General features: G+C 36.1%; 3 protein-coding genes and 2 long non-coding RNA genes across 7 annotated transcripts; 2 read left to right on the top strand and 3 right to left on the bottom strand.

Annotated features, from left to right (window-relative positions):
• The first annotated feature begins 16,950 nt into the window (after positions 1 to 16,950).
• Positions 16,951 to 61,520, top strand: LOC129739182 (serine-rich adhesin for platelets). The gene is made up of 7 exons (XM_055730607.1): positions 16,951 to 17,480; positions 32,828 to 33,015; positions 33,214 to 33,339; positions 35,403 to 35,911; positions 35,972 to 36,172; positions 36,235 to 36,756; positions 48,751 to 61,520. Exons 1-7 carry the CDS (start codon positions 17,474 to 17,476, stop codon positions 52,097 to 52,099), a joined length of 4,902 nt encoding a protein of 1,633 aa, XP_055586582.1. The 5' UTR covers positions 16,951 to 17,473; the 3' UTR covers positions 52,100 to 61,520.
• A 268-nt stretch (positions 61,521 to 61,788) lies between these two features.
• LOC129739181 (uncharacterized) lies at positions 61,789 to 107,484 on the bottom strand. Of its 2 annotated transcripts, none has more exons than XM_055730605.1 (8): positions 107,322 to 107,484; positions 81,091 to 81,209; positions 80,786 to 81,031; positions 80,581 to 80,687; positions 80,284 to 80,472; positions 79,940 to 80,220; positions 79,683 to 79,828; positions 61,789 to 62,466 (listed from the first exon to the last, which is right to left on the bottom strand). In XM_055730605.1, exons 2-8 carry the CDS (start codon positions 81,151 to 81,153, stop codon positions 62,203 to 62,205), a joined length of 1,296 nt encoding a protein of 431 aa, XP_055586580.1. In that variant the 5' UTR covers positions 81,154 to 81,209; positions 107,322 to 107,484; the 3' UTR covers positions 61,789 to 62,202. The 2 variants fall into 2 exon arrangements, with proteins under 2 accessions (XP_055586580.1, XP_055586581.1); XM_055730606.1 differs by having other exon boundaries at positions 80,581 to 80,684.
• Positions 107,485 to 109,236: 1,752 nt separating this feature from the next.
• Positions 109,237 to 110,427, bottom strand: LOC129740128 (uncharacterized). The gene is made up of 2 exons (XM_055731744.1): positions 109,771 to 110,427; positions 109,237 to 109,694 (listed from the first exon to the last, which is right to left on the bottom strand). The coding sequence occupies exons 1-2, from the start codon at positions 109,952 to 109,954 to the stop codon at positions 109,465 to 109,467; spliced, it is 414 nt and encodes a 137-aa protein (XP_055587719.1). The 5' UTR covers positions 109,955 to 110,427; the 3' UTR covers positions 109,237 to 109,464.
• Positions 110,428 to 113,233: 2,806 nt separating this feature from the next.
• LOC129739684 (uncharacterized) lies at positions 113,234 to 114,237 on the bottom strand. 2 transcript variants are annotated; one of them, XR_008735940.1, is made up of 3 exons: positions 113,951 to 114,231; positions 113,571 to 113,839; positions 113,234 to 113,466 (listed from the first exon to the last, which is right to left on the bottom strand). It is a non-coding gene; the product is annotated as an uncharacterized LOC129739684 (long non-coding RNA). The 2 variants fall into 2 exon arrangements; XR_008735939.1 differs by having other exon boundaries at positions 113,571 to 114,237.
• A 509-nt stretch (positions 114,238 to 114,746) lies between these two features.
• LOC129740501 (uncharacterized) lies at positions 114,747 to 115,794 on the top strand. Its single transcript, XR_008736267.1, has 3 exons — positions 114,747 to 115,006; positions 115,077 to 115,266; positions 115,377 to 115,794. It is a non-coding gene; the product is annotated as an uncharacterized LOC129740501 (long non-coding RNA).
• The last annotated feature ends 6,739 nt before the right edge of the window (positions 115,795 to 122,533 follow it).

Genomic DNA, 122,533 nt, shown 5'->3' with positions numbered 1-122,533 from the left:
CTAACCAATCTAAACTTTTCTATGGAGGCATGGTGTCGCTAGTGTTTGCTTAATAACTCCCATCCCGAATTATAGCGTTATAACGAATGAACTTTGACAAGGTTCTTGTGAATGAACTGAAGCACGACACATTTACCGTAGAGTGTCCATCCCGGAAACTCCCGGAAATTAAGAAAATTCGGAATTTCCCGTATCCCGGGAAATGGTTGGAAAATCCCGGGAAATCCCGAATCCAAAAAAAAAATAAAAAATGGTAAGAACTTCGAATTTAACAAAACGTTTTGTTTGTCTGAAAACCCGATGTAAATACACTAAGAACCGCGAAGAAATTTAATCTCGAAGACACCAAAATTTGGCATTCTCTATATCAGAAACGACTGTAGGGGAGAGTAGGGTATCATGGGCCACTTTTTCCTAGTTTCATAACTTCTTTGTTATAAAAGATAAACAGAAAAAATAATGGAAAGTTTTCTACATTTTTAAGGTATCATTAGACATGTTTTATTATTTTTTAAATACATTAATTTCCCAAGTTCTGACTGTTTTTAAAAAAAGTATTTTTTTTAATTTAAACAAACTGTGAGGAAACGTGGCCACCGAATCCAAATTGACTAGATAACGTGTAAAGTTTATGAGTTGACCTGAAACTGAAATTTCATAATTCATTTAATTATTTTAAAACAGTTTCTGTTGAGGAAATAAAAAAGAGAGTTGTGTATGATCGAATAGTTCCTAAAACCTGGCTCGCGAACGTTTCGGCAAAATTCCATACATAGGGTTTATGTTCGTCTCTATCGCATTAGAAAAGATGGACAAAACATTTTTCATATCTCTTAATTTGGCATGAGAAAACTTAACACATAGTAATAACGTATTTTAAGTTCTGAATGTGTATAAAAACCCAAAATAAAGGTGGCCCAAGATACCACACAAAATATGGCCCACGATTCCCCACAAGCAATCACGGAAAATAATAAAAAAAGGTAGAATTCACCGAGATAGCAAGGTTAATGCTCGTGAACGCCAAAAAGATAACTTCTACCTCTTCGAGGTGAAACTCACCTCACAGCGAGGTAAAGGTTGGAAAAAGATAAAATTCACCGAGAAAAAAGGTGAACCCAAAAAAGGTAAATCTTACCACGTAGCGAGGTGAAGTTTACCTGAATTGAACTGAATAAAAAAAGTATAATTCACCTAGAGAAAAAGTTGAATCCAACTTAGGTAAAACTTACCTCGTAGCGAGGTGAAGTTGACCTGAATTGAGCTAAACAAAATGCCCGAAGAGTGAAGTATTGTGACAAAACGATGAATTTCATTTTCACGTTACCATGGATATTATGGTTGATACTATTAATATCAAGGTACAAGAAACCTTGAATGCACTGTCAAATTCATCGTTTTTGACAGTGAAATTTATGGTTTTGGCCAAAGTTACTTTGAAAAAAGGGGGTTGTTAAGCAACTTAACAATGAAAAAATGAACTTTTTCCCATACATTTTAAAACGCAAAACTGTGAATTTTATAGTCATTTCATCTTTCAGTTTTTTTCAACGAAACTGTCAAATTCATCGTTTTTTATTGTATTTATATTGTTTCAACGAAGAAGAACTTCAATGTTTATTCGTATATTTGAAACCCCTTGTGACCGTGAAAGTTCATGGTTGGAATTAGTTTTTAATAATATGCTTCCAGAAGGATCATAAAAAAAACCAAACTTTTTTGTCTTGCTTCCAAAATCACTCATTTATATTTGTATTTTCTAGTAAAATGAACTATGTTACAAACACTGGGAGTATTGACATTTTTTTTCTACCATCTCACTGCAAATCAGCGGCGTGGCGGGCCTCCTTCTGCGCAACCTTTCTTGAGACGGGCTCTGGCACAACTTCTAGCCTCATCCGTGGACTATGTATATTGACATTGATTGTTTTCCGGACCTCTCTCTGTCCCAGTCAGGCATTGTGGCCCACGTCCCCACGTTCAAAGCTCTAGCAGTGATAATCTGCTCTCCGTGTGCTTCTGAAATTCAAGAATTTCCTATAAGTTTATCAGTCTTATGAGAACACCGAAATTACTCACCATTGACACCCGACCCAGTGCCATCGCATTCAGAATCGATCCCGGCAATTTGAAAAATCCAACAATTAAAAAATTTGTCAAAATCAAACGAGAAAGGCTACTAAATTGTTCGACAAAATAGCGCGGGTTGGATGAAATTTTTCTCTACACGAAAAAATTTAAATGGGAAGAAGAGCAAAAAATTACCAATGTTCGTTTTCGTTTGGATTTTAATTTTACCATGGAAATCACTGTATCATTTAAATTCACAAAACAATTACCGTGATACGTTGATTTCCTTCTGTTCGGCAACTATGAAATATTATGTATCAACGATATATTTAATGGTTACTTTAAGTAATGTGGTAATATCATAATTTAAAGTGATAAATAAATAATATGATTTTATGTTGAAATTCTTTACTAAATTGAATATCAATGTACGGTTTTCGTTTAACTATGGTCTTTGCTATTCGGGCGGTACAATAATTTATCAAAAAAAGTAAATGTGGGAGATAAGGGCATAATAAGCACTCCTTTTTTCTACAAAAGTACGTATTTTCTTAAACAATTTTCATGACGATTTGTTTCTGACTACCTATAGCATTAATTTTTCACCAAAACAGAAATATCCTTTTCATCTTCACAGAAATATTAAATTATAACCAGCTAGGTTCTCAAGTGACGAAAATATTATAATTTTTGAGCACCACAAAATAAGCTTTTATGACCTTTAAATCATCTTGATCTGAAATGTACGCACTGCAACATGATTCACACATTGTTTCTCAATTTTCACCATCATAAAATTTTTGATTTTTCACATTAATCAATTTTAAAACGCGTATTTACTTAAATTTATTGACCTGCGGCGAACAGAGCACTATTAATCAGGGCAAGATGAGCGTTTTTTGCCGTATATATTCTAGCAGCGAATTCAACTCGATGAAGTCAACTAAATAAAAGACAGCTTCAGCTTGACTAAAGTGTCGGAGTGGTAAAGTGTCGGAGAGGTAATCAGTAGACTCGAGTCCGATTCCTGTTCTAGGTGATTTTTTTTCATATACCATTCATGATTGATTTTTTGATTGTTACATTATACGGCTAGTAGCATCTTCCTTCAAACAAAACACCAGAAACATAATGTATGAGCATGTGTTAATTCTTTGAATTCTACAAACAGAGCTAGATTATTTTGTTATTGCTTTGTTTGATGAATCTGTGCCTCACCGTTTAGTGCAAAATGCATCGATCATAAATGATAAATGAAAAAAAATCATCTTGACCAGGAATCTAGCTCGAGTCTACTGATTACCTCTCCGACACCTTACCAATGGGCCAAATCGTCAAATGAAACAAGTCAAGCTGTAGCTCTATTATTCAGTTGACTTCATCGAGCCGAATTCGCTGCTAGATTCCCCGGCAAAAAACGCTCATCGTGCCCTGATTAATGGTGCTTATACTGCCCCAGGGGGGTTTCCCATTACTCATTACTCATTACAGTGACTGGTTTTCAGCTTTCGGCCAAAAATTTTAAAATGCATTTTTAAACGTTTTTATCTACTTTTTCAAGTTTCGTCCAATTAGGCAATAGACTATTTGAGTGTCCGAACACGAAACAATGATGTAATTCACATATTTTAGCTCTATGGTTAAATAAGCGTTTTCCTTAAGGTGACCATTATGCCCTTATCTCCCCTATTTGCCGAAAACGTTTATTGAGGTAGAGCTGTTTTGTCGTTCAGGAAAAAAGTTTCGCTTCGTGCCCAATATGTGAAAATCGGAACAGCATGGTAAGTGTTTTTCTAGATATCATATAGAACTTGCCTCAAAGTTTTTTTTTTTATTAAACACGGTGATGCATTTCAAAAATAATTATAAAAGTCCCTATTTATTTGAAATAAATATCAATTTTTGAATGAATTTTGCTTTTATATTTATTGAAGAAACTAACTAAATCAACTAGCATTTACCTTTTTAATCAGTGAATAGGAAAACGGTATTATTTACTATTTTTCTAGGTGAATGCGAAAAAGGTAAAATTTACCTTTTTGCTAGGTGAATGAAAAAAATGTAAAATTTACCTTGAAAAAGGGGTGGAAAAAAATCACCTCGCTTCTCGGTAAGTTTTACCTTTTTTTAATTTTCCGTGATGTTTTGCAAATTGGTTGCGTTTGTGGGACTTATTGATGTTTCATCAAAAAAATTTTCCCGCGTGAAAGAACATGACAAAACTCAGATCATAAGCGTATGAACATATTTTTGTTATGCACTTTAGGTCCCCCACGGATGCTATTTTGCGGGTGCTTGTTTAATTATGTAAGTACATTTTTCCAGGCTAGTTAAATATAAGAAGCATATGATGCGTACATAAGTCAACAACATATAGAAAAACATGCTTACTCAAAGCGACGACGATAACAGTTCGATTTCGATTTTTACCACAGCTGAGCTATTTAGAGTGGCCCACGTTTCTGTCTGTCTGTCTGTCTGTCTGTCTGTCTGTCTGTCTGTCTGTCTGTCTGTCTGTCTGTCTGTCTGTCTGTCTGTTCTCTATAGACTCGGAAACTACTGAACCAATTTTCGTGAAACTCGGTAGGTGGGGGTATTGAAGGCCGGGGAAGGTTCCTATTGTGGTTTGAGACCCCTTCGACTCTCGTGAAGGAGGGGAGGGGCCTCCCAAATAAAAGACAATTTTTTGCATAACTCGAGAACCAATCAAGCAAATGGTATCAAATTCGGCATGGGGTGATATATAGGAATGAGTAATATTTCTGTGAATATTAGTTACCCCCCCTCCTCTCAGTGGGGTGATAAGATGGGGGGGGGGGGCTACCTTACAATTTTTTATATAACTCGAAAACTAATCAAGATATTGGAACCAAATTTGACATGGTAGGGTATTTGGATACGAAAAATATGTCAATGAATATTTGAGACCCCTCCCTCTTTTCAGTAGAAAGAGGGAGGGGGCCTCTTTCATATTTTTTTACATAACTCAAAAACTAATAAAGCAAATCGAACCAAATTTGGCATGGGAGGGTATTTGGATACGAAAAATATTCCTATGATTTTTTGAGACCCCTCCCTCTTTCCAGTAAGGATGCATAAAGAGGGGAGGGGGCCTCTTTTATAATTTTCTACATAGCTCAATATCTTATTAAGCAAATGGAACCAAATTTGGCAAGGGCGGATATTTGGGAACGTGACATGTTCTAATGATTGTTTGAGACTCCTTCCTTCTTCCAGCGGGGAGAAAGAAAAGAGGGAGGGGAGTTTTATACAATTTTTACTGCATAACTCGAGAACTACAACAGCAAATGGAACCTAATTTGGCATGGAACGAAATTTGAGTACGAGAAATGCTTTTATGAATATTTGGTATCGCTCACTCCTTCGAAGAGTTGGATGGAAAGGTGGAGGAGAGGTCTCCGTTACAATTTTCAGTATAACTGGAGAGTGGATCGAGCAAATGGTACCATATTTGGCATGTGTTTCTATTATAAATTTAATCCCCATCTTTTTCAGCGGAAAGATATAAAGGGAGAAAGGGGGGCTTCCATACAAATTTTTTGAGTAACTCGAGAATTAATCGAGCAAATGAAACCAAATTTTCTCATCAAAAAGTATTTGAGTACGAAAAATACTTTTATAAATATTAAGTTCTCACCCCTCCATTCAATGGGGAGAACGGAAGGGGGGATGGTATTTCTTTTCAAGTTTATGCATAACTCAAGAATTTACTATGCACACAAAACCAAATGTGGCATGGGATGGTATTTCAATGCGAGAAATTTTTGTATGGGAAACAATTATTTTTTAGCAGTAGGAGGATAGAATTGGGAATATAGGAAGGGAAGAGGAAAGTTAAATGCCACGAGCTTGGCGAAGAAAGTAAGCATGGACATGGCTCAACAATATTTTTTTATAACAACATAATTTATTAGGTAACGTCCCAATTTATCATTAAAAAATATCAATTTTTGAAAGATTTATTTTTTGTTTTATATTTATTAAAGACTAGCTGATCTCATACGAACTCTGTTTCGCTTTCAGCTTGAAATATGTCAGGAAAGATTATATGAAAGTCAATTGAAAAACATTTTTTAGATGCACTACGCAAAATTATTGAAAAGTTAATATGGACGACCCCTTTGGCTGACCCCTTACTGTAATTGGGATAAGTGAAATCAATTCTTTGTCCCAAATAACTCTTATGTGCAAATTTTCATCCCAATCCGATGTATAAAACGTCATTATCACTAAGATAATGAAAAGGTAATATGGACGACCCCTTTTGCCGACCTATTACACGAAATTTGATACCTCAAATCGATTGCTCGTCCCTCAAGACTATCGTGTACAAATTTTCATCTGAATAAGATGTATAATAACGTCAAAATTAGCGAACAGTTAATATGGACGACCCCTTTGGATGACCCTATACACAAAACTAAACACCTGAAATAAATTGCTCGTCTTTTAAAACTCTCATGTACTCAACACAATCCGACGAAAAATAACGTCAGTATCGCGAAAACATTATTTGTCTTGTATGGACGACCCCCTCCAGAAGGAGTCATCCGAAAATCTGAACACATTTTTCATCCTTCCTGGAGCATCCATGCCAAATTCCAGAGCTCTAGCTCTTAAGACGGCTGAGTCTACAGATGAGAAACAAACAAACATACCGAAATTGCTTTTTATATATATATATAGGTATCCAACCAAACCAGCTAACATACACCTTTTAAATCAGAGAATGGGAAAATGGTATTATTTACTATTTTGCTAGGTGAAAGCGGAAAAGGTAAAATTTACCATTTAGTTAGGAGAATTGAAAAAAGGTGAAATTTACCTTTTTGCTAGTAGGTGAATGAAAAAAAGGTAAAATTCACCTCGAAAGAGGGGTAGAAAAAAATCACCTCGCAAAAAGGTAAATTTTACCTTTTTTTTTATTTTCCGTGTAACTACTCTTCAGGGTTCATCCGATTTTCATGATTTTTTTTTGTTGTGTTCATTTTCGCGCTGAGCAGAACACGACGGAGAGATAAATTCGAAAATGTCTTTGTGGAATTTGATAATTGAATTTTAGTTTTTATTCGTATCAAAGTCATGGCACCCAATTTCCCATTTTTTTATTCAAATCACCCAGAGTAGAAAAGCGCCAAAAGCAATCAAGGCTTACTCTTCACGTGGCACTAGTGAAATAGATACTTGGATGCAGGACCGTGGAAGAACCGACTCATGGGGGGATTTTGGTGACTGATTTTTACCTATGATTTTTCGCCCAACAATGCATGAATACAAAAAAATATTAAAAAAAAAATGTTGTAACTTATTTGTTGATTATTCATTTTTAACTACTTTTGCATGAAAAAAATTTATTAAATCGCAACTTTGAAAATTGGTCTTAAACCTAAAAGGCCTAATAGTCTAGTAAATCAAATATAGTTGATTTGAGCATAAGAAAAGCTTTTTTTAGAAGACCCTTCCATTTCTTAAAAAAAAATTATTCTATACTCAATTCAAACAAGCCCAATCTTCCAAACTATTTTGCAAATTCAAAAATTTTAATCTTTGATGAAAATAAATCGTATTTTAAAAAAAAGGTTAGTGATACAAATTATCAAATTTTCGGGATTTGCTTGATGCAAACTTGAACCAAATTAATTATTTTTATAAATTTGGCTATAGAACTGAAATATTAACACATTGCGAACCAAATGAATTTAAAAATACGAGATATCTCGTTTTTTTTACTTGCCGGTAGTATGCTCCATTTAAAACCATAATTAAAACGTTTTTTTTTTGTATAATTAACGAAAGATGAACGATACGTTTTCACAATCCCAATTCAAATGTTATGATTCTAATAATGGAACCTCATTCTGCAAAATTTAACACAACACTTCACGTTACTCAAATATATTACATAAGCAAAATTTTGTCTATTGGTTTCAAAAACATAAAACACCAAATTTTGGTGTCTCTAATGTTAAACAAAACACCGGGAAAATATAAAATTTTATGCAGATTTTTTAGGTGAAGATGATTCTTTAATAGCAAATATTTTTCATAAAAAATTCATAATGAAAATCCTGTGGATGATTTTTCAAAATAAAATTCGGGGTTTTCGGACAAAAAACTTAAATTCTGTCTTTTATTGGTGATTTTCAGCTAAATTGGGTTTACAAATTAATTTCGATTAAAAAAATTTAAATCTGGAAATCGAATTGACAAGCAATCTTAACGCATCAAGGACCGCAAAGAAATCTATGGCTAGAAACACAGAAATTTAGCATTCTATATCGAACCCCTGAACTAAATTTTACAAATTTAGAATTTTTAAGTTACGGCAAATGTTGTGTATAATTTTGTCGAATAAAGTTTAACAATTAAATTCAGTCCATTCGAGTTATACTTCAAAGTGTAGCACACTGTTGGCAAGCGAAACAACGAGATATCTAGTATTTGGTCCGCAATGTGTTAAGTTCATGATCTCTTGAATTCCTCAACAATTATATGTTGAGGAATTCAAGACTTATTTACAATCTAAATCTTTTCCTGAATTTTAAATCTGCATTCTGAATCTGAACTCTAAACCTGAACATAAAATTGCGTTTTGAATCTTTATCCAAATTTCCATACGATTTCTGAAATGTACAAAAAATACGATTTCTGAATTTAATTCCAGATCACAATTTTATAAGCCAAGTTTTAAACCCCTCATTCATGAATCTTTTATTTAAATTCTGTGGTTCAGGTTCAATCTAAATTCAACATTTAAATTGTTTATTTTTAATCTGTATAGTGAATCAGAATTAAAATATGAAATAATCTGAATCTCAGTTTTCAATTTTGAATTGACATTTCGAAGCTTAAAATGTTTTAATTTTGTCCAAGAATCAAGTTTAAGAACTTCGAATTTGAATTTAAAACAAAATTTCTCTTTTTCATATTTGGAAAAATATTACCAAAATATTGAAAATGCATATGATCTAGTAAAACATAATTGAAATTTTATATCAAATGCAAAACCAAATTTGAACTAGGATTTTAAAGCACCCTTTCATGTCTCATTTCTTATGATTATTCGAACTGAAAATCAAGAATTCTGAATTGGATACAGAATCCAAAATTCGAAAGTAGGAATACATTTTTGGTTATGGTAGTTATGAAATCAGAACCTTCAAAATTGGTTTGATTCAATTTAAAATTTAATATTCAGCCTAAATTTCTATGAACAAATGAGAAAATTTTGAAAAAGTGTAGCAAGATTTTGGACTTGGGATAGGGTTTGGCGTTAGTTTTTAGTCTAGATTGTTCCTCTTGATTAACCTTACTCTATTATCATAATTTGGTTCTGAATTTAAAATTTTAAGTGAAGAGTAGAATACTTGGCTTAGTTTTTTGGATCGTCATGGGGGAACGTTTGGTTTCGGTATTTTGCAAATTTTCAAACATCCTACATCGTCGTGTATAGAACGAATCGAACCGCACAGGATTCTTGCAAGTTTGCAAACGTACCTACATCCAGGGTTGCCAACATTTTTTTTTCAAAATTAAGGGCACTGGTGAAATAAAAATCTGGCTAAATTAGGCTACGTTAAAGCAAACGTGTAAATGACGTGGTAGAGATGACAGAAAATGACAAAGAGAAAAAAAAAATTTCGAAGTGAAAAAGAAAAAAAATATTTACAATAATGAATCAGAACTATAATATGCAATATTTCGAAGAGCTGTCCTTTGTCTACTAGACCAGATTTATAAGCTTCAATAAGACTTTTATTGAAGTTCTCAAAACCAACCTGCAAAACTGACTTAAAGCGGAAAAAATGCTAACAGTACATTAAACAAATATAAGAATTCCTTAGAACAGCTTCAAAATGTTCATAAACAAAACAGAAACAAAACCCAATAGCCGATGCTGTTCTCATAGCAAAGCTAATGTCAGATCTGTCTATTATTGGAAATTTTCACCGTAAAAAATCATATGGCACTGGATGTTTGGTACCTAGTTTTGTTACAATTTGTTTATCGCCTCTTCTTCGCAAACAGTTCGCAACAGCCTTCAATTTTTGAGGGGCATGCGCGTTGAAGGCCTTCTTTTGAAATCACTCACTTCTCATTTCTCACCTGGATTTTTTATGTTCTCGTTATAAAGTTGAGCCTGTGGGACGCATAAGAATCACAATTTATCAATCGCTTTATCACTTATATTCTTCTAAAAAAGATATCTTTAAAAGTAGGTATACAATATGTATTTAATTTATATTTTAATTTTTCTGTATTGTTTGAGATTCATACTAGAACTAACGCACAGAAAAAATTAAGAACATCGGAACGAAATATAAATAAAATTAAAATTTAAAATAGATTTTTACTAATAAATTCAAAATTAGAATTGTTTTTTCTTGATATAAATAAAATAAAGAATAGTACAAAAAATTCAAAACAAAAATTTTAAATCCTATAAATAAAAGGAATTTAAGCAATAATTTGACTTTTGAATTAGAAGATTGATGATCTTGTTTCATTTAGGAAAAACGGAAAATGGTAAACATTGAAAAACATAGTTGATGACTTAAGTTAGGCCAACATCATACCAAAAACGAGGAAAATAATTATCTGATGTTTATATTTATCGAAGTTTAATTTGTGAAACTTAATTTTTTTTAACTACCATCATTATTTTTAACTGGTCTCTTTCTTTTGAAACTGTGAACTAGGAAGAAGGTGTGAAAACGTGAAATTAATGCAAATCAAAATTTAAAGAAATATTTGGAGATTGGGTGCCCGATAAACTCACGCATGTGCGATTTAAAAAAAAACAATATTGATTTTCAATCCATGGTTGCCATGGACCGAGTGAATTTTGGGAATTATGTTCGTCAAGTTATGTCGTGAGACGGAATACTATGTAAATAAAATAAATGATTTTCAATCAAAGCCTCTAATTTTTTTTAATTCATAAGTAAATCAAAGATTTTATTGAAATATTATAATTTATAAAAATCATCCTTTGCTCTGGAACAAGATTCGTAACTAAGCATTCCACATAGCCCAGTTTTATCCGAACTTGCTTGGAAATTTAAAATGAAATTTGAGAATTGGCTGGACGTTGTAGAAAATCGTAGAAATTCTAAGCTTCTCAACATATATTTCGGGTTATTTCGATGAAACATTGCTCGAATATTTCGATATCAGAAAGAAACATAATTATCATATATCTAACGTCATTTGAGTGTTTTATTTTATTTATAAAAAATGTGTATAAATCTGAAAAAAAATCGGACTCTTCTCTGTATCGACTGAAAATTGCCAGGATTTGAAAAACAATCGCCTGGTTTCGGAAGAATGTGTTTCATTTAAAAAATCTCATTAGCCATCCATAAATTTTGAATTCTGAATGTAAGGTAAATCTTGAAACCACTATTCAATTTATCAATGAAGAACGAAAAGCTCAGGATTATGAATATGCTATGGATGTGTTTGGAGTGATGGTAATTTAATGTTATACCAACGAACCAAAAATAGATCAAAAAAATTTTAAAATTACATCTTATTTGGATTACACAGCTGAAAAAAATAGTTCACACGTGTTTAGATGTTTTAGATTGCGTACTATGCTTATACTTTTAGAATTTTTTTGCTGTGATGATAAGTTTTCCAAGGAGCAGTACTGCCGCTCATAGCAAGTCCGTCCCATTTACGTTTTTGTTGAAGTGAGAAAAATGGCATTGAAAAATCGTAAAAAGTCCAACGCTAATTCGGCACTTGTATGCGTTTTTTATCAAAGTAATCAACAGAATCTGTCACAGCTACGGCCAATGAAAAATTTTCGCTTTATAAGGATTATTTTTTTGTTTTGATTCTGTTGAAAATCATTTGCTGGGCCCTTATGGCTGTGGGACCGACTTGCGATGATTTATGCCATATGGGACCGACTTGCGATCATTTGTTCAATGGGACAAAATTTCTTGAGGTTTTTTTCGATGTTCATCAGAACAAAGTACTAAAAAAAAAGTTTTCTCTTGAAACTACAGATGAAACCAAAGTGTTTCCAGCGATAAACTTAAAAATGATAAAAACGCAAATGGGACGGACTTGCTATGAGCGGCAGAGTAGGCGATGCATTGTTCGTATCGCACATGTTTTTTCGCAGTGAAATTCAAATTTTTGAAGTTTATGTAGTTTGTTATCGGGAAATTGTGATTTTTTCTTGGATTAGTGGATAAAACATTTTTTCTGTTGTTTCGATTATAGTCGTTTTACCATCTTTATGGCATTCGCGACTTTATCAGTTGGCAGATCGTTATTGAAAAACTATCCGGTACAACTGTCTTCGATGTTTACTCTTGGGCTCGAACTCGCGGACATCGGCTCAGGAGACAACTGACTTGTCAACTGAGCTATATCACAAGCCCGATAAAACATAGTGATGAATAATTGCATGATTAATTGTATGTACCCGACCCGATTCTCCGTTGATTTCATCCACTTCCAGCAGCTGACATCGTTGAATGATCCGATGCAAAAGGAAACACACTTCCTACTTCAACAATTGGTCCTTTCCATGATCCTTCTTATTCATTTATTCTGAACTGATGTTCCAATCTGGGAGTTTCAACCTGAGAATTCTCAAAATTGGAAAATTCTTTAATACCGTTAATTGATTTATAACGAGACGTGAAATGATCCTCCATATTTTGCGGGAATCGCAGGGAAGATTTTCTATAGCAACCTACTTTTTCATCTTAAGAAGTATAATGTCAGAAACATTATCGGGTTTATTGCATAAAGTTGTGTTGAGATTATTATTTTGTTTTTAAAACAAGTGGCTGGAAGAGAAGTGAAATACGCATAAGATAATTGTCTAAAATCGTCGAGCAAATAAGAGGATTCTTCAAATTATGTTGTACCTTGAACCCCGACAGAGTGTGTGAATTCAATCGACGTTGAGTTTTTAAATAAAATTACTTTTTTTCCTTAGTGATTCGGAATTGATTCTTTGAAATTTTCTGGCTACTGACTACTGTGATACAGTCACAAACTGTTAATTGGTTATATCGATGTTGAAAATTTTCGAATTTATTCCGCAAAATCTTAAGGAAGAGTTTATTTTAAAAGATTTTGTGGTATGTAGAACCTAGTAATTTTTTTTCTAAATATGTTGTTTCAATATTCATTTTCAAGAACGAGTATAGGCGCTGTATCCAAAGACAATGGCTAGAGATGATGGTGCACAAAAATCCTAAACATGTGTTTTGATTAGACGTTTAATACAGATAGGATACAATTACAATTTATCAATTGATCCAATTTATACCACAATGTTTTGAATTTCTGTGCAGAAAAACCTCATTTCCATCCACAGAAGAATGAACTGACAAGAGCCACTATCATGGAGCACAGTGAATTTTAGCAAATTTGCTTCCATCGTGAATATTTCAAACATTTTATTAACCGGGTACCGTGAACTGAGGGAACATTGGTCAATTTTTTAATTAATTTTCGAATATAAAGAAAGGTATTGCTTTTTTGTAACACAAAAAATACTGAGATGAGGAGTTTAAAACATAATCATTGATAGCAGAATAATCAAAAGACATTAGCGGCTTTAAATAAATGTTTGTTACAAATCCTAATTTCAAGTTTCGCGGTAATTTTGATCACTATGGTTTTTAAGTATCTCAACATCTTCAAAATTATTGTTGAGATGCCATTATCACAGAAGGCTTAAAATATCAATAACAGTAATTGTTTGTTTGGACTCAATTGAATTTTTCAGCGTTTTCTTTCAAAAACAAATATGCTCAAACAGGGCCGTAGGAAGAACCGACTCATGGGGGGGGGGTTTTGGTGACTAATGTTAACCTATGATTTTTTGGCTAACAATTACTATTTTAATAACTCTTTAATAGTCCACGTATGAAATCGTACCTTAAGAGAAGACAAGAATGCCACAAGGATGGAAAAGTGTCATTAATAAAACCTTCAAAAAAGTAACTTCAGAAAAGTGGTCCTTAGCCTAAAGGGTGAGCTATTTTTTTTTATGATGAAACCCCTAGAAACAAAAAAGGAATTTGCCTTCATCAATGGATAAATTTTTTGAATTTATTTAAAAGTCTTGTAGATCAAAGTCTTTTAATTTGAGCATAAAATAAGTTCTTTTAAGGGTAGCCTTCAATTTCTTAAAAAGAAACTTATTCAATACTCAAATCAAACAAGCCAAATCTTCTAAACTCTTTTGCAAATTCCAAGATTCTAACCTTTGATGAAAATAAATACAATTTTCCAAAAAAAAATAGTAAGAAATAAAAAAATTACGGATTAAATTTGCTTGATGCAAACTTGAACTAAATTTATGTTTTTAGTTTGGAATTTGGCTTTAAAAAAAGCTGCAATATTGATAATGTTAAACAATACACCGGGAAAATAAAGAATCTGAATTTAAACCTGAGTTCAAAAATTGAACTTTGAATCTGTTTCCGAATTTCTTTACGATTTCCGAATTTCACAAAAAAATATGATTTCCGAATCTTAATTTCAGATCAGAATTTCATGAGCCAAATCTTAGAGCCCTCATTCATGAATATATTATTGGAATTATGCTGCAATTGAAATGGTGGTGCTTTAATGTTAATTCATTTTTTCAAATCAGCTTTTCATTCCTAATTTCTTATGATTATTCGAACTGAAAATCAAGAATCCTAAACTTGATTCAAAATAAGAAAAACGAAAATATGTAGATATACAATTTTTGTTATAGGTGGAACCAGAACCTCCAAAATGGGTTTTATTTAAAATTTAATATTCAGACCCGAATTTCTATGATAAGGTTGCTAAATTGCCTGGTTTTAACCAGATTAGCCCGGATATTTAATATTAAATTTGGGAAAAGTCCGGTCCGACCCGGTTGCCCAGATTTCATTGGAAAAGCCCGGATTTTGCCCGGGTTTGTTCTCATTGCCATTTTTAAATCAAACTTAAAAAAAAAAACAAATAGAGTTGTAATTTTTTTTATGCGCCCAAAATTTTGGCGGCATGATTCAAAAAATTTTAGATTTTTGATGTGCAATTCCTAGGTTTTGACCGAAGTTGCCCGGTTTTGCCTGAATTTGGTCAACAATTTTTAAATCAAATAAACGGATTTTGCCTGGTTTTTATATAAAACATTTGTCCAGCCAGGATACGTACTGAAAAAATCTGACAACCTTATTCTAAGAACAAGTAAGAAAATTTTGAAAAACTGTAGCAGAATTTCGAACTTGAAATGGGTTTTTGAGGTTTTTGTATTAGTTTTTAGTCCAGATAGTTGAGGGCGTTATACTCTTGAATATCTTTGCCCTACTATCATAATTTGATTATGAATTTAAAATTTCAAGTGTAGAGTAGAATACCTCGCTTGCTTTTTTGGACACTCATGGGGGGGGACCCCCCCCCCCCCCCGTTCCTACGGCCATGTGCTCAAAAGATGGAGAATGTTGCTGCATACATTTGGGGCAAAAATTATAAACATTTCTCAATATTTTTTGGCCTCAAAACAAATGAAATTTCACCTTTATGCAATTTCCTAGTTCCTCCCACAGTACCTATATTCTTTTTTTATTTAAACTTAACCATTTGTCAGGGTTTTTAGCCATTTGTTCTGTACAGGCTTTCTCATAAACTATGTCCGTTTTAAGAAAATATTTAAAAATTATCATAGAATGACCATAAAAATAAATCTAAAACTATACCTATACAAAGGAAAAAAGTTAAACTTTCATATAAAACAACCCATTTGGTTCTAAATGCTATAATTTTATCAGGAAGGGTGTTTGTTTGTGAGTCTTCGAAAGAACAGATATTTTAAAACTTTAATTCTACATTTTAGGTAATATAAAAAAAATCATTAGCTATAAACCAAATTTAGCCTATTTAAAACTCAATTCATAGGCTTTCAAACGTAGAAAACAGTTTTCAGATATTCTAATTTCAGGCTTAGTTAATGATGATTATCTGCAAAAATTTCATGTTGATCAAAGTTCCCCCAGTTTACGGTACTGTTCCTCACGTTTCTCCTTCCCTTGGTTCCACTTGTATCTGCGACCAATACTTCACTGTGGGCCCGGTCAAGTTAAGATGAGTAGTAAATTTACTTTTACTACTCATCGGGATGCCGAAAGATCTGTCTGTGTATGTATCATAATCATAGGCATAAGAAACTCCATGATAATTTGTCAAAGAACATTTAGTTAAAAACGTGTTTGAACCATTTGAAACAGATTGTGTGAAATTCATTTTTTTCCTCATCAGTTTTTTCTAATCATACTTGTCATGATATAATATTCCTTTTCGTGCTACAAATGATCATTTAAAAAAAAAATCGAAGTCAGTTTTTATACCCACGTTTACTTCCAAGAAAAAAAAAGGGAAATTGGTCAAAATGAGACTTTTAGAATCGTTTTTTCGAAAAGCAGTGTAGACCATTCGATTCATTTTGTTTTTTTTTACGTAAAGAATGATTGTATTTTCAAGGGAGACATTCTTGCTTGAATTGAATACCTTTTATGGGTCAAAAATCTCCACTGTGCATTGGTCCAGATTCATCTCTACGTTCGTCCATATTCACCCCATTTTACGTTATGCATGAAAAAAATTATAATAAAACTGGATATTTCTCAAAAATTCAGTATTCAATCTTTTGAGTAGAACCGAAGTAAAAAGTAACAGTTCGCAAAATAGTGAACTATCCTAACTCGCGGCTCACGTCTCACGATTACGTTACGCGTTACTGAGATACAAAGGACACATCTACGCATGTATTTGTATGGTTCTATCACTCCAAAATATTTTTTGGAGTTCATCCTTGTATGCATTTAGTAGCTGGACTGTCAAATTAACGTAAAGTTTTAAATGTGTCTCCATCAATGAAAAAAATCTAAGTAAAATTTACAAGCTAACTTATCGTGTCTGCTAAATTGCTACAAATCTCGCGATAGGAGACAAAAGTAAAGCATGGACGAACGTGAAATCTGAATAAATCGACACTAACCTTCAATTATATCAATGCTACTGGAAGTTGGTTCTTCAAAACAAAAATAGCAAATTTATTGATCCCCTTGGTTGTATTTTGATTGATGTGATGAAAAATGTTAAGTTTTTGCCACCAACTAAGTTCAATTTGTCCCCTGACAGTTAAGTTAAATCTTAAAGGCAAACCGAGATACCTTCCGAAAGACGTAAAAATCCGTATAAACAAATCAATAGTAGGCCTAGGACTTTAAATTTCCTTCGAGTGAACAGTCACAATATCCATCTTAGGACGATTAACACTCCCCACTTTTGTGCAATATGTGAAGCCAAAATATCCGAAAGTAAGCGCTAATATCAAGTTATTGACGACGATTCGAATCTTGGAACCAAAATGAACGGTAATTTTTACGATATTTCATGTGTTCTCAATTCTATTTTTCCATGGGAAAGGTGACTTTCTATATAAAAAAAATACATTGGCCTTCAGATTTGTAACATGCAGGGAGCTGAGTGAAATCATCAGAAAATTTTCTTTCTACACAGAAACAGAAAAAAAAATCAGTGGATGTTATTTGGAATTAACTGTTTTTAAAATGATTGTTATTCAACTGAGTACAATGTAAACTTAATATACACTTTTCTCTTTATTTTAGTTGATTTGTGATTTTTTTAAAATTGTAAATTCAGATTTCAGGATTCAGATTTAGATAGAATTCAGAATTTTAATAAAGTTTTCAGTTTTAGAATGCAGTTTAGAAATTCAGATTCAGGTTTAGAATTTGGTTTCAAGATTTAGATTTTTTATTGAAATTTTAGGTTTACCATTGATATTAAAAAAAAATAGGTTCAATGTTCCGATTCAGATTTCTGATAAAGAATTCAGGTTCAGGTGCTGAATTTCGTTCAATAATGCAGTGGCGAAGTTCAAAATACAAAGTTCAGATTTAAAATTTAGAAACTAGATCAAAAGATCTAGAATTCAGTTTCAAAATGCAGATTCAGAATTCAATGTTTAATCCAGACTTAAAACTCATAACCAGAATTAATTTTCTTTTTTTTGGTAATTTTTAACGACTGATATTGTTTGGTTTTTTATTTTCAAATTGGCATTTCAGTCTTTAGGAAGGAAATTACAGAATTTTACAATTTGCCCGACGTTTCGGCCTTTGATCTTGGCCTTCTTCAAGGGATAACTAAAATATTTTATTTTTGATAATTTTTGTTTTTAAAAACTTTACAAATATTTTTCTTGTGTTGTACTTACTTTGCATTATACTGTATATGTTCCTGAGTGTATACTGTGTGAAGAGAATTTCTGTCGGGTTTTAACCTGTTATGATGATAGTTCCATGTTGTATTTTTCTGTTGGATGATTAATTTTTGTGTACTTTACCTATTTCTATGAATTTTCACAATCGTAGAGGTCGTAACTGAATAAAAACTGTTGAATATTATGTGGACACATTTCTCGTGGATTACTTGTAAGAATGATGTGGATTTGTTTATATTAAATGTTGGATTGTGATTTTGTATGTGTGAACGAATCACATTTTGATGAGAAATTACATATAAGTGTGTGGATTTTTTTTTTTTTGAAAATTTTGCTCTTTTTTTATCTAGTGTGCGTCATACTTATCATTATTATTCATTATTATCATTATTCCAATGGGGCCGTCGGTTCGGGAGCAATGAGTGTTAGATCTGTTTCTTTTGTAATTTATTTATTTGAAACGGCTCATACCAAGGCCGTGTGAACGGGGGGGGGGGGGGGGGGGCGGTTTAAGGGTTTAACAACCCAACCCCCTCCCTCCATGGAGATTTTTCCCAAGTAAAATTTTCAACGTAGTTAAGGGAAATTACTTGATCTCAGAAGGTGTGAAATAAGTGTTAACAAGAAAGTCAGAAATTTTTCTCGCCTCCGGAAATAAGTCTTGGCTCACCCTAGACTTGAGACATTTCATTTTACGACATTACATACACATATGCCGTTTACGAATTTAAACTAATTTTTTATTGTAAATTTCGATTTGCAATTTAATCAACATTTTTTACTGAAACTCTGAACTTGATATTCAAAAACACTATTTCGTCTTAAGAATGGAGTTTTTTTTTAGAAGTGTAATGAAACAAATTAAGACTTTGAAATTAAACATTTTAACATCAAAATTGATTCACCAAAAACTAATTTTATAAATTAACAGCCATGTATCATGTCTATATCATGACTCATATGATGGTCATCAGAATTAGCATCTAAAACCTACACACAAAATTTTCGAGGCCAGAAATTAGCAAAATTTTGCTCAAATTTGACCAGCTAGAAACTTAGCAATCAGTTTAGCCAATTTTTCGAACTAAAATTTCAGCAAACGACGGAAAAATTTAGCCGCCGCAATTTTTGCTCACTTTTTAGCAAAAAGCGGAGGAAAAGATCGCTCTGAACCTGAAAGTTCATTGTTTATTGTTTTTTTCGCAATTTCGGAGAGTATGTTCGATTATTGAATAGAATACAAAAAAAAAGTTCACTTTCAATTTATTTTGCTCTTCATTTCGACACTTCATTTAACACTTTTCCTAAAATGGAACTTATTTAATTCCGATCCTGGGAACGTACATTCCGGTGAGGGAAATGCCAAGCGATCTGCACCGGGGTTGTGCTGGACGCACCGCATTGAAATTCCAGTTGGGGTCCCTCTGGATTTTCGGACTGTTGCAATAAAAACCCGGAACCCCGCCGACAGCAGCAACCTAATAAAAAAAAACATAAATTAAAAATCGGAAAAATTTACACTTTTCGATCGACTCTTACTTGTACGCATCCAGTATCGATTTGACTATCATTTTGTCGTTAACTTAGCCACCAAAAGAACTGCCAACATCGAATTTCCGGAACGGCACTGAATCACGTCTGTTTGGTTTTTTGTCTCTACCGGCAGCGGCTGCTGTCTAGAAACAAGGCGGCTAGAAATCAAGCAAAATGAACTTTTTTATTGCTAAAATCAAGTAAATTTAGCCTTTTGCTAACTCAACAGTAAAAAAATATTTTTGCTAACGGAAAGTAACAGCGAAATTTTGCTAAGTGGAGCCCCGAAAGTTTTGTGTGTACCTGATTTACAAAACATCGTGCTGATATGAAATATTCTTCAAGAAATCAATTACAGTCTCAATTTTAATTTGTATTTCTTTTTCTTCTATATGCTCAACATCACATTCGAAAGCGATGAATGAAGTTTTAAATAAAATTGAGTTTTAGATATTTTCAAAGCAAAAAACTAAGTAAACAAAACAAAAATAGTGGGATTAAATCTACCAAATCAATTATTCAATCATAGGCACCTAAATGCTGTTTCTTTGAGTCAATTCAATTTTATTTATAAATTTTTAAAATGGTTAGACAAGTTGAGTTTAGTAAAGTTTATTGAGTTTTTTTTCTAAAATGTTACAAAACTTATCATTATCTTCTTCATATTTTGTTTTAATTTTCGAATACATTTGCCGAATTTTAAAGTAAAACTATTTTGTTTTTGTTTATTTTTAATTCACAATTTTTGTGTTCTGAAATCATTATTTTCTTGGAAGCCTTTGGAACTAAATTTGTAATAAGAAAAATAAAGTATCCACCATCAATCCTTTCCAGGACCCAATATTCCAATTGAAACCGACAAAATAAACAGAGAAAGAAATTTTAAACTTTAAAACCTTCGATTGGAAATTTATAAACATATAAATTTTATTTCTTTAATTTTCATTATATTAAATCATTTTTTAATCGATCATATTAATTTATATTTAGAAAGTTCGTAAATTATTTGAAGTAGCAACTTTAAAGTTAAATTTTTATGCCCAATGTTAACTAAATTTATTTAAACTCTGTGCATTCAATATTAACAAGAAAACATTCTCTTTTTATTTGATCAATTTATTGTTGATTGATCATTTTCCAATCTGTAATTTGTCAGTTTAATTGAACATTGTATTATAAATATATAAAGTTATTATTTTGAACTTCAGAAATTTTTTAATCTTTTTACTTTAATAACTGAAAGAAAAGGTGGATGTGAGTAGTCAATCAAGCTAAGCTAAGCTAAGCCAAGCTTTTTACTTTAATAACTGAAAGAGTTTTTATATAGAAAAGGGTTTTATCTTTGCCTTGTTCACTGGCAGTCTTGAAATAAAATTTAATATTTTCTTCTTTCTCCAAATAAAATTCAGTTATCAACTATTGAATAAATTCTCCTAAGTTCAAAATTGTTTTTTTTTTCTAATCGAGAATCCACATTTCAAATTGTGATTTTTTTTTTATTGAAGAAAGTACAGCAGAATTTTTTAATCATTCCTTCCACTGAAAATGAAAAAAAGAAATGTAAAATAAAATCAATGGTAAATAACAATAATTTTCATATTTATAACAATTTTTAATCATAGTTAATTATTAACCTGATCTAACATTTATTTGAGAATTCAGATTTTCTTTTTAAATCTGGTGTTATATTTTATCTACTCTATTTCTGTGCCTCTTGTGCCTGAAGCTTCAGTCAAAGTTTGTGGGTTAATCATAAGTAAGAAATTGTTTAGAAATCAATTAACTTATATATGGTATATTTTTGGTATTGTTATTATTTTTGGCTAAATTTTGAATTTAGCCCCCCCCCCCCCCCCCCATGAACGGGGCCTTCGCACGGGCCTGGCTCATACCTTCAGGTTTTAAGGAGCCAAACTCGTTTTGTATGATTACAATTGTTTCCTTAAGTTTAGATCGCACTTGTCACTTGTCTTTCACAAATTAGTTATCTAAACTACAAAAACATAGAAAGAAATGAGGATGCCCATTCCCACTCTAAGCCTAACTTAGATTGAGCTTTATTTGCTTTTTCTTCGATCGGGACCGTAGTATTTGTCTCCCCAAAATGCTTGGTGCCAATGGCACGATCATTGCTTTCTCATGCTCTGTTTCGGTTGAGGAGTTTTCAGATTCGGTTCCTTTCTTGTTGCCATTCGTTACACTCGAACTTCACCATCGCCTGCATGTGTGTCATCATTAGCAACAATACGATCGGAACGATTAGTCGACTGTTTCCGGATGCCTTCCATCGGAGCTTTTTCCATAACGTCCAACGAAGCTTTTTCACTATGGACATACTTTTGGGCACCCCTTCGTTACTGCGCAACACTTTTCCCAACAAGGTGTCTGGAAAGCTCGCTCTTACCTCACCTTCGGATGTTGAAGGAAGAGAATGCGATCCAACAACGCCACCTCTCGACAAACGTTTGTAAACCGACGATTGCTTAGTACACGATGCCTTGAGATGATTTGTCGCTCCGCAACCAAAACATTTGGCCTGCAACCCATCGCAGTTAACCCTCACTTGAACGTGATTGATGTGGAGACTCGCTGGAATTTCTCGGAGAATCTCCATATCGACGCCTCGCACACCAGACCAAATAGGAAATCCTGTTTCAACGGCGTATCTTTCACGAACTAGTTGATGTATTGTTCCGTATTTTTCAAGTTCCTTCGAAATCTCCGAGTCATCTATTTCTGGATGGAGTCCGAAAATTCTAACGTAACGGAACAAATGGCCTGCTTCCGACAGCGTGATCTGGAATCTGGTGCCATCATCGTAGTCGAAAGATGAGTTGCGGGGAAGCTTTTGGAGAACTTCTTTGGTCCTGGAACTTGACAAAAACTGAATATTCCTTGGCATCTTGATACATGCCTAGCAACATATCACTTGTGATACCATTATCACGCAAAAAATTGAAAACTTCATAATCCTTAGGCTTTTTTGCCTCTCTTCCGAAATACATTCGCATTGTATTTTCACGGCCAACCGTCGCCATTTTGATCCCCGTCTTTCTTTACTGCACTGCAATAAAACCTAGTTTTTCACTTTTTAAAGTTAAAACTTTGAAATTTTTCGCGACTTGAAGAAAACAAAACACATGCGCTCCGATTCAGCCAACGCCTACTTCCATGTTGAATCTGTTGAGTTCTTTCTTGTGTTTCTTTTCTTTCGTTCTGTACCAACCGTGTGAAGTATCTCAGCGTATACGGGAGACAGAGACATAGACATGTTAGCTACGTCTGATCGGTAGTTTACTGCGTGCTGGGAGGATTTTATGTGGAATGTCTCAAGAGTGTTTAACACGTTCGTCGCCCAAAAAAAATCTCAGAGCATGAAAGTAAAGCGAGAGAGCTTCAGATTTACAACGCGTGGCAGAACTGAACGGCAACCTTGCTTAAGAGAGCCGTCACCCATATATGGGTGACGTGGCGACGAACGTGTTAAGCGTGAGTACTTGTATGTACGATCGAGCACGCTTGCCTTTGCTATATCGAAACGATGTTGATGGGTCACGCAATGCTTGATGAGAGCTGTGGTGCTATCAGCCAATTCTTTAATCTGCTCGCTCGCTGTAAAATTCTGTAATTTGCTTCCTAAAGACTGAAATGCCAATTAGGAAATAAAGAATTTGTACTGCTCGTTGGGCGATTTTCAACATCCACATGGTGAAAAGGTACTTGAAGTTGTACAATGGTTACTGTGATTGAAATTATATGGAAAAACTTAAAAAAAAAATGCGGCCTTAATCAAGATCCAGAAAATTTAGCTAAGTATCAAATTGTTATACATTTTATTCCATTTTTTTTTTGTTTAAAATGGTTTCAAGGTAAGATGAATAAAAATGCATAATTATTTATTGATAGAATGTTCAAAGTAGCTTAACTCTATTATTGGGGATCTTTGGGGGGTTGGGCAGGGCATCAAACGATCGGAAAGCTGATATACAATGGATTGTGGGTTCAAGCCAGCCGGAGTATCTCGGCATATTTAGAATCATGAGGAGGATACTTCGGTACCTTTTCAGGATTCTTTATGTGTTTCGAACAGTTGGAAGTGAGTTCGGTGAGTCAAACCTGCCCCAAACCAGTGGTAACGGACCCCTTGGTAGTGCTGCAATTATTGTTGATGAGTTAAGCATGAACAATATTTGAATGTGCGATTGAGACTTCCCGTACCGACTCGGGTCGAAAGACCTAACAGCCACTGGTGGGTTTTCATATATACATACATACAATTCAGAATTCCGATTCAGCACTTATTACTGTTGACTAGGAAAATTGTCAATCCAAACTTTAAACTAGTCGAAATTATTTTAGCCAATTAGGCTAGAACGAATATCAATTTCTTCTTTTGTCACACTCCTCTCCCACCCCTCCAACCCCCTTCCCCCCTTTGAAATTTCAAAAAAAACCCGAAGGGTAAGAAATAAATCAAGTTTTAAGTAATTTATGTTAATTAAAAAAACAAATACCCGAAATAATACAAGACGAAAAAACTAATTTCGGAAGATGCTAGTTATTTCATCTTTTGTAATCTTGATTTTATGGAATTTTCCGATAAAAAAATTACTCGATTCCAATGTTCCGAGAATCGCTCAAAAAAGGAATCAGGATTCGTTTCAAACTAGGAAATGTCTTCTTTGATTACTGAGATATGCACGCGGTTAGGGTTAAGGTAAAGAGACTACATACAAAGAGGCGCAATCTGATCCTTTTTTGAAATAATAAGCTTGCAAACTTGAGGAGGGCTGCCTTTAAGACTGCTTTGTTTTGCTCGACTGGAATGACACTGACAGAAAATCGAAAATTCCAATCGTGACATTTCGTCTCTTTGCTTACTATAGGATCGTTAGGTTAAGGTTTCATGTTTTCCAAAAATTAACACTAACTAGATACAAAAAATCAACCGAGCGGCATCGTGTGCTCCCTTTGCTGCTCGTAACGTGGTCAATCAGAGGTGATTGACATACTTGTTAATACATTCTTAACGTCGCTCACTGACTCATTCAGAAACATTTAGCCTAGCATCATTGTCGATCGTGTTTGTTATTGATTGACAATAATGAATGTTTCAAAAGAAAAATTTGAAGAAATGCTAGGACCGCATGTTGACATAACCCGATGCACGTGCTCGCCACTTCATTGCGGTTAGCTAGTAATGATTTTTACCCCTCTACGCAAAGCAAAAAGTTAACAATCATCTGATAGCCTCCATGGATCGCTCAAAACTGATACATATCAGTTGTGATTCTAGGAGGTTGAACATCATCATCGCAGACTACAGATAGTCTGTGTCCTTCCCTGCCACAGCTTGTTTTTCAGAAATACCTACACAAATGTAGAAGCGTCCTTGTCATGCATAATTGTGTGTATCCTTTAGAGAGAGAAGAAAAAATTGACTGCTATGATTTTTTTGCCTCCAATGCAGTTAAGCATGGCTCAGTAAAAATGAATGATTTTCGGAACATTGCTTGATTCATAGCATTTTGTGCAATGATATAGTATGCTATTTTGTTGCATACAAGCTTTCGTGCAATTGATTCCAATTTATTTGTTTTGCGCATTATTGTTAATAATCCCCCCCCCCCCCTCGCGACCATGTGCTTTATCTATAGGTGGGGACAACCAAAAACTGTAGTGTTAGTTCGTTGTATCCATACAGTTGTTTATGAACGATTGTGACGTAACACGACGCCGTCGCGGTGGCGAACGTTCAACACACCAATGAAACCGTAGCAACGTCCCAGAATGTTTGTTATTGACGTTACTACGAAAGCTTGTTACTAGGTTTTCAAGATGCCGTCGTGTTGTGGAATGCGCAATTATTATCGGTGCGTTTAAAATTTTAGTTTTCAATTTCATTTATCGGGTTTTCGAAGTAGTTCGGCGGATTCCGCTGCAAAAGGATTCGATTGCTCCCAATTTTTTTTCCGGCAAAAACTCTTATGAAATCGGAACCAGCAGCAACGGCCGCTTTTTGGTGCATCAAAAGTTCCTAGAAGAAGCTGGCGGAGCAGAATATGTTGGGGGACTTAAGAGGAATCCATTCGAAATTAGTTTTAAAATATAAATCCTTAGTAAGTTTTCATGTTTTGGGAACACAAATAAAAATTATATTATAATTTTCATAAACAGCTTCTGTTTCAAAATTTCGAAAATGCCTATACAGAATGCAAAATGTAAGATCACCTTTTAAATAAAGTTTAGTGTGAGTTAGTCGAATTTATAAGAAAAAATTCATAATTGAACTTCTCAAAATGGACAAACGGTACGGGTTGTGTTAGTATTTGGAATCATTTGGAAATTATTTAATCGCTTTTACAAGGAAGGATAATAAGTTTCAATTTTGAACGTAAGTACTTGGATTATTATGACTTCACTGGATACCCAAGCTCGATGGTATTATGTACGTATGAAAACTGTCGTCGCAAGGCGACTCCAACGTCGAGACGCCCGTGAACGATTGTGACGTAACAATCAAAACATTGAAAAAACTGATTCTCACACTCGTGCAAGGGTAGTCTTGTCCCCACCTCTACATAAACCACATGGCCCTCGCGATGTTCTAACGTCACAAAAGAAGGATTCGATTTTTTTAGGCCTTAGTTCCTAGTTCTGAGTGAACCAAGTAAGAAATTATGAAACAAAATTATAACTGAGTTTATTGGGTCCAGTAATTTTGATGTTTTATTCCAAATTATTTTACGCTGGAATTTGATGAAGAATTCATTCAAAATTTTGACGAAAACAAAAACCCCAATATTTAATAGAATCCTCAAGTTAACCCTTCATTTCATGATTTTTTATTTTTACTTGAAAAAATTCTCAATAGTGCGCAATGATGAGTACATGAAGGGAAAAATAATGAAAAAATATTATTTTCACATATTTCCAGTATTTAGCCAAAATATTAATTGTTGCAAATTTGCAACAACATGAAACGGTTATACCTTTTTGTTCCTCACACAAGACAGCAAGAAATAAATGCTTATTCCTAATTTATCTTGCACTAATCGTAGTTAAAGCTCAAGAACTTCGTAAACCTAGTGTCTGGAAACAATTTAGCTGGGGTTAGTACCTAAGTATGTTGGTTATCCACCATGGGTGCACGGATTCACCTAAGTTTCTGCCTAAGTATGTGCTTACATGCATTATTTAGATTAATTAGTTCGACAAATTTCCAATGCAGCTTACACTATATCCGAACCCCATGGCTTCGTTTGATCTGTTATCGAGTAAATGTATTGCTTGTGTTGATGAAAGTATATTTTGGAAGAACAAGTCAATCAGGCGGGCTAGTTTATTATATGAACTCCGGTATCCGTGTATATTTAGCTGACCTGGAAAACTGATTGAACATTATATTATATTATATTTGTGAATTTCAAGGAAGCACATCTTACCTGTTGGCCATTTATGTGATTTGGACCTAGAAGTTTCCTGCCGATACCCGTAATCGAACCCTTTACGCCTAGCATACCAAAACCAGACTCACGCCAGCGTATTCGCTAGCGGCTAGAGCTCCCAGGCACAGAATTATTTTGAGAGGGGGGGGGGTTGGAGTGTAATTATGCAATAATATTCATTATGTTTGCTTGAAGGTGCTATATGGAAAGCTGGAACATCTTTCCAATACAACTTTTTTGAAAAAATAACCTTGTCAAAATTAATATTTACATTTAGTTTTACGGTAGTCTTCATGCGCATAGTTTTTAGCGCAATATACAGCAATCTAGAAACAAGTTCACTGACAACAATGTTTGAATTATAAAACCTTAAAAAAGCGATAAAAAAGTGATTTTTGTGCATGGTATACTTGGATTCAAAGAATCAAGTAACTTGAAAATCAGGAAATACAAATTGTTGAAGAAACAATTTGCTTTTTTTTATTCAAAGTACAATAAAAAACAAAAAAAATATTTTTATTATTCCTTAATAATAAAAAAACCGATGGATGAAATACATTAAAAATGGTTTTACCCGTATAACATTTGTTGAACATGGTACGCGTTTGGAAGAGTAAACAGAATTATAAGTAGGACTTAAATGGATCTGCCATTTTCGTTTCACCATGATGATCAAATTCGTTCTGAAAACATTAAAACTGTTATACAAACGATAAAAAGTATTTGAAGAACATTATGGGACTAATGTTTCAAACTAGGGTATAACATTATTAAGTAGTGAGCAGAAAAAAGATTTTTAAAAAATTTGAATATATTTTCTACAAACAAATACAATCTTTTCCAGGGATCATAAAATTATATTTAAAATGATCGTTGGTTGCATTTGAAAAATTGAAGATTCAAATTATTAATATAAAAACTTTAACTACACAAAAGTCACAAATTTGTACTATATGTAACGCATGGTTGTTGATCTAGCCAAAAGAATTTGTTCTTGGTTTTCCCCAATATTTTTACAGTTGTCAGCCATTTTGTTCAGTTAGAGGCTTATTCATCTGCATTATTTCAAAAATATCTCGAGAACATGATAATATAACATTAAAAATAATAAAAAAAATCATCAGGAAACATATACACTGTTTAAACGATGAAACATTAGAAAGCACACTTTGTAGCCCATAGACCTAACTAAAGGTGCTACCATTGCATGATGTTGCAAATTTGCAACAATTAATAAAAGGCCATTATATCAGACAAAAAATCAAAAAAATCATGAAATTGTGTTCAATTGTGTTAATTGCATTACTGAAAATGCGAAAATATTTTTTTCAGACAAAATTTTTTTTCGCAGTGTGAATTGGACTAGGTCAAAACTCTGAAAAATAAGCCTTTTTAAATATTTCATATTTTTCAGATTCAAGTTGGTCTAGTTTGTATATGTATACTCAGAAAGTCATTTTTTTTTAATTCAACGTTTTCTTGAAGTTAGAAATATTATTGCCATGAAAAAAAAAGTTGACTATTTGGTTTTCTGCAAAAGTTACAACAGCTTTAATTAATTGTTGCAAATATGTTACTTTATGAAACGAAGGGTTAATAGGTGTGCTATTAAATCCAGATATTTTTTTTTTAATTTCAGAAAATATATTTTTTCCTGATTTTGCAGAACACTCTAATCTGAATCTTATTGTAAACTTGTCAATTTTATCAGATCTCTTGTGTGGAGTCCCGGTAGTTAACCTTTTAGGGGTATATTCCAGGCCCCCGCACAGTTGACCTGATAGCTGCGACTCTGGGAGGGTCAGTTTTGCTAGCGATGTTTCAACATCTTTGGTTGAGTTTGGCTCTCATACATTGTCTGTATGGTGGGAGCGCAAAGACGATTAATATCAAGATACCACATCTTGATGCAATGTTAATTTGATTTCGGCATAAGATGTATTTAATACCATTTCATAATTCTAAAATTGTCTTCACTACAAACAGGAAATTTATAAATGCATTCCGAATTCGAACTTTAATTCAAATTCTTGATTTTTTTTATGGACTTTAGAAGAAAGTAGAATTTAGAATATGAGTTCACGTTCATAACAAATCTCAATTAAAATTTCCTCTCCACTCAGGATTTTCATATCTTTGTATTTAAAAGTCGGGCAACTTGCAACATCTGAAAAGTGTCAAAATCACTTAAACTGCTTTGGCTTTGAGGGACTCTTTTTTGATCGGATTTATTTTGAAATCCTTTATCTCGACCATTTCCTAAACATTGAATGCAAAGGATCTAAAGATTGTTCTAAAAAACTCTGTTTCTCAAATTTCGAGACGACAAATCTTCTTATTCTTCTTCTTCTATTCTGATTGTGGATTAAATCCACGGTTGGATCGGACGACGAATCTTAAAGAATTATATTTCATGGCCCAGGTAATCATTTCTCGAATTCTTTAGACTGTCCCGTTAGGGCAAAAATTATTGCTGCTAGGAAAAATCCCAAAGTTGTCAGAAAAGTTTCTTCTCCTCCTCCCTCGGTCAGCGCCTCGGCCTACTTGAGAATCACGTCTAGGTAATGCTCGAAGTAATTTTAATGTTACCTGTGCTGATTCAGCGCCACAGACTTTTTTTAACGTTCTCAGAGGTGGTTGAAAATGGGTTGCCCTCATCTGGTTAACTAATAAAAATGGGAAAAAACTAAGTCTCAACGTTCATGCGAAGGCTTGTGAAAGGCCCCGAAATTCAAATACATGTTCTTCTCCTTCATTTTCTGATCCTAACAATTTTATTGATTAAAGTGAGATTACTGAGGAAAAGTTAAAATTTTTGCATCAAAATTTAATGAAAATGATGCAACTTATGTTGGAAGCAAATTCAATGTTTGAAGCTTTACAAACTTCCTGGATCCAAATAGGTGTTTAAATATTATGAATTGGAACGCTAGATCTTTGCTGGCTAACAAAGATGAGTTCTTTTTATTTTTGAAAACCCAAAACATACATATTGCTGCCATCACTGAAACTTTTTTAAAGCCAGACAATAACTTGAAGGCATCGCATCGACTTGATCGACAAGGTGGGGGTGTAGCTATTGTCATCAATAGTCGTCTCAAATTAATTAAGACTTCTTCCTTCTTTCAAAACAAAAGTCTAAGAAACAATTGAAATTGAATTAAAAACGTCTATAAGGAAAATTATAGTTATTGCCGCATATTTGCCTTTTCAATGTAGCGGTGAACAGAAAAATTTTTTGATGGGAGATTTACAAAAGCTCACCAGTAATAAAACTTTTTTTTTAATTACTGGTGACTTTAACGCTAAACACTGATCTTGGAATAATATTTCATCGTATTCTAATGGGAATATTTTATTTAATGACTGCTCTGCAGGTTATTATACTGTTCAATATCCTACTTGTTTTTCTTCAATTAGAAATCCTTCCACAATTGATTTGGTTCTAACGGATTTAGGCGAGCATTGTTGTCAATTAGTTACTCATGCGGACCTCGATTCAGACCACCTTCCAGTAACTTTTTCTTTATCCCAAAGTCCCATTGAAACCCCTTTAAAATCAACTTTTAAGCGGGAGCGATATAGGAATTTTATTGAACATAATTTGGATGTAAACGTTCCACTGTATTCAATAGAAGATATTGATTTGGCTCTAGAAAATTTGACAACTTCAATAGTAAATGCTAAAACCGCTTCAATACCCAAAGTTAAACATAAATTTAATCAATCTTTAATTGATAATGATCTTCAGTTTTTGATACGACTGAAAAATATTCGTCGACGCCAATATCAACGGACAAGGGATCCTTATTTGAAATTTATTTATTATGACCTTCAAAAAGAGATCAAACGTCGTTTAAATTCTATTCGTAAACGTAATGAAAATTTTGCAAAAGCAGTAGAGGTCTTCTACGTCGCGCAGCAGCTAGACCAAATCGGAACTGCATACATTATCGCTGGCCGAAACACCTGTTTGTATATCAGCATCTTATTCCTCATAAACAGTCGGGATTTCCTTTTTTTGTTTCGATTATTATAGTCGTTTTACCATCTTTATGGCATTCGCGACTTTATCAACGTTGCAGTTGGCGGATCGTTATTGAAAAACTTATCCGATACAACTGTGTTCGATATTTACGCTTGGGCTCGAACTCGCGGACATCGGCTCAGGAGGCAACAGACTTGCCAAATGAGCTATATCACAAGCCCAGTCGGGATTTCCTGTTGATGAGAGAATGAAGAGATTTAGTGTGTTTATTACATTTAGATGTGATTTTTGAAAGTAAGATTCCGATCAAGTGTTAGTCCCAAGTACTTCACGTGATCACCATTCTAATGAAACCCCATTAAAAGTTATGGAATGATTTTCAATAGGTTTTAAACATTCAGCTCTTGGCTTATGGGGAAATAAAATAAGTTGAGTTTTGGAAGCGTTAGGAGAAATTTTCCACATTTTCAAGTAATTAAAGAAAGTAATTTAAATTTTGTTGCAATCTACTGCGTACCACCCGTAAATTCCGACATTTGGCCATGTTCATTTTATTAAAATTTTAAATACCTAAGACTAACATTTCACCTGAAGACTGCAACTCGATTGGACTTAAAACAAAAAAGTTATGGCGGTTTTAATTCTAATCGAGTTGCAGTCTTGAGGTGAAATGTTAGTCTTAGTTGAAATTTTAATAAAATCGACATAATTAAGCAATCGATTAGTAAAGAAAAAAATTTGATGAAAACCCAGTTTTTATGCTTCTTCCGAACACAATGTCTCAGAATCCCTTTCACACTTGAGATTCGGTGCAACCCTTTCCTGTTTTCCGATTCCACTCAAATTAGGCATACGGCTTTCTTATGATTTCCTTAACACATCCAAGTCTTTTTTGCAAGTATTTTGATTTTATAGTAGGTTAAGACAAATTTGATAATTTAAATAATTGAATGTCCTAAATTGTGATTTTTACTAAGGATTAAACCGTGAATAGCTCTTTACACGATGATACAAACAACATGCTGTGTTCAGCAAAGTTTAAGTGCACAAAAATTCTCATCTTTTGATGGCATTGGTATCAAAAATATTTTACGCTTGATACACATTTTTTTCAGTTGAATACCAAATTTTAGGACCAAAAAAAGCTTGCTTATTTTCCATTTTGATACAAATTTGGTTTATTTTTCATTTTTAACGTGTAGTATTTAATACATACAAAATTTAAAAAATATTAAATATATAAACTTTGTGAAAATTTTTCCACTCAGAATTTATTTAAAATCGAATCTTTTGAAAGTGGACTTTTTTCAAAGATCGCGCTTGCGAAACCTCCAAATGTGATTTTTTTTAGTCGGCCCCATACAAAAGTTTGTTCTCCACATCCTAATCTACCATTTGAGCCCCTAAATTCCCAGACATTATGCAATTTTGGGACACCCTACTGTAAATATATACAATTAAAAACGTCTCACTTGATATTTTCTATCAATTGCCGGTTCCTTTCAGAAACAGACCAATGTGTACAACGAACATCATCGCCGACCTTGCAAGTTCCACCACCTTCGACATCGTCATCTGAGGACAATTTGAATGGAATAGGTGTTCCTGACCAAGCAGATTTCAATCAATGGCTGCATGCCATGAAAATGGTCGCCCAATTACCAGGCGGTATACCATCGGAGTTCAGGCGAAAAGTAAGTTATATCAGAAAAACATCCTTTAACGCAGTTCCTCAGTGTCAGTTTTAATGAAATTCTAAATAACAATGCATTCAATTTTTCATTTAATAAATTATCTAAAATTGGTAAAAAATGCGAAAAAATGATGACGCGTATTATTCTTTGATATGATCCCAAAAATGATAACTTTTTTTTTCATAAATATTGTTACAGCTCTGGCTCACTTTATCAAAGCGTTATGTTCAAGAAAATGGAATAAACTGGGACGAAATTGCTGAAACCTATCTTACAGATCAATGGGATGCAGATGACGAAGAATTGGGTATCCAAATTGTAAAGGTAAATTTAAACATTCATAAAAATGTTATAAATTTGACTGTCGCGACCGCTTTTGATGCGAAATTGGAACGAATTAATGATGATTAACGGCACAAGTACCTTGAGAAATTAGTTTAGCTCCGATTTAGACTTGCAACTCCTCTAGTGAAAGTGTTTGACTTGTAGGTGACGAAAAAAGTGTCGCGAGTTCGCTAGTACAAGCAACTAGTGTTAGTACCGCGAGGAATTAGTTTAGTTTCGATTTCAACTTGCCACCCCTTCAGTGAAAGGGTTTGACTTATAGGTGACGAAAAAAAGTGTCGCGAGTTCGCTAGTACAAGCTACTATAGTGTTAGTACCGCGATAAAATAGTTCAGCTCCGATTGACTTGTAGTTGACGAAAAATAGTGTCCCAAATTCGCTAGCTATTAGCACAGAGAACAGACGTACAAGCTCGAACAAAAAATCATTAGAAAAGTGTGTAAAAATTTAAAAGCTATCATCAGAAAAGTACGTTAAAAATTGACGCCGTTTAAAAGTTTCAAATCAACTTTTAAAGCTCTCAGTTTTCGAAATGGCGTAATCGTATATGAAATCATGAATAAAGTGACCAATATCTCAATAAAATGAACGGCTTCAATTGATTGCTTGATAAATGCAATTAGAGTAACTTTTAACACGGCAAAATTTTACTTTTTTATTTTAGTACTTCTGCCGCAGAGAAAAACTGACAACTTTTGGATCAAGCTTTCGCATTTCTTGAAGGGTTATCAAAGTCAGAGGAAGCATCGGCTATGTCCTGTCAAATAAAAACATTCTTGACGATCATTTTCACCAACCCAGCAATACTGATTCTAGGCATGCCAAGCGGGTTTCATTCATGTATCTCATTTGCATCTCATTGTTTAAAATTTAGTACTTCTTGCAAGTTTGAAGAAAATAGCGGATAAATTTTAGGATTTATTTTTAATGCAACGTGACAAATGTGTTACGAAACTCCAACAGCGATTTTCTTTAAACATGTCAAGTAGCTCATACGACCTGTTAAAAACTCATTCAAATTTTGTTACTTTTTTCTCAGTTTTGTTTCGACAGTTCTCTTTGGTGTGTTTGGAGACATCTGGTGGCCCATCCAAAAAACAAAAATTGGTTCAAAAAGGGCGTTGGAATTTTTACACAAGTTTCGTGGGCTAGCTTGTACGTCTGTTCTCTGTGCTATAAGTGTTAGTACCGCGAGCAATTAGTTTAGCCCCGATTTCAACTTTCGACCGGTCAAGTGAAAGGGTTTGACTTGTAGGTGACGAAAAATAGTGTCGCGAGTTCGCTAGAACGAGCTACTAGTGTTAGTACCGTGATAAATTAGTTCAGCTCTGATTTGAACTTTCAACCGGTCAAGTGAAATGGTCTCACTTGCAGTTGACAAAAAATAGTATTGCGAGTTCGCTGGTACAAGCTACTAGTGTTAGTACCGCGATTAATTAAATCAGTTCCGATTTAGACTTGCGACCCCTCTAGTGAAAGGGTTTGACTTGTAGGTGACGAAGAAACGTTTCACGAGTTCGCTAGTCCAATTTTTTTTTTCAATCATGTTAAAGCTTACAATTTTTAAACTAATTTTTGTTTGCATGTCCTTTTGCAAAAATTGCATGGCATAAAAATAGCTGCGATTAACTGAAATTATTAAGGAAAAATCGTTACCCCCCCCCCCCCCTCGCCTATTTCACAATTCGTAACGCTCGAGCTTACTCCCTCATCTCCCCTAGTAGCGTTACGTAATTTATGCATGCCCCTAACCTGTTTTTAATCATTTGAAAAAATTGTAAATTATTCTACATTTTGATCAATTTTACCACATTAACATTAAAAACATAATGATTATATCAAAAACCTTCAGATTCGATTTAATTTAATTTGTTTTTACTCTCTTATATTTAAAAAATTTATAAAAAATATATTTTTTAGAAACGCAGGAATTAAGATATGATGAGAATTTGAACGAATTTTAATAAAAATAAATAAATAGAGCGGTTTGAACTCATCCGACAAGCAAACATACCTAAATGACTTTTGAACATTCGTTTCAGGACCTCCATCGAACGGGATTCAGCCTGTGCTCGGGACCATCAGGGACAACCAATCAGGCAAAGCTGAAGCGGGTTCTTCTTGGTTACTCCCGATTTAATCCCGAAGTTGGTTACTGTCAAGGTTTTAACATGCTCGGTGCGCTAATCCTGCAGGTGATGGATAAAAACGAGATCGATTCCATACGGGTGATGATACTGTTGATCGAAGGATTGCTGCCAGCGGGATATTTCTGCGGTTCACTTGGGGGGCTGCAAACCGATATGGCAGTCTTTCGAGATCTTTTGGGAACAAAACTTCCAGTATTAGCACAGCATCTACACAAAATACAAGGCCCCGAGGCAGCATTCGAGCCTCCATTAACTAATGTGTTTACTATGCAATGGTTCCTTACTATTTTCTGCACATGTTTGCCTTTAACGTCGGTTTTACGAATTTGGGATTTGATCTTGATTGAAGGAAGTGACATTCTATTGCGTACAGCCCTTGCCATATGGGGACTTCTTGAACAGTAAACAAGTTATCCATAAATTAATTAGTCGGTATCTAACTGTGATCGTTTTTTTTTCAGAAAAATTCTCACAACCAAAAACGCTGATGAATTCTATTGTAAAATGGAAACACTTTCGGCGGAATTGGTGAATGGGAACCTCGTAGATTGTGATAATCTGATTCAACGGATTGTAAAAGTTGGACCCATCACGAGCCTTCAACAGCTGAGGGATAAGCATAAACAAAATATAACGCAAATCAAAGAAGCCTCCAATATAAAGTATGTATTTTCTTTCATACAGTCTCAAAAACATTTTGTTTGAACTTTTCATTTCTTTAAAGAATATTTTATTCCGATGACGATGGTGAATCCGATGAAGATTCTCGTCTTGCTGTTACTGCTACAGCTTGGGGCCTAAGATCTGAACGCAGATCATCACTTAATATCCCGACAAACGTCAAAAGTTTAAGTGAAGAAAGGGATAAGGTCAATATAGATATTTCGCTTTTGAAGAAGCAATACGATAAACTAAAAGAACGACAAAGGCAAGCACACATAATAATAACAGCTGCTGTGGCTAGACAACCTGTCATACCTGTTCAGAACAGCTCGGTGCAACTCAACAAACTACTCATTGGGAAGAATGCACTATTGAGCAACAAAGGCAAACGTTTAGGACCACCGATCGGGGCAGTTCCTCCTGTGAGGATATCGAAAGGAAGCAAGCAATCCAAATCTTGCACTATCAAGTCCCCGAAGCCAGCGGACACTATATTCTGGAACGACTTGGACGGACATAAAACACAGAGCAGTAAAAAGCAACAAGAAGGCCAAAAAACTGAACTGAAGGAAGCCACCAGCGGGTAAGTGAAAAGTCCTGTCGTCGTCCATGTCGATTCATTTTAGAAAATTCTGCCTCTGTTCAGCTGCCTATTTAAAGTTAAGTGCGGTCTATTTTGGACCCGAAAAAATGTTGTATTTGGGAAAAACGTGATTACTAATAATTTTCAATAGTTAAGTGTCATAATTTCGTGATTTGTAGTAACAGTTTCAATCCATAAAACCATTTCTCGTGAAAAAATATGGTGCTTGTAATTCTAAGCCGCCTTGACCTGTTGGACTTGAGCTTGCAATCAACGGCCCACAATGAACTGAATGAAAGATTGCTTCGAACAAGTAATACAATTTTTCTGTACAGCTTCGAGGATATTTTCATAAGAACCAATAACTTCGCTGACATCCGGGATACTGCAACCTTAATGGCCGACTGGATGCAGGGTATCCTCGTAAAGGTCCCCTAGAAAGGAAAGGTGATCCTGGAGAAAACTGACGCTACACTCCGACGGCAACAAGATGGATTCCGATCCGGACGAACATGCGTGGACCACATCACAACGCTACGAATCTCACTCTCTTCTGCTGATGTTCGTTGATTTCGAAAAAGCATTCGACCGACTGAACCACGCAAACATCTGGGCGGCTCTAAGGAGACGAGAAATTCCAGAGAAACTAGTCCATTTCATCGAAGCACATTACGAGGCGTATTCGTGGATCAATTGAGATCACAATTTTATTTTGTATTTCTTGTTCTTCAACTCCACATCCAAGAGAATTTTGATAAATTTCACAATGCCGCAAATTCATCTTTTTCTGAGGTGCAATGAATTGGAGAGCTATTTTTGATCAATTTCCGTGCCCTGAAACGTTTGAAAACACTGAGTAACAAAAAAAGATTTTTTGGAAATAGTCCAGGGTTTTCCAACTGATTTAGACTAATATTGACGCCCTGAGTCCGAAAATGACCATGGTTTTGTTCAATCAGGTCAGGATATTAGAATACATAAATTTTTAAAAGTCGATTTTTCGCCAAAAAACAAATTTCTGCGATTCCTCAGCTGAGAAACCCCTGACGATTTTCTCGGTTTTTCTTAAGAAATAAAAGTCAACATATGCAAATTCTATCAGGTTTTATTTAATCTAAGAAATTTGATAAGCATATTAGCATAATATTAGTATAAGAATGAGCGTAACGAGACACAGAAGTTTAGAGTTTACGGCATACATCGCAGTTTCTTCGATTCCCGTTTGTGAGCAGCTGCTGGGTTGTCTCTCTTCAGTGACCAGCAGTAGTCCGCCATCATGACTGCGTCCCACCTCCCCTGGTACCTCTCCTCCATTTGGCGCATGTCTTGATGGAACCTTTCTCCCTGCTCGTCGCTCATCGCCCCTAGGTTTTCAGGAAACTTCTCCATATGTGAGAACAAGAAGTGCATCTTTATACTCATCAAACACCCCAGTTTTTGGAAGGCCTCTATCATGCTGCTGACGAGTGTGGCGTGGTTCGCTGCCTTCGTGTTCCCCAGGAAGTTGATCACCACCTGCACAAACGATTTCCACGCAGCGCGCTCTAGTGTGTTCATGGAGTTTTCAAACTCTGCGTCCTTCATCAGCTGCCGTATCTGTGGGCCATCGAAAATGCCTGCCTTCAGCTTCTCAATGGTCAGTCGAGGAAAGGCTTTGCACAAGTAGTTGAAGCATTTCCCATCCCTGTCCAGGGCGCGCGTGAACTGTTTCATTAACCCTAGCTTCATGTGTAGTGGTGGGATCAATATCTTCTTCCGGTCAACAAGAGGTTCGTTTATGATGTTTCTCGCCCCAGGTACTAACTGCACTCGTGCCGGCCACTCTTTCTTAACATAGTGGTGGGCTCTGTCTCGACTGTCCCACATACATATAAAGCATGGGTACTTCGTGAACCCGGACTGTTGACCAAGTAGAAAGTTCACCATTTTGAAGTCGACACAGATGATCCATTGGTGCTGCTCATATTGGATTTTGTCGAGCACGTACTTCACTGCTTCATATTTCTCTACAAGAGTTGTGGAGTGCGCAAGAGGGATTGAGGCGAACTGGTTCCCGTTGTGGAGGAGCACACACTTCAAAGAGCGCTTACAGCTGTCAATAAACAGTCGCCATTCTCTCGGATCGTAGTGAGGAGCCCCGAGTTTATCAAGAAGACCGGCGACATCTCGGCAGTACACTAGGTCTTCCTCCTGGCAGAAGTAGCCCATGTAGTCCTCATGCCTTCTACGAAAGTAAGTGATACGCGCGTCCTCGCCAAGTAGATTTTTCTCTTTGAGTCTGGAGACCAACAGCTCGGAGGAAGTCTTTGACAAGCTGAGATCCCAAACAAGATCATTAAGTTCACATTGTGAATAGGGCTGCGGACCATCTCGTGCTTCATACTCTTCTGCATATCCTCCCTCGTCTGTACTGGTAGTGGTGGCCTCGTCGTCGCTGTGAGGAAGCTTTGTGAACGATGATACAGGAATTTCTTCGCAGTGAGCAACTGGACGGCGGGCAGATGGAAGGTCGGGGTACTGGAGGCTGTGCCGATTCTTCCGGTTGATACCAGTAGTATTGATTGCGCAGAAGTAACAATCCGATGCATGGTCAGACGGCTCCCTCCAAACCATCGGTATCCCGAACTTCAGTGGCTTATTCATGCATGAATGTCGAGCAGAAGCCATATTAATAACCTGAAATAGTAATAGAAATATGTAGCCTACTTTCAGATAATAAATTTTGTTAATAAGTTAATTTGATAATTACATAAGGTGCATTTACAGTTCTTTCGAACGTGAAAATGAAAAAACTTATATTCTTCAAAAACTCGACTATGCTGCATTTCATGGCTGCGAAACTAGGTGGAATAGATGCGGAATGGTTGAACGATTATTTTTGAACTGATTTCCTTGTTCAAAGCCCTTTAATATTAATTTTATTTCAATTCCCCCGATTTTCACTGCGGAATATTTTTTCCGCGTTCACTGACATTCCGCTCGAAGTGTAAACGCACTGAGCGAACGTGAAAACGGAAAACGAACAAGAGTGGTGAATATAAATTCCGCGTTCATTTTCACGTCCGAATGGCAATGTGCATTCTGAAAAAAATTTCACCGATGACGGAAAATTTTTTGCTTCATAAAAATTTAGTTTTTTAATTTGTAAGCACATTTGAAGGCAATTAAAGGCTTAAAATACTACGTTTGAAATGAAACGCATGCGATATTTTTTTTTAACTTTAAAACCCGCTTGGGCATCATTTAATTGTACCTGTTGGAAGAGTTTCTCGACGAATAAATGTACCTGTTGGAAGAGCTTCTCAACGAATAAATGTAAATGAAGATCATCGAATGGCCAGAAATAAAAAAATAGATTCCGCTTTGTTCAAATGTGTGTTTCAGAAAAGGTATGGAAATAATTATAAAAATTTATGAAATCATTCAAAAATAATGTGTTTTAAGGAAAACTGAAAAGCAGAAAAATTAACAAACAAAAGAGTACTGATGCATTTTAATTAAATAAAAACCTTTTCAATTGTTTCACTAATTAAAAGTAATTTTGAAATTTTTGTTTGTCAATTTTTAATCAAGAACAAAAAATGGCTATCAGTTATATTCATAACGTCCTTTCAATAAGTTTTTCAAAAAAAAAGGAATCGCTAAAGCTCGTTACTCCTTGATCGATAAATACTTTTTGGGAGTACTTTAAATTCATAAAATTTAATTTAAATTCATTGTATTCAAAGATAAGAACTTTGGGATTATTTGATTAAATCAATCGTTTTCAAAGCTGAATATGTTTTGAAGAAGAACAATATGTTTTTTTTTGAGAAATTTGAATTTAAATTTGAGCATTGGTTCGACAAGTATCGATCAAAACATTGGTTGAATGATCAGTCTTTTTCCGATCGAAACCAATTTCTACCCGCAGTTGAACAAACCTCTTACTAATTTTGAAGATTTGACCGATTTGACATTTCACTGCGGAATAGTTTTTCACTGTGGTGAGTTCACGTTCACGTTCGAGTTCGAGTTCACAAGAACTGTAAACCGGGCTATAGATTGAACTCAAAACCCTTTTTACTAGCATATTGAAGCGTATATAGCCATATGGCTGTATCTCAAAAAGTTGACCTGATACAGCAAAATATGTTTTTTTTTAATGTCTTTATTATAGAGAATTTCAGCTTTTAGCTGGTTCATCTCTCGCAAAATATGTGATATTCTAACTCAGGACACAAAAATTAGTCTAAATCAGCTGAGAAACCCCAGACTATTTTTTGGCTGTCACCCAGTGAAATAGGTTAAAGTTATTTAAGAAAATTCTTCACTATTCTGACAAAATTTAAAACATTACAAACAAAATTAGGAAAAAGGCATTTATCAACTTTCCCAAGTAATTTTGACATCTGCGAAAAAAGTTATAAAAGCTTACTAATTTTTTACTTTTCCCAACTCTGCGAAATAAAAGAATTTCAACGAATTCTTGAAGAAGAATTAACTACATTGGATTTCAGATATTTCCAAAAACAAAAATCAAATCGTTCTGCAGACTTCGGCAAATTTGTTCTATGTTATATGTCTACTTGTCTTTCCGAATTAAAAAAATTGTTGAATTTTATTTTTAAGATCATGAAGCAAACTTAAATAATTGAAAAAATATGACAAAAGATTCGGGTTCAATACACCAAAATCTTCAAATCAATCATTAAAACATAGGAACCAAAAATTTATCTTTTTCATTTTAATTTGTGAAGAGTTAAATCACCGTTAGTTATTTATTTATTTTCAAAGAATTCCGTCTCATGACATAACTTGACGAACATTATTCCTAAAATTCACTCGATCCATGGCAACCGTTCTCCAATTTCTCGGACACCCCACGTTCGCCAGATCACGCCCACTTGGTCTAACCACCTCGCTCGTTGCGCCCCCGCTCGTCTTGTTCCTACCGGATTCGTAGCGAACACCTGTTTTGCACGACAGTCGTTCGGCATTCTCGCAACATGCCCCGCCTAGCGTATCCGGCCAGCCTTCACCACCTTCTGGATACTGGGTTCACCTTAGAGTCACGTGAGCTCATGGTTCATCCTTCGCCTCCACACTTCGTTCTCCTGTACGCCGCCAAAGATGGTTCTTAACACTCGTCGCTCGAATACTCCGAGTATACGCAGGTCCTCCTCGAGCAATATCCATGTCTCGTGCCCGTAGAGAACAACCGGTCATATACAGGTTACACTTCGTGCGAGGCACGACTTCCGCTGATAATTCGCCGCCGGATCTCACGGCTGGTGTCATTGTCTGCGGTCACCAGTGAGCCGAGATAAACAAAGTCTATCTATCTCCAGCTCGTCGCCATCGACTGTGACCTTGTTATTGCTGGTCTTGGACGTATTAATCATCAACCCAATCCTTCCTGCTTCGCGTTTCAGTTTGCGGTAGATCTCTTCCACCGTCGCAGATGATCTGCTGACTAAATATATCAATGCCATCGGCAAAGCAGATAAGTTGACTGGATCTGTTGAAAATCGTGCCCTGCATTTCGCCCACCGCTCGTCGAATAACACCTTCTAGCGCCACGTTGAACATCATGCAGGATAGACGATCGCCTTTTTGAAGCCCCCTGTGCGATTCGAATGAACTCGACAATTCACCACACAGCAATACGTTCCATCCATCGTCGCCTTGATCAGTCTGATCAGCTTCCCGGAAAAGCCGTTCTCGTTCATGATTTTCCATAGCTCGTTAAGGTTGATCGTGTCGTATGCGGCTTTGAAGTCGATGAATAGATGGTGCGTAGGGACTTGGTGTTCACGGCATTTTTGGAGGATTTGCCGCAATGTGAATATCTGGTCCGTTGTGTTACCGATTCAAACAATGTTTACATTCGGTATCAATTCAATGTAGGTTTTGTTTTGTTTACGCGTTTTGTTTTTTTCCTAATTTTGTTAATGTGGGCTCATTATGTAAATAGACTTAAAATTCAAATTAGCTATAAAAAAATCAGCTTGCCCAATATTCCCTAATCGAGGTTGACCGTCAAATGACAGGTGTCATTTGACATTTATGACACCGGATCCAGACACCCGAGAGAAAAGAGCGGGAATCTGGAGGTTGATGCGTGAACGACGGCGGATGTCTCGTTCACTTGTATCGGGATCAGGAAACGAATAACATCTAGTCTTAAACATTAAAAACCCTCACCGAAAACGTGTACTACCGTTCGGAGTTGGTGCGGAGTGTCCGGCCGGGTGAGCCGAAAAAAAGGGAGCGAACCGTGTGAATTAAAAGTCCTGTGTGAAAACCACTGTAGTGGGACAGGATTGTGTGAGGTGCAGCTTAACACGCCGTCAATTTGTGTTCGCTGTTCGTGCACGGTTCAATCCCCATCCGTCTTGGAAAGCGTTCCGTTGTTTCCGCACGCTTTGCCAGGTTCTACACATCCCGACCGCACTGCTGACCCCATTTAAAGCAGCTCCGAAACGACGTCACTGCCGGTTAGGCCGGAATACACCAGACGACCCACGGCGCACATCCTCATAGCCGTGTTTCGACTACCAGCTCCCGGTCAACATTCACCGTAGCGTGGTTGGCCCATAGCAGGAGAATTCAGCGGACGCAGCCTTTCATATCAGGGCTGGATTGAGGAGGAAATTAAAAAGCTACTCCAGGAAACCGAAGCGAACGATGGCCATCGAGACTGTGGACGGGAAACCCCGGTGAAGGCATAAAATGGCAAGTTAAAACAATAAATGTCAAAATCGTAATTAACTTCTGGTAAATTTAGTGTTTAATGAGCCCTGTAATTTGTCTTGCTTTATTGTTTTTTTTTTTTTTTCGATTATAGTCGTTTTACCATCTTTATGGCATTCGCGACTCTATCAACGTTGCAGTTGGCGGATCGTTATTGAAAAACTTATCCGGTACAACTGTGTTCGATGTTTACTCTTGGGCTCGAACTCACGGACATCGGCTCAGGAAGCAACAGACTTGCCAACTGAGCTATATCACAAGCCCCTTGCTTTATTGTGTTGTCCGCTTTGCAAGCAGCGATTGGTCGTTTCCGTCCTCCCTGAGAACGTGCGCCGACCCTGAGAACGTGAGTATTTGAGTTGAGCTGGCAGGAAGTGGATGACCAAGTCATTAACTTTCAGTTGTTGACAGTCCCTCCATGAAGCCGGCCTGATGACTTCCCACGAATCTGTTTGCTTGTGGCGTTAGTCGGCGGAGTAGGATTCGAGACAACACTTTGTAGGCGGCATTGAGGACAGTGATCGCTCGGTAGTTCTCACAGTCCAATTTGTCGCTCTTCTTGTAGATGGGGCATATTATCCCCTCCTTCCACTCCTCCGGTAGCTTTTTTTTTGTCCCAGATCGGGACTATCAACCGGTGTAGGTAATCGGCCAACTTTTCCGGGCCCATTTTGATGAGTTCAGCTGCTATCCTTCTCAGCCGACTTGTTTCTATCCAGTTGGCGAATTACTTCCTTAACTTCACTCATCGTTGGGAGTGGCTCCTCTACGTCGTTGGCTACGTGGGCAATGTACCTTCCCCCACCGTCTTGGTCTCCTGAATGTGCGCCGTTCAGGTGTTCATCGAAGTGCTGCTTCCACCTTTTGATCACCTCACGATTGTCCGTCAGGATGCCTCTGTCCTTATCCCGGCACATTTAGGCTTGCGGAACGAAGCCTTTGCGGGATGCGTTGAGTTTCTGATAGAACTTTCGTGTTTCTTGGAAACGGTGCAGCTGCTCCAGCTCCTCGAGCTCCTCCTCGTCCAGGCGGCGTCTTTTCTCCTGGAAAATTCAGACTCGCTGCCTCTTCCGCTGTCGGTGATTTTCCACATTTCGACGGGTGCCTCTTTGCACTACTGCCGCCCGCGCTGCATTCTCTTCGTCCATCACCCTCCTACACTCCTTGTCGAACCAGTCGTTCCGTCGAGTTCGCTCCACATAACCGATGACGCTCTCTGCAGCACTGTTGATGGCTGTTTTGATGGTAACAGTCATCGAGAGGGGCTTCTTCAAGCTCGCCCTGTGCCGGCATCGCTGCGTCGACCGACTGCCGCGACCTCAGGTTGCATCAGTCGTGCGATATTTAACCGAGGCGGGCGTTTCGTGTGTTGTTCACTACGGAGAGTTTTGGGCGCATCTTCACCATCAACAGATAATGGTCTGACTCGATGTTGGCGCCTCGACAGGATCTGACGTCGATGATGTCCGAGAAGAGCCGGCTGTCTATCAAAACGTGGTCGATCTGTGATTGCGTTTGGTAGGGAGATCTCCAGGTGTACTTGTGTGGGAGGCGGTGCTGGAAAAAGGTACTAATACGGCCATTCGAGGCGGCGGAATCTACAAGATTGAAGCCGTTTTCGTTGGTCAGCTGGTGCTTACTGAACCTTCCAAATGTCGGTTTGAATTCCTCCTTCTGGCCGACCTGAGCATTTAAATCCCCGATGACGATCTTGATATCATGTTTTGGGCAACAGTCGTATTCACGCTCCAGCTGCGCGTAGAATTCGTCTTTGTCGTCACCGGTACTTCCGAGGTGAAGGCTGTGCACGTTGATGATGCTTATGTTGAAGAACCGGCCCTTGATTCTCAACTGACACATTCGTGAGTTGAACGGCCACCACCCGATCACGAGCTTTTGCATCTTTTCCATCACTATAAAAGCTGTTCCAAGCTCGTGTGTGTTGCCGCAGCTCTGGTAGATGACACGACCATCTGGATACGTTCGTACACTGGAGCCCTTCCAGCATACCTTCTGCAGCGCTACGATGTCAAATTTGCGGCTCTTCAATTCGTTGGAGAGCACGTGGGTACTGCCCACAAAATTTAGAGATCGGCAGTTCCATGTTCCAAGTTTCCAATCGCTATTTCCTTTTCGTCGCGTGGGTCTTTGCCGATTTCCATCCGAAATTTGTTGTTCGTTGTTCGTTGCTTATGTGTTTTGTAGTCATGGGCTCGCAATGCCCGCAGCTAACCCCACTATCTCGCAGGAGTGCCCTATTCATCTCCACTTACGTTCCCGAATCTCGATTTCTAGCGTCCTTTGATGACACCGGCGATGTTGTTCCTCATTTGAGATACAGTTGGCAGACCACCAAGCACGGATGATATTCCGCAGGCAGCGGTTTACAAATATTTGCAGTTCCGCGTCGTTACTGCATATGTGCACCAAGTGTCGCACCCGTACAGCAATATGGATTTGACGTTTGAGTTAAAGATTCGAATTTTTGTTCGTAGAGAAAACTGACGTGAGCGCCAAATGTTCCGGAGACTCGCAAATATAAATCGGGCCTTTCTGATCCGGGTTTCGATGTCTTTCTTGTTTACCTTGTTGTTACATTGACTTTGAGACCTGTTGCCTTGGAGCTTTCGGTGAGGTCGTCGAGTTTGCTCTGCATTTCCGGTTGTGTTTGGGTGAACAATATCGTCAGCCAGGTCAAGGTCGTTCAGTTGCTCCGTTGTTGACGGATTCCACGGCAATCCTCGGTTCAGTGTACAGTCGATCGACCTAGTCAGAATCTCATCCATTACGATTAGACAAAGTAGCGATGATAAGATACATCCTTGTCTTACTCCAGCAGTTACCGGGATTGGATCGGAAAAGACACCGTCGTACAGGACCTAGCACGAAAATGCCTCGTATTGTGCTTCGATGAGATGGACTGGTTTCTCTGGGACTCCACGTCGCCTAAGAGCCACCTAGATGTTTTCGTGGTCAGTCGTTCGAATGCTTTTTCGAAATCAACGAACACCAGCAGAAGAGAGTCCTGGAATTCGTTGATTTGTTCGAGTATTGTCGTAGCGTTGTAATGTGGTTCACACATGATCCTCCGGATCGGAAACCAACTTGTTGCCGTCGGAGTGTAGCGTCGATTCTCTCCTGAATCCTGTTCAGGATCACTTTGCAGAGTACTTTGAGGATTGTACAGATCAACGTTATGCCTCGCCAGTTACCGCACTTTGTCAGGTCTTCTTTCTTCGGGACCTTTACGAGGATACCCTGCATCCAGTCGGCCGGGAATGTTGCAGTATCAGAGATGTCAGCGAAAAGACGGTGCTACATTTGTGCTGACAAGACAGGGTCGGCTTTCAGCATTTCAGCAGGGATGCAATCGATCCCAGGAGCTTTGTTGGAATTCATAGCTTTGATTGCCGCTTCCATTTCAGACAGCGACTTACTGTTGGCGCTTCGAGCTGCGGGTTCTATTGGCCATCGCTACTCGTGACTCGGAAAAGTTGTTCGAAGTGCTCAGTCCATCGTTTGAGCTGATCTGTTCGGTCGGTCCCGGTACATGCCTACTGAATTTCGACTTCGGCAAAAAAAATCGGTCAATTCAAGATGAGCTGGAAAGAAATCAAAATAATGGAAAACTGTTAATGAAAACGATAAAACTATTAGTAAGTCCACATGCTGCGGGAGAAGATTCAGTTTCGTTTGACGGGGTAACGTCATATTATCGGGAATGGTAGAAGTTTCAGTTCATTTGAAACAGTATGTTCTCAAAAATTTGACGAAATCGTGAAAAATATGAAACCAACGGCTGGTATCGACAACGTTTCTTGAAAGTTTATAAAGATTCTCTACCGGTACTAGTTGACAGAAATTATAAATACGAGTCTAACATTAGGAATAATACCTTCTACATGGAAGCATTCGGCTGTTGTTCCAATTCAAAAAGAGAAAAATGCGCGAGAAGCTTAATTATATCGTCCGATAAACATTTTGGAAATACAAGAAAAGGTGCTGGAGTGAGCAGTTAAGAAGCAATTTCTACACTTTATTGAGTCAGAAGGAATATTGATTGACGAGCAATCTGGATTCAGAAAGCAGCATTCAACGGAGACAGCAGTGAATTTGATACTTCGAAATTGGAAGTTCAATATTGAAAACAGGAGTTACACAGTTGCTGTGTTTCTGGATTTCAAGAGAGCTTTTGAAACGATTGATCGGTTAAAGTTGGTAAACGTATTGGAAAAAATAGGTATCAACGGAACGGTACTGAACTAGTTTAAGGACTACTTGAATAACAGAATGCAAAGAACAAAATACGGATCGTCGTATTCGCGATACAGGGAAAATAGTCTAGGTGTCCCCAAAGGAAGTGTTCTGGGTCCTTTTTTATTCATATTGTACATCAATGACATGAAAAACGGTCTACGTTATGGTTGTCTCAAACTGTTCGCAGATGATTCAGTCTCCTACTGGAGTGGTGATGACTTAGAGCTCATTATTCAAGAAGCAAATTCCGAAAAAATTGTGTCCGAATCTTAGTAAAACCAGCTGGATGGTTATTGGTAATCGTCCAACAAGAGTCTGTCCAAACTTGCTGATTGATGGTTGTGCCATCAAAAAAGTGCGTCAGGTCAAATATTTGGGAATACAAGAGAAACTGAATTTCGTAGCATATATTGACTATACAGTCAAGAAAATAGCCATGAAATATGGCATACTTTGCCGAATCAGCCGCTATATGACTTTCTGGTCAAAAGATGAAAAATGGAATGTTACCATATTATTTAATGGACGGCCTGCAATACGAAACCGACATTCACGAATATAAAAAAGAGATGAGCAAACTAATGGTAGTTGTGAATCAGATATGAAAGATCCCTTCCATCTTATATGTAACTGTCCCTCATTTGCCAGACTACGTTTTCGTACTCTGGGATCTTACGCTATAAGCGAATCTGAGCTTAAGAAATTAAACTTCAAAGACATGCTATCGTTACCGTTACCGAATGTAGAAAAGCTGCTTTAATGCTAATAATCCCTAGTGGATAGACTTTATATCATCTTAAATAGATTGGATTTATTTCTTCCTTTTATAGGTTTTTTAGGTTTCTCAGGTAAATGATGCAATCTTGGATAAAAAAAGGCCAGGCTCAATTTTCCCGTATGTTTGGATAACGGGCCGCTATTAAGCCTACCCCCATTCTGATACCTGATACCTGCTTGAGATAATAACCGATAAAACTGACAATTACCTTTTTACATTTCCAGGGACCACGGGAAATTGAACAGATCATCAAGTGCGTCATCAATGACGAGCAACGTTTCGGAAACTGCAACCACATCTAAAGCTTTTAAACGACGCAGTGAGTCATCCTCCTACAGTGACGAATCTGACGAAGAATCAAGTTCTAGCACTTCGCTTTGCGACGATGAAAATCAGGCTCAGAGTATTTCTTCCTTGGAAGCATCTCCAATGAAAAAACGCCTAACGCCTGATAATATCAAAGAAGTGCCTGAAGAGCAGATTGGAGTTGAGCACGATACGGAAACATTTAACTATTTTCAATTCGATGCGTTAGTTGATACTAGTTCTATAGGTAGAAAAAATCTTTCTCCTCTTTATGAGGATATTACCTTTGAGGAAAAATCTAACAGTAATTGTCAGGTTGATGTAGCGAAACAATATTCTGATGAAAATACGGATAATTTGATTTCGTTTAGTGAAAATATTAGCTCTATAAATCTAAAAGTTGCAGCACAATCAGAGACTGTTGATAAAATAGGCGATCATACGATAAGTCCACTGAATTTTTATTTAAACGATATTCCAGGAATAATGAAGAACGTTCATTCAGAAGATCCGGATAGTTCATCAACATTCGAAGTAAATGAAGAAGAGGGGGTAACTAATCAACTGTTCGAAAGAATAAATGCTGCCCAGAGGCCTAATTATTTAAATTTGAATGTTATGAAAGAGCTCGAAATAAGCTCGAGTTGTATTAAAAGTACTGCCGAGAATTTGAGCGAGAAGGAATCAGTTTTAAACGATTACATTATTCCCAGTGAAACATCGCTGGATTTTAGTTTTCGACGAAAGAAAGAGGAGAAGAATACTTTCTCCCTATCACCTAGTATGGAAACTGTACAATCCGAAAATTTACTAGTAGAAACCGCATTGAAAAAGGATATGCAAAATGATCTCTATAACATTCCATTGAACTGTGTTTCCGGTAGCTTAGATAGTTCCTTGGTAAGCAATATCAAGTTTATGAAGGAAAAATCTTTTTCTATGGATGAACCGTTGAAAACTGATGAATTATTTTTCGACGATATATCCAAGCGATCGTCATCTGAAGGGTTTGTTTCAGTCGAAGTGAATGCTGATAAGAATAGCAAAATGTCAGAAATTATTAAAGAAAATTCGTTGATACTAGGTCGTTTGGTGAAGAAATCGAACAATGATCGTGATGAAAATGTATCTGTTAAATTGCCGGAGATTCAGAAAGAGGATAAGAAATCAAATGTAGTTAAACCTCATCAGGAGGTGAGCGATCTTTCAGCAGAACCAAAAATACAAATCGAATCGGATCAAACGACTGCTACGAAAGAAGTTGAACGGGAAACTTTTTACTTAGATACAGCCATCCTAACAAGTGATTTGAAATTGGACGAAGATGGTGATCATCCGAATCAAACTGTTTCAAAGACTGATCTTCTTATAAAACGTACCGAGGAACAGTTGGCACGATTCAACAATGAAGAATCGGCGAGTTTCTTCTCTAGTCAATACATTTTAGAATCTGTCTCTTCGCCTGAGCATGAAAAGCAGATAGATGGCACACGGTTTTTGGAAGAAAAGTTGGAAGCAACTGTACCAAGTTTGGATGCCGTTAAGACGTTTCAATCCGAAGATAGGCTGGATCAGTCAAATCAATTGTTAGAAAAAGTAACATGCAATTCAGAAATTCAAATCTCCGAGACAAACTTCGCTGAAATTGATAAGGATTGCTTCATAAAGCAAAACGAAAGTATGTCAACTAAAACTGATGAGCTTATAAAGAAAACGGAAGAACAACTGGCCAGATTTGAGAACTCCGATAGAAAGGAATTGGAGAAGCTCGAAACAAGGTTGTCTTTAATCGAGTTCAAGTTTGATCATAACAATACCGACGAATTACTGAATGTAAGTAGTCAGCAAAGGATCCTCAACAGAACAGAAGAAGTTATCAAAAAATCCCAGGAACAAATTTCTCGCATCAAAATTGACTCAGTCAGTATATCGAAAAATTTTAGCTGCAGCTCTTTAAGTGAGACATACAGTACAAAAGTGACGATGCCCGTTACTTTTTCATCGAAAACGGAAGATATAATTAAGAAAACCGATGAACAGTTGGCAAAGTTCAAAAAAGTAGCTAGAATAAATGCAGAAAAACGCAAAAGTCGGCATGAAATAGAGGAACTTTTGCAGACCAAGAATGAATCGCCAACCTTTGCCAGTAATCATTCTAATGAAAATTTTATGACTGTTCATGGTAACGATTTAAAAAAAAGCACAGAAGAGCCTGGATACTTTAAAATTGGCGAAAAAATGCAAGCTTCAAAAACAGATGAGATAATTAAAAAAATTGGAGATGGAAAAATTAAACTTGGGGATGACTATATAACAACAATAAAAACGATAGATTACCTCAAACAATCGAATGCGAATCTGTCAGCCACATTGTCGTCTATAGAAAACTCTATAAAGACAATCGACTGCCTTTGTGATCACGACTCTGACATTCAATCGAACAGAATCAACAATACGATTGAGAATTTGGAAAAGTCTTTAAAACAATTCGATAACGCTTCCTTGAACCTACCACCACTGGTAATGGTACATGACTTTTCGAACTCACACTGCGATCAGCGCTGTAGACCATCCACATGCAATAGGCCTAGTAGATCGCGAAAGCGTAAAGAGTACTCGCCAAAAAGGAAGAAAGAGAAGGATCGCAACGACAAGAATCGAAGTTTGAGTTTACGTTTGATGAAAGACGAAAAGTCCCCGGACAGTTATCTCAGTGATCACGAGTCACAGAAATCCTACACATTCCACTCATTTTACAGCACATCGCCACCAAATACACCTCGTGTCGTGTCCCCGGTAGGAAAACGATCAACCAACACTTTACAAAACACTCAACTGCACGAACCGAAGCAACCGATCAGCTTCAAATCGTTGGAATCTCCCTTATCGCCGATCATCAATAGATCGTATTTAGAATCACTTAGACCGGCCATTCCGATATCATCGACGCAGCGTATATCACGATCGGCAGAAAACTCTCCGCCATGTTATTCACCACAAATTTTCAAGTTTCCTACGTCCGATTCCAGTTCGAAACATGCTTTCCCTAGTTTAAGTCTCTCGGGCAGCCAAAAGAGTGAGAAAAATCACGTGAAGAGTTGTGAAAATATACTAATGAGGATCGACTGCAAGAACATTACGGCTTTAGCATCCAGTTTTCCCGTTTCTAGCGGTCTTACACCTTCGATGAACGTATGTAAAAGGTTCGAAATCGAAGAACGTAGCACTTCAAGTTTTGAGGTATGCCAAACGCAACGGTTAAATTGAAATAATTTTAAAATAAATCTGAAACATGTAACAACACATAAGTGCTGCTTCCATATGAGGTGTATGCTCAAGTATTCTTCGAGATCTTTCGACATTTTGAACAGAACAAAAATATTGATGCAGTTGAAAACGGAATAGATACTGCTATAATTAGTTCCAAACTACATACGCAGTTTACCGCTTTTTTTAAATAAGTAAACTAATGATCACTTTTCATGTGAAATTGGGCGCTCAATCTGAAAATTATTATTATTATTATAATTTATTAGAGACCTTTTAACCACCCGGGTTATTCGGGTCTGTCAATCTGAAAATGAAATTCAAAAAAATCTCAAAATAACAATTTTTAAGTTATGCTTCAAATATAAATTTTTGAAAACATAAAAAAGTACTTATACTTACAGATTCAAACTGTATAATATTAATTTGAAATTTCTTTTCTACATTCATATTAAAGTTGAATGAATTGGCTATCGATCATCAGAACTTCATTTTAGCGTATGATCAACATTATTGTTGATATTAGTGAGTTTGTGATAGAAAAATTGGTAAAAACACATTTTTTTAAGAAAATTTTGTTTCATCCACAGTTTAAGAATCAATGACATTTTAAAAATCTGTTTTCAATTGGTCTTAAATGTCATTTCAAACAAAGATTTCAAGTGATTATTTATCAACATCGGTTGAAAATTGAAGAAGTTATGGTTACCCTCCTATAAAGGTTATCTTATATTTCATCTTAAATCTGGACGCATTAAAACGGGTCTATCTCGAAGATTTGTAAACGAAATGAAAATGTTGTGTACTCAAAATGTAGGTTTTTTATTTCACTTTTTAGGAAACATAACAAAAAAATATTCTGATTTGGTTTTGATGAATTCGGCGAATAACACTTATCATAGTTTGGACACCCTGTTCGTTGACCTCAGCGGCCATTTTGTTCCACCATCTCTTCATCTCTGTTTCATTCCGAGTCGTCCTATCTTTCTTCTTCATCTTCTGCTTGACAATTGTCCAATATATTTCGATCGGGCGGAATCGAGGGCAGTTTGGTGGGTTGATGTCCTTATCAACAAATTCCATCCCGTTGTTTCGATACCACTCTAGTACGTCTTTGCTGTAGTGGGAGCTTGCCAAATCTGGCCAAAACTTTACTAATCCTAATCTAATGAACGGAAGAAAACATTTTATCAGGCACTCCTCCTTGCCCATTTTGAAGTTCATGGTCTTGTTTGTCACAAAAATCGAAGTTTTTCGTCCGCAGCTGAAAATACCTTGCTTAATCAAAAACTTTCTTGCAAACTTATCCGCAAAAACGAATTTGAACTTGCCGGGGACCTCACCCCGTCCAGTAGCTGTATAAAATTTTTGTCCAGGAAGCTGCCCAAGAAAATGTTCAATTCGCACATTATGTGATAGTGTGAAAGATCTTGTAACAAATAGTTTCAAGCACCGCAAGACTTTAGCAACAACTGATTGGATTGTTTTAGAGAACCATAAGTTGAGATGGAAGGAATATACGTTGGATCGGGAGGACCAACATGAATAGTGTTCTGATGATTCGCTTTATGAATTTACGATGGATCGGGAAGACCAGAGTTATCGTTTTCCATGTTTGTGTAGGGGGGAGAGGTGTAGCCGATAATGGTGAGCACCATACTCTGTTGGCCAGGGTTGCCAACATTGCCAACAACAGAGGGAATCTTTCGATCGCTTTGATTCAGCCACATTTTCACTTTTTCACTCCCAGCAAACATTTGTATAGGGTAAATGATCTTGAGCGGAACTAGTCGAAATCTGATCTTGAGCGGAACCATTTATTTTTCCTAAAATATAGGCGATGATTGTTTATGAAGCTTATCAAAATGTTGAAAAAACACTTTTTCAAAATCTTTTCAAACAAGCATTCACATTTTTGCTAAAGTTTATTAACTGAAATAATGTTATTAGAAGATTTAAAAACATACGCATTTCTGCTGCAATTTTCATCAATCTACGCTGACTTTGAACGTCAATTTATGTAACCCTTGGCCGTTATAAACTGATTCTTAATGACTAAAATGGTAGAAAAATTCTTAAAGAAGCATTATTCCAGTTTTAGTAACAAGTTTTCTATCAAAATATCAATAAATCGCGTAGTTTTTAAAAGTAAAATATGATCTTCAGTGGAACCATCTTTGATCTTGAGCGGAACTACTAGCTTCCGAAATAAACCGCTAGGTGCGCTGTCTTATGCCTAATGTCTCACACGTGATTTTTACCCCTGAATATATGCAGCACCTTTGTATTTTCCTTATTATATCAGCTTTAGGGAAAGAGAAGATGTATAATTAAATTCGAATAGAACAAAAATTAATTAATTGGTGTCATAGCGTACCAAGCTAGGCACACAAAAAGTTTAAATTTTTGGGGTACAAGAAATGTGTTTTTGATTCTTTCTTTCAGATGGTCGACGGGAAGGAGGAGGAAGGCTTTCATACATATTTTTGGCATAATTCGAGAACTAATGAAGCCAATAAAGTTAAGTCATTATTTCAGAATAAGAATCAATCTTCATTGCCATTACTATTCGTACTTTAAGAAGTAGCTTTCATTTGAAGAGGTTGTTTTATATGTTCAAATTCCAATTTAAAACGATATTCTACCTAATAAACAAAAATTTAAATTGTTTTTAATACACATTCCTTCAGTTTTACAAAGTGTAGCAAAGCACACCGGGTTACCTATTTTATAATACTCCACGATTCAATTGGTGGCCCGGTATTTAAACTCTATCCAATTTCCTTGTGCTTGATTTTACACTTGAGCTCGAACTGGAAGTCGGTTTGAGAAATGATTGTTTTATCAATTGAGCTAAACAATTAATGTTTCCATAAATTTTAAATATAAATAAATTTAATCTAGATTCATAAGAAACTGGAATTTATAAAAAACTTTATTCTTTGAATGAGTTGCTTAGAGCAAGATTGCCGAAATCACAGAAAAATCTGTTTTTCACAAAATTTTGAGGAAACTTTCATCACAGATTTCACAGAATTTTTTAACTTTGATCGGATTTCCATAATTATAATTTTTTTTGGTCAATATTAAATTTAGTTTTCTTACTTTGAATAAGAAAGGTATGAAAAGATTCTCAACGTAAACTGATTTTTCCCAACTAAAATTTAAAAATGATCCATTTTATCATGAATTTCCAATGTAATTAAAGGATTTAAGGGAATGAGAAATGACAAAAAATCTGTTTTTTTCTCAAAAACATTGATTTAGAACAATGTACAGTTTTTTTTGCAAAATCTGTAATTGAAGGCATCTTCTTATGTATTTCTGACTCTGTTGTTACCTTCAAAAGTCGTTCGGGTCAATATGACCCGTAGCGCAGATTCAAAGCATCTTAATCATAATTACAACATACTGAGGAACTGACGTTTTTGAGAGACCAAATATGATCTATGAAAATGTTAGTCAAATTAACGACAAAAAACTAAAATTTAATTTTGAAATATCAATTTATTAAGAAATGAGATACAACGATGCAAAGACAAAATTGGATGTCTTTGTTTTGAGTTAGATTTTTTTTTCAACCGGAAAATCCAGAATAGCGGTCAAAAAATTCATTGGACCTCCACATATTTATACATCGTCGGATAGATGTATTCTTAACAATTCTAGAAATAAAAAAAGCACCCAAATACAGCAAAGTTGTCAGAAATTACAAGCAATTTAAAAATAAAATTGTTTTTTGGGGCTTTTTTTATTCGGAGCCAACTACAGACAACCTAGTAGAACAAATTCACTTCCTTTGAAAATATTTAGAAACTAGAAAAAATAACCTACACAATGAATCCAATATCATAAAAATCGGTCAACATTTGCGGCCACGGGAATAACAACAAATTACAAGTCAAATTTCCCCGAAACGCAGATTTTGCGAACAGCTTTGGAAGGTTAAGGGGGGGGTAGGGTCTAACACTTTCAAAAAATCGATTTTTTTATTTTTTTATTTTCTTATTGTAAAACATTTCAAGAATGTTGTGTCAAATTTTCAAGTCAATTGAAGCAAAACTGTAGAACTTACAGGCCTTTATCTCCTCCTATCTAATACTGCAAGAAAGCAAAAGCAGAAACTTCAAACGCGTTTTTCTCGAAAGCACATTTTTAAAGTCCGTGGACATCGTCATTTGAAAACTACTTATCCGATTCTTTTCAAATTTGGAACATATTTTCTACATATAAATTACCAGACCCCAACGTTTTTCTTTTTTGATTTTTTTTAATTTGGGGTGATTTTAGAGGTGAAAATGGCGGATTTTTAAGTGAAAAATCGTAGTTTTTACTTCAAACAGCCACAAAAATTTCATAAAAATATTTTTAAGTTAAATAAAAACGTTGGGGTCCAGAAAAACATCTATTTAAAATATTTTGCTCTGATTTTTTGACTTCAGACGATTCTGTGCTGAGATACAGTGTCCACCGCAAATCCTGTTTTCTAAGAGGCATCCTCGAAAATGCTCCGTCACTGGCTCATTTTTCAATATTTTTCTACGAAAAAATTACTAAATGTTCTTTTAACAATGCTTTGTATAATGCAAAAAATTTGAATACATTTGTTTGAACGATAGCTCTAGAAAAAAATCGTGAAAATGGTGTTTTTTTATACCCGTTAGACCCTACCCCCCCCCTTAAGCAAGCAATAAATTGGAACGGATATTTTGAGAACAACTTTGGAACGCTAAGTTCCCTTTTTTACGTAAAAACATTGATTTTTTAACTTTAAAATCTTCAAAGATGAAATTTAATTGAAGTTTCACAGTTACACAAGTATTAGGAATGAGAGCTATAAAAGATGTTGACAGAAGAAAATGGTTCCGCTCAAGATCATATTTTAGTTCCGCTCAAGATCAGCGTGGTTCCGCTCAAGATCAGAATTCTTACTCCAGTAAAACAGCTCTAGAGTTATTAGGATTTACTCTAAAATATTCTAAACATCATCATTAGAAAGAAGAAACCAAGATCTATCAGCTGAACTGAAAATTTTTTTGTTCGGATATAACCCACAGCCATACCGCTTGATCAACTGTTTCGAGTTGCGTCGAATTGAGCCATTTAGTTCCGCTCAAGATCATTTACCCTAGGTATATTTCTCAACAACTTTGTTATACGTCTCATATACATTATAGAATAATCGTATGAAACTCGAAAAAATAGCATAGCACCAAAGTGGATCAATATACGTACATATTTTCAACTTCTGGCTAAAACGATAAGAGTTTACGATTTGAGAGATATGTATTTTTTTTTACATTACATTGCATTTTATTTACCATTTTTTGTTTAACAATTAGTATTCTTACAAGTTAAGTGATACCGCATAAGAGCTTTTCATTCTTCAGGTTATTTTGATTTTACTTTAATGATCTAGTTTTCTTTTCTTCACCTAAGTTTTAGTTTCCAATTTGAGCTATATTGCTCTATTCATGTTTTTTTTTCTTGTACAATTTGAGAGATATACGACACCATATGCATATATACTGAAAGAATGCTAGAGAGTACAATTTTTTTCTCTCAATGCGTACGAACTGTTGTCAGCGACAGAATTCACTGCTTCGGTTATTGGGCAATTATTGTCAATACACTATCTGTTTTTCAGCAATCTAGTTGCACTGCTGGTCGCTGAGAGAACAACAAAGCTGTTCTCTCACTAGACCCGCGTAGAAGAAAGCAAAGGAACGAAATCGTCTTCAAAATCTGCATTCCAGTAACAATTTTTACGACCTTTTACTTGTGTTAATTGGAATTACGATTCGCAGTAACGTTTTTAATGACTTGAGTTATCATCTTAATGCGATTTTATGTTTGCTGGGCTTCAGCAATGGTACCTAATCCAGTTCCTTACTACCCATTTTTCATCACCTTCGCAAAAATCAGGCAAAATAAGGCATATTTTAAAAAACCAGGGAAATTTAATGGCTTATCAGGTTGTCAGACTGAGCCTCGAAAAATCAGGCAAATCATGAAAAATCAGGCACATTGGCATCTCTGCTCTTGGCTGATAGGTCTTTCCGAGTCAGAAATCTTCCTCCATCGCCCTTTCTGTTTACACGCACACACCCGACGGCCGAACTACCGTATCGTGAGCGGTCTGTGTCGTGTTCGTCAACTGGCCACGAAAAACTATTAGTGAGACAGGGCGCGTGTCTCCCATCCAGCCAGTCGTATGATAAGTCCACAGCTCTCAACACCTTCAAATGCAGATTACGATCCTTAGTCCCACTATGACGCTTGGTACGAACCTGCCGACCGATAGTATGCATCTCACAGCAACGTTTCAGAACGCTGCATACAGAGCATTTTCAACAATTTCCCGATTTTTTAACCTGACAACGTCGGGCTTTTGACGGGGGTGTCCAAAATTAACTTTTGTTCCGCGGCTTCCATCACGTGTATTTTTTTTTAAACGAAACGAATTTTAATAAAATGTTCAGCACTGATAGAGAAAACATTTCAAAACAAAGTACTGTCAAAACTTTCTAGATCCGACCACTAGGAGCGCTGTGGTATAATATACAGTGCGTCCAGATTTAAGATAAACTATGCTTTAACAGTATTTTTTGCATTTTTGAATATTTTAACGAACCACATGCCCTATCTGAGCAAGAATGGACCATGGGGAGGGGTTGGTTGACTCTAATGCGTGAATGAGATTTTAAGCTTTTCTGCTTTACTGGTTTCTTCATTAGTAATTCTTTACTTCACCGGCCGATTGCTTTTAATGAAAAAAAATCTTAAAGCCTAAATTGAGACAAATATTTCACTCTAAAGCCTAGTCCACACTAGGAAACGGTTCGTCTAGAGACGGTCTCAGCGTCTCCCATTTTCTTCGGGAGACACTGAGACTGTCTCAGGTTTCCAACAACAACAACAGACAACAAAGTTCGTCTCATAACAAAAATCGCAGTTCATGTTGCCTAGTGTGGACTAGGCTTAAGACTGCAGAACGATTGAACTTAAAACAAAAAAGTTATTCTGGGTCAAAGATTGTAATTTGGCCCGAGATTGCCGTATATAACGCAATGCGTAAAATGCACTCATTGCGTGTTAGAAGACAATTTGATATCAAAATACAATTTTGAACTGCAGTAACTTTGCTGTTTTCATCATATGCATTATTCACCTTCAATATGCAATAAATGAGATTTCAAATTAATGTTATGCAGTCCAAGATATTTGAATCCAAGTACAAATACTTTTTATTTTTTCAAAAATTTCATATTTGGATCATAACTCATTTGAATGTCACTTTCGGATTCAGCGCCCAATTTAACATTATAATTATAGATCGATCAATAAAGTTCACGATTTTTATTTTAAATTTTGTAAACTAGTGTAACTTTGAAAAGCCAAATGGGAGTCACATTGTTATACAGGATGTTAAGAGGAGAAAAAATGGGAGTGTAGCCGAATCAGCATTCATGTACATTAGACAGGCACGAATTTGTAATTTTGAAGCGTTTAACGTCTCTCTGTATTGGTTGCAGAAAATATTTCAAAATTTGTAATGTACAAATTCTCAATGAAAATTTTTTTTCCATGAAACTATGAAAGATAGAACGTTTCAACACGATAAATATAGGGAGTTTTGTATAAAAAATCACATTAGAGGGATACAATTTTTTCAATAGTATGTATTGTTTTTTCTTCTCAAATTCCACTTTAATCTTCCAAAGCTGCTCGGTCAATATTTGCGGTCAGATTTGAAGGGATATTCTGCGAACAGCTTTGGAAGGTTTAGACAACGGAACAAAATGATAACATCAATGTGATTTTGGATTCAATGGGTGAATGGATTCTTGGAGCAGATTGCAATTTTTGGCTCAGGAGAAATTGTCTATTTTTGAATGTTGAAATTCGTGTCGATCTAATGTGTATATTATCGGGACAATGAGGTATTTTTGAGCGCTTTGGGCACTGATTATGCGCTCTCTTCAAATGATATACAAAATATAACACCTGAATTTTGAGATTTTCTGAAATCTGAAGTCCCAATCCGAAATCTAAATCTGAATCTGAAATCTGAATCTGAAATCTGAATCTGAAATCTGAATCTGAAATCTGAATCTGAAATCTGAATCTGAAATCTGAAATCTGAAATCTGAATCTGAAATCTGAATCTGAAATCTGAATCTGAAATCTGAATCTGAAATCTGAATCTGAAATCTGAATCTGAAATCTGAATCTGAAATCTGAATCTGAAATCTGAATCTGAAATCTAAATCTGAAATCTGAATCTGAATCTGAAATCTGAATCTGAAATCTGAATCTGAAATCTGAATCTGAAATCTGAATCTGAAATCTGAATCTGAATCTGAAATCTGAATCTGAAATCTGAATCTGAAATCTGAATCTGAATCTGAAATCTGAATCTGAAATCTGAATCTGAAATCTGAATCTGAAATCTGAAATCTGAATCTGAAATCAGAATCGGAATGTGAATTTTAATACTAAAATCTGAATCTGAAATAGAAATAAGAATCCTAAGAGTATTTTATTGAAACTAGTGGTGGCTCCTGAGAGTAGAAAAAAAATATTTTCTCATTTTTTTCTAAACAAGCTTTACGACATCTAGCTTTGTTCGTTGCTTCACTTTTATGAAGTTATTGGAAAAATGGGATTTTATATTCTTGACTGGATTTTTTCACTTTAAAGAAAACATTCAATACCCTAATAAAAAATACATTATCCTTGAGTCTGAATATTAAACATTTGTTGACATGAGTGTTATGAAAAAAAATATTAAAATTATCAAGCAAACCAGCGGATATGATTGTGAAGCGTTTTTAAATTAAAACTTACAAAATAAATCGCATAGAAGCAAACACACAGAAAAAAAATCTCAATTCTGAAAAAAAAACACTATTGTCAGTTCAGAATATCATCCTGAATATTAATTCAATCATTTTAATTGAAAAGTTTAACTCTAAATTTGGATCGAAGACTTAGCTCAATTCTAGATTTAGCATTTGAATTTTGGACTAAATTTTGAATCTGAATTTTGATAAGGTCTGCTTCTGATTCAGAATTCCCAATCAATCTTAAATTACAATGAAATATTTATTATTTCAAGCAGCATTGTTATTTCCTAAAACCATCAAAAATACCTCATTAAATCTGAAGAAAAACGCCTAATGACGTGTTGTAGGATTATAACTTTTCAACAATAGTTCATACAAATGTAATACACTGTATTATTGTTCAAGTTCGTAACACCGTTTGGCAGCACTGCCGCTGTTAGTCCAGTTAAGAAACCGAAGTGATGCACTGCTGCCAAATGTTAATTAAAATCAGTTATAACCTTTGGAACATACTACTGATAGAAGAATGCTAATAAGATTGCCCCCACCATATTGAACCACAGATTTCATGAACATGAAATAAATTAATTCAAAAAAATGTTTTCATGTTTTGATTCTTTTCTAACTCTTGCTACACTATGAAAGAACAAAAAGAAAAGAAAAGAAAAGTCATTGTAAGCCTTCTAAATATAACTTTTTTTTTTAATTTTCGATATACCTGTTTCATCGCAGATGACGTTTGTGAAGTTTTAAGCCTGGGAAGTCTTAGTCATCAGATCCATAAACAGAAACACACGCATGGGATGGGAAGTTCTTTCTCTCTAGCTTTCAACACCGAGATAGTTTTACAATGGATTTATTTTATCGTATTTTTACATGAAATCAATTTAAGTGATACATTTTTTTTTATTTTAACATTTGCAAGTTTCATGGTTTAGAAATACTTTTCAGGCCTTAGCTTATTTAACGCATTTTATGATAAAAAAAAACATGTTTTAATGTTATTGGGTGAGTAATGCATAACAACTATTAAGTCTAAAATTATTTTCATTCCGCAGCTAGGCCCTTGTTAGAAGTGTGTTAAGAAGAGAAAAGAAAATGTAAAATTTGCGTAAAACAGAAGCACTTTTCGAAAAAGAATTTTCTCGTCAAGATTTAGGTAGATAAGTAGTACGTTAAATTAAGTCACTTAGAATTTCATTCTGGAAGCGCTGCTGGTTGTATTTATCATATTTATTTACAATTGCTTGTAGCCTAGATATTACTCGGTGGACCTCGGGGGGACCGATGATTGTGCAGCCCGGAATGGCGAGAACCGGGTCTGCTGTGGACGATTGCGTAATGATCCGAATCAATAGGCAGAGATCTGCTGGAATGGATTGTGCTTCCCCCGCTGGCATATCCTTTCATGTTGCCGTTATCGCGCCCGTGCAAGGAATACCGCGACCCGTACTGAGAACCGTGCCAACTCCGGTACGGGTCATACTCTTCTATTATAGAGGGTTCTTTCTCGATGATCTGTAATGAAAAAAATATGGTAACAAGTTTGACTGTCAGGGAGCAGGGACAGGGAGCAAAGATAGTAGATATAAAGATACCCAACTCTTTACATTTATCATATATTCCAATAGACTTTTGAACATCAACATTCAGCACCATCTGCTGGCCGAAAAGGTCAAAATTTCTCACAAATTGTGGTTAATGATTGTACCGTGTATAATAGCGCCAGCACTAAATTTTACTTCGGAAGTCCGTATTTCCGACTTTCAAGACTTCCGACAAAGAAAAGTGAAGTACTAGATGGTCGGAAGTCTGTGTTTTGTTGCCAGTTCACCAGCGACGTTTCTAAAATTTTTATTTAAATTCACAATAAGTTTAACTCAAGAGGCACTCTAATATTTTTAAATTAATTTAAATATAAAACTATGCAGAATGCACTCTGAAATAATTTGGTAGAGAAACATATGCAACTTTCTCGTAAAAGTGAGTTGCTCGCAATCAAATTCCTCGATTGTGAAAAAAACATAAATTTTATCAGTAGGTAAATATAAAAGAAACATTGCCGTTCAAAAAGTTTTTTTTTCTCACTTAGCGGATCGTGACCGGGTTCTCTGCACTTGCGCACTCAGCAAATCGGGTGCTTCCGGAACTATAAAAGTTTTTTCTCCACCTTCCGAAGAATCGGACGAAGAAGCTTTCGTTAGTGCCACTCGTTTCATGACTTTTCCTCGTACCACCTCCCATTCCACCGCTTTATCGTTCTCCCCAATGATGTCTCCATATCTTTGCTCGATTCTGCTTCGTCCGAGTTTTCCTGGCTGCTGCATTGTTTTGCGCTCAACTTTATCTGCTGGCGTGTAGTGATAAAGGAGCGCTTCTTGTTTTCCTAGATGTTTCGTCGTTGCTTGTCGATTTCACCGAGGCGGTTTTTAGTTTCATGGCCACCATATTCAATTCGAGATTTGCTGAGGAACTTGAACCGAGAACTTGCCTGTAGGATGGAGATGGTCAATCTTCACCCTCCTCTACGCTAATAACATCATCCGTTTCCCCACACGCAAAGCACTTATTCTGGAATCCGTCGTAATGAAGTCATGCGGTATATCTTCCCAAATTTCGATATGACCTATGAAATCTCCGAATCAAGTATGTACGGTGGTAGACCAAAAATCCGAACATACTTCACCTTGTTGCTGGTAACCGACACGGTGAGTGTAGTCGAAAAACCGCTGGTGTAGGTGAAAACCGGATTTACGTTTATCTTCGAGTAGGCTGCATTCATATCACACTATACTCCTTGACCTCTTTGTACATGGCCTTAAGGGACTTAGCCACAAATCCAACCTTCCTAAAAAATCTCCCCATCTGGCAAGCAGGGCTGGTAGCGGTTTGACTATGAAAAAGTAGTGACTTTAGTGACCAAAACTTGAAAAAAAGTGACCAAATAGTGACATTGAGGACCGAAAAAAGTGACCAAATAGTGACTATGTAGAACGAAAAACGTAACTTTGAAGTACAAAAAATGTGACCAAATCAGGCCCGAGCGAAGGATCCGTCCATGGGAGGGTGGGTTTCGAAATTCAAATTTAGATAAAAATAATAACAATACCAAAAATAAAAAATTGAAAAGGAAAGGGTTTTCTTACACCGTTTGTCACTCATGTTCAACATACAAACTAAAAAAATGACTGATAAACCCAATTTTGAAAACATATTACAATGAATGTTTCAAATTTTCGATAAGTCAAGAAAGTAAGAAATAAATTAGTTTCAAAAGAATTTCTTAGCAAATTTAAAATTAAAAAAATCTGAATTATAAAATAATTGTCCATTCTTGTACAAAACTTACCTTGAATAGATGTTAGGAAAATGATAATAATTGTAAATTTTTATTCATCTAAATTTGGAATTATTTTCTTCATTTTCAACTAGAAGTTTAGTGAGAAATTCCGCTGTAATTTTTTAATTTAAACAAAAAATATTTAATCACGATTTAAAATGTGAATTACCGATTACTGAATAAAAAATGAATTTTGAACAGAATTTATTCGATGTTCGATGGTTTAATTTAATTTGATAAAAAGAAGAATATATTTATAATTATTTTAAAAGTGCCAGTTATATAAGCCAGACATAAAACCTTTAATAAAGTAAAATCCTCCAGTTATCAAAATTTCATTTTTGGAGCTTAAATAATAACTTCATGTTCAACTACACTGACAAAGAAATGTTAGAAAATGAGTAATAACGTGAATGATAAAAAATGATGAAAAATTGAAAATAATGAGTTCAAAACTTTTGTTATTAATATTGAAAGCACAAATCAAATACAAAGTTAGTTAACACTGCTTATTAAAATTTATTTTTAAAGTTGCTACTTAGAACAATTTTCAAACCTTTTAGATTAATTTAAAAATCATGATCGATCCAAAATATATGATTTCATATAAAAAATATTAATCAAAAGTTTTTAAATTTTCAATCGCTGGTTTTTAAGCTTTAAATTACAAGCTCTGAGTTTTTTGTCACTTTTGATTAAAATATTGGGTCCTAGAAAAAGAACAGAAGGTTGAAATTATGTTTTATTATTAAAAATTTGGAGTTAAAGGCTTATGGTTGAAGAACACGAAAATTCAGAATTTAAAAACAAGGAAACAATTTTAAAAAATATGTCTTAAAAATTTGAAAAGTTTGATTAAAAAATCCGGCAAGTTGATTGGAAAATTGAAAAAAAAACTGTACAATAAAATTCGGTAAATTTATTTGAAAATTGAAAAAACAATATGGAAACAAAAAATATTAGTTTTTAAAAACATTTCAGGAAGAGTTTTTTCAATAAACATGTTTCACCATAACCATTTTGGTGCTTATTTTTTTTAAACTATTGATTTGGTAAATAGTGTCCTAAACTAGAAATTTTGTCAAATTCAGCTGAACACATTTAGTTTTGGTGATAAAGAGTTCATTACTAGTAAAATCAAACATTGATAGATAACTGATTATGGGAAAATATCATTAAAAGTATTTTTGACATTACAGCAGAAAGTGTAAAAAAACTTGATTCATATAAAACTTTTATTTTTAAATAATATGTTTTTGATTTGAGTTTTTGTAAAAAACAAAGTGCAGAAACTTCTCTAAAGATTTTTACTTATTTTCAAAAGTCATTTCAATAACAAAAGCTGATAGAAATATAAATATTGCATACATATTTAGATTCAGGGAACCCAAATTAGTTGAAATTACCGTTTAAATTCATTGCACATAAGAAAAATGTAAATTTTGTGGCCTTGTATGAATTTTTAAAACCCTTTTTTTAGTATTTAGAAGAACAAAAAACACGAAATAAAATTGAGTCTGAAATTGTTTTTTTTTTAAGAATATTTCATATCAGCATAACATTTGTTATGACATAAAAGATTTTTTTAATAAAAAAAATGGTTCGTTTCAATCTCAATCTTAGTTACATTTCTTAATAAAAACCCATTCTAAAGGCGAGATAGGGTTTTTGTATCATGTTTTGAGTTCCAATACAAAAGGTTGATTGAACTAAAAATTAAAATCTACAATCAAAGTTAGTTTCAATTCATGAACGTCAAATAATGTCGTAGATCGAAATGTCTCAAGCCAAGGGTGATTCATGCCGAAATTCCGCCGGAGGCGAAAAAAATTTCTAACTGACTGATCAAGTAATTTACCTTTACTACCGTCAATAACAACACGCGCAATTCAAATTACTCTTTCATTGGTTTATTTTTGGTGAAAAAAGTGACTTTTGGTGATAAAAGTGACCATTTTTCAGAAAATAGTGACTTTAGTGACCAAATGATGAAAAAAGTGACTTTTTAGTGACTGACCCGAAAAAAGTGACCAAGTCACTAAAAAGTGACTCGCTACCAGCCCTGGGCATGGGCTTGTCTTCCCAAAAACAATCCGCAACGAACTTGTACGGAAGTTCCGATCAACTGCTGTATTTTCAGCACTCATTTTTCTTTTGTCAAGTCCGAAATTTAGTTCACTATCACCGAAGAGATACAATAAAACAACAGGCAAATGCCCAACAAACACGCGCTTTTACTGAACCGAAAAGACACGTCTTCTCTCGACGGCTTGCGAACGTGAACTGGTTTTCAGGTTGATAACACTAGTTTACAGAATTTTTGAACAAAGTAAACTGAAGTTTATTTTTGATGTGAAATCGGGCGCTGAATCCGAAAATGAATTTCAAAAAATTCTCATTAGAACAGTTTTCGAGTTATGCTCCAAATATGAAATTTTGGAAAAATAAAAAAGGTACTCGAACTCAGATTCAAATATCTCGGATTGCTTAACATTAATTTGACTTGTTTTTTTGCATATTTGAGGTGAATATATTTGCCATCAATCACCTGAACTTCATTTTTACGTATGATCAAGAGTATTGTTAATATGAGTGGGTTTATGATACAAATTTTTTAAGAGAATATTTTGTTTCAGCGAAAGTTTTAGACTCGATGGTAGCATTTGAAAAATTTGATTTTGTACTGGCCTCAAATATAAATTCAAAACAAAGATTTCAAGTGGTTATTTACCGGTTGAAAATTGAATAAGTTATAGTTACTTTACCATAACAGTAATTTTCGCATTTTTGAATTATTCAACGATCCGCAGGGTTCTAATCATAGTATAGGAAAATTTAAACATGGTAAATCTCACTCGCTCCAAGTCGAAACTTTTTCTTAGCTTACCCGATGGTCACATGCCATATTTTAGAAAGATCTGGCCATGGGGAGGGGTTGCTGGAGTCTCAAACGTGAATAGGATTTTAAGGTATTTTGCTCGGGAGGAACAAAACATACTGGTTATTCATAGAAAAAATGTTCTCTTCACAAGCCGATCGTTTTTTATATTTTTTTTTTTTTCTTAAAGTCTAAATTGAAACAAATATTTCACTCGAAGACTGCAACCCGATTGGACTTGAAACAAAAAAATATTGCGGTTCAAAGATTGTATTTTGATCGAAAATTCTCGTACAAAATGCAATGCGTAAAAAGTACTCATTGCTTGTTAGACGACAAATTGCAGCCAAAATACAATTGTTGCACCGCAATAACTTTTTCCTTTCAAGTCCAATCGGGTTGCAGTCTTCGAGTGAAATATTTGTCTTAATTTAAGCTTGATGAAAATTGTTCATAAAAAGCGATCGGCAAGTGAAGAAAGAAGTTATTTTTTTTTAAAACCAGTATTTTTTGTTCTTCCTTAAAATCCTTTCCGGTTTAAGACTCCAGCAACCCCTCCCCATGATCAGATCTATCTGAAATATGGCATGTGACCTTCGGGTAAGCTAAGCAAAGTTTTGACTTGGAGCGAGTGAGATTTACCATGTTTAATTCTTTCTATACTATGATTAAAACCCTGCGATTAGTTAAATTATTAAAAAATGCGAAAATTACTGTTATGGTAAAGTAACCATTACTTTTTCAATTTTCAACCGATTTTCATAAATAACCACTTGAAATTTCGTTTTGAATTGAATTTTGAGGTCAATAGAAAATCAAAGTTTCCAAATGTTACCATCGAGTCTAAAACTTTGGCTCAAACAAAATTTTCTCTAAAAAAAATATTTTTTATAATTTTTTTGTATATTTTTTTGTACCACTATTCTAAACAATCCTCCTGATAATACGTAAAAATGAAGTTCAGGTGATCGATGGCAAATTCATTCACCTCAAATATGCAAAAAAAGAGATTTCAAATTAATACTAGGCAGTCCGAGATATTTGAATCTAAGTTCAAGTACTGTTTTCCAAATTCATATTTGGAGCATAACTCAAAAACTATTCTACTCAGATTTTTTGAATTTCATTTTCGGATTCTGCGCCCGATTTCACATTAAAAAAATATGTCGGTTTATAAAGTTCACGATTTTTTTTAAATTTTGTAAACTAGTGTAATTAACCTAATCAAACACGGAAAATAATAAAATGGTAAAATTTACCGAGATAGCAAGGTAAACGCTCAAGAAAGCCAACAAGATAACCTTTACCTCTTCGTGGTGAAACTCATCTCACAGCAAGGTAAAGTTTACCTGAATCAAACTAGAAAAAAAGGTACAATTCACCGAGAAAAAGGGTGCTTCAATGCTCTTGAATAACGATCCAAGTTAACAAAATTTGATATTGAATTGGTTTTTAGTAGTTCCAATAATCAATTGAAATCCATTTTAGGATCAACAAAAGATCCTGTGGAACTTCTGCATAGATCAGTTGTTCTGACTGTGATAAGGTATACATTGGACAAACAAAAAGGAAGTTAATAGATAGATTCGAAGAACATTTGGTAATTGCCAAATCAGATTCGAATAAATAAGTTCTTCCTTCACAGAATCCTAGATCTTCAGTAGCATTACACATCTGTGAAACAGGCCATTTGATCGATCAAGAAAATATTTCTTTACTTCGATCGTTGAACAGTAATTCGCTGAAGTTAGATGTAGCGGAAAGTATTGAAATTTTCAATCAAAATTCAGCTAATCTGTTGAACGGAGACAACGGACCAGGTCATAGTTGGCTGTTCAAGTTCTTAGGTAAGAAAAAATATAATTTACCTGACAACGCCCAAAATAGGGCGGGTAACAATAATAATCTACCTGACAACACCCAGAAAAGGGTAGGTAGGCCCAAGAAACTGACAACGGCACATTTGCCGAGCATTCGAAGGTTCTTTTTACCTACAAATAATTCAGAGCTACCTAGCTTGGACAATTTAAGGGAGGGAAATGATACACTTTCTTCAGTCGAACCCACTGAGGATGCTAGCAAGTAGCTTGAAATACTAGTATTTGGGTCTTTCAAATACTGTAGCTGAATTCAAAGGAATCTTCGACTACTTTGAAATCATAGTTTCAATCAGCTGAGAGGTTCTTCAAACCTTTGAATATTAGGGTGAATTCAAAAAAAGTAAATCCTACCTCCTAGTGAGGTGAAGTTCACCTGAGTTGAGCTGAATAAAAAGTTACAATTTACATAGAAAAATGGTGGATATAAAAATGGTAAAAATTACCATTTTGAGCGGAACAACTCATCTCGAAAAAAGGTAACAATTTGCCGAACCCGTTTATTGAAGTTATGCTGTTTTGTCATATAGGAACAAGTTTTGCTTCGTGCTCAATATGTGAAAATCGGAACAGAATGGTGAATATTTTCTTAGATTTCTTTAGTTGTGCTGGTTCTCGTCATAATACGCTTTTGTTACAGATTGGCCGACATAGCTTCCAAGTGTTTTCCACGTCATTCCGGAACATCCCCCAGGTTATTCCGGAAAAACCGGACCTGGCCGGATTAATCGAATGAGAAGGACAAGAATGTTAACGCAATGTAGGAGGATTCAGCGGCCATGGTGGCTCGGAAGAACGCGAAGAAGGTGACCGTGAGAAAGCAGGGGAATTTGTCCGGCAATGAAGCAAAACGGAGATCACTGAGCCGAATTGCCACGAGCCTGGCGAAAAAGTCAACCGGGGAAGGGGGGAGGGGGGCATTCAAACAAAAGACAGATGTTTGCATAACTTGAGAACCGATCAAACAAATGGTACCTAACGTGGCATAGGTGGGTACTCGGGTACGATGAATGTTTCTAAGAATATTTGGTACCCCTCCCCCCTTTCTATGGGGAGATAGGAAGGGGGAAGGGGGCCTACCTTACAATTTTTTACGTAACTGGAGAACTAATCAAGCTAATTGAACCAAATTTGGCATGGGAGATAAGTGGAATACGAGAAATGGTTCTATGATTATTTCAGACCCCTCACTCCTTCCAGTGAAGATACAGGAAGGAAGGATAACTTGAAAACAATTCGATCAAATGAAACCAAGTTTGGCTTGGAAGGGTATTTGGGTACGATAAATAGTTCTATGAATATTTGGTACCCCTCCCTCCTTCCAGTGAGAAGATAGAAAGTGGGGAGGGGGCTCCTTTACAATTTTCAGCATTACTGGAAAACTAATCAAGCAAATGGAACCAAATTTAGCGTGGGAAGGTATTTGGTCACGCAAAATGTTTCTATGACATTTTGACAACCCTCTGTTCTTCCAGTCGGTAAATCTTAAGAGAGGAGTGTGCTCCCATACAATGTTTTATATCACTAGGGAACATACCCAGGCAATGGAACGAAATTTTGCTTGGGAGGGTATTTGAGCACAAGGAATGTTTCTGTGAATATTTGGTACTACTGCCTCATTCCAGTGGGGTGATAGGAAGCAGAGAGGGGGACTTCTTTGCAATTTTTCGCATACTCAAAAACTAATAGAGCATATCGAAAGAATTTTGGCATGGGAAAGCATTTAGAAACGTAAAACGGTTATTTGCATATTTGAGACTTCTTTCTCCTTCAATTGGAGAAGACGGGAGCTCACATACGATTGTTTTGCATAAACCAAGAAATTATCTAACAAATGGAACCGAATATGGCATGGACCAATCATACGATCGAGCAAATGGAACAAATTTCGGCATGGGAGTGTATTTTAATACACGCAATGTTTGATCTTGATCCCCTCCTCCCAGGTAGGGGATAGGTAGGAAGAGGGGTTCCTATAAAAAATGTATAGCATAAATCGACAACTAATAAAGCAAACGAAACCAAATTTGGCATAAGAGAGTATTCGAGCACAAGAAATGTTTTTCCAGTGGTTTAGCACCTGTCCCTCCATTCAGTGGAACAATAAAAAGTGGGATACATTTTTTTTTTTAAATTTCGATAACTAATCGAGAAAATGGAACTAAATTTGCATGGGAGCATATTTGTGTACGGGAGCATATTTTTCTTCGATGGTTTGAGACCCCTTCCTCTTGCCAGAGTGGAGATATAAAGTGGGGAGAGGGTCATCACTTTTTGAATAACTCGAGAACTTATGTTATGAGACCCACTTCCTTTCATTAGGGATATAGGAATGGGGGAGGAGGTCACTCTCAAAATGTGAATAATAATTCGAGAACGAATGTATATGCTAATGCTAGTTATCAAATTTATAGAGCTGATCGCTCAGCCCAGACTAGCAATCTAGGAAGAGGGGGAGGTGTTCTCATAGCAGTAAGACCATCTCTTTCGTGTAGCGAAGTTCCTCTTCGTCATAGCGTACACCTCGAGCAAACGTGTGTACGCATCAAACTCGGATTTTGTTCATTATTCATTTGCGCGGTTTATCTGAGTCCTGATTTGACTGCTTCCAGCTTCAAATCTTATACGCTCTGCATCGAACAACTATCCGAGCAGCTCTCAAGCACAGATTCATTGTTGGTAATAGGAGATTAGAACTTGCCCTACGTTTCATGGATTTTCGACGAAGAATTGAATAGTTTTCTTCCTGATACCGATCTTAACGTTGACGTTCCCGATTTGCTTCAATCGGAATACATTGTCATTAACGCGCTAACAGATTTTGGTTTACATCAAATGAACAACATTAAAAACTCCAACGAGCGTATGTTGGATCTGGCCTTCACAAGCGACTCCACGAGTTTCCAGGTTTTTGAATCCCCTCAGCCACTTCTGCGTGAGGATTCCCACCACCCCCCGTTCGTAGTTTCATTTACTTCAAACACTTTTGAGGATGTTGACGACGCAAGTGACGTTCGGTACGATTTTAGAAACTGCGACTTTAACGAACTCGACTTTATCATACAGCAAGAAAATTGGACCTCCATCCTTGATCCCAGCACGCTTGATGTAGATTCAGCAACTGAGGCTTTTTACTCACGCATTAACTATATGCTAAGTAGAAACGTACCAGCGCGTGCCCGCCATAACCCCAAAAAATTGGAATGGTGGAATCGTGAGCTATCGAATTTAAAAAACCGCCTGAGGAAAGCTATAAAAATTTATAGAGGCAACCCCACCGACATCGCTAAGCAAAACCTCAGGGCAACTGAGATGGATTACATGAAACAAAAAGATAGCAGCTACCGTTGTTACTTAGCCGATTTACAACGGAAATTTAAAACCGATCCATCTTCGTTCTGGAGCTACGTAAAAAACAAAAGAGGTAATTCAGGACTTCCGTTGAATCTTTCGTATCTCAATCGTCAATCAACGAACACGATAGAAGCAGTTCAACTGTGCACGGATTTTTTTAAAACCACTTTCGTAAAGCACAGGAATACCAGTAGTACTCAACACTTGCCGACTGTGAACTCGTTCAACATCAGCATTCCCGAAATAAGAGTCACCCCAAATGATGTTAGGAAGGCGCTATTAGAAATCAACGAGCGTAAGGGAGCACGGGAGCGCAGAATGTCAGCACGGTTTTCGCAAAAAGAGGTCAACTTTATCAAATTTGATGGTGTATGTTCCCTTCGTCAGCAGCTGTCTTGCAAATAAAAAGCAAGTGGATGCAATATACGTGGATTTTGCCAAGGCGTTCGATCGGCTTCCCCACAACCTCTTAATCGACAAACTTGATAGAATGGGTTTCTAAACTTGGCTGGTTAAATGACTCGAGTCATATCTTCGAGGCAGAATTGCCTTCGTCAGACAGGGCCACATCAAATCCCAACATTTCACTGTTCCTTCTGGGGTCCCCCAAGGTAGCCATCTAGGTCCTCTCCTGTTTAATCTATTCATGAACGACCTTTGTCAATTAATTGGTTCTGAATTAGTGTTTTATGCAGACGATCTGAAAATGTACCGCTCAATTACGCATTACTCAGACTGTTTGCTTCTTCAGCGAGACCTCGATAATCTAATGCTCTGGTGCCAAGTGAATGCGATGGAAGTCAACCTAAAAAAATGTAAGATTCTTACGTTCACCAGAAGCAGGGTTGAGATTACCCATCTGTACACAGCTGATAGCGTCTCTCTTGAAAAAGTTGAGTCTATTAGGGATCTTGGTGTAATTATGGATAAATCTCTGACATTTAAGGAGCATTTAGCTGTAACCGTGGCCAAAGCAAAAACTGTGCTGGGATTTCTGGTAAGGAACACCAAAGGATTCAGTGACATTACCACTCTCAAAGCATTATACTGCTCACTCGTTCGCAGCGGTTTGGAGTACAATATCCAAATATGGGCACCTAATTCAATTGGAGGGCTGAAACTACTTGAGTCAGTTCAGAGGCGGTTCCTGCGATACGCGCTTCCAAATTTACCATGGAATGAACCTCAGCGACTTCCCTCCTACCATGACCGATGTGGAATCTTGAATATCGAACCAATCGGCTCACGTGTTGTGCTGCTTCGTCGTTTGTTTATATTCGACGTCATATCCGGGAGTATACACAGCAAATTTTTTTTTGCTGGAAACCAGCAAAATTTTGCTGGTTTTTGTCCCGCTGACTTTCCAGCAAAATTTCCAGCAATATCGATTGCTGGAAAAATCAGCAAACATCAATGCTGGTTTCCAGCAATTCAAATTGCTGGAAATCAGCAATCCAGATTGCTGGAAACCAGCTATTCCAATCAAAGCATTCGGCTGTATTTGGTATCAAATTTATATTTCAAATCAAATTTAAATATTGAAATTGGCTGTGCACATGATAAGTAATAAACAACATATGTTTTCTTCCATTTTTTTTTATTATGAATTAAATGAATTAGCAGAGACATATGTTTTGTCAATATACCAATACCGCCTCCGGGGTGGCAGCTTTGTGCCAATGTGATAATCATCCGCCACCTGAAATAGAGATTCGATTAATACCTTTCATGAATCTGATAAATCCATTTTCCAATACAAACTCACCCTTGACTTGATGTCTGGTTGCTAGAATATAGAGGAAAATAAAAAAAATAGTATTAACATAAACAAAATTCGTGAAAAAGAGTCTCACCTTGCTTCAGCGTACGAAAACAAACAGACTCCAACTTGACAACTCGATTGCTGATTTTCCAGCAAACTAGACCGGTTGCTGGAAAGTCCAGCAATTTGAAAACCGATTGCTGATTTTCCAGCAAAAATGACAAGAACACAACCGAATGCTGAAAAATCCAGCAATAAGGAAATCGATTGCTGGTTTCCAGCAAAAATTTGGATTGCTGAACGTTTCCAGCAATTTTTTTTGCTGGAAATCGAGGCAAAAATTTACAGTGTAGATAGTGCCAGTTTCATCGAAAGGATACCGTATCATGTCCCATCTCGTTCCCTAAGAAATTTCGAGCAGCTAAGATTAAACAATTATGGAAGAAATGAATTTTATAATCCATTTGACATCTCTTGTAGATTGTTCAACCAAGTGTATGTGCATTTTGATTTTAATATAAGTAAGGGTAGTTTTAAGCGTAGTTTAAGTAACCAGTCTGTATGATATTAAGTTATCGAAGACCGTGAACAATAAATAAAAAATAAAATATGTGTCCCGTGATGTTATTTTGTTACAATTTTTTTCTATGATAGTTTGAGACCCTCTCCACATTAAAAAGGGGCAGCAAAGATTCCATATATAAAAAATATTTTAGCGTTAGTTATTAACATAGGAAGCAAAGAAATCCAGAATCATAAAAAGGATTGAAACACGGATTTAAAAAAAAGTTGAATTAATATTTCAAAATAAAAAAAAGTTGCAATATAATTTTGAAAAAAACATTTTAATGATTTATAAATTGAATTTAAAATTTTGTGCAAATAATAAATTAAAATGAATGGAATGAATACCTAGGTACCAAAAATTTCAATAACTGTTGGAAGGTGTAGCAAAGCACACCGGGTCAGCTAGTCTTAAATAAATATCAATTTTTGAACGAATTTTGTTTTTGTTTTATTTTTACTGAAGAAAACAACCAAACCAGCAAACATTTACCTTTTAAATTAGAGAGTGGGATAACTGTATTGTTTACTAGTTTGCTAGGTGAATGATAAAAAGGTAAAATCTACCATTTGCTAGGGGAATTGATAGAAGGTAAAATTTGATTTTTTCTAGAAAAAAAAAGTAAAATTTACCGAAAGCTTGGTGGAAAAAATCACCTAGCTTCTCTGTAAATTTTACCTTTTTTTATTTTCCGTGAAGATAAAAATCTTATAAATTCCTTTTTTTAACTCATTGTTCATTTGGTACATTGCATTGCAATTACAGAGCGGTGGAAAGTTTTGACATTCCCGATCACTACAACAGAAACCTTCCGAATGTTACTCCCCACGGGAAGTAAATAACTTGCGGAAGTTTCCGGACATTCCAAGCCGCTCACAATATGAAGACAATGATGGACACCTGTCAGGATATGGCTTTTGTGAAGAAAGAACAAAAATCTCTACAAAGATCGGTTTTCGCCAGTGAATCAAAAATCGCCTAGCAGCTGCTATCGAACGATAATGACATTATCCCAACTTGAACATTTCGTGACAAAATTAAATAAATCTTTGTCGTTGTCGCACGCCCGACACGATGAAGAAAAATTTCTTTGCTGATGGATCCCGATATTTTTTTCAGAACATTTGTTTGTTGCTATTGAAAATATAATATAAGCGGTTCCGAAAATACCAACTTGAAGGTCTCAGCATAAAGGATATCGATATAAGAAGCGATTCGAGGACACTGGGCCGTAGCCATGACCAATTTGCCCGGTTCCAGAACAAAAAATGTCGAAATTATCGGATCAAGACTTGCGGCATATTGATAGAAAGCTCTTGGCCTCTTCATGGAGAAAGTCGATAGAAGAAGGGATTCGGGGACACTGGGTTGTGGCTATGGCCAATCTGTCCGGTTCCGGAACGAAAAATGTCAAAGTTATCGGATCGAGACTTGCAGCATAATGACAGAAAGCTCTTGGAAACTTCATGAAGGGAATCGATAGGAGTTTCAAATCGACATTTTTGTCGATTTAAACTTGCATTGCCCATTGCATATTACTTTTTGCGGTTTTGAAAAACCGAATATTGCTCGTTGCATTAAAACGCATCAGTGCATATTTTTCTCATAATTTTGATGCTTATCACTTTTTGAGAAAATGGTGATTTTCTGATCAATTTCATGTATTTGCCAGTTTTTTTCCATAACTATTTTTAGAAGCCTCTTACCTCCGAACAACCACGAACAACCGGCGCGTTTAAAGCCCTGAAAGGTTGTGGATCAAAGAAAAAGAATTGATTTGGGTCAAAAATGTTAGGTTTCATCGAATTAACCCGATTGTTATGGAAATGTTTGGCTTGAGTTTTTTTTCTGAATTTAAGAAAAATTCAATTTTTTCCGCCCTTTTTTGCAAGACACAGGGAAGCAAATCGAGCAGATCTGATAATGATCAGGGAATCCAAAAATCGTAATCGTCCGATAGAATTTACCGATCGAAACACCCATGAGAGAGATTTTCATCCGCAAGAACACTATACTACACTCAGAGGAAATCTTACTATAAATTTCGTAAGAACGTCTTATGAACCGCTTTTTTGCGTCCAAAATAATTTTTCATAAGAGTCTTATGAAATTCCTTCAGTTTTCATATGAACATCTTATGAAAAATAGAAGAAACGGAATAGTAAATATATAATGAACATATTCATTCATTCCATCAATTTTTTCATCGTCTAACGGTACGAAGCAAAAAAACGAAAGGATGAAGAATCGGATGCGACAAAAAAAACTTCGTTGGAACCGGAGTGTTGATGTGCTGCTGATGACTTCTTTGAATGATTTTATTTAAAACAAGTTCGGAAAACAATAAAGTGAATGTTTTCAACGTCAAATATCTTAAATTATTATAATTAGAATTGACTTTCTGTTTCCATAAGAGCCCCTTATGAAAAGCTACAAACCCTTATTGGATTAGGTGTTCATCTTCAGAATTCATTTGCGTCATTAGACAATCTTATGAATTTCAATTATTTTTCTTATGGTGCCACTTCATAAGAGAATCTTATGACACGCATATTAGTATTTTTCTGAGTGTAATGTTTATCAACTTCAATTCTGCTCTCAATAAGTTGTGCATTCCGATTCAAATTTATCGTCTCTTGTAACGTTGAGGATAAGTTCTCGCTCCCGGACGAGAGAAAATTTCTCACTTTTTTGCATGGAGTTAAGCGCGCGGAGAGTCAGAATGAACGTAAATAGCTAGAAAAAGCACTCTCTGTGCGTTTGTTCTTTCGATCGCTTCCAGTTTTGTCGGAGAATATTCTCAGAACTAGAACTGACCGAGAGAAAATAATTTCAGACGAGTTATCTTGACCGGCATTGGAAAGGGATCATAAGTCATCGTGTCCTCATATTTATAGCTAAGTTTAACATAAGCGATAGACCAGTTATTATTATCAGATCTGCTCGATTTGCTTCCCTGATAATGATAACATGGGTTTATGCCTGGAAGATCGGTATGTACGAATCTTGTAGAATACACTTCGTTCTGTTTGAATCAGCTTGAGAATAAGAAGCAAGTTGATGCCATATACACCGACATCAAGGCTGCATTCGATGCCATTGATCATCGAATTCTTCTAGCTAAGCTTGCTAAGCTTGGCATTCATAATAAAATGATTGATTGGCTCAAGTAATTTTTAACCGAAAGGTGCATAAGAATTAGAAAACCGATCTGGCGTCCCTCAGGGAACTAACTTGGGGCCTTAGTTATTTGCATTATTTTTCAACGATTTGATAACCAGTTTAGACGATGGAACAAAAATTGGATATGTTGATGATCTGAAAATATTCGTTCCAATAGAATGCGCTGCGGACTGTGAATACCTCCAATCGTTGTTAGACCACTTTGATGGATGGTGTAGAGGTAACAAATTATCTGTTAGTGTCTCAAAGTGTTCTGTGATAATCTTTCACCGGAAAAAATCGCCTGTTCTATTTGACTACTACGTCGGAAATGAGCTCATAAAAAGAGTTTTCGAAGTTAATGATCTTGGTGTTATCCTTGATGATCAGCTTACCTTCAACAATCAACGTTCTTCGGTCATTAATAAGGCCAATCGACAACTCGGCTTCATCTCGAAAATATTGCGAGAATTTAAAGACCCGTATTTCTTGAAGTCACTTTACTGTGCACTCGTCCGATCAATTATTGAACACGCTGCAATCGTTTGGGCTTCATATCAGCTCAGCTGGATTTTACAAATCGAACGTGTACAAAAACGGTTTATTAGGTTCGCTTTACGCCATTTGCCTTGGAGCCATCCCGAAGATCAGCCCCCTTATTCCCATCGGTGCCAGCTCTTGGGTCTAGATACTCTTGAACGTCGTCGAAAAACTCAACAGGCCACGTTCTTCGCAAAAATGTTGAACGGAGAAGTGCAATCGCCAAACCTGCTAAGGATGATCAGCTTTAGAGCTCCGTCGAGAACGTCACTATCTCATTCGCTGTTGTCGAATCGAACTCATAGGACATCTTACGGCTACAATGAACCAATCAGCGCAATGATGCGCATATTCCAGGATGCTGAGCAATTACATCAGTTCGGAGAACCATCAAGCCGTTTTGTTCGTCGTTTACACCAATCAAGATTGTTTAATTCTTTGTGATCGTGTACTTATTCATTTAAACACATTTTTTCGATGAATTAATAATAAAAATAAAAATAATAATAATAATAATAACAATAATAATAATTGGTTTATCACTTGTGTAACACTTGGCGATAAATATGAGAACGCGACGACTTTTCATCCTTTTCCAATGCCGATCAAGATAACTCGTCCGAAATTATTTTCTCTCGGTCAGTTCTAATTCTGAGAATATTCTCCGACAAAACTGGAAGCGATCGAAAGAACAAACGCACAGAGAGTGCTTTTTCTGACTCTCCGCGCCCTTAACTCCACTGAAAAAAATTAGAAAGTTTCGCTCGTCCGGGAGCGAGAACTTATCCTTAACGTTACAAGAGACGATAAATTTGAATCGGAATGCACAACTTATCGAGAGCAAAATTGAAGTTGATAAGCGCTAGTATAGTTTTCTTGCGGATGAAAATCTCTCTCACGGGTGTTTTGATCGGCAAATTCTATCGGAGGATAACGTCTCTGTTTTGCTTCATTTGGCAATTTTTTCTAGATTATTTGATCCTTCTAAGTCATTCCAGTTTCGAGATATAGCTGAGGAATCAAGTATCCCCATGGATCAAGTATCCTCATTCTCCCCTATAGATCCATCCAAACCTGTCAACATTGCTAAGCCCCGTCAACTTGGCAGTGCCAAGCGCTTCAAGGCCAAGCTACATCCTACTTGCATTAATGCAGAACCATCGCCCCAATTCGGCAGCGCTTCCATCGCTTATTGGTTTTAAAATTAAACCACTTATACAGGACAGCCGCCACAGTTCTAGCGTAGAAAAACTTACCTCTGTTCTGGCACAGCTACAGCTCATTGCAGTACACAGGAAGATGTTCATCAGCAGCATTATGAGGAACAGGACAGCTAAAGCAATAGTCAACCATAACAACCAATGAGGACGAATGCCCTCCTCTTCACAGAGCACCCCAAGAGCTAAAAAAAAAAAGAAATAAATACTTATTATTTTTTTAATTGTTCATCAAACTGAAACAAATTTTCCGCCCAGATCAAAGAAAACAATGGTCTCATTAGTTGTCTACCTACTTTTACTATCGATGGGATCCAGCACAAAGACGGTCGTCGCTGCGAGAAACAGACCCTCGTTTTCTGTGTCCATCTTCGGCGATTCTCGAGCCTCGCCCACGCATGACTTGTCTTTTTCCTCCGGACACAATCCGTTACATTGTAGTACATCACACTGAAAATGGACCTCCGAGCTATCCGGGAACCGGAACATTGAATCGAGCGTGGCTATTGCCGTAGTGCCGTTTGCAGAAGTTACAAAACTACTAAGAAGAAAATTTCCACTGTTTTTTACCGGGCAACTAATAAAAAAAGAGCCAAAAATTAAAATCCAACGGAAAAACTCGATCGTGTTTTTACAATACCCCCTGTCGTCGATTAGAAGAATGCTGTTATTTTTCTTGTTGAATGCGAAGCAATTTTTAACGTAGATTCCTTGAGTTCCATTCGATTGAGTAACTTCTGCCTTCAAAGTATAGGATCTTCCGTAGACTGTTTCCCGAACACGTCGATTATTTTCAAAAAATTTCAAAGTTATTGGCAAATTGTCATCTCTGAAAACATAAAATTGTACAATTTGAACAAAGTTTGAATTTGAATTAAGAAATTCTAAAATCTGAATTTGATTGTCAAATCTAGCGAATTATTTCCATTAACTGTACCTTGCGTATTTCGCCTTCCCGCATGTTATAACGTAAAATTTATCATCGGCTAGTTCCAGTGTTCTATGAACCCTCACAGCTATTTGAACTGATCGCTCTTCCAACTGCTGGAATAAAGATCATTATTTGTTTGTTATTTATTCCCAGTGTATAACATTGAATTGGTTTTTTTTTTTTAATATATTTTTCAAAAACAATCACTCACCTCGGCATTATTCGAATGGCTAACTAAAATTCCGCAATACTCGCTGTTTCCCTGACTTGCGTGCAGATTAAGTCTCAGTCCGACAGATGTCGAATCGTTGCCAAATGCGCTACAGGATGGTGTTCGAAAATCTCTCGCGTGCACAACGCCATTGTAAGGTGCCGTGAATTTTATCTTGATGTTCATGTAGCCAGATTTACAGGTTGCCGTAACATGTGGCGCGAAATCAGCATCTTGGGTCAGGACCTGGCGGAAAAAAACAAAGTCATGTCTTCTGGAATTCTCGCAGAATACGGATAGTTTACCGTTGTTACCACATTGATCATAACAATGAAAAAGACCCAACATGAAAACGTTTGATTCCACATATTGAGTTGAGCATTGAGCACGGTGACCTACCAGACAATTATGTGTTCAAATAAACCTGTAATGAAAAATAAATTATAAGAATATATGAGTTCAACTGAGCTAAATAGCAACAAGTCGGCTGGGAAGGATGACATCACTGGATAAAGGGTGATACGGTCAAAATTTGGTCAATATCAACTTGACATATTTCTTTCAATTTTGCATTTAAAAAACCTTAACACCCCTCATTTTGAAGGTGTGTGTGTGCGTGTGTGTAGAATGTTGCTCCTATTTTGATTTTGGAATTCACTCTTCAGTTGTCAAAATGCCGTCCAAGGAAGAAGAACAGCGTATCAAAATTTTGCACGCGCATCGCGAAAATCCGCGCAAAGCTGGCAAAATCGCTAAAAGTTGCCAAATCAACCGTTACAAATGTAATTAAAGTGTTTGGGGACCGTTTGTCGACAGCCAGGAAGTCTGGATCGGGGGGGAATCGAAAACCGGAAGCCGCTGAGACGACAAAAAGAGTTGCCGGTAGTTTCAAGCGAAACCTTTACCTCTCTCCCGAGATGCCGCAAATAAGCTGGGTGTATCGTCTATAACCGTGCATCGAGCCAAAAACGAGCCGGACTATCGACTTACAAGAAGGTAGTGACTCCAAATCGCGATGATAAACAAAATCCGACGGCCAAAGCGCGATCCCGGAGGCTGTACACGACGATGTTTACGAAGTTTGACTGCGTGGTAATGGACGACGAAACCTACGTCAAAGCCGACTACAAGCAGCTTTCGGGACAGGAGTTTTATACGGCAAAAGGAAGGGGAAAGATAGCAGATATTTTCAAGCACATGAAACTGTCAAAGTTCGCGAAGAAATATCTGGTTTGGCAAGCCATCTGTACCTGTGGCTTGAAAAGCAGCATTTTCATAGCTTCCGGGACTGTCAACCGAGAAATTTACGTGAAAGAGTGTTTGAATAAACGTCTGCTGTCTTTCCTGAAGAAACACGGTTGTTCCGTACTGTGTTGGCCGGATTTGGCAACTTGGCCATGGAGTGGTACGCCGCCAACAACGTGCAGGTGGTTCCCAAGGACAAGAGCCCTCCCAACACGCCAGAGCTCCGCTCAATTGAGAAATACTGGGCGAAACCTCAAGAAGACCAAAAAAACTGCTAAGGACGAGCAGCAGTTCAAGGCAAACTGGCTTTCTGCGGCGAAGAAGGTGGACAAGGTGGCTGTACAAAATCAGATGGCAGGGGTTAAGCTTAAGGTCCGGCAATTCCGATTTGGAAAAGCGGAATCTCAACTGAATATTTTTCCTGAATTTCATACTAATTAAACTTGAAAAAGAAATTTAATTTGATTTTTAAATAAACGATTTCACCGATTTACACACGTTTTCCCTTGACCAAGTTTTGACCGTATCACCCTTCATGAGCTCCAGCGGTTTGCCAAGTCCACCGTACGCTTCTCTATTGTTGAAATTTCGTTCCACATAAGAATGCTGACGATTTTTATAAAGAGTCAGGTTTCCTGTATTTGTTTAATCTCGACAACATGTAAGATATAACTAACCAACCAAGGGAATTATATTTGAAAGGCAAGGCATTTTTAATTTTGAGCCAATATTTCCAAAAACCTGTATTATTTTGTGTAAAATGGCCTATAAAAATAAACACAACTTGCAAAATTAGAAGAAAAAAACCATTAATCACCAATGTAAATTTAATACAAAGTTACACAAGCACATATTTAATGTTTCGTCTATTTATGATGTGGAATAGTTCTATCCTCCATCACGTTGATAGGCTTTTTGATGAAAATCAGCTAGCACGTAGCTACTTTTTCGTCAATTCACACATAATACGAAAAAATAGATTTTATATGAGAAAAGTTTAGGAAATCTGTACTTGTTTATTCTCGGCAGCCTCAATGATTATGAGAATTGGACTAATGGAGACATATTAGGTGACCTGGAAACTATAGGTATATTTTGGTCAATAATTAGGATTTTTCGTCTAAAGGGTGATACGGTCAAAATTTGGTCAATATCAACTTGACGTATTTCTTTCAATTTTGCATTTAAAAAACCTAAACACCCCTCATTTTGAAGGTGTGTGTGTGTGTGTAGAACGTTGCTCCTATTTTGATTTTGAAATTCACTCTTCAGTTGTCAAAATGTCGTCCAAGGAAGAAGAGCAGCGTATCAAAAATTCTCTCGCGCATCGCGAGAATCCAAGCTAATCGCACGCAAAGCTGGCCAAATCGCTAAAAGTTGCCAAATCAACCGTTACAAATGTGATTAAAGTGTTTGGGGCACGTTTGTCGACAGCCAGTAAATCTGGATCGGGGGGAAATCGAAAACCGGAATCCGCTGAGACGACAAAGAGAGTTGCCGGTAGTTTCAATCGAAACTCTAACCTCTCTCCTGAGATGCCGCAAATAAGCTGGGTGTATCGTCTACAACCATGCATCGCCAAAAAAAGATCCGGACTATCGACTTACAAGAAGGTAGTGACTCCAAATCGCGATGATAAACAAAATCCGACGGCCAAAGCGCGATCCCGGAAGCTGTACACGACGATGCTGACGAAGTTTGACTGCGTGGTAATGGACGACGAAACCTACGTCAAAGCCGACTGCAAGCAGCTTTCGGGACAGGAGTTTTATACGGCAAAAGGAAGAGGAAAGGTAGCAGATATTTTCAAGCACATGAAACTGTCAATGTTCGCGAAGAAATATCTGGTTTGGCAAGCCATCTGTACCTGTGGCTTGAAAAGCAGCATTTTCATAGCTTCCGGGACTGTCAACCGAGAAATTTACGTGAAAGAGTGTTTGAATAAACGTCTGCTGCCTTTCCTGAAGAAACACGGTTGTTCCGTACTGTGTTGGCCGGATTTGGTATCTTGCCATTACGGTAAAAAGGCCATGGAGTGGTACGCCGCCAACAACGTGCAGGTGGTTCCCAAGGACAAGAGCCCTCCCAACACGCCAGAACTCCACCCAATTGAGAAATACTGGGCTATTGTCAAGCGGAACCTAAAGAAGACCAAAAAACTGCTAAAGACGAGCAGCAGATCAAGGCAAACTGGCTTTCTGCGGCGAAGAAGGTGGACAAGGTGGCTGTACAAAATCTGATGGCATGGGTTAAGCGTAAGGCCCGGCAATTCGGATTTGGAAAAGTGGAAGCCTAACTGAATATTTTTCCTGAATTTTATACTAATTAAATTTGAAAAAGAAATTTAATTTGATTTTTAAATAAACGATTTCACCGATTTACACACGTTTTCCCTTGACCAAATTTTGACCGTATCACCCTTTATACCAGTACTTTAGGTGTGAAAAGGCTGATAAAAAACGAACACTAAAGGGGCCGTTCAAATATTACGTAACGCAATTTTCGAACATTTTCAACCCCCCCTCCCCCCTACGTAACACATTCGTCTCAAAATTTCTAAACAAAATTCACAAAGCGTAACAAACTGCTATACCCCCTCCCTCCCTAAAAGCGTTACGTAATATTTAAATGGTCCCAAATGAAAATTAATTCTTCGACACCAGGAATATTTTGTCTGATGATAGCACAAAATTTCTCTAACAAAAAGTTAGATGTATATGCACGGCTTTACCACACGACCAGACCAAGGCTTCGTTGGCACGGGGTCTGGGTATAGTGTACGCGTTGCATTGGAGATTTGTCGAACTTAAAATCTAAAGAATGCACGTACACACATACTTAGGCAGGAACTGCGGTGAATCCGTGCACCCATGGTGGATAACCAACATACATTAACAGTTGGGTCGACCCGACGATAACGGCCCCCCTCTTACTAACCCAAAGTTAGGAAAAATACTCCCGGCACATAAAAACTTTATAAGTAAAATGCCTTAATAGAACCTTGAAGACTTGGTAGGCTGTGGCTGTCGATGACGGTTGTGGTTTTTTTTTGGTGGAAAATTTTCAAGACTCTCGAACCATAAATTTTAAAGTTTATTATGTAGGGGAGAGTGGGGTAACGTGGGCCATGGAGAAACGTGGGCCACTCTAAATATCTCAGCTGTGTGTTGAGATAAAAATCCCAATCCAAATGTCATCATCGTAGCTTTGCGTAAGCATGTTTTTCTGTATGTTGTTTACTTATTCACGCATCATATGCTTCTTTTATTTAACTAGCCTAGAAAATTGTACTTACATAATTAAACAAACATCCGCAAAATTGCATCCGTGGGAGACCTAAAGTACAAAACAAGAATGTGCTCATAAGCTTATGATCTTAGTTTGTCATGTTCTTTTACGTGGAAAAGGAATTTTTGATGAAACATCAATAAGTCCCACAAACGCAACCAATTTGCAAATCATTGCTTGTGAGGAATCGTGGGCCACATTTTGTGGGGTATCTTGGGCCACCTTTATTTTGGTGTTTTTATACACATTCAGAACTTGAAATACATTATTACTATATGTAAAGTTTTCTGATGCCAAATTTGGAGCTATGAAAAATGTTTTGTCCATCTTTTCTAATGCGATAGAGACGAACATAAATCAATTATATGTAATTTTTTCCGAAATGTTCGCGAGCCATGTTTTAGGAACTGTTCGATCATACACAACTCTCTTTTTTATTTCCTCATCTGAAATTGCTTTAAAATAACGAAATGAATTATGAAATTTTAGTTTTGGGTCAACTGATAAACTTTGCACGTTATTTAGTCAATTTGGATTAGGTGGCCCACGTTTCCCCACAGTTTTTCAAAATACAAGAAAAATGACTTTTTTTTAAACAGTCAGAACTCTGGAAATTGATATATTTGAAAAATAATAAAGAATCTAGAAAACCTTTCCATACATTTTTTCCTTTTTATCTTTTATAATAAAGAAGTTATGATACAAAGAAAAAAAGTGGCCCAAGATACCCCACTCTCCCCTACCTAAAAGTTATGAAATGTGAATGTGACAAGAATCACATTTTTAATAAGATTTACTATCAAAAAATCATCGGACAATTGGAGCGTGATCCAGATGGTGTTAGTAGCTCTATAAAAATGCACCAAACTTCTTGAATGCTGTCGGTCGTTCACGCTAAACAAATATTGAAGCTAATAATTTTCGTTATTTTCTTCATATAGTATGTTCGAACGAAGAGGCTTGATAGTTTTGATCACACTAGTCAGAAGTGTCTCCCGATCATATCCTTCAACCCAAACCTCCAAACCAAATATGTTTTGCTAGGATGCAGAGGTGACCTCGGTCCTAAAGCACAAGATTGATCTTTCTTCCATTTCTACCCTTACCAATCTATCCATTTACTACTGGAACGTGGTCGGCGCCGTTATTGATGTTTAAAGAGAGAGCATCAGGTTTGAGCATTGTGAATTTACTGCCAATCCTAGGCCAGGGGCGTTCCTAGAGCTGGCTGTGGGGGATGGGGGGGGGGGGGGTGAGTTTACCGTTTTTTTTTTCTGTAAGTTCTTTATTTGAAACAGCTCATACCTTTAGGCTTTAAGGAGCCAAACTCGTTTTGTTTGATTACAATCGTATGCTTATATCTAGTTCACTTTTTGAAGAAAAAAGAAGATACATTGCGAAATATGATTACCGTTTCAGATGAGACTTAAATATTTGCTGCACACCAGACCCGTGCGAACGACACGTCCATAGGGGGGGATTTTCGAATTTCAAATTTTGGAGAGGACAATAAATAAGCAAATTGATTTCCAAAACCATATTCAAACCCATAATCATAAAATAAATCAGAATCAAAATTTCAAATCAATGTTATTTCTGGTTAGTCATTAATAAATTATTCGAAATGTTGGTTCTTATTTTGTATTTAAAAAAAAATCAAGTATTTGCAAAACATCAGAAACGAAATGCGAACTAAAATTATTGAATTATCATTGAATCGACACGCATCATTTTTTCGGCTCTCGGCTATGCTCTCTGCCCAAATCACCACCCACCGTACCTGCTCGGAGAGCAAACAAACACGTTTTGCTGGACGTGCTGCTTGTGGTTCTAGAAATTCAGGAATGATTTTACGTTTATAATTTTCATATTTTTGTGAAATCTCACAGCGTGAATTGTCGCACCTCACTAGAATGTAGATTAAATTTGCTTTCCAATGAATATACTTTTCATTGGTCCAAACAAAGTAAAAGCACTGAAAATCCTGGTACAACCTGACGGTGGACCACAAAAACAGATGAAATTTCAATTTGTAAAAAATCTCCAAAAGTAGTGAACTTTGAAAAATTCCAGTTAATTCAATTTTTGTTGTATGGAAAATCTAAAGACAGCAAATTGTTAGAATTTTAATAGATTTTGTAGTCATATTTTTTTCAAAAACTCTACCATCGCTCAAACAGTATTTACAAGCAATCTAATGAAAATTAGGTTTTTCAGACCATTTTTTTTAACTTTTTGCGACCATTTCATTAAAAAAAATTAAAAAATATATTTCTTGGCTTCATGATGTAGACCTTAATTCAGCTTCCATATGCATAAGGCAAATATTTTTTTGGACGAGTAATATATGAACCACAGCAGTTTTCCTGAGGCATGTTTTTTCGGATTTTTTTTTCTTTCATGCTGAATAACGAGAAAACTAGAAGCTTTAGCTATATATAATGTTTTAAACATATTTTACTGACATTACAAGGTTTCTATTGATATAAGTTTTATATGAAATTCATAATAATTCAAACGACTTAGATAGATTTTCTTTTTGGAGTGTCAAATTGACACTCTAAACCGGAGTTTTTTTTTTTGTCCAGGCTTCCAGGGTTCGTCCATAAAAAAACTAAAGATACAATATTAAAGAACTTTTGAATTCATTTAGGGTCCCCGAAGAAATTTTTGTATTTTGAAGCTTCTGAAAAAAGTTACAAGCCTTCAAACTTGCAATAGTGTCAAAATGACACTCTAATGCAGATGAGGGTTAAGAAAGCATGCCAACCTAGAACAAGAAATATGTAAATGATGTAAATATCAAAAAACTATATTTAAGAAAGCATGCCAACCTAGAACAAGAAATAAATATAATAAACATTCTAGTGTCAACTACCATCAAGTGCAGACCTCCTGAAGCTAGTTTTCTTTTAAGGACACTTTTTTGGTTTGGAAACTGTTCGAGTGTTCGAGATATTCGATGTATGTCTGTTCAGAACTAGCTGACCCGGTAAACTGCGTTTTATTTTTAATTGAATAAATCGTTATAAATGTTTTATTTCATCTACACGTTCTTAACTGCATCGTACTCGCGAATCGATTTTTATGAAAATCATAACAAAATTGTACGGCTTGTTTCCCATTTAAAGTTGATTTGGTTAGGTCTCCATAAAAAGTGAGATTCTTGAAATTAATATACAAACATCTCTGACCCGAAAAACCCTCGGATATCAAATTTTACTTCATTCCGAACGACCGTTTATACGTGATGGTGTTACAAAGAAAACGCCTCCATTTTTATATATAAGAAGAAGATGTGAAGGAGAAATAATTATGTATAGGAACCCCCCTTACATAAAAAGTGAGATTAATGAATCTTTTATACAAACCATATCTGACCCGAAAAACCCTTGGATACCAAATTTCTCTTCATTTCAACCGACCGTTTATACGTGATGGTGTTACAAAGAAAACGCCTCCATTTTTATAAGTTACTAGCTGACCCGGTGTGCTTTGCTACACCTTTCAAAATAAAATTGTATCTTCAAAAATTATTTTAAAAAAATTATAAGTTTTATCGGCATTATTTTAAATCAAATTATAACATAATTCATAAGCAACCGCTATAAAATGAGAGCTGCAGCTGGAGTTTTGAATTGCAACACAAAGATAACTTAGACTAATAATAGAATTGTTTGCCGCTGCCCGTCGCGTAGAGGACAGCCTTCAAGTCTCCTAAGCCAGGGGGTGTGAGATCGAATCCCGGTCACGGCATACATAGTGCACTTTCGACGGTGGTTTTAGCATTTGTAAGATGCTAGCCATCATATCCTCGAAAGATGTACGCTTAGAGTTAAGAAAAAAGGAATCTCTTCGAGGAAACATCATGTTTCATTGAGATCCTGTATGTGTTTGTGTTCGTTTTTAAAAAAAATATTCTGAATCTTGCTTTATGAATTTGTGTTAATGATCTGATAATTTTAATTTGTCTGGAGGGTTTCAAATTAATCGTACGCAAACAATTTAACTTATAAAATATGGTTTTTTTTGCTTGATATGTTCTGGATTTATGCTAAAAAACTGATAAGAGAGCCCCCTCCCCTGTCCTTTTCTTCACCTCTTGCTGCTTGGAGGTCGTGATCTTTAATAATCAAATATAGTTTCATTGGTTGATAAGTTTTTAAGCTTTACAACAAAATGTATATGAAGCCTCCTCCTTTCTTCTCCTTTCTACACTGTAAAGCGTAAGTTTCTATAACAATCGTAGGAACATATCTCGTAACCAAGTTCTTTTCCATGTCATATATGTGTCCATTTGTTGGCTTCGTTAGAACTTATTCGTTGAGAACTCATGCTAACACAATTGTATTGGGCTCACCTCCCTCCTCCTTTGTACCTACTAACTGAAAGTGTGTCAGATAATCATAGAATCATACCAAAATGATTTTCCATGTTAAGTTTTGTCAATTTCTCGGATTTTGTAAAAAAAAAGTTAAATGTAAGCCTCCTCTTCCCTTCCTATATTCCCAAATCTATCATCCTACTGCAAAAAAAGGAATTGTTTCACATAGAAAAAGTATTTTTCGTATTCAAATACTTTTTGATGCCAAATTTGGTTTTTGCTCGATTTATTCTCGAGCTATGCAAAGAAAATTGTATGGAAGCCCCCCTTTCCCCCTTTATATCTTTCCGCTAAAAAGATGGGGCCTCAATTTCCAATAGAAACATTTCTCGTATCCAAATACCCTCACATGCCAAATATGGTTCAATTTGATCGATCAACTTTCCAGTTATACTGAAAATTGTAAGGGAGACCTTTACTCTCCCTTTTCATCCACCTCTGTGAAGGAGTGAGGGATACCAAATATTTATAGAAGCATTTCTCGTACCCAAATATCGTTCCATGCCAAATTTGGTTCCATTTGCTGTTGTAGTTCTTGAGTATGCAGTAATAACTGTATGAAACTTCCCTCCCTCTTTCCTTTCTCCCTGCTGGAAAAAAGGAAGGCGTCTCAAACAATCATAAGAATATGTCACGTTCCCAAATACCCGCCCATGCCAAATTTGGTTCCATTAGCTTAATTAGTTATTGAGTTATGAAGAAATTATTAAAGAGGTCCCCTCCCTCCTTTATATCTCCCAACTGGAAAGAGGGAGGGGTCCTAGATAATCATAGAAATATTTTTTTGTATCCAAATACCCTCCCATGCCAAATTTTGTTCCATTTGCTTTATAAGTTTTTGAGTTATGTATAAAAATATGAAAGAGGCCCCCTCCCCTCATTGAAATATTTTTCGTATCAAAATACCTCCCCATGCCAAATTTGGTTCCAATATCTTGAATAGTTTTCGAGTTATATGAAAAATTGTAAGGTAGCCCCCCTTCCCCCCTTCCTAATATCCCACTGAGAAGAGGGAGGGGTACCTTATCTTCATAGAAATATTCCCCGTTCCCAAATAACAAATGCCAAATTAGATACCATTTGCTTGATTGGTTCTCGGGTTATGCAAAAAATAGTCTATTGTTTGGGAGGCCCAGACAGACAGACAGACAGACAGACAGACAGACAGACAGACAGACAGACAGACAGACAGACAGACAGACAGACAGACAGACAGACAGACAGACAGACAGACAGACAGACAGACAGACAGACAGACAGACAGACAGACAGACAGACAGACAGACAGACAGACAGACAGACAGACAGACAGACAGACAGACAGACAGACAGACAGACAGACAGACAGACAGACAGACAGACAGACAGACAGACAGACAGACAGACAGACAGACAGACAGACAGACAGACAGACAGACAGACAGACAGACAGACAGACAGACAGACAGACAGACAGACAGACAGACAGACAGACAGACAGACAGACAGACAGACAGACAGACAGACAGACAGACAGACAGACAGACAGACAGACAGACAGACAGACAGACAGACAGACAGACAGACAGACAGACAGACAGACAGACAGACAGACAGACAGACAGACAGACAGACAGACAGACAGACAGACAGACAGACAGACAGACAGACAGACAGACAGACAGACAGACAGACAGACAGACAGACAGACAGACAGACAGACAGACAGACAGACAGACAGACAGACAGACAGACAGACAGACAGACAGACAGACAGACAGACAGACAGACAGACAGACAGACAGACAGACAGACAGACAGACAGACAGACAGACAGACAGACAGACAGACAGACAGACAGACAGACAGACAGACAGACAGACAGACAGACAGACAGACAGACAGACAGACAGACAGACAGACAGACAGACAGACAGACAGACAGACAGACAGACAGACAGACAGACAGACAGACAGACAGACAGACAGACAGACAGACAGACAGACAGACAGACAGACAGACAGACAGACAGACAGACAGACAGACAGACAGACAGACAGACAGACAGACAGACAGACAGACAGACAGACAGACAGACAGACAGACAGACAGACAGACAGACAGACAGACAGACAGACAGACAGACAGACAGACAGACAGACAGACAGACAGACAGACAGACAGACAGACAGACAGACAGACAGACAGACAGACAGACAGACAGACAGACAGACAGACAGACAGACAGACAGACAGACAGACAGACAGACAGACAGACAGACAGACAGACAGACAGACAGACAGACAGACAGACAGACAGACAGACAGACAGACAGACAGACAGACAGACAGACAGACAGACAGACAGACAGACAGACAGACAGACAGACAGACAGACAGACAGACAGACAGACAGACAGACAGACAGACAGACAGACAGACAGACAGACAGACAGACAGACAGACAGACAGACAGACAGACAGACAGACAGACAGACAGACAGACAGACAGACAGACAGACAGACAGACAGACAGACAGACAGACAGACAGACAGACAGACAGACAGACAGACAGACAGACAGACAGACAGACAGACAGACAGACAGACAGACAGACAGACAGACAGACAGACAGACAGACAGACAGACAGACAGACAGACAGACAGACAGACAGACAGACAGACAGACAGACAGACAGACAGACAGACAGACAGACAGACAGACAGACAGACAGACAGACAGACAGACAGACAGACAGACAGACAGACAGACAGACAGACAGACAGACAGACAGACAGACAGACAGACAGACAGACAGACAGACAGACAGACAGACAGACAGACAGACAGACAGACAGACAGACAGACAGACAGACAGACAGACAGACAGACAGACAGACAGACAGACAGACAGACAGACAGACAGACAGACAGACAGACAGACAGACAGACAGACAGACAGACAGACAGACAGACAGACAGACAGACAGACAGACAGACAGACAGACAGACAGACAGACAGACAGACAGACAGACAGACAGACAGACAGACAGACAGACAGACAGACAGACAGACAGACAGACAGACAGACAGACAGACAGACAGACAGACAGACAGACAGACAGACAGACAGACAGACAGACAGACAGACAGACAGACAGACAGACAGACAGACAGACAGACAGACAGACAGACAGACAGACAGACAGACAGACAGACAGACAGACAGACAGACAGACAGACAGACAGACAGACAGACAGACAGACAGACAGACAGACAGACAGACAGACAGACAGACAGACAGACAGACAGACAGACAGACAGACAGACAGACAGACAGACAGACAGACAGACAGACAGACAGACAGACAGACAGACAGACAGACAGACAGACAGACAGACAGACAGACAGACAGACAGACAGACAGACAGACAGACAGACAGACAGACAGACAGACAGACAGACAGACAGACAGACAGACAGACAGACAGACAGACAGACAGACAGACAGACAGACAGACAGACAGACAGACAGACAGACAGACAGACAGACAGACAGACAGACAGACAGACAGACAGACAGACAGACAGACAGACAGACAGACAGACAGACAGACAGACAGACAGACAGACAGACAGACAGACAGACAGACAGACAGACAGACAGACAGACAGACAGAAATTCATTTTTATATATATAGATATAAGATTTGTTTTCCAATTTTTTTTTTCATTTCATGCCTTTTTGAAAACTGTGTAACCGTAGTATGTGAAAAAAAACACAAACAACCGCTTTGAATAGCCAGGAAATTTATTGATTTCTATAACCTTTACGAAAATATTTCATGAATTTAAAAAAGCTCTAGCTGGCAAAGTCTGCCATTTATAAATACTTTACAATGGATTGAATTTTTTATTTTGAAATTATTATAGCTTTTTTGTCAAATGCTCAATTGCTTGTTATGTTAGCAGAAAATGAAGCTCAGGAATATACAGAACCAAAAATCAAAGACTAACTTCATTACAAGCTTATTTGAATTTTCTGGATGATTTAATTTGCAAAAATTTATCCAGCCATAAAAATTTACAAACAAAATTGAAACGCATTGCGCTAACTCAGGAGTCATTTGCTGAATTAAATTTAAAAAAAAAAAAACTCAAATTTCTCTTTGAAAAGTATTAGCTTTTTGTGTCAAAAATCTATTTTTTATAGTTAACTAGCTGACCCGGTGTGCTTTGCTACACCTTCTAAAAATCAATAAATTGAGTGGAATAATTTTATTATACATAAATTTTCGATATTGTAAAATAAGAGCTTTCACGACAAATTATTATTGAAATACAAAGTAAATTAGATTCTCTTGAGTCGCCGCGACTGTTAGGGCTCCCCCTTCTACTAACAAAAATTAATAATTTGATACACTCGGCAAAATGAAACTTTATAAGTAAAATGCCTTAATAAATAAACCTGATTAAAAAAAATTAGATTCTCTGAAATTATTTTTTTAAACTGGACTGAAATGAATGGATTTGATATTAAGAACTCGTTTTTATTTGCCTTACTCCCCTGCAATGTGGGAAAGGTTCACGCTATAACAACATTTTTTGTAACCAAATACCTGACATCAAATTCCAATGGCTCCAATTACTTGATCAGTTTTCGAATTATACTTACTTCCCTTCTTCCCGTTTCTCCACTCGAAGAAGGAAAGGTCTTAAATTTTTAAAAAACCTTTCATGTAAAATAAGGATTCCTTATCTTGAAAACTTATACGAAATTTTCATCAAGGTGATTGTCTCTATGTTGATGTTTCTACGCAAGAATGTCACACTAGAGAAAATTCTATTAAAAATGCAAATTTCATCAAAAAATTCTCTTAAGATAAGTTAAAACTGTTGAATATAATGTTATCCACTGAAGAAAACACTAAAATTGAGGGCGGAGGAGGAGCGAGAAGCCTTGAGTGTCTTATTCAGAGAAATTTTTACAAACATTTTTCGGTAGGCACTACTTAAAGGATCCATTCTCAACTATACATTTTTATAAACAAAGAGGAACGTATTTCCCAAATTAAGGCTTAACTTGAGTTTTTAGGAAAAAAGGAACTATGCGAGCTTTTAAAATGATAGAAAAATTGTAGCCGTGTGACAGTTTTTCGTAGAACTAGCATCGGCATGTGTTCTGATTCTACGCAAAAGTGTCACACGGGGCGTTTTTGGCTCTAATTTGCTGTTTTTGTAGGAAATGTTATCTTCTTTTGTCAGAGAACATTGAAAAATGATTAACTTGAACTGTTCACTAAAAAAAAACCTACGGTGAATTGTTAGTTTGAGAGAAAAATTGAAAATACAGCTGAAATTTCAATCGCGTTTTTCTCGTTTGCACGTTTATACACATGTGACAATCTTGCCTGGAACTGCAGTATACCGTGAAGGGAACCAAATCACCTTAGAAATATTTCGTGTATTGAAATACTTTTCCCTATTTATTACCATGTGCTAGATTAGCACTCTCACTGGAAAAGAGGAGGAGTCTCAAACCATCTTTATAATATTATTTCTACCCATATACCCTCGCATGCCAGATTTGGTTCCGTTTGCTCTATTAATTATAGAATTGTGCGAAAAATTGTATGGGAGCCCCCTTACCGCTTCCTATTTCCCCATTGCGCATTGGTAGAAGTGAAGAACTCGCATCTGAATGATCAGCGAGCTCATCACAATGTTGTGTATGAGCAGCCAAGCCACGAATACGGTCTTCGTAATCAAGCCACTGTCTCTATAAGCCGACCTAATTCTGAAATGACCCGGAAAGCATTTCCATACTACAGTAAACTTCTGTACAATCATCTACCAAGAGCCCTAAGAGATGAAACGAACAAAATCATGTTCAAAAAAATGCTGAAGCCACACATCAGATCTAAACTAGCAAGTTACTTCAATTAACGCTATATAAACTACCGTTAAGAAACCCCCGATGATTCTAAGTATTGAGCCGTAGCCAATAAGCGCTTCCTTTAAAGAGATTTATCTCGCTGGAAGCAATGCAGAAACATACCTCCCATCATTCGTCTGTTTTGATTGACAGCTATCATTCACTGTTACTCGAAAACTCACTTTTTTTTAACTTCTTTCGTTTCCGCCGCCACGGCCATCACCAAAAACCGCACACACCACCGCCAACCACCGTTGTCACCCAACGCTTTCATCAACCACCGCCACCAATTACCTAAATCGATCTACCTAACTGAAAATTCACCACCATCGCTTTTGGAGGAAAATTGTATAAAATTTTGAAAAGTGCTTATGATGTAAAAATGCGAAGTGATAAACAATATTGTAAAAACCATTTTTAGAAAAAATCAAAAAAATAAAGAATGGTGAGGAGGTTTTGCGCCCACTGGAGAAGGACCTCACAAGAGGTACACTCCCGCGGGCTTTTCCCTGCTCATAGTAAAAAAAAAAAGAACAATCATAGAAACATTCCTCGTACCGAAATACACTCCCATGCCAAATTTGGTTCCATTTACATGATCAGTTCTCGAGTTATGAAAATTTATTACATTTGTTTGAGAGGCCCCCTCTTCCCTTTCAGGGATAGGTAGGGGCCCCAAACAATTATAGGAACCTTTCCCGGCCTTCAATACCCCCATCTGCCAAATTTCACGCAAATAGGTTCAGTAGTTTGTCAACCGGCTGAGTAGCTCAGCTGCATGATAAAAATTTATAACAAAATTAAGTACGACCGGAGGAGATAAGTAGCCTTACCCCAGACAGTCGCTAAGGTTCGCGACTCAGAGCAAAAGAACAATACGCAAAACTAATCCCGACTCAACCCCAGATCAGAAAGAAATGCCTCAATATCACAAAAAAATATTAGGTTATTTTAGTGGCTTGGATTTATTCGTTTTCCCCCCTTTGTTAGTACTTAAGATTAATGGTTTTTAGTACTTATCTAATGTGTGGCGTGTGTAAAGTCTGTCATGGTGTATCCCTTCGGCGCTCAGCATCGGTGGTACCACCAGAAGAATAGAACATCTCAGTCCACGACTGAGCCGGTCCGCAAGGTATACTCCAACATGGCTTCTGACTAACCACATTTCACGAATGCATCATGGGTGAAATAAATAGGCCTGTTTCACGGGGATCAAAAAGCCAGCATTAAGATAACGCTTATTTTTGGCAAACTTTAACATTTAGCTGAGGATCTTACCGATCTTCTTTTATCCCCTTTTGGCACCTACTCCATCATACGCATGCTGTATATCGCCAAGAATTTTAATCTACTATGAACAAAAGATATTAAAATTATGGCGTGGTCTTACTATTGGAGGTTTTACCTCAGAATGATCAGTGTCATGCACAAATTATTACACCGATTTCTCATGCAATTTCTATAGGATGGTTTTATCATGCATCCAATGTATCACTATGATATCACTGCAATTAGAATAACTTTTAGCAAATGCACGAGATTTCAATATTATATCTCCTCACGTTGCAAAGTGAAGCGGCCAACAATCAAAAAAAAGATAATTGTGATTCTCACAATTTCACAACGCTTCCTTTACGCTGAACTTGCAACTGTTAAGGCGGTTGAATTGTGCAAACGGTTTTATTAGGTGCATTATAGCAACCGTATTCACCACCCATTGTTCGCATAATTTTGAGAGTAAGAACTTGCAATACATCTTAGTAGAGTGGAGTGGAGTAGATGATGCGATGATTTCAGTTGCCATGATAATGTGTTAAAATTTATAGTGCACACTTTTGTCACTCAGAGTTGATCGCATTTGCCAATTTAGATTATATTTGAGTAGAGGGGAGTGAAGTAGGTACATGATGCGATGTTTTATTTGTCGTGATGAAGTGCAAAAGTATAAAACTGCACACTCTTGTCACTCAGAGATGATCTTATCGGCCAAGTTGTATAGGTTAGTAGTCTTCCGATTATGATTGTTCAGATGGTGATCTTGTATTGGAGTCTGCTCTCTACGCTGGACCACAATAGTGTACTCGGACCCACATGCAGTACACTAGGTATCAGTTGTCGATTGGTTTACAACTGATATCAGTCGACGATGGGTTCTGTTGTTGCATGTTGTGCAGTGTTCTGCTACAAGTGATCAACTATTGTGGCTATTCGTTCGATCTGGGGGATAATACCCTTTTCAAGGTGACGATACTAAACCTGTAGCATGCTACCTTAGAAGCAGGTTACAATACCCCCACACCAAATGGCAACAATCAGTCAAATGCATTCAAGCATAACTGATTGTTGACAAATGTACAGTGGTACTCAGTTTTATTCAAACTTTATCATACATGTCATCAATTGACATCCAATTTCAAAAAATGCAGGAGAACAAAAGTTCAAAATGTTTCTCAGTTTTGTGTTTTATTTTTAATTTTTTTTTTATTTTAGAGAATTGTAATGTGGAATCAATCTGTTTTTTTTTGTTTTTTTTTTGTTTTCTTTTTTTTTTTTTTTTTTTATTAGCTTGGAAGAAGAGTTCAATGTTTTTTTTTTAAAGAAAGTTTTAACTATTTATTTTTATTTATCAACTCATGCTTTTATCTTCAAGATATTTTCAAACCAATGTGCTGTTTTTGAAAATTCCCTAAGTGTTCTCGTAAAATAGTAAAAAAAAATCATGCAGGTATCAAATCTTGTGCTGCAAATATGCCGATATTTTTGCCTTCATCATCTTGTAACCCATACGATGTGGCTCCATGTCGCGATATAACTTTACTTGGAACATAAACGGGACCTAGTTTCGCGGAATAATTTTCAGCTGCATTTGAAATTTTAAAATTTTTCTTATATACCAACTGTCCAATACTAAATTCATTTGGGTGATTTTTATGTTTGCTGTCATAAGACTTTTTGTATTTTTCATATTGCTTCTTGTTGTTGTTAATAACTTCTTGATATAATGGACCTAATATTCTTGTTCGTTTCTCAATAAACCTTTCTTCCGATACATCTTCTTCTTGAATTTCATTATGATCTTCTCCATTTATTGTTGCTTCGAAACCGTGAACTAAGTAGAAGGGAGTGAATCCTGTTGAACAATGTTTGCTATTGTTGAGTGAAAATTCTATTTCTGGTAATTTTGTGTCCCAAATTTTATGATTATTCATACAATATGATCGAATGCATGCTAACACTACCCGATTTACTCTTTCAACTGGATTGTTCTGACAGTGTCTTCTACTGTTCAAAAAATGATTAATCTTGAATCGTTCAAAAAGATTTTTGATAGCCACCGACGTAAATGTAACCGCATTATCTGATATGACAGTTTGTGGAACTCCATATTTCAAAAACCATTCCTCATATAAAATCTTCGTAGTCATTTCAGAATTTATTTTCTTAACAGGAAATAAGCGAACATATTTTGTGAAAATATCAAGACAGACTAAAAGATCATTACTTCCATTTTTACTACGTACAAACCCGCTCAAATAATCCATCGCAATTACTTGAAACGGTCTAACTGCAACTTTCTGTTGTCCCATTTGTGGCACTGTAGCAATGGTAGGATATTTCGATTGTTTGCATATTGAGCATTTTGACAAAATCCTTTTCACATCTTTGTTCATCCTAGGCCAGTAATATTTTAATTTAATTCTGTTCAATGTTTTATCTAAACCTAAATGCATTAAGTTGCTATGCTGTTCTTCTACTACACATTGAATTTTATCAGGTGGAACTAAAATCTTCCATTCAAATCTTCCATCTTCCAGGTCCGATCTGGTAGAGACAAATTTCATAACACGATTATTTTGTATTTTAAAATTGGGATATTGTTCAGGGTTGTTCTGTATTTTTGTTTTCAAATCTGTATACCAAGTTGAAGAAGAATTATCGAATATAGCACAAACTGCTCTGCTAAGTGTGTCGCATACCACATTATCACGTCCTTTTCTGTGCTTCAATGTCAAGTCATATTCTTGTAATTTCATTGACCATCTGGACAATCTTGAACTTGGGCGCCATTTCGAACTACAGATGAACGTAATTGCAGAGCAATCCGTTATTAACGTAAAGTGTGATCCCTCAATATATGACCTAAAATGTTCAATGGATTCTAAAGCAGCTAAACCTTCTTTATCCGTTGGCCCATATTTTTTTTCACATGAAGTAAGTTTTCTGGAGAAATATGCTATAATGTGTTCACCGTCATTTAAATTTTGTGTGAGGATGCCAGCAATCGCTACATCACTGGCATCTGTTTGCACTAAAAATTCTTTAGTCCAGTCTGGATTTGAAAGTATAGGCTCAGCCATAAGACATTCTTTGAGTTTTATAAACGCTTGTTCCGCATCTTGTGTCCATATTATTTTTTTAGGTTTCCCTTTAAGCAGATCAGAAATTGGAGCTGAGATTCCACTAAAGTTTGGTATGAAGTTCCTGTAGTACCCTACCATTCCCAGGAAACGACGAATCTCTTTTGGTGTTTGTGGACGCGAAAGTTTTGAAATTGCACTTACTCGTTCTGGGTTTGGTTGATAACCATCTTCCGACAATATGAATCCTAAATACTTAATTTTTTTAACACAAAATTTACATTTTTTTAAATTAATTGACAGATTAGCTTCTCTTAAGCAGTCCGCGACAATTTTTAAATATTTTATGTGGTCATCAAAGTTCGTTGTTGCTACTATTATGTCATCTAAATATGCAAATATGAAAGGTTCATACTTGCCCTCTTTCAGAACTTTATCTAAGATTCTTGACATAGTGGCACTGCTATTTATCAGGCCAAAGCAAAGTCGTTTGTACTGAAAAAGGCCCCTTCCAATGACCTTGAAACTCGTAAATTTTCTACATTTTTTTGCCAAATTAACTTGCAGAAATGAATCTTTTAGATCAAGCACAGAGAAATATTTATTTTTTTCTAGATTGCTCAATATACGCATTGAACTAGCTAATGGGTAAGCATCTTTGATTGTACGAGCATTTAACTTTCTAGCATCTAGACATAATCTTAATTCGCCACTTTCTTTTGTTACAGGTACTACATGGAGCGACCAATCTGATGACGATGGTTCTATAATTCCTAATTTTAAAAGACGATTTATCTCTGCATCTATTTTTTTCTTTATAGAAGGTGACCAAGGATGAGGTTGAAGATGAATTGGTTTGTCATCTGTTAGTACTATTTCGTGTTCCATTATATTGCAGCAGTCTAATTGATCCTCTCGAAAACACTTGAATTGAGATTTTATAGTATTCAATTGATTCATTTGATAATCACTTAATTTATGCGTAACATTCATATCATTGATTATATTAGATTGATCTGCTTGAAAAATATCCTTTGAACTATCAACCGAACAAACAAAACAGTTACTCGATGTTGACGAACTTTCTTCATTTTCGTAGTTTATTTGGAATTTAATGTTGAATAATTTGAAGAAGTCCATTCCCAGCAAACATTTATCGTGGAGTTTTGGTACCACTAAACAGGGAAGGATTTTTGTTACGTTATTCACACTAAATGGTATATCTACGTAACCTGTAATATCCAGCCTTTCACCGCTAGCTGTTGACAACCTGATATTGTGATTAAGTTTTTGAATTGCAAAGTATTCTGTTAAATTTCCAAATTTTGAACCAATTAATGACACTTGGCTACCACTATCCAGAAGCCCGATTAATTTTACTCCTAAAACTTCGAATTTAACATATATTCTTTCATCTCCATCAGTTTTTATTTTTATCTCATTGACTTCACTGAAATATTCATGGCACTTGTTTTTTTTACATTCTTTATTGACCGTTTGTGTACTCTTGTTGTAATCTGAAAAGACAGTTTTAGATTTGGAGGATATTCTCTGTTCTGGGAAAACAACCTCCTTCATTTTTCCCTGCTCAAGTTTTTTTCCTCACAAAATGGACATTCTTCATAGTGGAAATCTGGTAAACCACAACTATAACAAAATATCTGCCGTCTGAAAAAACATGAAGTAAAATGATGTCCTTGTTTGCGACAATTGAAGCAAATATCCTGATTCGGTATTTTGTAATATTTTAAAATTTCTGACCTAGATAAATTTTTCCACGAGTTCTCAATGTTTTTGTTTTTTTCAAAGTGAAATTGTTTGTTTTCATCGTTTGATCGATATCTTCTATCTTTATTCCAATTATTGTATGGGAGTCTATTTTTATTAAGATTAACATGTTGTCTGATTCTGAAATTTTGATTATCTTTGAAATTAGAATTTGATTGATTATCGTTGTAATATGAATTGCCATTATTTCTGAATTTTCCTTGTTGTGATCTATATTTAACGTTATCTTCATTTCTATGCTGAGAATACTCGATTTGATTTGCATTCAAACATTCACTCTCCATTTCATTATCATTTTCTTCCTCAACTTCAACTTCATTAACTCGTATATTATCGAAATCCACTCTATTAGTTTTTTTGTATTCATAATCACTTTTATTCCACCTTCTATTCTCAAAGTTGTTACTCAACCTATTAATAAGAGCTTCATTATTTGAGTCTATTCGATCACATAGCTCTTCTAATGTACTTAAATTATCAATATCAATCAATGCAAACTTATCTCTGTATGTTGGTTTCATGGTATGCCAAATTATTTCAAATTTTTCATTTTCAGTTAAAGGATTTGTCCTACATAAAAAGAATTGTTCCATTCTGACTAAATAGTGTGAAAAGAACTCATTCCTTGCTTGAAACATATTCATTGCTTTCATTTTAACAAAATGATCAATGTTTCTTGGTAAAAATTGTTTTCGCAATGCATGTACAAAGTAATCCCAATTTTTTGTTCTTATTACTGGCCATTTTGTAACAAACCAAATGCTAGCTGGCCCAATCAATAATTGATGTATCGATCTAAATAAGTCATGTTTTGACATGCCTTCAGAAGCTGCAAAAAATTCCACCTGGCGAAGAAAGAGGTTAAGTCCTATTCCATTATCATCACCTGAATACTGAATTGGCCATTTAGAAATTGGCAAGCACTGTCGCGAGTGATTATTGACGTAAAGTCCATAGGTCAGTGGATCTAATCTATTTCGTAAAGGAAATGGTTCTGATATATTGAAACCTGGTGGTAGGATATTTTCATCATCTAGTCTGTAATTAGGTACTATGGGCATATTATTCTCATATCTTTTTCTTTGAGGTAATCTTGACTCATGATAATCCTGTTCTTGTAAATAACTAGAATCTTTGTAATTGACAAAAGGTACATTGTTCGTGTTTTTTTGATAAACTTCAGATTTTTTATTGATGGTTAAAATTCTGTCTAAATAGTCTCTTTGATCATGATTGAATTTGTTTTGGCGACTCATAATGAACTCCCCATCATCACAACTAATTGTTGGGTCCGGGTTTAGCGAGTTCATATAATCTATTCTTTGCTTTCTATTGTAGTTATTCGCGAAGAAATGTGTTTGGGTGAATTGATCTTCGAGATCTGGAAAATTAGGCGATCGACTGTTAGTCAAACGTGAACGTGGGATTGGAAACTCCCGCTCTTCTGAAGTTATTGTAGAATTTTGTTGGATTAGTTTTTTTTTATTTACTTTTTTCTTAGTTCCTGTACGTGCAGAATCCTCATCATATCCGTTAGAGTGTATTTCATTCCCGGTATCAAAATCATATCTAGTGGTTTCTTTTTCTTTTAAATCAATTTCTACATTAATTGGTTTTTCTTTTGGCTTGCTCGTTATTTTATTGTTCAAATCATCTGGAGACATTTGAACTTTTGAAGTTAACGGTATAACTAACTCGCTTTTTTTTTTAATTTCATTTTGAACATCCATTGATTTTTTAACAAAAACCATATTTAATTTTTCGCGAAACTTCGGAGATATAGTGAGCCTTTTTCTCTGTTGATTGTTCATTTTTTTGACACTCATAACTGGCTCCTCTTCACTTGAAATATCCGAATCGTCGGAAAGCACTTGCTTTTCATTACTCATGTTAAAAAAAATGAATAACTATCTTAATTTTTTAAAATGTCCACGAACGTATTTTTAATAAGACACTGTCACACTTTTTTTTTAAATTTTAAACACAAAGGGATGTTTGAAGAATCGGCCTATTATTTCCCAATAATGCATAATAAAAAACAAAAATTAAGATCAAATTTTTAAACCTAATAAGTTCTAAATAAAAGTTAAAAGATGAAATGAAATTATTGATCCTAATGAATACTAAATTAAAAGTCAAAAAGATAAAATCAAATAAATAAACCTTACGAGAACACTAAAAGAATTCAATTTATTATTCCTACCTAAATTAATATTAATTTGTTGAATAAATATATAATTAAAATCAAATAAAACTTAATTTAAAACTCAAGCATTAAAATGGAAATAAATTAAACCAAGCTTTTTCAGAATTTTGTGCCAATGAATTTTTTGGACACTATTCTCCAAACTAAAAAATCAGATCTTTTTCACAGAGCACTGGGTTGCTTTTTTTTTTTTTTGGGATAAAATTTTGTATGTTAATCTCCAAGCACTTTTTAAACGTTGGGCGCCATTTGTCAACCGGCTGAGTAGCTCAGCTGCATGATAAAAATTTATAACAAAATTAAGTACGACCGGAGGAGATAAGTAGCCTTACCCCAGACAGTCGCTAAGGTTCGCGACTCAGAGCAAAAGAACAATACGCAAAACTAATCCCGACTCAACCCCAGATCAGAAAGAAATGCCTCAATATCACAAAAAAATATTAGGTTATTTTAGTGGCTTGGATTTATTCGTTTTCCCCCCTTTGTTAGTACTTAAGATTAATGGTTTTTAGTACTTATCTAATGTGTGGCGTGTGTAAAGTCTGTCATGGTGTATCCCTTCGGCGCTCAGCATCGGTGGTACCACCAGAAGAATAGAACATCTCAGTCCACGACTGAGCCGGTCCGCAAGGTATACTCCAACATGGCTTCTGACTAACCACATTTCACGAATGCATCATGGGTGAAATAAATAGGCCTGTTTCACGGGGATCAAAAAGCCAGCATTAAGATAACGCTTATTTTTGGCAAACTTTAACATTTAGCTGAGGATCTTACCGATCTTCTTTTATCCCCTTTTGGCACCTACTCCATCATACGCATGCTGTATATCGCCAAGAATTTTAATCTACTATGAACAAAAGATATTAAAATTATGGCGTGGTCTTACTATTGGAGGTTTTACCTCAGAATGATCAGTGTCATGCACAAATTATTACACCGATTTCTCATGCAATTTCTATAGGATGGTTTTATCATGCATCCAATGTATCACTATGATATCACTGCAATTAGAATAACTTTTAGCAAATGCACGAGATTTCAATATTATATCTCCTCACGTTGCAAAGTGAAGCGGCCAACAATCAAAAAAAAGATAATTGTGATTCTCACAATTTCACAACGCTTCCTTTACGCTGAACTTGCAACTGTTAAGGCGGTTGAATTGTGCAAACGGTTTTATTAGGTGCATTATAGCAACCGTATTCACCACCCATTGTTCGCATAATTTTGAGAGTAAGAACTTGCAATACATCTTAGTAGAGTGGAGTGGAGTAGATGATGCGATGATTTCAGTTGCCATGATAATGTGTTAAAATTTATAGTGCACACTTTTGTCACTCAGAGTTGATCGCATTTGCCAATTTAGATTATATTTGAGTAGAGGGGAGTGAAGTAGGTACATGATGCGATGTTTTATTTGTCGTGATGAAGTGCAAAAGTATAAAACTGCACACTCTTGTCACTCAGAGATGATCTTATCGGCCAAGTTGTATAGGTTAGTAGTCTTCCGATTATGATTGTTCAGATGGTGATCTTGTATTGGAGTCTGCTCTCTACGCTGGACCACAATAGTGTACTCGGACCCACATGCAGTACACTAGGTATCAGTTGTCGATTGGTTTACAACTGATATCAGTCGACGATGGGTTCTGTTGTTGCATGTTGTGCAGTGTTCTGCTACAAGTGATCAACTATTGTGGCTATTCGTTCGATCTGGGGGATAATACCCTTTTCAAGGTGACGATACTAAACCTGTAGCATGCTACCTTAGAAGCAGGTTACAAGTTTTCGAGTCTATAGGGACAGATAGACAGACAGACAGAAATCCATTTTTTATTCTCGCGTTAGCTTTCACTACGTCGTATAAAACAAAATGTAAACATACAACAAAATGCAAAAATACAAAAACTGACATAAATTAGTCGGAACTTTTTTCATTTAGAATATTTGTAGCCTGGACAACACATCTTATATGTAAAATAAATATTTTGCAGTTGTTTTGATAACTTTTTCAGCAGTTTTCTATTAATTCGTGAGATGTTTCATACGACGTAATGAAAGCTCACGCGAGATATATAGATTGAAAAATGAACATTAATTTTTGTTAATGCTTTGATACGATTTGAACGCTGCTGGTATGATTCGGTAAAAAAAAAATGAAATTTAGAAAGAAAATCTTTTTTTTTCTCTTGTATGTTTTGAAATTTTAATTAGTCTTTGTTAAAATTGTCTTACAAGTTGTTTCTTTTGAGTGAGTGATGTCATTTTGAAAATCGTTTAATCTTTCAAAGCGCTGGAAAAAAATTGAACTCTTGAAATCTTCCATAGATAAGAGACCCATTCGTGAAGAAGATCTTAATAATTGCACATCTAGTTGAAAAAAATCGCCTCTAAACATTAGGGGCATTTGGATGGAAGAAAAAGAAGGAATTTCAAATAATCGCTTTTGTTTTTTTTTTCTAAAAACTTGACAGAATATTCAACTGAATACTCGGCCGAATATTCGTTTCGCCGAATAGTTGAAAAGGTCAATATTCAGTATAAGGCCGTTCGCCGAATACCACTATTTGGTACATCTGTACGAACATATACCTATGAACCCTCAATAAAAAAAAAAACATTGTACGAATGTACAGATAAACCCAATGTTTTATTTTTATTTTAACACTTTAAATGGCTGAAAACATAAATCTAGCTATCAATATGTTGGATATTTTTCCAGAAGATTTACACATACAGTTTATCTCGCCAATCGTATTTTGACACTTTCAAAACTAAGTTCTTCACTATTTCAAACAAGTTTTTTAGTCAAACAGGTCGTTAGACTAACATTTTCATTGGTTTACAAAGCAATGAACAAATGATACAAAATGTTGAGTCAGTTCGATTTAATTAATAAATAGATTCTTCAAATAGGCCTTCGCAAGTGACACTCATGTACTTGTGGCCTAGCAAATCAACCCACACAGTGATTCACGCCTTAGTACCTACCACACAATTCAATGTTAAATCGCCATCAGACTTCCTATTTCTTCTGTCTTAGGAATGTACACCTGGATCAGAAATATTGGGTATGGATATCAAACTTTTGCAAATTTCTGTCGATATACGGTTCGTTGTCTATGCCTGCATACAAATCTTTTGTTTTGTATTATTTTTTTTAAAGAAATCTAATAGGAATCTTGATAGGATAGATATTGGTTATTCCTTTTTTATTTTCTGTTTTCCTGAGCTGGAACTATGATAGCATTCTAAAGTAACTAATTATTTTAGGAGCTAACTACCATAAAGCAATACGGAAGTCTCATATTTTGTTGCTTTTTTAAATTGAATGTAGTACATACCAGTGGTCAAATTGAACGCGCCTTGCACAAACTAAATGCATCAATCGATTGTCACGTCTAACCATTTACTGTTTGAGCGATTATGACACAACCCAATAAAATGCGATCGCAGAATTCACCAAAAATGATCGCCGTATTGGTGTAAGATCTGAACGCGCACCCTTATAATATGGATGGACGACAATCAATTTGATTGTAAATAGTCAACAGCGCTGCCAGTCGAACTTATTTCTCGTCCACGTCATACACAGCAAAAAATTTCTAAAAGTATACGCAATCTAAAACACGAGTGATCTATTTTTTTACAAGTGTAATTAAAAAAAAGATGTAATTTTCCACTCCTTTTGATGTAATTTTAGTCTTTTTTCAAAAAGCGAATAAAAATAAATTGTTTTGGTATAATTTTACATTCCGTGATGTAAAAATAAGGCAGCCAATGAAATTTATATCACAAGTAGTGTAAAATTATATCTGTTTGATTTAAAATTGACTGAAACTGTTTGTTTGTGCCATTTGCCAGTCAAGTCATTTTTCGGAAACCGAGTGTCTTCGTTCCAAGACGAAGCTCAATCATCTCTATGGTAAAAGTGGTAGGTTTTTAAATTAGCAAACAAACGAATGATGTTATTGAAATTGATTATTTGTTTCTTGATTACAGCGAGGGCAGGTTTTAAAGTGGCAGGGATCCGGAATTTGATTGCCAGGAGAGGAATTTGCCAGAACAATCCGAGGCATTTGAAAGCAAAATCTATCCTGACCCGACAGTGACATATGGATCTGGACCATGACAGTCCGGAACGGAATTCCCCTTGGTCCCCCAGTGACGCTAACTGGTTAGAATATCAGCAGAATGCCCCAGTCTGGTGGTGCTCACGATGGTGGGTGTACTTTGTTTTTCTTCACTATTGATGTTTTTTTAAATAAATGTTTAATAGTAGTAAACTAGTGTAATTTTTCTTTTCAAAAGGCTCATAATATTCCATAAAAATGCAAGTATCCCGAAAACAAATCTAAAATTTTACATCGCTGTGTATTTTTACACGACAATAAGCTGTTCCATTTCCGTGCATCGTTTTTGGTCTAAATTTACACGCCTCAATGTAATGATGATGTAATTTTAGATTATAAACGATGTTCCGTTTTCGTGCATCGTTTTCAATCTAAAATTACACGAATTTTTCTTGCTGTGTAGTATACTTTGAAATATACAAGGTAGGTCATTCACGCTAGAAATTAATAAACCATTTATGTTTCAAAAATAACCATTTTTGACCTTTTCCCGGGAAATGCCATTTTATGAGTTCTCCATGAGAACTCATAAAATGACTTTTCGGGGAGAAGTAGAAATATGGTTATTTTTCAAACGTAATCAGAAAGAGCGGAGAAGTAAAAAATGGTTATTTTCAAACCGTAATTAAACGGCAATAGCAATATTGAACTATATTAAAAAATTATCGACAAAATTAAGCAAAAACACGTTATTTACATTATTGTCTGTATTTCTTCAATTCATCATAGTAATTTAGTGGCTAGCGCTAGGCGAACACCAACAGCAGCCGAAACACCCGATAGCATTTAAAGCAGCAAAAGTGATTTTTCCCCCACGACCTCCACCGAATTTAAATGAGAAAACTATACACGGAGAAAAAAGTACAGTTATTCCAACAATATTCCGCCTATATTGAACTATATTTCTGATTATTTCTCGGCTAACTATAAATCTGAAGATTTAAACTATATATATAATTGATTATCTGATTGATATTTTGCGTTCCATATTAGTTATAATAGAGTCAATTATAGTTGTATGATTGATTTTATGCATTCAACTATAAATATAATAGATTCAACTATAATCGAATGATTGAGGTTGTGCATTTAACTATAAATATAGTAAATTCAATTATACTGGTACAATTGGTTTAATTGTAAATATAATAGATTCCATTATATTTCTATGATTGATTTTAATCGTTCAACTATAGATATTGTAGAATCAAATTACGTTTATTTTGGTAGTCATCATATTTATTGTTCAAATTATAGCCACTTGCTAAAATTATTCTATCAATTTCAAATTTTGTATTTATTTTTTTATCATAAATGCCACCTACAATTAACAAAGATCCGCGCGTTTCTGTTTTTAACTTTCGCCAGCAACCTGCCATCGCTGTCCTCGGATAGATCCTCGCAGGTTGATACTTCTTGGCTCCGGACACTTGGGCTGGGTTCCCGGCTCCGTAAATTTCGAGGTAGCAGCATTTCGAGCCCTTCCGGCCAACACATTTTTTTTCGAGAGCCTAAAAGCGGTCTGCTGTGGTGAAATGATATGAAATTTCCTTTTGAACGGCGTAGAATCCCATGGAATTAAATCTGTTGGAACAACAGAGATGGGAAAAAGAGAAAATAGAAAGTTATTAAAAGAAAAATAAAAAATAAACTATCTCACCCGTAGTTTTCCTATTTTTTTTGCCACCGGTAAACGCCAGCAGGCCCTCAGATCGATGACGTTTTCTGTACTCGGGGGCTCCCGGTGGAAAATTGCGCTCCTCACGAGATAATTTGTTGATACCTTCTTCAGCTGCCAGCAGATTACACCAACCGACGCACATATCACTGGAAGGGCAAACCATATCACAGGTCAATCCGACTGGGTTACCCACTTTAGACAGCGAGCTGCCTCACGAAGGGCGGCCCTTTTCGTCAGGGTCGTGTGCTTGATGTCCGCGCTAGGAGGCTCTTAATATCCGGCAGGTCCTTTCGGGCCAAAACACTAGCAAAACTCATGCTGAGATGTTTTTCTTTCCTCGAAGTTTCGTCGGTCGTTTGGCCGATGCCGACGGGCTTGTTCCTATAGGATTGGTTCCTTATCGCAGCGCAGCACTTGAACTTGGACTCGAGGTAACGTGAACAATACAAATAAAGTGGCAAACAACTAAAAACCTGTTCCGGTTCCGAATCATAGTTTTCTTTATCTTTTATGAAGTTGTATTCGCTTTAAAATGTCGAATCAGTGACAAAGACTATATGCCGAAGAATATAAAGTCATAAAATTCTATAATACATACATTTGTTGGAAATATATTTCAATTAAATTTCAACTTAACTTCGATGTTTAGTATAGTTGAAAACCAAAATTCAATCATACAATTGTAGTTGAATCTATCATATCTACAGTTGAATCAATTATACCATTACAATTGAATCTATTATATTCATAGTTGATTGCATAAGGTCAATCAGCAGTTTGTAGTTGAATCTATTGTATTTATAGTTGAATGCATAAAATAAATCATACAGTTGAATGCATTATATTGATAGTTGATTGCGTAAGGACAATTAGAAGTATGTAGTTGAATCTATCATATAAGTAGTTAAAAGCGAAAAAATCAACTGCGTTTCGATAATTGGTATAACAAGCTGAAATAATTGTAACAACTGTCGTCTTTTTTCTCCGTGTATAGTTATAACCTAACGTCGGTGCCGAATAACTCCGGAAGTGGTGATCCCATATGCCTGGGTGGCATTTTGTAGATCCGTAGCTTCAGCAAATGGCCAACATATCAGTGCCACAACACCATAGGGCTGTTCGTTTACGGGGGGTTGAATAATTTATTGATTACCGGCGGGTGATGTTCTTCAAGTAGTCCAGCCGGCTCCAGCTCCTTCCGGATGGTGAAAAAAATGGTCGTTATAGTATCTCGCATTTCGCAAATAAAAACTTGCCGGCAGATTGTGCGAAGACCGCTTGTGCTTTTTCAGCTTTCGTTTGTTGTGGCTGATTACTATGAACCGGTAGCATTGACTTTATGATAATTTTTGTTTTTTTTTTATAAAAATTTCAAGTGGGATCTTCTAATCCGTGTCCTGAAATATTTTTTGTTAGGTTAGAATTTTTATTTAAAGATAATCAATATGAAACTATTTACCCTTTATCATACCATCAGATTTGATGTGTTCCGGATTACATGGACCGATTTAATTGAGAACTCGATTCAGTTACGCGGTATAATGGAATTTTCTTAAACGCGTTCGTCTGCACATCGATTGTATTCAAAATGGCTACGATAAAAACACCAAATTATTCAAACATTTTCTGGTTAACGCGCGAGAACTACAAAAATGGTTAAAATTCATTAAGGAAAAATTCTTAAAAAATAACCATATTGCCAGTTTTTGGGCCAAAGTCATAAAATGGTTATTTTTGAACCAAAAAAGGTTAAATAAAAATGAGCGTGTTCCGCTCTCTTTCAACGTTTGTAGAGAACCCGAAAAATAGTTATGGAAAAAATCGGCAAATGTATGGAATTTATCAAAAAACACATTTTTCTTAAAATTGACTAGCGATAAAATTAGGAGAAAAATATGCACTGATGCATTTTAATGCAAAGAAAAATATTTGGATTTTCAACACCTTTAAAGTAACATTCAATAGGCTTTTTGTCGATTTAAAACTAAAATTTGGTGATATTTTTCCTTGCTTTTTTCCTGCGTGATTTGAAAGAAAATCCAAACTAGTTGACTTTTTATCACAGAAATATGAAATCTTTTAGATCACATCCCGAATAGCAAAGACCATGGTATTAAAATAACTGAACAATGGTTTTTAGTTTAACAATAAAATCCATCGTATTTTAATCGTATTTGAAAATATCAGAAACACGGTAAAACAATAATTTTATTGTAATTATTATTGTTACAGTGAACTTCATGGTAAAATCAAAATCCGAACCAAAAAGAACATTAGTAAAATTTTGCTAGTTTTGCATATATCAATTTTTTCGTGTAGGTATTTGTTTTTGCGACCGCGTGCCATTTTGGCCTAAATATTTTTTTTTGTGGCTGACAATTTTCTTGTGAAATCGCCGTGGTAAGTCCTTTTTTAACAATAACTAACTTCATTTACCTTATTCCCTACAATTTTAACTCATTTTTTTGGTAGTTTTTAGCTGTTTCGCGGCTCCTGCTACAGCGAGAATGACAACATCGGAACGATCATGGATTTGCACCACGAATCAATCAACCACCTCAAACCAGTTGCTTCAACTAGTAGCAACAGCAACCCATTGCAGTATGAGGACAACTATTCTGAAAATTATCCGAAGGAGGAAGCTGGGGATGCTGGAACTTCCAGTGGTTCTTCCACCGAGCTTTCTCTACCAATTCGTTTACCACCAGTTCCGGAACGCCAACCAAGTAGAGTTAGCTGCCTGGCCAGAATCCATCTTTGAACCATGGTCCGGTGCCGAATATCAAAAAGGACTGAAGACGAACATCATGCTTATCGAAGTGTTCGATAATATTATCCTAGGTTATTTGCATCTGAATGATTCCTTGCTCAATTCAGAAAGAATCCTGCAACTATGGGTACGGCTTCCGGGTAGCAACGCTCCAGGCCTCAATACTTGCATTTTGAAGCTGGCTATATGGACACCATTTCGACTTCAAGCGGTAATCACTTCCCGAATACGAAAATATTGTAACAGAACAGTTCCTGTAGTAGTTCTAAAACGATTTGAAACAGCGTAAAAAAACGTTTAGAAAATGATATCTGAAACCATAAAAAACATTGCACTTATCTTGAATTCCAAAACGACGGTCTGTTGAATATGGCGTTAAGTTATGTTACTGTTTAAAACTATTAAAACCTTTATATGGAAGCACTGTTCCTCAAATAGTTGAGATAACTTCCAAAAACCACTCATGGAAACATATTTAGAATTCAAAACCGTTATAGTTGAAGTTATCCTTGAGGTGCGCTTGTAACTGAACGTTTACAGTAACAGTTATGATACGATTCCACAAAATGTTCTTCCTGCATTATACTGATAATTATGGTTCGCGTTAATGGCGGATGCACTAAGAGGGAATTATTTTTCGGAGTTTTCGGATGTTATTTAAAATAATTTGAATTCACTATATATTTTATTTTATTATTTTTACTTACATTAATTTCATTCTGCATACAAATTTATAATTAATTCTACGTTCAACTCGCGTAGCTTATCTATGTTAAAACAAGTGTGCACAGATATTGGCAAATTCGGTCCGAAATCTACACTGCATGGCCATAGCTACACCAGCGAGGGCAGTCCCCACAGCCGGGGAACTCGGGCTGCATATAAATAAGCAGTTTTCGGCGACACTAAAATAAAATAAAGAACAAAACAGGAAACATATAAGGAATTAGTTCGATGCAAAATTTGGCTCCCATAAGCAGCAGGTAAAAGAGAAACATAATCCACTCACCTTAAATATTTTCATCTTTTGGCCTAATTGTTGGGCTGTACTGAGTCCAGCCTTCGGTGCGCCGGCTTCCTGATCCTTTGCGGGAGATAAGACAGCAATTTCGCACTAATTGTTGATCTACAGCATCAAAAATTCGTGCGAAATTGCTGTTGATTTCCGTTTTACCACCAACCTCAATTTCTTCTTCTTTTTTGTGTTGCTCAAAACTGCTAGCAGTCATGACAGCTATCATCAGAGGTGCCAGGTGTCCCGATAAATCAGGATTTGTCCTAATTTTTGAAAAATGATTTATTAAATGTATTGCATCGTCGTAATTTTTTTTTTCAAATAAACTGCAGGTCAGGCAATATACTTTGCATAAATTAAAGCGTCTACAGTACCATTTTTCGTGTTCATTTATACAAATTAAGCAGAATTGGTGGTCCTGAATCCTGATTTTTTTCTTCATGGTGTCCTGATTTTTAACAAAACCACCTGGCATTCCTGGCTGTCATCCAGAAACCTTCGTGACTTTTTATATAAACGTGGAGGCTTGGTTTTAATCGTTTTATTTTAAATGTATTTATTTGACTCGGATAGTTTTACCTAATAGCTATGTTATTATAAAAAGTCACAGTTGCTGGAGAAGTTCGATTATCGTTTTGATTGTTTGAGGTAGAGTTTTTTCGTATGCGGGATATGCAATTGAAAAAATGTCTTTTGAATCAAAGAATTTGTTTAAAATCAAATTCCAAAATTATTCGGTTCAAAAAATTAATTCTTTCTTTCAAAAATTATTCATTTGAATCAGAACGAGAATTCATTGATTCAAAGAAAACAGAAGTTTGATTAAAAAAACTGAGTGTTTTGAATCAAAGTCAGTTTTGTTTTGTTTCAAAATCCAAGTTTTCTCTGCGTGTATATGTCAACCAACGCACTTTGTTAGAATTTGTACTAAATTTGCAGGAAAATACATCATCTCGAAGCCAAAAATATTGTTTCCACAACTGCCTCTACCAGTGGGCGGTAAAAGGGCTAGTTTGATATCCAAGTTTAGTTAGATATTTTGATAAGAACCCGAATAGCAAAGACCATGGTATTAAGATAACTGAACAATGATTTTCAATTTAACAATCAATTTCATCGTAGTTTCTAAATATATTTCAACCGCATTTAATTATGAAATCACTGTAATTTTCAAAGTCACCGTGAAGTATATCGTAAATTCAAAATTTTTCATAGTGACTGAAAATGACAGAAGTACGGTATCACCATAATTTTCTTGTGATTATTATTGGAACTGTGTACTTCATGGTAAAATGAAAATCCAAACCAAAACGAACAATGGTAAACTTTTGGTTTTTCTACTCATTCTCAATTAATCGTGTAGAAATTTATTTTTGAGTGCGCGCCATTTTGGGGGTAATTTTTTCAGCGATTTCAAAATATCTTGGATGGTAAGTAGCTTTTTAAACTTATTTTGTATTTCTGAGCTGTATTTTTAAAAATCCATATTTATTTTTTCAGATGCCGTTCCATGGCTCCGGTTGCAGGAAGCGGCTCTTGACAAAGCCTCCGGCCAAATTTCCCCGGAGACGGCAGTGGATAACGATAGCCGTCGGAAATGTACCGTGTTAGTCGATTCTCGCGGAGGACGACCTCGGAAAGGATCATGTTCTACTGGCGAATACAAATGACAAGTCCGGGAGCATCTGTAGTAAGTATTTCTTCCCGTTTTTTCATCGGAGCTAGCAAAAATGTTGCGTAATTCGTCGACACAACTTCTTTTTTTCGGTAAATTTTTAATCATTCGTTTTCGGTTTTCAGGCTGATGGATTTTCTGTCCATACACAGGCAGCATGAAAGGCAGCTGGCGGTCCACCAAGACGGAAACAAATTTGGAATCACGCACCATTTGCAGCAGGTCGGAGCTGTACACATTTAAAACGGGATCGAGGTGCAGAAATCTGTGAATTGTGAAAAATTGTTTTAAGTGAAAAGTGCGAAAATATTGGTTAAAAGAAGAAACATTGTGAAAATGATGTTCCACATCAATATTGTGTTTTTTTATTTCGATTTTTAACAAGAAACTAACAATTGAAACAATATTAACCAGTTTGCTAAAGTTATTTCTTGTTTTGGAGAATATTATTCCTGATTGATCGTGTTTGTGACAAACATAAACCAAGCACGACGAATCATGAATAAAATTCTTTGAAATGAGCGATAACTTAAGCAACATATTCCAATCCAAAATATTATTAATTCATTGTAAACCATGAAATTCTAAGGTAAAAACAAGCATCTATACCATAGATATACCTTGACTTTCATCTTCTCTAAAACAATCAAAACAAATGTCATTTCATAGTTTTATTATGAAAAAATGGAAGCTTTTATTACCATGGACTTCATATTATTGAGCTTCCGAATGTATGGAAAATCGCCATTTTTTTCATGGTCACGCTGCATAACAATACCCCTTTTTCATGGTTATTTTCACCAAAACGATGAAATTTATGGTCGAAAAATATGAATTCCAATGTGCATTCACGGTATCGAGGACGATAATATTTATGGTCTGTGAATATGGAATTCATGGTTTTTTCACGGTGAATTTCTATTCGGGAAGACATTTCTCGAATGTGACTAAATTTTTCATAGAAAGGGAGTTTAGGATTTATTGGAGAAAAAAATAAACAAATAAAAATCTGACACCGATATTTTTTGTTGTAGGTGGTGACTTAATGGTATATATTTCGCTGTTGCGATTTTCATTAAGCTTCTTCTGTTAACAAAACATTGCTTTACAAATTTTGTAAATATTACCTCTACTTTTTTATTCATTTTTTGTAAACCTCTATAAATGCGGCAATTCGGCTAGGTGGAGGGCTTTGAGAAACTTTAACTGAAACAGATTAAATCGTTTTAGAACTATTTACAAAAATTGGGTTGTCACAATATTTTTCTACTCGGGAAACTTGAACTTATTGTCATTGAAGTTGAAATCCGAAGTTTTCGCGCTGGTGATCGGCAACCTTGCCAACTAGCGACGTTGTGAAATATCATTACTGGGAACGCTTTTGTAAAGTAATAACCAGCGTGCCTATACAGCTACGGGTGGTTGCAAATTGAGCAACAGTAGGCAAGGAGTACCAAACGTTTCACATTGGTGGGGGGTGGAGACGGAGCGCTTTTTGACAGCGAATTGTTCGCCTACCATGCCTATGATTACGATTGCCTGTCACAAGATGGACGATTCCGTGTATTCACGCAGAGTAAACTTGAATTTTGGAACGAATTAAATCTGACTTTGTTTCAAAACATTCATTTTTTTGAATCCAGCTCCTGTTTTTTTTTTGAATCAATGAATTATAGTTTTGATTGAAAATAATAATTTTTGAAAGAAAGAATAAATTTTTTGAATTGAATAACTTTGGACTTTGATTTCAAACAAATTCTTTGATTCAAAAGAAATTTGTTCAATTGCATATTTCTTTAGAAACAAAGTAAATTTGCTTTCAACCGAAGAAAAATGTTTTAAACTGAAAAGAATAATTTTTTGAAACAAAAACTTCAAACTTAGAAGATATTTTGCATTGACTTGCAAGAAGAACAGAAAACCGAAAAATCGAATAAAGTTCGGCCGCTCGTTTTAAAAATCAAACCAGTGAATCGGAGTAAGCTATAAATAAGGAGGATTCAGGGTGCCAAATTGTAAGTGTAAGTTGATAAATACTGAATATTTAAGTGAATTCAAGATTTTCTAAAACGCTTGTATAGTTACAGGACCACGGCCGACGGATAGATTTCCAAGTCTCTCGAACATGGAGAAAGCTGCGCAAAGTAACACCTCCCCAAATCCCGCGGTCGTATTTTTTCGGCCCAATCTTCAACGGCAATCACCAGTCAGACCAGCCAGCAGCTGGAGTGGCTTTCGGAAGTTTATTAACCGGGCCACGGAGAATGCGAAACTTTGTCAACGATATCAAGGACCCTACTCGGTTATAGTGAACCAGTGTTTTATGTGTTGGTGAATAAAAAAGAATTTAAGAACTAAAATTGTATCTTTTTATTATTCAAACTCCTAATAGGAACTTCGAAACAACAGGGTAAAAATCTTCCAATTGGAATAAATGGAAAATGGTTCAATGAATAAATGCTTTTAAATCTATATCTAAATTACCTTTGAGCAAAGATAATAACTTTAAATCAAATGAAACTGGTTTTTGTATAAAAGAATTAATATTTTGAATCTAAGATTTTTCAAAAGAAAAAATCTTTGAAACAGAGGAAAATGCATTTGAACCAAAAGATTTTTTATTTAAACCAAAACCAAAGGAAAAAATCCTTTGTTTTTGCGGCACTTTCCTTTGAAATAAAAAATCTTTGATATAAGAACACACCCGAAGTTGTACACGTCCTGATAATAACTTGTCGCCAGTGAGTGTCGCCAGTGCTCATTGACGAAAACTCCGGTTTGGGGATTCAGCGACAATACTTTCGACGGAAGTTTCGGGGTTAACGAATTCTTGCTGTTGAAAGTGATCTTCACAAATGAAGCCAAAGATGTCATAAAATGGTTATTTTTCAACCACAACGCAATAAGAAAATGGAGCAGAAAATTTCAAGTTTTCATTCAATTTCCATTTCTTTCGAAGTCGATGTATTTTTTATAAGCTTTATGGTTGAATTCTAACCACATTTGGTTAATGCGTTCCAGTTCAAAAACGGTTTTTAGTGGTTTTCGAAATCTATCGTGTTATTTTTTTCTTTCAAAAGTAGGTAATCAAAAACGACCGTGTACATCGCTTGATATACACGCTCATATTTTTTTAACCATTAATGACTTTTCTTGAACCATTTTATGAGATTTCCGATAGAACTGCGATTATTGTTGTTTTTTAAACATAGTGTACGGTTGAATTTCAAGCATTTTCGAAGTTCTGACGAAAGATGTAGAAAATGGTTGAATTTCAAACACAAATATGTGATAAAAACAGTTGCCATCTTTGGACGCGCAGAAAACTTGTTTGTTTTAAACTGCTGTGCGTCGCATCGACTGATTGTTTTAGATATTTTTTTACTCCGGGGGAATTACCGGGGGGATCCGGATGAGGAGCTTCCAGTTGAAACCTGCAGACACAGGCAACAGCAAAACCAACGACAGCGATGCGGAAGGAGACAAATCTTCCGACAAGGGCGTTTCTAATTCCAATAGGGAGGTGGTCCTGAACTTCCATCCGGGATCATCTAAACACCGAAGGGGATATGAAAACGACGGTTGTTTTGCTTGAGACCAGTCTGCATAGGCGCGGGCATTTTCCACAAGGTAAGTTTTCATGTTATGATGGATTTCTCAAAATTTCGATAGAACTAACAGTTGTCAGTATTTTTTTTTTTCATTACAGCAATGATGAGATAAACACTTCCCTTCGCTCAGTGGGCCTATCTGGTTCGAAAAGCTGCAAGTTAAGTATCCAGCACGATGGGAGTAGCAGCTCCCCGAATCGGGTGCTCCGTAGTCACCGGAAAGCAGCAAGGCTTCATCCGTTCATGGCGGCAACAGAGGTAGACGAGGCAACCAGACCAAATTCTACAATAATTTTTGGATGGACGGTCATAATTGTATCACATTGGTAAACATGTAAATACTTAAATAAAGCTTTCATTTATTAAATTCATATTTGGCTCGTCGTTCTATATTCATTAAGATCAATTTTCCCTGAATTTCTGCTCATTTTCACTTTTTTTATTATGCCTGAAAAATAACCATAATCCAAGTTCTTCTCAAAATCTCATTTTATGAGTTTTCCCTGAAAACTCATAAAACGACTTAACCCACAAAACTTCGATTATGGTTATTTTTCAAGCATTAATGGTTCAATATGGCCGAGCGTGTAAAAAAAAAAAAACAAATATTGCAGAAATTGCACCTCACGCTCGGCCATATTGAACCATTAATGCTTGAAAAATAACCATAATCGAAGTTTTGTGGGTTAAGTCGTTTTATGAGTTTTCAGGGAAAACTCATAAAATGAGATTTTGAGAAGAACTTGGATTATGGTTATTTTTCAGGCATAATAAAAAAAGTGAAAATGAGCAGAAATTCAGGGAAAATTGATCTTAATGAATATAGAACGACGAGCCAAATATGAATTTAATAAATGAAAGCTTTATTTAAGTATTTACATGTTTACCAATGTGATACAATTATGACCGTCCATCCAAAAATTATTGTAGAATTTGGTCTGGTTGCCTCGTCTACCTCTGTTGCCGCCATGAACGGATGAAGCCTTGCTGCTTTCCGGTGACTACGGAGCACCCGATTCGGGGAGCTGCTACTCCCATCGTGCTGGATACTTAACTTGCAGCTTTTCGAACCAGATAGGCCCACTGAGCGAAGGGAAGTGTTTATCTCATCATTGCTGTAATGAAAAAAAAAAATACTGACAACTGTTAGTTCTATCGAAATTTTGAGAAATCCATCATAACATGAAAACTTACCTTGTGGAAAATGCCCGCGCCTATGCAGACTGGTCTCAAGCAAAACAACCGTCGTTTTCATATCCCCTTCGGTGTTTAGATGATCCCGGATGGAAGTTCAGGACCACCTCCCTATTGGAATTAGAAACGCCCTTGTCGGAAGATTTGTCTCCTTCCGCATCGCTGTCGTTGGTTTTGCTGTTGCCTGTGTCTGCAGGTTTCAACTGGAAGCTCCTCATCCGGATCCCCCCGGTAATTCCCCCGGAGTAAAAAAATATCTAAAACAATCAGTCGATGCGACGCACAGCAGTTTAAAACAAACAAGTTTTCTGCGCGTCCAAAGATGGCAACTGTTTTTATCACATATTTGTGTTTGAAATTCAACCATTTTCTACATCTTTCGTCAGAACTTCGAAAATGCTTGAAATTCAACCGTACACTATGTTTAAAAAACAACAATAATCGCAGTTCTATCGGAAATCTCATAAAATGGTTCAAGAAAAGTCATTAATGGTTAAAAAAATATGAGCGTGCTATTTAGACTCCTGTGCAAATAATTTCCACGCAGAAACCCGCTTAATAAAAATTCTACTAGGGCTACTAGAATTCTAGTAGCAGTTCTAGTAGAATTCTAGTAGAATTTCCACAGGCAGCCAAGTAGAAAATGGCCCAACCGTTTCTACTTGGAATGAATTTTCCCGTTTCAGAATGACAGTTCTCGCCCTCAGCTGGCATGATACGGTAGTATTGGTGTGTTTTGAAGGTCTTTCAGTGTGTGTGTGAACCAAAAATAAAAATGTATATGTATGAGTGAGTGTTAATTGAAAATTGCATTGAAGGGAATTTCGGAAAATTTCAATGAAATGTTTCTTTTATTTTCAATAAATTTATCAAATATTATATTTAAAGCACACCAATTATAAACGTTTTTATCACTTACACTTTACACTTATTTGTTTCAATGTAAATTTCAACACATCACTGCCGAAAGGCTTAACCTAATTCACTTTTCCGAGGCGGACGAAGAATCTGAGCGACCCGTTGTTTCCTTACGTGTAGTTCGTTTTTTATATTTTCCACCGTCATTGTTTGGTTCTAAAACGGTTTGTGCCGAAAAAATCACCTGCAGCAGAGCTCCAACCTCCGGCCGGATCCATATACTGCTAGTGTTGAGGTAGCACCAGTCTGACATCCAAATAGGCCGCCTCCCGGTTTTAGACGCTCGGAAATATTATGGCAAGCTCTGTCGCAATTGATTTTTTGGCTGGACGTCGACTAAAGTGAAAGAAATAAAGCAATTAGTTATTTAAATTATGAACGATGAAAGAAAACTTACCATTGCGCTCTTCGGTCCTCGAAAGTAGGAAGTAAAATGGCCGCTGAGAAAAAAATTCTTTGCTCTTCGTTTTCTCTGCATCAGTGCTGCCATGTTTTAAGAATGGCAAAAATATTTATCTTACTTTAAATATTGATGATTTCATTAATCATTATTCATTGAAAAGAAAGTTAAGGTTCTTTTATGTTTTTCTATATTTCAAATGTTAAGTTATTGTCTTTCAATTTGAAATTCAAAATTTAATGTGATGCAATCTCAGAGAGTTACCTTTAGCTATGGTAAATGTACGATAAATTCATAATTTCGTTCGTTGTTGTTGATAAAGTAAGAATGTTTTTGGTAGAACTTCCAAGTAGTCCCAACAAACATTTTTTGCTGAACAACCGCTGAAACATTGTTTAGTTCTAATTTTAAATCAGCTATCTTGCTGAAAGAAGGCAACCCAAATTTAGAGAGAAGCTGCTGTTCAGCCCTTAAACATCGAGATCTGGAGAAATTAATCAGCAAAGATGACATGAAACCACATGAAACGTCAATTGACGGAGCAACAAAAAAAAAACACAAAAAGAATGTTGACCGATGTATGTCCGATGTTTGCCAGCTACTTTTCCCCTCACGTGTTATTTTTTCTTCATTTGAACTCGTCTCGAACTTTGAACCTACGACTTGTTAGTCTCATGCCGCAGAAAGCAGAACCAACCATGCATTCTGCGAAGGAACAGAAAACTGTCGCTCTTAAGCGACCGAAATATTTCTCAACCAAGGTCAATTTCAAATGAAGAAATTAAAATTGCTATGAGAATAAAATGTAAATTTCCCGGCAAGGCCATTTTATCATGCCAAATGAGAAATTCCGAATCATTAGATGATTCAAAAGATAATTATTTCGATTCGTCATGACATGAATAACAAAAAGTTTGATATTGCTGAAAGACGCTTTCGGAGCTACCCTTATACAGCTGACGGCTGTCAAATTTGAAGGTGTCAAAAATGGTTGGACAAAGGCTGAACGAGTTATTCTTCAGCCAATTTTCCCCTACTTTCTATTGGCTGAAATAAAACTTCCTTATACGCTGAAACAGCGCTGAAATATTTCTTTCTTCAGCCAGAAAGCTGAAACAGCAACCAGCACCTCAAAACAGCATACAATCAGAGAATTGGC

Source organism: Uranotaenia lowii, chromosome 1, assembly GCF_029784155.1.
Source record: "Uranotaenia lowii strain MFRU-FL chromosome 1, ASM2978415v1, whole genome shotgun sequence".
Taxonomy (NCBI): Eukaryota; Metazoa; Arthropoda; class Insecta; order Diptera; family Culicidae; genus Uranotaenia; species Uranotaenia lowii.
The sequence above is the reverse complement of the archived record's forward strand: the minus strand, read 5'-3'. Positions and strand labels throughout refer to the sequence as shown.

What these genes read in the sequence shown, in the direction of transcription:
- LOC129739182 (XM_055730607.1), top strand. An exon ending in ATATGGGGACTTCTTGAACA is followed by an intron (nt 35,912 to 35,971) that starts GTAAACAAGTTA and finishes TTTTTTTTTCAG; the next exon opens with AAAAATTCTCACAACCAAAA. An exon ending in AAAGAAGCCTCCAATATAAA is followed by an intron (nt 36,173 to 36,234) that starts GTATGTATTTTC and finishes ATTTCTTTAAAG; the next exon opens with AATATTTTATTCCGATGACG.
- LOC129739181 (XM_055730605.1), bottom strand. Translation starts at nt 81,153, where the DNA reads ATGTGGAATCAAACGTTTTCATGTTGGGTCTTTTTCATTGTTATGATC. An exon ending in GCCATTCGAATAATGCCGAG is followed by an intron (nt 80,688 to 80,785) that starts GTGAGTGATTGT and finishes TCTTTATTCCAG; the next exon opens with CAGTTGGAAGAGCGATCAGT. An exon ending in GTAGCTGTGCCAGAACAGAG is followed by an intron (nt 62,467 to 79,682) that starts GTAAGTTTTTCT and finishes TTTTCATTACAG; the next exon opens with ATCATCGAGAAAGAACCCTC.
- LOC129740128 (XM_055731744.1), bottom strand. Translation starts at nt 109,954, where the DNA reads ATGGTTTGCCCTTCCAGTGATATGTGCGTCGGTTGGTGTAATCTGCTG. An exon ending in AAAAAATAGGAAAACTACGG is followed by an intron (nt 109,695 to 109,770) that starts GTGAGATAGTTT and finishes TTGTTCCAACAG; the next exon opens with ATTTAATTCCATGGGATTCT.